Below are 114,501 nucleotides of genomic sequence, written 5' to 3' on the forward strand. Positions count from 1 at the left end.
ACTAGCCTCCGGCTTGATCAGGGAGAGAAGTACGGACCATTGAACCCGAGCGCAGGCAGCTGCAGGCGATCAGGTGGTCGCTTCACTGGGCTGCAGCAAATTTTCTCTCACTCTCTGCCCTTGGCAGAGTCTATTTTCTCCCCAGTGATGTCATATGCTGGACAGGGCTACCACGAGACCCTGAGCTATTGACTTCTTCTAGACGCGTGCATCTTTTTCTTTTCTCTCCCCCGTGCTCCAAGAGGCGGACAGGCACGCTAATCATCCCTGTGTGTTGGCTCCTTGGTTCAGAGACAAGCCACCAATCAGCCCTCAACCTTTCGTTCTGGCTAGCCGCGGTCTCGACCAGCCACAACATCTCAGTCTCGTTGAGTCCATCCCTGCGCGCCAGGCCAGCCAGCCCAGCTATGCGGAGGATGGGGGATGGCTGCTTTGTCCCAGGCATCCGGCTTCGTGGGGCTCTCCGGACCTCTTCATGCGGTGGCCAGACCTCTGTTATGCTTTTCCCCAGACTCCGTGCGGGAATCTCCGCCCGATCTGAATGGCGGATCCTTGAAAACATGTACCGCTCTCGATCGAGCATGTTTCTCCGCGCGATATTCACGCAGATTACAACAAATGCCAACTAATACGATGACGGGGCACAGGCCGTCTCCGTGTTCATTCTCACCGAGCTTGATAAAGTTGGGATGTTTTGTGGGGGATACAGGAGATGATGGAGACAAAATGGACAAGAATGAAGGGGGAAAAGAAAAATAACACCGCCTCGGTGGATACCAGCTGGATTTTCGTTGGCCCCCTCTGCGGTCGCAGATGTAGCTCATGGAATGTCTTTGCCATTTGTCCAAACCAGCCTCCAAGGTTGAGGTCATTGCTGAATCGGAGATATCAGAGATGCACAGAGATGGGGCAAGCACATCCCCCCCCCGGTCTACTGACTTTATGCCTTAGGCAATGAAGTGCCCTCTTCTACTCTACCAAGTCATCATCATGCGCCTTGCTCGAATCCAGTTCAAAATAGGGGTGCTGGCCCTCTACTAGGAACTGCACGAGCACCATCGTGTACACGAGAAGTTGAGCACGGAATGGTGCTCAGAGAGGTCTCAGCACTTGGTTCATTCGGCGCACTACCAGGCTTATCCTTGTCCGCAATAAATCATTCATGGGCATGTTCACAACCTGCCTTGCTTGAAGTACCCCAGCCGTCCGCTTTTGGCGCCTACATATACAATTTCGGCCACGTTGAAATTCCCTGACGAATACTCCCGTGCAACCCCTTTTCCCATCCCAAACCTCACACCGAGATCTGTCCACCCTACAACCAAGCCTAACTGTGCGTCGGCATTGAGACATCTGCCTTTTTCGAGATGGCGTCCGCGCTGGACCACATCGTGGTGACCGTCTTCTGCTGCGTGTAAAAGTTGATGCCGGGACGCCCGTAAAAGGTGTTGGCACCACCACCCGCGATGCTCTTCTTGTTTCCAGTGAACGAGAACATGGGCAAGGGCACGGGAATGGGGACATTGATGCCGACCTGGCCGGCCTCGATGTTTCTGCGGAACGACTCGGCGGTAGCGCCGGAGCGGGTAAAGATGGCGGTGCCGTTGCCGTACTCGTTGGCGTTGATCAGGTCGATAGCCTCGTCGAGCGTGTCGACGTTCAGGCAGACCAGGACGGGACCGAAGATCTCCTCCGTGTAGCACTTCATATCCGTTGTCACGTTGGTGATGATGGTCGGGCCGACCCAGTTGCCATTGGCATACTGCGCACCAGGGGGCTTCGCGCCGCGCCCATCGAGCAGGATCGTCGCGCCCTCGGCCTCCGCGCTGGCGATGAGCGACTCGATGCGCTCCTTGCTCTGCGGGGAGATGACCGGGCCCAGGTCCGCGCCGGGCTCGAAGCCGCCGTTGATGGTGAGCTGCTTGGCGCTCTCGGCCACTTCGTTGAGCCACTCCTTTGTCTCGCCGACCATGACGAGCGTGCTGAGTGCCATACACCGCTGTCCTGCGGCACCGAACGCGGCGCCTACTACGGAGTTGATGAAGTGGTTCTTGTTGGCATCAGGCAGCACCGCGGCATGGTTCTTGGCGCCCAGGTTAGCCTGTACGCGCTTGCCGTTGGCCGAGCCGCGCGTGAAGATGTACTCGCCGGCCTTGTTGCCGCCAACGAAGCTGACGGCCTTGATCTCGGGGGCATCGAGGATAAAGTCGACGGTGCGGTGGGCGCCGTGGACCACGTTGACGACGCCCTCGGGGAAGCCGGCCTTCTTGACGAGCTCCATGAGAATCATGGCTGCGCCCGGGTCTCGCTCTGAGGGCTTGATGATCAAGGTGTTGCCAGTCACTGTGGCAATGGGGATGGACCACAGCGGAATCATGGCGGGGAAGTTGAACGGGCAGATGGCTGCGACGACACCCAGGGGCTCCTTGTAGGAGCGCGTCTCCATGTCCTTGGCCACCTCGAGTACCTCTCCCTTGAGCAGCTCGGGGGCGCCGCAGGCAGCCTCGGCAACCTGGAGGCCGCGCAGGACGTCGCCCTTGGCGTCGGGGAAGGTCTTGCCTTGCTCGAGGGTGATGCTGGCGGCGAGGCGGTCCCAATTCTCGCGAACGAGGTTGACAAACTTGAACATGATCTGCTGGCGGGCAAGCACGCTCATGTTGCGCCAGGCGGGGAAGGCCTTCTGGGCGCTGGCGACGACGGCCTCGAGTTCGGCATCGGTCATCTGGGGCACGCGGGTGACGAGGTTGTTGGTGGCTGGGTCGTGCAGCTCAATCCACTTGTCGGCCTTGCTGCCGACAAACTCATTGTCGATAAAGTAAGGCGTGTCCTCGGGCTTGGAGATCTTCTCGTGTGTTTGAGGGAAGCTCGTCGCCGTCGAGGACAGGGCCGAGTAAGCCCGCAGCTGTCGAGCGGAGGCGGTAGCTGTGGTGGCAGACAGCTTGGAGGACGGGGCAGTAACTCTGGCGGCTACGCGAGGCCCAGACAGAGCAACTGCCCGGCCAACGCTGGCCGTGATGGCTCTGGAGCGGACGACACGCTGCATTGTGTGTGTGTGTGTGCTGATGTGTCAAGGATCTTTGCCGCAGGAAGAGTAGATAGATGGACGGAGGATGGCGGGGGTTCAACGAAGCACTTTGGTGCTGGTCCAAGTATGTGCCTCCCTATTCGCCACGATGCGGCAAGTAACAATGGCAGGATTCCCCAGTGGTAGCAAACACGCAAGGTAAGCAATAGAACAAGAGGAGGTTTGGAAAGGGGAAGCAGTGGCAAGTTGATGCCGTGGTCGAGGGGTGGGGAGAAGGTCGTGGTGCCGTGTGCGCCTGCCCCGACATCGCTGCTGGCACCTCCCAAAAACCCGGGGCAACCCCTTCTAAGCCGGCCCGGTGCTGCGCGGTGTGGGGAATGCCTCTGCACTACACCGGCGCCCTTTGCTTGCCGGCGGTGATTTTTCCTCAGCGCTGCTATCGGGCCCCTCTCCCCAAGACAGCGTGGCGCTTCCAGCCGAGCCAGGGCCCGGTTGCCCGGGTGCGGTTTTCCACGCCGTCGGGCGCCCTCCCACCAGCCCTGCAGAGCCGGGGCCTATCTTCGGCTCTGCGTCCGACTCGCGACCCGGACGACAAGCTGCTTGTCACGTATCTTGAAGTTGTCCTGGGCAATCAATCAATCCATCAATCAATTCAGGCAATCCGCATGCCTGTTTCTACCTGCCCTTTGCTGAATGCCAGCCGAGGCTATGTAGGTACAGACAGACACCACCATCTCGTAATGCCCAGAGGCAGTGCCGGTCCTGCCCTTCCATAGCCGCCGGGGGCCGGAGCGGCACTGACAGCCCCTGGAGCCCTAGAGCTGCACGTGGGGCGGGGGCTCCCCCGCCGTCTCCTTCCAGCACCGCCAATCAGACTGGACTGCTCCTCCAGTCGGCAGGACTCTCCAAATCAGGTCAGTTGACATGATACGGCATGCAACGAGCTCGGCCCTTCCTGGAGTGGCGTTTGATAGTGGCGCCAGCCATTGATACAGTGGCTTCCATACCAATCTTTCTTCCATCCGACGTCGACGACACTTGTGGTGAGGACAACAATGACCATTCCATTTGGTGATGCAGAATGCATTCTAGCCACATCATAGGTAAGCGTCTATTATTGCAACTATAGGCCGGTCCACATGACCAGCCGGGCGCCGTCTATCGAGCACCGCGCGTCAACGACTTGATCGTCTCGCCTACTGCTCCTCGAAGCTGTACTTGAGCCAACCCCCGAGGGCCCGCAGACTCTCCCAGCGAACGTTCTCGTCAGAGTCCTGCATCAATTCCATGATGCGTGCCTTGATCCCCAGCTTCTCAAGCTGCACCCTCTTCTCGGGCACTTCCTTGACAAGACAGCCAATGTCGTTGCATGCAATCGCCAGCACCGCCTTGTCATTGTCCCAGGGCTTCTTCATAATCTCGGCCAGCTTGCGCGGTATCTGGCCCTGCTCGTACTCCAGGATCTTGCGCGCATTTTCCGCCCAGAAAGTTTGGTGCTTGTGAGGCGGTGACCACCGCAGGTGGCCAGACTGAACTTCGGCGGCGTACTCGTCAAAGGTCGTCTTGGTCTTGCGGTACTCCTCCAGCGTCTCCTTGAGATGCTCCAAATCCTCCAGAAGATCCACGTCGGTCAGGTGGCGACCGCTCACATTCTGCAGAACCGCAGGGAGCCTCGCCAGCACGGCAGTTGGCAGCAACGTGGAGGGGTTGGCGTCAAGCAGGTTCTTAAAGGTCGCTAGGATCAGACGGGTGGTCTTCTCCTTTGGCGACAGCTTCAGAAGCTGTGTGTACAACAGAATGATGTCGTACTCGCTACAAGTTCCGCTATTAGCAAGCATCAAAGTGCCGTGCAGAAGTGAAATACTTACTCGTCCATCTCATCGCCAATATCTTCAGCCTCGAAGCTCAGTTGCCACAAGATGAGCAGAACATGGTAGAGCAGCTGGAGACCGACACCACCGCCAATGCCCTCAAAGCCATTGGCTCTGCTCGATGTGTTTCCACTCCACAAGCTGGCGGAAGAGTCGTTGCTGACACCGGCTGCTTTTCGCAGAATGTCGATGAGGGGGGCAACCGTCTCGCTACGTTGCTTCCAGAACAGCTGCTTCATCTTCTTGGAGTACAGCATGGATGAGTACTCCATGACAGCTATATCCTGCAGGCTGGCATCGCTGGTATCCTTGACTAGGTTGCAGAGATAGCTGATGATGGTAGGGAAGGACTCTTCAGTGACCTTGGACTGGTCTCTTGATCGCGCCATGAGAAGGGATAGTACTGATGAGGTCAGAAGAGGGACGCGGTCTTCCGAGTTATCGGAATGCCCAAGCAGTGGCAAGAAGTGTTTGTAGGGATCCGGGTTCTTGAAGAGTGCGCTTGCGAGACTGGGGACAACTACGAGCACAAGATGAGGATGTCAGTAAGACTGTCTTGATGGCGATCGCGAATGCGCAAGCGCATGCAGAATGGAGATGTGTAAAAGTGATCGCAGCACGGAAAGACACCATGCCACGGGAGAAAATCCGGTGCATGTTGTTGAATAGGGAGTGATACGGAAAGAGCCATCTCCGACAGCGAGGCAGTCGCAGGAAGCTTCGTAGCCACCGGAACAGAACGCTGGGAGCTTGGGAGAGCCGTCCCACGCGCAACTACGATATGGATCGGTGTGGGACTCACCCTGCAGCAAGTCGCTGAGAAGCACAAGTATATATTTGATGACATCGGAACGCTTGCTGGCCGTTTCAATCACGCTGGGTGTGCCCTGCTCGCCCACGAAGAGGCGCCGGTATCCGTCCAGGTCGCCTTCCACGATCTGCTTTCGCTGCTCCGTCCGGACCTTGTCGACCGCACGGATCTTAGCCAGCTGGTCCTCTGTGATTGTGCCTGCACGAGCGGCGCCATCCCAGGGGATTGGTCGCTGGCGGATGTTGCTCTGCAACTGAGCGAGGTACGGCGGAGGGTCGAGAGACATGGTCGGCTCAGGAGCAGCGCGAAGGCTGACGGCCAGGCGGACGTGGGGATTGGACGTGCAGGCGTGCCGTTAAGCAGTCGGAAACCTGGAGGCGCTGAGTGTACGGCGGCGCGGCGGTTGCGGTCGTGGCGGCAGAGATGGCGGCAGGTGTTGGCTGGAGGTGGTCGCTGGTGCACTGGACTGGTTCCCAGGCTGCGACGTAGGTTGGGGGGCTCGTTGCTGAAGCTTGGATAGCGTACGTCGTTGCTGCCGGTGGAACATGGCGGAGCTCCACTCCTAGACAAGCTCAACTCGACTCAGCCAACCCGACCTCCATGCTCCACTGGCTCGGTGGGGCTCCTACTCAAAGAGCTCGAACCAATCACCCGCCTTGGGGCGCCGGCGGACGGCATCTCGAGTTCCAGCGCTCGAGATGCCAAAGCCACAAAGATTTGTACGTTTCCTGGCTCTGCTTCTGGAAGCGTAGGTTGGAAGAATGACGTCAACATCCAAGGAGTCCCAAGACAAGCCGAGAGCCAGCTTTGCGACGGGCTCTCACACGTGCAGCCTGGTCGTCAGAGGTGGCGAGTGCCCAGGCGCACGGTGGAAGAGATCATCGCTAGGGAATTACCTACATCACTCACTGACATCTCGTGTGCGTTTGCGATGAACCGGAAGACTGCCAGCGGCCACCTCAATTGGCCTTGGCGTGGCTTCTCGAGCTGCAGCCTTTGCGTCCTGCGATTTCAAGGCGACGGGCTCGCGAAGGTTTTCGGTGTATCTCAGATGCTCCCCGGGCCGATGCCAGAGTCACGCACGGCCGGCACAGTAACCAGCGAGCAGGAGACACCGTCTAGAGACCTACATACTTGTGATCCTGGGATGCCGCGCTATTCGCATTTTCTCGACATGCATATCGGATCGACAAAGCAAATTCCGCGAATCGCGGACATGGCAATGTCACTGCGGGGGACAACGAGATCTCGATGGATCGTACGACTATCTATTGGGATTTGTGCGCGGCATTTGTGCGCCGCGGTGGGTGGCCATCCTTATGCGTCAATGATGACGTGAGTCTTGCAGATTAGTGGTGCACGCTGCGAGACGCGGGTAGCCGACTGGTGGGCCAAAGACCATGCTCCACGCATCGCATTCTGGGCGCCACCACACGGGAAACGGATGGTGGCGGACGAATTGACAGTGCAGCAAGCGACTTTGCCATCTGAGCGCAGACGGCCAGCGAGCATGGAGAAACTCTTAAGACGAGGACGCCATCTGCAGCGGTCTAGACCAGCACCAGGCCCGACGTGCGAGGGCCTCTGCCTCGCCGCTGATTGGCGGCGGAAAGTCTTGGGGCGGGTTCCGAGGTCGACATTTGGCAACCATGATGAGAGGATGACCGGGCATTGATGCAACCCAGCTGCGGGTTTCACTGGCTGCCGCGGGGGAGATGCCCCGGTGCTCTCGCGGGATGGTGAACGGCTCTTGTCTGTCTACGTATTAATTCTCGGCCTCCCCCCCCAGGACGGGGCGCACGGTGGGTGCGGCCGACTGTGGATGTTGCCATCAAGCAGCGCTGGCTCGCGAGCTGTAAATACACCCGCCCTAGCCAGTCCTTTGCTGTGCTTCCAAAATACCCGTGGCTGTGCACAAAACCTGGTGACTTATTAGAGTCCCTCTCAAAGGTCTAGTCACTGTTTCCTGGCCGTCACACCGAATCCACGTGCCATCAGCTCAGCAGCCAATTATCCGACAAATACCGCGGAGAATGTCCAGCAAGAAGGCACTCGGTGATGCTGGCTTGGACCAGTCATGCAACAAGCCAACCACAACACAACGCCATGCCGGGTCGCATCGGCCTCCGGATAAGCCATGGAGCAACGACAGATACAGCTTGCCAACCGCAGACGAAGACTCGAAATGCCACCCGTGCGAGAGTCCCGGCACAAGCATATCCAGCCTCTGGTAAGGGCTCCCACGACGGATTAACCGACTGCTCACACCTTGGACTTCGCACACTGACGTGATCATGTATGGCAGGTCTCGCAGAAATTCCGACGCCTCGACAGCAAAGAGCAGCCTCAGCTCGACAGGGCCCTCAGACTCGACTGGTGAAAACCACCGAGCCACGCAGACGACGTTGGGCAGCAAGCAGATGTTGTCCGCGATGGCGGAGAACGAGGCCCTGCGGGCGTCTATCGTCCAGCTGGAGCAAGAAAAGACCAGGTTACGAGGGATACTAGCGGAGCACCAGCTCCAACGGCAACGGAGTCCTCAGCGATGCCTATGCGCATCAGGCGAAGGACGGACGACCTGAGACTGTGTTTAGGAATTGATGAGGAAACAGGTACGCGAACACGAGACTGGATACCCCCCAAAAGAAGCAACCACACACACACTTGCACCGATAGCCTGTGAGCCAAGTTCTTCGAGGCAAACGGAACAGAAGCAACAAAAATAATCGGCGAAATAGGGGGAGGGCATCGGCGCATAAATAGTGAACAAATACACACATGGTATACGCAAGCCAAAGGCCAGCGATGTGTCTATGTTGACATGTAGTGGTAATATGTGCCTTCAGCGGCCGTACTCTTTGGCAAAAGAGCGCTCGACAGATGGATCAGATGACCAGAGCCTGCGACTGTTTCGTGGTTCCCGAGTCTGTGATCCGTCTTCTGGTCATTAATTATGGGCTCGGGCACCTTTGCACCATTTGTGGATGAGCGAGGCCGACGCCGTCCAGGGCCGCCCGTCCGGAGGAGCGGCTCCTCGGGCGGGCCCTTGCGGTACCGAGACAATCGATTGTCGCCCGCCGCAACGGCGCTATGCCCCATCAGGCCAAGTAAACAGGTTTCCGGACTGGAGCGTTGGACTTGGAAAGTCGTTCCTGGCAAAACTCTACAGCCAAAGTGCTTGCATGCGCATGCACCCTCCTCTCCGTCCGTCTTGCCGCCTGCCTTGGGGAAATCCGCACGCACGCCAGCCAGCATCAAGCAACCTCGGGTGACTTTTAGTCTTTCGTGGCACTACATAATACTACCCGCGCCACCAGCAGCACGGCTCTCTGCCCCATCAACCCTCGCCTTACTCGGAGCGTCTTTGTACCATCACAGCCTCGCGGCCGGAGACAACAGGACAGTCCCTCCCTCCCACTCCTGAATCGCTGAAGCAGACCACCCAGGTGGCTGATGAACTGTGCAGAATTGACCAGCAGAGAACAGACACCACCGTCGCACAAGATTGAGACGCAGGCCATCTGAGCTTGTTGGTTGCGGGGAAGCAAGACATAGGTGGGTAAGAACAATGCCCATTCATTCTTCTGCGCAGTGGGTGGGTGGGTGGCCCGGACTGGACGACTAGACCAGGGAGTGGTGGTGGTGGTGGTGTCATCATTGAGGCCAGCCGGCTGTGGTGTGCACGAACTTGGGCCTGCCAGTCCTGTCCTGCAGGGCTGCGTGCAGCTCGAGCTGAGCTGGCAACCGGGCAAGGGGTCCAGCCTGGTACACCCCGACCCCGCCCTTTTCCGCCCTGGTCGTGGGTCACTCTGCTGGCTGCCAGCACCAGCCTCCAGCTCCAGGGCTGCTCAATCTGCTAGTGCAGAAATCAGAGGAGGTTGGGTATTCGCAACCCACCCGCGCCGGCCCTCGACCTGCAGCACTTCCTGCACTCGACACTGGCTCACCTCGCCGCGCATTCTCCCTCTCCCTTTCTTCTCTCTTCCTCTGCACTCCCTAGTCTTCTGTGTCACCCTCACCCGCCTTCAGTTCACCTCTCCCGTCGTAGCGTCGTCTGGCCGTCTCTTGTCAAGCCCGGGCGTCGCAGCTTCGCACCCCAGCTACAGAATTGTGGACAAAGGCCTCACTAACACCGCAACTCCTTCGTTGCACGGCGCCAGGCCTGCAACATTGCAAAACACCGCATTCCTTGGCTTTTGAGTTTGCGCTCCCAGTCTAGCCATATTAGCACCAGCCCGCATTCCAGCCGTCCGTCGCCAGAATGCGGTCCTTTGGTGGCATTGCGCCGCTCGCCGCGCTCTTCTTGTCCCCCGTCATCGCGCACCCATATCCTCGCGACAACTGGGGCGCCGTCACCACCACCTGGACGGTGACTTACACCAGCACCATCAGCTCATACTATGCTCCAGCCTACACCGCTCCTGCAGGCGAGAACTGCGTCCCACCTGCCGGCTCCGGCCAGATCGCTTGTGGGCCCATCTGCTGCGCGACCTGGCAATGGTGTTCGGACCCTATCAAGGGCCAGTGTCTCGCCAATGTCGGCCAGAACTCGTGGACAGAAGTCGTGACCACTGGTGTCATCACCACTACCCAGTTCTCGGCACCATACAGGCCAACGAGTGGCAGCTCCATGCCGACGGCCAGCTTGGGTAGCGCGACAACGGTGCCAACTGACAGCCCGCAACAGACCGTCCCTGCCGATACGTCGACCACGAGTGGCGAGCTCAGCAGTGGTGCCATTGCTGGTATCGTCGTCGGCACCATCGCTGGTGTCGCCCTGCTGATTCTGTGCTGCTTCTGCTGCATTGTTAGGGGCCTCTGGGGCGTCGTCGCGGGTATCCTTGGCCTCGGCAAGAAGAAGGATAAGAAGGAAAGAGTCGAAATCATCGAGGAGCGCTACTCTCGGCACGGCAGTCAGCACGGTGGCCGCCCGGTGCACAAGTCCTGGTTCGGTTTCGGCGGAGGTGGTGGCCGTCCTTCGGACGTGGCCTCGAGGAAGGAGAAGAAATCGGGCGGTGGCTTGGGATGGCTGGCTGCCGGTGCCGGTGCTGCTGCGCTCCTCCTCGGCTTGAGGAAGCGTGACGACAAGCGCCGCGGCAGCAGTCACAAGTCCCGAAGCGACTGGAGCAGTTCGTACTACACTGACTCTTATACGGGAACCAGCCCTAGTGAGTCTAATTTTGCCCAGAAATTAGAATCCCTGGGGCACTTTTACTGACCAATATTCTCACTCTAGGTAGCCAGAGCTCCGACCGAAGAACGAGAAACACAAATCGCTCGAGACGTTCAGGACACTCGAGAGCCACGAGGCAGTCGCGCCACTCGAGGCGGTCCTCGCGCATCTAAGACGGTTCCGGGTACTCCAGACATTAGATGACGATGGCTGGAAAGACCTCGGGCGAATAGATGCCTAGCCGTGTTCACGAAGCAATGTCAGATAATGTGCTCGTCGATCTCATACACCTGATGCGAGGCAACGTTTGTTCACAATTTTGGCCCCCTTGTTTATATTTTATTCTCGGATCATCATGTCAATACTGCAACCCTTGTATCTATCCCCTCCCCATGGCGTTTCTGCGGTTGGACACTCTTATGTGAAAAGTGGATGGACGACTTGTTTTATGAGATTTTGCCAAGATTGAGCCGATTTCCCCGATAGACTTTGTATGAGGAGGAGGATGCGCCGATGATGACGATTGAGCGGCGGTTTCACGATTTCTTACACCTTAATGAGAAACATGATTAGATCATACACCCATCAACTACCAAGCTTAAGAGAGGGGATTGTGGTGCGTTATAAAATTGTCAGCTGAGGCCCTTTGCGAGTGTGCACTGAGCTGAGCCGTGTGTATGAAAATGTAAGACTTTTGGACATTGTGCCCGAACTTTGAGTCGCGCCCGCACTCGAGCATCAATCTCGTCACTGCATATATAGGCGCATCGCTCCATTGCACGAGCACACACTGAGCAGCAGCTTGCTACCCCCCGTCTTGGGCTCGCATGCGGCGCTGCCGTGTACCACGTATCAAGAGGCAGCGTACTCTGCAACATGCGTAACAGAATGGCACCCATGTCCTCGTGCATGGTCGAGTTCTCGAATTGCTGGTTTCGTGGTGGCGCCCCAGGGTTTAACCTAGAAAAACAAAATGAGTGGGAGCGCTGAGCGGACAGCTGTGATGTTTGTGTTGTTATGAATAGAGAAAAATGCCGGCCCCCCGCGACTCGGTGGCTTGTGAGGAAAGGTGGTTCACGGCGTTGTGCTGAGTTACGTTTTCTCTAATTAGTGGTGGCGGTGGTCGGTCTGAGCTTTGGCTACTGCCCACGTCCTGCTTATTTGCAGAACCGGAGCCACAAGAATGTACAAAGGTCGCTAGTTTGGAACGAGCATCTATTAAAGCTGTACCGGAGTCGGCAAAGACAGCAGCAGCAGATAGACCAACATCAGATGAGACCCAAATAGTTCGTACGAGCACGAGACCCATGGCAAGACCGCAGTTTCATGAAGCTTGGTTGTTGTTGTTTTTTGTTTTGAGTTCCGTCATTTTTTCGTGACTTTTGGTATTTTTTGGTTTCATATTCTTCGTAGCTACCGATTTTTAATTTTTGTAATTCGGCTACGTCAAAGATGCAGATTGAACCCCGGCGACTCCTCTGAATGATTGAGACCCAGAAACGCAAAAAGAAACCACATTTCCCCACCCTCTAAGACTCATCGACGATGTTGCCCTTCTCCGAGACGTACATGCCGTCCAAGAACTGTGAGAAATGTCAGTATGATTCGAGTGTGTGTCACAGGGGGAGCCTGCAGGCGGTGATGCCCTGTCCCGCCAGCTGATTATGCCCGCAAGGCAGAGGAAAGACGCAGCTGACGGGGTAGTATCGGCCTGCCCAAGGACAAAAGAACTGTCTTGTCGTACCTTACGGATATCCTTGTTCCGGACTCTGCAGATCTGTTGGATGTCGGCGGCGCTCTGGGAAACGTTCTCGAGAGAGTTGCCGGACAGGATGAGCTCATCCTTCTGGGCCTTGGAGACCTCGACGTCGACGCCCTCGTGCATGGTGACCCTCCGGACGAGCTTCTCGCCGATGAAGTTGCGAATCTCGACCTCGTACAGACCGGTCTCGTTGCTCTTGTCGATGTTGACGTTGATGGGGAAATGGGCGTACACGTAACGCATCTTGTACTTGAAGCCCTTGGTGACACCGATAATCAGGTTCTCGATCAGGGTGCGGACGGTGCGGAGGCCGGCAACGGTCTTGCGGGCGCCGTGGTGGATGGTGATGGCGATGACATTCTTCTTGGGCTTAGAGAAGCTGACGGCCATGTGGCTAAGGTCCTTGACGAGCTTGCCACGGGGTCCCTCGACGGTGACGGTCCGGGACTTGATGTGGACCTTGACTGTTCGCGAGCGCCATCGTCAGTATATGGCATTTCTTGCAATTCGGGACAGTTGCATGATGCGCCAGCAATGTGGCCTGGTTGCGCTTTGCCCCAACTCTCTGCCTTCAGGTCTCCTGTGCTTGGCGTTTCGTATGATTGAAGACGGCTGCTTGATTCCAACTCCCATGTCGTATGTCGCCCTGTCGTCGTGCTTCTGTTCCTTCTCCCTAGACCAATCCCTCTTCTCAACTCCTTCCACTGTTCCGCAAGCGCTTCCTCAGGTACCGGGCCACATTGAAATTTGCTGGTCGCTGTGCGTTGTGATATGAACGAAAAGCATCGGCTACATACCTCCCTCAGGAATCTCCAGAGTCTCCTCGCTGTGAAGGTAACGCATCTTGACGGCTTAAAGGGAAGACCTGTAGTTGCGGTCGAACAAGACTGAATTAGTCGGACGGTTCCTTCTCTCTCTAATGCAATCGGCCTGCGACTACTGTTTGCGGTGCAGCGTGCTCGGGTGTGGGGGGTCGAGAATCGGTTGACGTCGACGTGGAAAAGAATTCGGGCTGGGCGAGACGACGACGGGTGCTGCGGTGTATCTGTATCTGGAGGCGTCACGACATACCTGGAAGACTGGCGTTGGCTGGGTGTGGTGATTTGCAACTTGCGCACTGCCTCGAAAACTCGCTGCTCACAAGGGGGGCGGGTGAGGTTCTCGAAATTTTGGGCCTGGCAAAAACTCGGTGGCAGAGAATTGTGCGCAAGCGAGTCACAGCACGCACGCTAGGGTTCTGGTGTGTGCTGCCAGGATGGGGCCTTAGTCAGCGATGCACGGGCCACTTCAGTTTTCCCCTCTCCCAAGCTCCGCTTTTCCTGGGCCTCGCTGGTCCAGCAGAGAGAGACCAATGCTGGCGGCGCAGCGCCCGAGGGTCCTCTACTCTCTGACTTCATCTTATGATGCGGCTCCGAGAGGACGATGAATCCCAATTGGACAGCCAGTACTTTCCCTCATGTTGAGGCTGTCGCTCCGGACCGTGAAGCTTCGACCAGCATTACTTATGCACCACCTCTAGGTCATTGACTTCGCTCCCATCCGACACTTTCAAGCTTGACAAGTCACGACGCGTGGTTCAACATGCGCAGTTGTCGACAGGATTGGCGGCCCTCTTCCCTGGGGCACAAGTGACGACGACCAAGTTTGGAGCCTTTCGTGGTCCACGATGGTGTTGCAAAGGGAGCTGATCCCCAGGCTGGGCTTGTCGCGGAGATTTTCTCTCTCAAGGCAATGTCAATTGCGCGTGCCTGACCTGGGCAATAAACTCCCCATCAGGCTTGCCGACATCTTTCGTGGCGGCACGACCGCGATTACTCGTGGTTGTGGTCGTGATTGTCCTCGTAGGGTTCGCACAATTTCATCGGTATGCATGAGATTTGGCCTTTGCTATGGCCAAGAGCGAAGCATCGTCCATTTAAGCGGACATGGATCTCGAGTGTCGAGGCTACAGACCTTTCGAAGCATCTCCTGTAAGCGGCAACTTGACCCAGCCAAATACTGTGCTAAGTCGTGCAGTGAGTGCGGCGTGGTCTATCAAGCATCTACAGATCATGTCAGCTCTTTTGAGTACCCGCAGGGAGACTGCAAGTTGCAGCCCCACCCAGGCAGGCAAAGTCACTCCGTACCTCGGGGGCTCTCAAAAGTGGGTCGTCCGTGCAGGCTGACGTTGTTCAACGACCGGCGCCCAAGCACTCGACTCCGTGCCTGGGGGAGCTTCCTTGCTGCTGCACCACCTGCAGTGGATCATCAGCCCAGAGCTTCAGGGTGCCGCACTTGTTGATGAACCACGACCGGGCGACAATCCCACGACGTCCATTGCCCCCTCCCTCAATACAAAGACAAGACAAGACACCAGCCAGCGACTCTGTAGCAGGAGGGCGACACCGCTGTCATGTCGTACTTCTTCTCCACCCCCGTCGACATCGACGTCGTCCTCGAGGACACGGACGAGCGCGCCATGGTCGACGTCCGCCTCGACAAGAACCGCCGCGAGAAGGCGCCCCTCTACATGGACGGCGAGAGCGTCAAGGGCGCCGTCACCGTCCGCCCAAAGGACGGCAAGCGCCTCGAGCACACCGGCATCAAGGTCCAGTTCATCGGCACAATAGAAATGTTCTTCGACCGCGGCAACCACTACGAGTTCCTCTGCCTCAACCAGGAGCTCGCCGCCCCCGGCGAACTCCAGCACCCCCAGACCTTTGACTTCAACTTCAAAAACGTCGAGAAGCAGTACGAGTCCTACAACGGCATCAACGTCAAGCTGCGCTACTTTGTCCGCGTCACCGTCGCCCGCCGCATGGCCGACGTCGTCCGCGAGAAGGACCTCTGGGTCTACAGCTACCGCATCCCCCCGGAGATGAACAGCAGCATCAAGATGGACGTCGGTATCGAGGACTGCCTGCACATCGAGTTCGAGTACAGCAAGAGCAAGTACCACCTCAAGGATGTCATTGTCGGCCGCATCTACTTCCTCCTCGTGCGGCTCAAGATCAAGCACATGGAGCTCAGCATCATCCGCCGCGAGACCACCGGCGCCGCGCCCAACCAGTATAACGAGAGCGAGACGCTGGTGCGCTTCGAGGTATGTATAACACAACAAAAGGGCTTCCTGGCCTTGCCCCAGCCGCTCTTGTGCAGATGTGGCTAACATGTCTCTTTCAGATAATGGACGGCTCGCCGTCCCGTGGCGAGACTATCCCTATCCGCCTCTTTCTCGGCGGCTTCGACCTAACACCAACCTTCCGTGATGTCAACAAGAAGTTCTCCACGAGATACTACCTCAGTCTGGTCCTGATAGATGAGGATGCCAGAAGGTACTTCAAGCAGTCGGAGATCTTGCTCTACAGGCAAGCGCCGGACGCGGTTAACAACGCCGATCCCGGGGCCATCGCAACTGTTCCCGAGTCGACGAGACCTGCGCATGTGCCAGCGCAGACTTAAAGACACACGAAATGATGACTCGCTGCGCGGCACGCCAGTGCACACTGGCCGAAATCCATATTTTTGTACATAGGCACATGCCATGGGTCAGATGAGCATTCACCGATACGCAGCGAGAGTAGTTGAGACTGTCTCACACCAGGAGGTTCGAGAAATTTTACAGCGGCGGGTTATTGGCGTTCACACATTCTGTTCTAGTCATTCAAATACAACTAGACCGCGGCTTTTTGTGTCGTGCTTGCAAGACATTGGGACTTTGGCCAGGCTGCCGCGATGTGCGTGAGATTTAAACTGACACGATGCTGCCATATAAAGCCGTGCAACAATCTCACCGTCACAAGTAATGAACTGCCACGGGAACAGAACCGACCAGACTTTTTGTTATGGCCATTAACGATCCTCCATAATTTGACCGACGACCTAGTGCGCACCAAACTAGAAGAAACAACTCGCTATTCTCTCTTCTTGACTCTACAGCCCTTTGCATGAAAAGGTCAAGAAGACGGAAAAAAGAAGATTGCTACAAAGAGTGGGTTGGTTGGCTCCGTATATATCTACAAAATCTCCATCTCGTCTCCAGCCTCGAAGCCAAACTGGTTGTTCTGGATCGCCGCGATGCGGTCCAGCTCGTCCTGGTACTCCTTGCGGATATCCGCCAGCGTGACGACCCTTCGCTGGGAGGAGGAGGAGGCGTGCTCGCCTCGCTTCACCTTTTTGTTCGCATTACCACCACCGCCGCCCGTTCCATTCAGGTCTGCCTGCTCGCTGTTTGCGGTGCGGTTCGGCGAGGGCACGCTCGTCGTGATCCACGCCTGCTTCGGTTCGACGCAGCTCAGCACGTTGATGAGCATTAGATATTGCCGCGTGACGGCCGTGTCGAGGACGTCGCCTTCGCCATCCTCGCCGCCACCGCTGTTGCTCGGAAGAGGCACATCGCCCTCGCCGAGCTCGCGCAGCTTGTGGATGCGGTCAAACAGCACGGCCGCGGCGCCACGGTAGTTGTTTGCCTTGATGCGCCAGGCGTACAGGATCTGGTGATAGGGGATGCCCGTGACGACGTCGACGGTGTCGTGGCATTTCGACTCGAGGATCTCGTCCACGTCGCTCTCCAGCCCGGGGAACAAGAGGCGCGCCAGCTCGGAGCTGTGCATGTTGTCGCACATGGTCGTCACCAGCTTGTGCAGGCATCCGTGCTGCAGGCGGCGGTTGCGCATCGTCACGAGCGTTGCATGCGCCGTCTCAAAGTCCGAGAGCTGCGTGGCGCCGCCAAACAGTCGGCTCTGCATGTCCGCGCGGATCGTGTCCGCATCGCGAGTCGAGCCGTTGATGAACTGCAATGCCAGTCTGGCAAATTCAATCACGTATGAGTAGGCCTTTTGCTTTTCAAAGAGCGCAACTATGTGTCCGTAGTATCGTGGCAGGCCCGCGTGCAGCTGATCCCACTCGATGCTGTCGAGGAGACCGCCACTATGCGTTTCCCGGCCCTTCTTTTTCCACGGCGCGCCTGGGTTCACACGTCAGCATGTGCCCCGTGAGGAGATCGGAATGTTTATCACTTACTCAAACAGAATGCCGCTTTCTTGAAGTTATCTGCAGCTGCGGCAAAGTCTCTGGTGGCGAGATACACCCTGCCTTGAACATACGTCGAGAATGGCTCCTGGCTACAGAAAGGGCTCAGGTCTGCAGCCAAGTCTGGCCGGTTCTGGACAAGGAGATTGCACTGCACAAGCTCAGGCACGAGCTCGATGGAGCTGTCGGGCGCACAGATATCGACCGCGATGTCGGTGATCCGAGATGGCGAGGCTTCAATGTCGCTGAAGCCCATCAGGTGGCTAAGATTGAGCTCAAGCGCAGAGGTCGCCACGAGATCATCTGTGCCACGTCGCGACGAAGTGAGAGATTCGCCGCCTGCGGTCACTTTTGCCACGGGCAGATGTAATTCGGTGTTTGCCAGCCACCTGATAAACTCGAGTCTCTTCATAGTCCGCAACAACTCACGGTAAACGTAGCCGATGTCAACTCGGTTGTGTAAGGCGTCTTGAGGCTGGTCGAACTCAAACTCCATATGAACAAGGAGGATAAGTTGACTGAAGCAGACATTCCAGTATAGGTTTGCCAAGTCCAGTGTGGTCTTGAGCGCTATCCGTTGCCCAAAGTCGCTCGCAGAAAACTCGGGTGCTGTGCTCAAGACTTCATTCATCCGATCCAGTAGGTGCTGGTATAACTCGGTAGTCACTTGGTTGAAGTTTTGCCCTAGCGCATCTGTGACCAGAGCACAATCCTCGTCTGAAATCTGCCTCCAAAACCCAGCCTTGTCGGAGAAGAACTGGATTCGTTCGTGGTCCGTCTTCGTCGTCTCCTCGAAGAGCTCAGCGCGGAGCACCGACTGACATACTTGCAGCATGCTATCTGAAAAGCCGTCGACGAAAGAGCGACCAGTATTGACCAGAGTTGTCAGAGCCGATCGATGCGAATCTGGGCGATGACAAATCGACTCCATGTCACTGCACTGCCTGACCGTCGACAAGCGATCGGCACAGACAATCCAGGGCATCTCAGGATGTCCTGGGTGTGTAGACGGTGTTGAGTCGAAGGCCAGTGAGAGCGCTTCGCCTCTGGGTTTATCTAGCTCAATGAGTATCCGATAGAATCGTCGCCATTGTGTCTCGCTCGAAGTTCTAAATTGGTCATGGTCTATATCACCAGTCGGTGATTTCGTCAAGGCTGAAGTTGAAGCAATTGCTGTGCAGATAGACTCGGCGAGGCTCAGGCCTTTGCGATGCCCCGTGGTGTCGCCAGTCTTACCGATCGCACGCTCATAAGCACTCAGCGCCGCTTCGATCGTCGGTGTTGGGAATCGTCCTGGCGCGAACACTTCGCGCAACCACTTCTCAGGCACGCCGGTTGCGTCGCATGGGCCGCATTCTGGAGCAGTCGAGTTCGAGTTCTCCGCAATGACGGTTGCCCAGCCATTCTGCCACAAGTTCCGTAGCTCGCTATGCTCCTGTGGGATGCTCGGCATCATGAATGATAGATATTGCACTCTGTATGCCATGTTGTTCTTCCACAACACCCACATGTCGATGCCCATCTGGTAGCCCCTGGCAGAAGTGCCCTTGACGATAAAGTCCGCTAGTGTCCAGACGTCGTTTCCACGTGGTGGCCTTGGGACGAGCTCGAGCCCTGCGAGGTGGTCCTCAACGCGGATTGTGTCCTTGTCTTCAGCTTGCACTCTCCAAAACTTGAATTCGCCGTGCCCGATGGGCGAATATGTCACAGCCATGCGCCGACCCTCGGAGTCGCCGACGAGGCGCAGAAGATTCGTCTGCGCCGGGTCCAGCTGCCACTTGCCAGTCTCTTGCGGGCTGCGCTCGGCGTTGAGGAGGTCGCACGCACTGGCCACCTGACCGCTATTGAGGTTCCATATTCGTAACCGGTGGTCCAGGCAGACTGTGAAGAGGAAAGAAGCGTCGTCGAAGCCGAAATCTGTCTGTACGGCCGCCGCGGCAGCACTGGCGTCCATGTCGCCTCCACGAGACAATATCGTGCGGAAGCTATGCGCCCATCCTTTCGCGTTGTAGAACGTCTCCTTCCATGGACCGTGTATGCCTTTCCAAAAAGCTTCGTCAGCAAACGTCCATAGCAATCAGACATCTATACTCCTTTGACCTACCACCAGACTTATTCCGATCTAATCGAATCAGTCCTCCATCCGCCAACGTCGTGATGAGCTGATCGTCGTTGACAGCGGTCAGCCGGTACGGCTGCTTGAAGTTGTTGAGAGCATTGGGCACGTGGACTCTACACCACTCGCTCACGGAGCTCTCAGCGACCGACCGCTTCCTGAACGAGTCGGCCTTGAGCACAATGTTGTAGAGTTGGTTGGCCGTGTCGAGGACAAACAGGTGCACGGCATCGTGCTCGGTGGATTCGTGAAAGGCAATGCAGGCTGGCCGTACGGCGTGCTGGAACTCGAAATTGAGTACGAGGTTCGCGGGCTGCGCGCTGTTGGGCTTCACAATGTCTGCCGACCGAATGCTCAGCACCGTATCCTCCTCGACCAAACGCCATAGAAGGCTCCGTGGGTACTTTTTTTGTTGTTGATGCTGCTTGTCGCTGTTGTCGTTGCCAGTGCTGGTTTCGCTGCGCCGGAAGATCGAGGAAGTTGTCGCGCAGGTGCGCGCCCGGCGGAACTCGTCGCCTCCTAGATGGCTTCCGTTGCTCGGATGAGATTGTGGCCTTGTCCGCCGAGCTGCCTTGCCTGGCGCGACGGTAGTCGGGAGCTTGAGGTCGACGACGTAGGCGGCCGACGGGGGCTCGAGGTTGAGCTGCACCTCGATGAAGTCGACCTTTGGCGCCATTGTCGATGTTCCCTCTCACGCGGGCATCAGGGCATCGATTGGGTAAGATCAAGAACTCCGCGATGTGGGTGGTTGTGCTTGAAGTGTTGCTGCTTGTGACTTGTGACGCGGATCCCTTCTGCCAACGAAATCTTTCAGACGCGCACTGCAACAACTTTGGGAAGCTTGAGCTCAGAGCGCCAAAGCCTGAAGGCGAAGGACCCGCTTTGTTGCTTTGAGCCTGGAAGGCAGGGCTGCGGGCCAGGCATTCGGACAGGGGGGCCTCAGGCGTTGGCGGGACGTCCTGTGCGCTAATCCAAGTACCGTACAGACATGAATGGCGGCCCAAGGTACGCTCCGCAAAGGAAAGTAAACAATCAATCTCGACAGCGTGCTGCAGATGGGTGGCAACTCAATACCAGTATCAAGATTTCGGGCTAGTCTTAAGCAACCAATGTAGAACTTTGGTGGCCTCGTCTTCGAGCAACTTTATTATAGTAATGCTAATATGGTACAGCCCACAATCCTGCCATGAACGCCGCAAGCCATGCATATGTCGTTAGAAAATTCGTCGAAATCTCACGCTACTCCTCATTGAATAGACCACTTGCTCGATTCCATTCCAAAAGTCGGCCATCCATCTACTCCTTCTCCATGTCCTTCGGCGCAGGGTCGCCAATACCGTCCTCGTGGATGGCAAAAAGCGTGTCGCTTTCGGGCAAGCAAGGGCTGTCGTAAATCTTGGCAATACGCGTCTCGGCGCGGCCCTTCTTCAGACTGATTCTGGTGGTGCTAGCGTGGGCAATAATATTGCCGCCGATAGGCTTCTTCGGATCTGGATTAAACATCGCGCTGGGTCCGCCGTCCACCTGTGCGACGACCTGGTTCGTGATGACGACGGCGATGCCAAACTCATCTGCGAGCCGCTGAAGCTGTCGCATGAACTTGGCAAGGTGCGTTTGCCGGGACGAGAGCTCTCCACGACCCAAGAAATCGGTGCGGTACAGCGCAGTGGCACTGTCGACGATGAGCAGTGAGAAGCGGGTCTCGCACATCATCGCCGCAGCCTGTTGGAGGAGCTGAAGCTGATGGTCCGAGTTGTAGGCACGCGCATAGGCGACATTGTCGAGAACCTCCTCGCCAGACAAGCCATATCTGTTGGCGACGGCGAGGAGCCGAACCGGTCTGAACGTGCCCTCGGTGTCAATGTACAAACACTTTCCTTCGCCACCGCCCATGTCGAAGGGGAGTTGGCATGTCACGGCTAGCGTGTGGCAGATCTGACTCTTGCCTGTGCGGAACTCGCCAAAGAGCTCAGTGACGGAGCCGGTCTCGACACCGCCCGCAAGCAAAGTGTCGAGGTTCTTCGAGCCGGTGGTGATTGAGATTAGCTCGCTGCGTCGCTGGTGCATCTCAGTGGCTGTTGTGAATCCCATGGGTACCAATTTCGAGGCTGCGAAGGACCGTCAGATTTGTAATCGCGAGATGACCAGTGGAGCACGCCTATCGCTTGACTGACCTTCAGCAAGAATCTTGGTGGCCTTGATCTCGGAGATGCCCTTTACTTGCTCCAGCATTCTTCTTGGCGTGTAGGCGATCGACTCGACTGTTTGGTATCCGCCATCCATCAATAGCTGGATGTCTCGCTTCGTCAAGTTCGAGAGGCCCTAATTGCAGAGTCAGAACACCAACTCGGCCGACGCTGCGGAAGTGTCTGAAATACCTCTAGGGCAGAGACGGGCGTGGGCGCACCGGGCCCGGTCATCGACTCGTCCCCCATCTGGCTTTCATCGTGCTCGTCCGCCATCGTCGCTAGTGTGTCCAGGTGGCTGATGGCCGTAGCTACGTATTGGGGTTGTCAAGAGGTGTGATTTCACGCAGCTGGATAGCGCAGAGAGACAACTCAAGCTCGCTTTTCTCTTTTTTCTTGTCGTAGTGACTTGTTGGTGGCAAGTGTCGATGGTGCCGAAGACGCGTCGCGCGTAGTGGCGGTGCGAGGAGGGGCGCCAACAACAATTACGGACAGCGCGCAGTCACGTGGTCGGTCGACCCACTAACTAGCAGCATCGGCCCACCTATTAAGGCAGCAGCTCGAACTGAACTCCACACGACCAACTGCCTAGGTTCCTTACCTTACTGCGTAAGGTACTTATGTGGACAATACATTTACAACAAAGCTTCACTGTGTGCTTCTGGCTGTTCATAGTACAAGTCAGGATGCAGCCTACATACCACGAAGAATAACCTTCTTTGTCCGAACGTGTAGTACCTTGAGTAGTTTATGATTATGTTTATTGCCTAGCTGCGGAGGCTTGTGGTAGTTGTGACCATTTTCGGCTGCCATGATCTACGAGGCAGCAATCTCGTCAAAGCTCGATGCTTGGATAGAAGAAGAAAAACAGGCTAAGCTAATGTGCAAAAACGCCACGCATATGCTGAAGGCACGTAGCCAAAATAGAAATTACGTCTGCGTTGTATCCGAGTGTTATTATCCTTCCTCGTCAAAACCCGGGTGTAAGCCCATGTCTCCACAATCATACAGGGGAGACGCAGCGTCTGAACAATTAATCTCGAGTCTTCCTCTGCAACCGGGTAGATCCCCGTGGTGCTTGAGCCTCGAGATCCATGTCGCTGTTCGTCCGACTGAAGGTACCAGCGGGCAAGACCTCGAAGCCCGCGTTCACCCTCCTAGATTGTGTGTTGGCATGGACGCTTCCCGATTGTGACGGGCGTCTGCCACGAGCAGATTCGGTAGCATCATTGGACCGGCGCTGCCGCGAAGGAGGGTTCTGCCTGTCGGGGCGTGGACTCGGCTCGTAAGTCGATGCGATAAAAGGGTTGCGCTGCGCCATAGCACTCGGAGCAAAATAGCCTCCATCCTCGAGGAAGTCCATGGTGGGGGAAGCCGATTCGGGGTCCTCGAAGGGACTACGCTTCCGTGACGGGGTGTCAGTGGTTTGTATCCTCGACGGCCTGGTGAACTGTTTTCCGGGGTTCTCGTCCGAGGAGCTGGAGTCCCGGCGATCGTGAGCCGGAGAATACAACGAGCTGATGTGAGGAGTACGTCCAGCTGATGTGGATGGCACGTAGGTGTCCAGCTTCGGCAGCGCTGCACGCCTCCCTTCGAGATCATCAAGCGCTTCCACCTTGCCTTCGGTACCACTCACGCGTCCCGATCCTGATCGTGTCGACTGTCTTGGCTTGTATGTTGCCGGAGCGCCAGTCGAAGGCATTCGCACCTCTGTGGGTGACACTTGTCCAGAAGCAGAGTTGAGGCGAGGGCTACTGCGTACCGACTCAGGGCGGTCCACAGACGACTTGGTCGGCTGTCGGGTAGCCTGGCTTGTGCGTGTCCTTTCCTTGCCTTTGGGCTCTGTGTGAATCGAGTGAGTCTTGCTGGGACCATCAGAGTCGGCAGGCGTGTTAGGCCGCGAGATCCAAATACCGTCGACTTCTACGCCACTTTGAATAGCTCGTACGCCGAATGGAATGTCGAATTTGCGGGGAAGAGGGAGGCCGGTGCTCTGCATCTCCGACTGTCGTGCCCTCTTCTCCTCGTCGAGCACTGTATGCTTGCGCACTAGCCTGTTCTTGAAAAAAAGCTTGACAAGACCAGCCAGAAAGACCAAGAAAATAGCCGAGCCCAAGCACTGGAGTGGTTGTCGTCAGTCGGAGATCTAATGAGCTTCAACTTGCAGACTTACAAAGGTGAGCTGGAGCCAGAGCTGCCAGCTGATGAAGAAGGTGGTATTCGCCATCTCGACTATGATTTGAAGCTCTTATCGCCGAGCAAGTGCCTCCCGCGACAGCTGTGGAAAGTGCTTGGTGGACAGGTCTAGCGGAAAAATGCCGTGTGCGAAGAGGCTATGGTTTTCGTGAAATGCGCCAGATCAGGCACCCAGAACACGGTTCGGGTTAAGAAGCCACAAAGAGCCGCCGGTGACGAGCAGTTGAGCTCAGATATATGAAGAGATTCGGCGTGCTTAGATCGCAAGTGCGAAGGGTACTGCTTGGGTTGCTGATCCCAATACGAGGTATCGGCTGCACCTGATGTTGCACGTGGCTTTCAATACCGGAAGAAAACCACGAGGAAGTTCTGCCAGCCGCACGTGGGAAAGTAGTACTGAGAACGGATGTTGGTGTAACCAAAGCTACAAAGATATTGCTCGGGAGGTTGTCTCGGCTTGAACCAGCTTGTCCTTGCAAGGCGGAAGAAGAGCCGAAAGATGTAGCTAGACGCTTCGGGATGGAGCACCGAGGATGCGTCTGGTGAATTAACAGGCGCCTATCAAGGTCACAATGGACTCAGTGCACCAGTGCACCAGTGCTCTGCTAGGAGATGGAGAAATGTCTTGCGGAATGTGTGTTGCGGGAGGCAAACAATGATGCGTGCCAGCCAGTTGCGAGAGTGTGTTGGCAGCCAGTGTCGTATGGCAAGCAAGACGCAAATGTCCAGAAAACGGCACGCCCAAAAAAGCTAATGGATCGTGATTGTCGACCAGGAGCAAACAAGTGAAGCGAGTGGGAGAGGGCGAGGTGGAGGGAGGCTTTGGACCACGAACCACGCACAGCCGAAGAACGAAAGGACGGGATCAAGGGATCCTTTTTTGATGACGAGGCAGGCTCCAAGAAAGGAACAAGCAGGTTTTCTCCCAGGAGAAACGAATGGGCGAGGAAGAAACAAAACCAAGAACGAGGGTTACGGTGGCAGGCAGACCGAATAAGAAAGAGCATTGGGGCAAACAGAGACCAAAGCCTCGTGCGTGTAAGTGCCTGACTTGGCCAGGCCAGGCCTCTCGCTCCACCGGCCATGGGCAAGACTTGCTCAGACCTGCAACACCACCAAGAGCCCGTCTGCACCTCAGCACCCGCGCAAGACCTGGATCCTCACGACACAGCGACGACATTGCCCGCGGCCTGGATGCCACGCCGCCCATGGATGCGAAGGAGGGCCCTGGTCGCCCACCTGAGAGAGCTGCAGCAAGCACTGCACCGTGGCATGGATCATGGCCGTGGCGGCCTGCCAAGCCGCGAGCAGTGTCGCAAAGAACCCTGCTGCGCACCGACGTCGACGCAGGGCGTGCCCTGCTGGCTGTTTTCACGAGGCTCTTGGCATCGCCAACGTGCAGCGGCTAGGTTGCCGTCGCCTCCTTCAACGGTCCTTCTGCCCCTTCGCCTGAAGCATCCCACCCCCGTCCCTAGCGCCCGCGACCCACCGGCATCCCTGCTGGCCATCCATAGCTCCCGTCATTATCGACGACGTCGTGCCAGCAGGACCATCGCTGGCAAGTTGCAACGCATAGCACGCGGAATATGCACCCAGCATGGCCAGAACCAGCCTCGGACATCAGACTCGGCTCGAATACTCGCCATCAGAACGGCGGCTGCATGATTCCTCTGGGCCGCGAAGATCGCCGCTCCCAGTGCAAGAAACACTCCACCAATCGCTGGCCTCGTAAGTCACAAGTTCGCTTCGCCTGGGCATCCTCCGTGACCGTATCAGGTTGTCGGCGGCGCTTGCTTTTTCAGAGCCCTGCTTTTTCTGGCCCGCACAAGCCTCTCCCACGTTCAGGCGCACGGCAGAGGCACACATTACGAGGAAACCTGTCGCAAAAACCCACGTATGCGAGCAGTCTTGAAGTGCTCGCATGTGCTGTACCGCTCCCACTCCGAAAATTGGTTCATCGCATTGCTGCCACAATCTTCTGCCAAGGCCCACGGCTACGACCCGGAGATTTCACTCGGCCCAGTGCGACCCTTAGGGACTTTGGATTCCGACCTCACGAATGCATCCCGGCCAGCTCTACTTTGTGGCAGGTGTGTCTGGGCCAAAGCCGCCACGATGCCCAGTCGTGAGCCGGGTCGAGAGACTTGGACCCATATATTCCCGGGGAGGCGAACCGTGCACCGGCACTGGACGAGGATCACGCCGGCCAGCCACCCATGTCTCGCCATGCGCAACCATGGGTGCATCGCTTCTGCAAAAAACAGAATGGCGAGGACAAGATCGACCCGAGCCAGGCCCTGCTACCCCGTGCTTGAGCGATACATACTTAGTTAGCCTCGCCCCGTCCTTCCACGTTGCGTGCAGCCGCTGGAGCACCACGGAGCGCCTTTGTGCGCTGGCAGGAGCAGAATACGAAGTTTCCTCGGCTGCCAAGACCTCTACGAGCCGTGGATGAGTTCACCGCAATCGCTCCACCACCAATGGTGGTGCATGGCTGGCTCGCCCCGCTGTTGTGCTCACGAAAATACGCCCTTGTGTTGAGAGCAGTCACTCTGCTCATGATGGCGCCACACTCCTGGCTGAGAATCCATGACTGTTCTCGGTATTCCTGCCGTTCAGCGCCACCAATGCGGGGCGGCACTGAGCACTCTGGGTAGAATATTCTTTTGCCCCTATGAAACACAAATAAGAGCACGGCCTGCGCGCCACGCTAGGCACTATTAGGTGGTCGCCTGGAAACAGCTCTTGTAGGCCAAATGCGATTTCTCCTGCCACCAGCATCAAGACCCGCGGGCCTCAGACATGTTTTGCGAATAGTGCAACAGATTAACCTTATCAGTGTTGCATCTTAAGCCCGTGGCAAGCACGGAGCAGCGGCCACGGAATGATTGGAACTGCTTACATACTACCGACAAAAGTACGCAGCTAGATGGGGGCTGGTCGCAGAGCCGAAAACCCTACCGCCAGGGTCTCTACACCCTGGTCACTTGAAAGCTCAAGAGCAGCCGACATACCGACGACGTCGCGCCTCTAAGCTCGGCTGTCATGATAGGCCACCGAGACGGAGTTTTCCAGTCATTGGTAGGCCAAGGAGTGCAGAGGTAACCAGAACTCTTGAGCGGGTCTTTGGATCGCACCAGGGGTGGTGTCGTCGTTTGACTCATGGTCACAGCGAGCTGCATCTTGTACCGTTGCCCCATATTGCTTGAGGCTATGCTTCGCAAATGACCGTCTCCGCCTTCGCATAGGCATGATGAGAGTCGGCAGTTCCCCCACGCATATACAAGTCATTTGATAATTATGATGCTTTCGGAGATTTGCTGTTCGCGCAAGAACGACCCCTATCGTGGGCGACTGGGACTCCGTTCGGACGAGCCTGAAGTCAACGGAGAGGAACACACAATCTGGCCTGCATCTCTGGGGGCGGGTATCCAGGCTACTGACTGGCGCAGTGCCAGACGTAAAAGTTGATGTAGATTGCAAATTGTGCCTACGGAAGCTCGGTTCCGCCGCGCTTTGGGAGCGGCAGTTCGAGGTTGGCCAACCTGACACAGCCGTTGAGCCTACTCGTCTTGGCCATTGTCTGTTCTCGAAGGGTTTTCCTAATTCTGCCTGGCCAAACACTACTAAATGGGCGCCATGCAACACGCTAGGCTCCGCATCGTCTTTGTTTGTTAGCGTACTTTAGCTCTGTGGCTCTCCCGACGTGCTACCGCCGCCAAGAGGTCCCTCCACTGACTGCGCTTCAGGGACACCGGGCGGCGCTAACCAAACTCACCCGTGAAATGCGCCCATCGAGGGGGGGCCCATAGTCACACCAAGCGACGTCGATCACGCTCGGCCATGTGTGTTTCGTCGATATTGTGCTGAGTGTGGCTTGGCTCGGTTGACTCCTAAACTGGTGATACCTGAAGCAGATGCTCAGGTTCACCATCCATGGCGACATTGCACCGGCGACCGTGGTGATCGGCAGCCAGTCCACAGGCGTGTGCCTCCGACATGTGTGAAGCAATTAGGCTATCTGTGCGATGACTCTTCTGGCTCTCTTGGAGCGGATACCAGCGATTGGGGGTGGCAGTCTCCTGATCATCGCTTACCGTACATTTGGTTTGGGCGCCGGCCAGTCCGTCCGGTCAAAGCGAGTGCTATCAAAACCCACAAGACATCCTGCCTGTCCCTTGAGCGAATATTGATGCATGCGAAGTGCTTCTACGCGCTCATTGCCGCAGATATCTGCGCCGTGTTTCGGCAGACTCAAGCGAGTTTTTTATCATTTGCAACTGCTTCCCTAGGGGGTCCCCGCAAGTGTTTCCACGACACATTTTGGCAAGCAAATCGAACTTTGGACACAAGCCTAGCCTTCCAGCCTCCAAAGAGCCATTGAGCACCGAAACTTGCCCTATGCAGATTTGTGCGGAGTATCCTTTTTGGCGTGGCTGAAGAGCGCCCGGAACGATGCAGACACCCTCGATACGTCTGAGTTGGGTTTTAGGCTTCGGTGTGCTTCCCGGTCATCTACTCACCAGGTGAACGGACCGTTCCGGTCGAGATATTCTAAGCCTGGGCTTGAGTGGTGCGCATCGCTTGCCTGTCTACCTAACGACCCGAAGAAGGATGGCTGAAAGCATGGTCGTTCATTATTGCGTCGTGCTTTGAACACTTCAGGGGGGGTCCAACCCACTTGGAAAACCAGGCTGTTATATTCCTTTCATATCATGGATTCTGTAATCCTCTCCTTTCCCACCATTTACGGCATGGCTCGATATGTGGTGTATAGATTGAGTTTGAATGGTTGTCCCGTGGTGTCGCAAATCTTCGGGATAAGAAGTGGATAAAAAATAAAAAATGAAAAAGAATATTTTGGAATCAGAAGGAATCTGAGCTTTGGCTACAGGACAAGCCTGACCATCACATGACTTGCCAGCAACTATATGTCGGAAACATTGTCACCAGCATCGTGTGGCAAAGTTCTGCACTCAATGCAGATGTTCGCGCGGAAGTGACAGGCAGTGGATGGTGACATGTCCGCGGGACAGCCTGGAGACAGGTTGATGTGAATGTCTAGATTAAAAAAAAAAACCCAAATTGTGACTCGCGCGTACCCGATTCTCCGGATCATGCAGCTCTATGTGCGTATACGCAGCTTGGTTGTCTGCCTGCCAACTATAGATATATACACATCTACCTCCTCCTCTTGCCACCACCGCCCTCCTCGGCAGCCTGCCTCTTCCTCCCCTCCTTGCGCCAGTATTCCTGCTTCTCGCGTTTCTCGCGTGCCTCCTTCTTCTCGTTCTGGTCGGCCATCTTCTTGCGGAACACGGCACGTTTCTCCTCCTTCTTGGCGCGCCTCTTCTCGAGCGCATCCTTGCGAATCGTCGTGAGCTTCTGCAGAAGGTCCCGCGCCTTGCGCTCCTCGCCGCCTAGCACGACCGCCCGCTTCTGCATGTACGTCTTCTTCTTCTGCGGGCGCACCTGCACAATCTGCGACTTGTACGGCAGCTCGGCGGCCAGCGCGCGGGGCACCTTGAGCGGGTTGAAGTGCCGCGTCGCGCGCTCCACGGTGCGGTACTTTGAGTTCTTGTCCTGCGGGGTGGCGATGCCCTGGTCGCGCCGGACCTCGCCGGTCAGGCGCATGGGCTTCCAGCCGCCAAGGAGGTTGGTCACGACGTTGTAGAAGCGGTGCGGCTTGATCGGGTACCAGGCGCGCAGGAAGACGAGGTCGCTCATGAGGATCTTGTCCTCAAACGTGGCGCGGAAGTGGCCCTCGGGCTTGGCCAGGGCGCGCTTGATCTGACCTCTGATGCCGGAGACTGTCTTGATCGAGGCGCCCTCGAACTTGGCAATCTCGAGCGAGGTGTTGAACATGTCCTTTATGAAGGCCGTGTTCTTGAAGATCTTGTACGGCGCACCAGTGAGCTTGAGCTTCTTGACAATCTCGGTGGACTCGTCGACCGAGAGGACTGTGCCTGTAGCAGCCACGCGGAAGCCTGGTATGGCGCCAGAGAAGGAGTTGAAGCAAGTGAAGCCCGTGTTGGGGGCGATCAAGGGCCCGTAGAAAGTGGCGAAGCAGTGCATATGCTCGGGCGTGTACTTGAGCATGCGATTGCGCGTCCGCGAGTCAGAGATTGCGTAGATGGGCAGCGTCTGGAATCGCCTCCAGCCCAACGAGAAGATGAGGGGATCATTGGTCTTGAGAATCTTCTTGTGCCATCTGTGGCGCTTGAGGCGCACCTGGACAAAGCCGAATCTGTCTTCCGTGGGTGAAAGTCCGCCGAGGACGATGGGCATCCGCGCCTGGAAGTTATTGACAAACTCGGCTGGAACACCCTCAATGACCACCTTGGCGTATTTGCCAGCCTTGAAACCCTCGACGGCAATTCTCTGTCGCTCGTCAAGGGCCTCAAACTCGGCATTGTTGATGTCGAGCTGCTTCTGGATCATGGCCTTTTGCGCGTCGTACCAATCGTCCTCGCCAAACTCTCCGTCGTCGCCATTTTCCCTCCGCGCATTAGCCTTGTCGTTGTTGAAGCCCTCACGATCCTCCTCTTCAAAGCGCAGCTTGAGCTCTTCCTTCCTCTTGGCGTTCCTCTTGCGTTCCGCTTCAATATCCTCTGCTGTGTCAGCCTTGACCTCGGCCTCGGGCTTGAATGATTCGCCAGTCTCCAGATCTTCAAAAGCGCCATCGCCTTCGTCGTCGTCATCATCACCGCCGTCGCTGTCCCCAAAGCCGCTCTCATCGTCATCATCATCATCGCTCGCTTTGCCATTGAGGTTGGCTGATGTGAAGCGCTGCCGGAGTTGCTCAATATTGTCCGACAACGACCACTTCGCGGCCAGGTCCTCATAGTCGTACTCCGGAATAGCGCGGTCCTCTGCCAAGGCACCCTCCTTTTCATGAGCGGCCTTCTTGAAGAACTCTTCGTCCTCTGAGGCCTCAATATCCTCCTCTTCCGCCTCAGCCTCAACCTCACCCTTCCACCTACGGAGGACTTCATCGGCCGTGATTGACTCATTGTACATGAGGCGGGCCAAGTCAGCTGTCCGGTACGAAGGCCTGCTACCGTGAAGCTCCTGTGCTCTGGCAGACAAGTTTTCTTTCCACTTCAGAGCTGCGATCTCGTCGTCGTCCATCAAGTCCTCATCATCTGAGTCATCTGAGTCATTATCCTCGTCGCCGGATAACGAGCCAAGATCCGAGTCACTGTCAGCAAACGCCAACTCGTCCTCGCCGTCGTCTTTGTTGTCCTTTTGGAACATCTTGCCAAGTTTCTTCTCGTTGAACTCTGGCACCTCATCATCAGAGTTGAAGGCATCGTCCTCCTCTCCACTGCCGAAGCCCTCATCGTCAAGCGGCTCAGCTTCGGTACCGTCACGATCGGCAAAGCGAGGTGTCCGCTGGTGTTTCCTTCCAGTGTCGTCTTCCTCTGCAACCTTGGAGATCTTCTCGCCACCACGGAACAGCTGCACGCCATCGTCTGTTTGTCCCAGCAGACGTCGTTCGGCCTGGAGACCAATGATCATCTCTTCGCCTTCTCCTCGCTCGACGTCCTCCTCGCCGTCCTTGTTGAACGTGAAGCCCTTCTCTCGGGTAATCCAGATGGCGTCGCCGTCAATCTTCAGACCGCTGCGATCGGACATTGGGGCGTGGAGCTTCTTCTCCTTCTCGTCAAGCCTGCGCCGGTTAGACTTGCCCGTGGCCTTGGCAATGGCAGCCTCCATGGCTGGTGTCGGACAAGGGTCTGGAAGAGCCTCGATACTGGATACGGCAAAGTCTCCCACGCCAGGAATGTGAACGCGCTGGTTCTCGGCCGAAAAGTTTGTGCCGCGCAGATAGCCGGACAGGACGATAGAGCGGTCGCATTTCTCGTCCTCCTCAATCTTTGTCGGATGGGTAATGTCGCGGAAGCTGTCGATGACCGTGTACGGGTGAGAGTTCCTCCAGATCAAGGGGCGCGGATTTTTCATGACGGACAGGAACCGGGACAAGTTGTGGATTTCGCGATCAGGATAACGGCCGTTGATCACACCCGACAGGTAAAAGAGATGGGCACCCTGGTAAAGTTCGCTCCAGAGTCTGTGCTTCAGCCTCTTCTTTGCATCCCTGAGGGCCTGTGGCTTTCTGAAGAGATCAAGGTGTGTAAGGACACCGAAGACGTTGCCCGGCATGCCAGTGGCCGCAAGGATGTTGAGGAACTCCATTGTCTCCATCTCGAACCCGTAGTTGCCGTCGATCATGAGAAGGACAATATCGGCGACCTTGGCAATGTCGACCATGGCCTCGAGCTCGTTCGGGCACTCGAGGAACGTCAAGCGCTGCTTCTTGGAGGTGACCACGGTGATGGGCCCCTGCGGTTCGGAAAGCGTTTCTTTGGCATAGCGACGGACTAGCGACTTCAGCAGTGTAGTCTTGCCAACACCAGGGGGACCAACAATGGTGACGAGCCTCGGCGGCGGTTCATCGGGAAGGCGGTCGACGAGAGGGACGTGCAGACGTTTTTCCTTGATCTGGTAGACGAAGAAGGAGGGTCAGTACGGAGTTGTCGGCACGAAGGGATCTTCTGGCAAGGAAATCTTACATCACCAGATCTTGCAGCAGCCCTTTGAAGCTTGCCAGGGTTTGAAAAAGCAAACGCCTTTGGGTTTTTCTCTGTGTGGCCAGAGTTAGTCAACAGTCGTCGTAGAGTCGCAAACGTGTCTTGGCTGCAGGCGAGCGTACCTCCAGAGTGTTTGGACTTTTCCTTCTTCTCCTTGCCCTTACGGTGCGGCTTGTGCTGCTGGTCCGACATGGTTGCGTCGGTGCAATGTCCTCGAGCAGAGCAACACTGTCACAAGCGATGTTGGAGACGCTGGGCGTGAGACGGCCTTGCGTCGTGCATCCTGGTGGTCGCGACAAGAAGGACGGGCCAAAAAAAAGTTCAGGGCCAGGGACTTATCGATAGCCTTCGGGTGATCGATATCCACAGCGGGCCTATGTGGAGCCCTAGCTGAATGTCCCGCCTGCACACCCCTGACTGGCTGAGCTATGCAGAGGGGTCTTTCTCTGTTGCTCAACCACTATCGTACAGGACAAGGGACACTGTAGAGGTTGAAGTGATGAGTTCTAATGAGTGAGATCTTTTGAACTCCGTGTCACAGGTTTCGACCTGCGGACCTCACCATGTAGCCGAGTCAGAATTTGTTGTAGGTAAAGGCGCGTCGTGAGTCCAGGGCTTGTCCTGGTAGCTCTGTCCAACCACCGAGGCACTGTGGCTTTCCGCGTGCATCTCAGCGGGGTTCAGGAAACGGGTTGCGTACTGGCAAGTAATCGAGTGGCACGATCGGAATAGCTTGGGCATGTCCTCCGCGCAGTTTCTCCACCCTCTTGGTTTTGGACTCCGAGAGCGCGGACGCGCTAATAGGACGGCCAGAGAACTCGCCCGTGAGACATGTGCAGCCAGCATGACATGACGTATGCGGGCGGCTTGTCACTGCTGCCTCCCCTCCTCCCCATTCCGAGTCAGCGGCCTCCGGCAGCCCAATCAATGGTCCTGCATGAGGGCGGCCACCACTGCACCACAACCTGCTTGTGACTTGTCGCGTCTCAGTCTTTGGTATCCGATGATACTTAAATCCACATGAGGCCCTTGTCGACCTGGACTCGACGTCTCTGTTCCTCACATCCACTCAAACACACTTTCAGGCCCAGACCTTCACTGCCCTTCACCACAGCATCAGCACTCAAAATGCCTACCTACATCGTGAGTTCGAGCCCCTCAAAGCCACCAGACAGCTGCTGTCCGACACACCCTGGCCTTTGGTTTCTGACAGGCATCGTCCGTTACCACCACAGATTACTTGCAAGGAGGACGCGAGTCCGGAGCAGGTCGAGGCCACCAAGCAAGCGGCCAAGGACCAAGGTGGGCAGATCGGCCACGAGTACAAGCTGATCAAGGGCTTCTCGTATGTATTTCCGCCGTCCTGGCACCCCACGAATCCACCGATCTTGGTTGCTAACATGAGGACCTCCGAAACCTGTAGTGTTTCCTTCCCCGAAGGCACCGTCCACGCGATGGATTCACACGAGCATGTTAAACACGTCGAGGCCGACCAGGAGGTTCGCACGCAGTAGTGTAACACAACGTCGGCCCGTGACAGGACCTCCTGCGTTCCAGAGCATCACGGCATTTCTAGACGGCACCTCTGCATACTTGAAAGACAGCCATAATACAATTTGAGCGGAGAGCGTGCTCTCATATTATCCAAAACAAATACTGCAAGTGTTTCTGTTGTCAGGACAAGACCGTGATCACAGTGATGCCTGGCGCTTGAATACCCCGCTGGTGCGAGAGGCGTGTCTGCGCGCCCAGTGCGGGGCATGACGTGCCGTCAGTCAGTGGCACGCACTTGGCTCCAGGCGCTCTTTGGAGCACATGCACACGCACACTTGAGCATGCATCAACACCAGCCCACGAGATTGTGCAAGGTCTATCAGACTTCTTTTATGCAAACAAACCTGGGAGGGCAAGTGCCACACAGTCCACGGCAGCAGCTCAAATTTATGGTGATGCCTCACGAGTCTTCACCGACGAGCTGTCGCTGCACGATGCCGTCATGAGCTGCGTGACTGGCAGGGTATACTCTGAAGCCATCGTCTGTTGTCAGCCAGGTTCGGCAACAACCCCAATGAATAAAGCTTGTACTTAGTGCAGAACATAGGTGTTGCTTGGGCACTACGCGCTGAGTACGCCCACACAAAGCTCCCGAGGTAAATTGACGGCATTCTATCTAGTATGGTCCTCATCCTCACCGGCACTTATCGCTAGAGTGCGGTTCACATCTCCGCAGGCCGCCGTCCAGGGCTAGGTAGGCCCGGATCGCTTCCGCCGCCGGGGAAGTATACAAGCACATCTGCGGGCGGAGGGGCGCGTGACTGGCATGTGCTGCAACCTGGTGCAACGGCAGTGGTATGCCAGGCCCCTGGCCTGCATGTCTCTGCCGCCGTGGCCGACCATTGCTGAGTAAAAATCCGTCACCGACAGTTGGATCGTCTGCTTTGCTTCTTCATTGTGCGATATGGACGAGCGAACGTTCTGAGGATCGTCATCCTCTTGCATCCTCCCAGCCCGGCCCAGGTACTTGAAGCTTCCACCCTCTGACTCGATTCCGCCAGGGTCGACCCACCAGAGACCGCTCCCTGACCCTCCGGCCATCGGTCTGACACTGACATCCTCCAAAACCCCAGGCTCGCTCACATGCCAACTACGGATCATCCGTCTTGATATTCTTTTCCACAACTCCCGCAGTCCCCTTCGCCAGCGCCCACTCGTGTCTGCTAAATCACAACATGCCGTCATGAGGGGCCCAAGTTCCCCATTGAGGTGCCTGGCCCTGCCCAGGGGCCTTTTCCATCCGCATGGCTCCAGCTTCTTCCGCCAGTGGCCTCGCCGCTTCATGGCCACCTCCCACGCCACCGGCACGTCGCCCTCTGCCCACGAGTGGTCACATCCTCCCACCACCGCAGCCGTCACGGACGAGGAGATTGCCAACCTCACCAGCAAGCGTCAGCACGCTCTCAGCCTGGCAGACTTAGTCAAGTACATCTCGTCCTGCCCCCTGCGGTGTGGCCCACGCTCGTCGTGTCTTCCAGAGCTCAAGCTAACATCGGCGATTTGCACGACAGGCACGGTCGTCCACCCCTCTCGTCCGAGGCTCTCTTCTCCTCTGCCAACTTTACTCTTTCCCTTCTCCCGATCCGCCTCGCCCACCGCATACAGGCCCTGCGCAACTTGCCCTTCATCGTCGTCTCCAACCCAAATATCAGCCGCATCTACAACAACTACCTTCACTCCCTCTCCACGCTGCTCCCCTGGCAGCACCACACAATCTCGAACCTCGACGACGAGATTCGTTTCACCTCGGTCCTCGCGGACCTTGTCGCCACCCACCAGGACACCATCCCCATCCTCGCAAAAGGCTTTCTCGAGTGCCGCCGCTACATCTCCCCCACAGAAGTCACCCGCTTCCTCGACACCCACCTCCGCACCCGGATCGGCACCCGGCTCATCGCGGAGCAGCACATTGCCCTGCACTACAGCAGCGTGCCGCACTTTGACCCCTCTGCCAGCCCGACCCCGTGCCCAGAGCACCCGAGCTATGTCGGTGTCATCGACACGGCGCTCTGCCCCGCGCAGGTCGTCGAGTCGTGCGCCCAGTTCGTCGCCGAGATCTGCGAGCTCAAGTACGGCGTGCGGCCCAAGTGGATCATCGACGGCGAGCCAAACACCACTTTCGCCTTTGTGCCCATGCACCTCGAGTACATTGTCACCGAGCTGCTCAAGAACGCCTTCCGCGCCACGGTCGAGAGCAGGCACAGCAAGGAGCCCATAGTCATCACCATCGCCCCGGAGCCCGCCGACACCGAAGACGGCAACGGCGACGGCAGCGACGCCTCCGGCTCCGCCACGGGGAAAGTGACCCTCCCGCCTTCCGAGACGGACAGGGGCGCCTTCCGGTCAGAAGACATCTCCCCGCTCGATGACAACGCGCCGGGCGTGACGATCCGCATCCGCGACCGGGGCGGCGGCGTGAGCCCCGAGGTCCTGCCCAACATCTGGAGCTACAGCTTCACCACTTTCAGCGAGGAGGACGAGATCCCCGGCATCAGCTACGGCACCCAGGACGCCCTGTCGGTGATATCCGCAGCGAGCGGCGGCGGCAGCTCCATCGCCGGGCTGGGCTACGGATTGCCCCTGAGCAGAGCCTACGCAGAGTACTTTGGCGGCGGCATCGGCATGCAAAGCCTGTATGGCTGGGGCGCCGACGTATATCTCCGGCTCAAGGGTGTCGGGAGTATAAGATGAAGCTGTCTTGGTTCACATCCTGCTCTTTATTTTCAATGAAAGAAAGAAGAAAGAAAACGGGAATGGCGCGAGAGTTTATGCCGGAGTTTGGGTCATGATTGTATGTTGCACTGTGTCTTTCCATCAGGTAGGTACGCGGTTTTCGAATGTTAAAAATGAGTCAATGGGGCTTGCTTGCATCAGGTCGACTGCAGTTACAGCCATACGTGTCGAATCTGCAGATGCCAAGAGCAGGCGTCGTTAACACTAAGGTTGCTATTGGCTTTGCTGTCCTACCAAGCAGCACACTGTGTAATGCGCACAGCCCGAGAATGAGCTCGGATTGCGTCTAGCATGACGATTCGGGCACGGCTTGCAGGGTCATGGGAGCACGACCAAATCACTCAAGGTTACGGGAGCTGCGAAGAATGCAATTTCGTCAAGTTCATTCCTGAAGTGTCAATTTTTCGAAAGAACGTGTCTGCCAAAATCTCAGTAGCGCCATATTACGCATCTCGTGACATGAGCATTCTCGGTGCGAGATTGCATGTAGGTCAAGAGCACACTGATACTGCTACCATCTTCCGGCCTTGCCTTGCTTCTTTTCGCCAAAATTGATTTCTGGTCTTATCTTCGGTGCTGTCCTGACCTCGGCCATCTGCGTGAAATTGTCCCCAAAACTTCTGCCAAAATCAACACACCTCGGGGGAGATGCTGCAGGCTCGTCAAAAGGTATGTAGATCTCGAAATCGGTCGGGCCTCGGTCAAACTGCATTTTGCGCTTAGGCAGTAGCAGTAGTGGCAGCAGGAGCGGCGGTCTCCTTCTCCTCCTCGCCAGCAGCGGCGTCAGCAGGGATGTTGGCCTCCTCATCGGTCTTGTCGGGGCTATCGATAGCGACCTTGACAGCGATCTCCCGGCCTTCAATCTCCTTGCCGTTCATCTCGGCCACAGCCTTCTGCTGGAGCTCCTCAGAAGCAAGAGTGACGAAGCCAAAGCCACGTCCCTTGCGAGCCTCACCACGGGCCTGCAGCTTCTTGATCATGAAGCGGGGGATGGGGCGGAGAGCAATCTTGGCCGAGGAGGGCTCGAAGTCCTTGAAGAGCTCCTTGAGCTGGATTCCGGAAATCATGGTCAGTATCGCGTAACAGAAACGGCGTCACAGGAACGAGCACTCAGATGGGTTCAGTGTAACATACCTTCTCCTCGGTAAGGTCGTAAGGAAGGTTGGCGACCATGACCTTGTTCTTGGAGGGAATGCCATCAGCGGGCGGTCCACGCTCACGCTTGGCAGGACGGGCGTCCTTCTTGGCCTTTGTAGATTCAGCTTGGTCAGTCGTGTTCTCGTTGGTAATGTCCTTCAAAGGCTGTTGAACCTCAGCATCTGCGGCAGGGGTCTCCTCCGCAGCAGTAGCCTCCTCAGTAGCAGGGGCGTCCTCCTTTCCATCCTAGAGTACCGCCTGTCAGTATTCGTTCGGCAAGTTCCGAGGATAGGATTGGGTCACAACATACAGCTCGGGTGCGGCCTCCGCGAGCGGCACGGCCACGAGCACCACGGCCCCGGCCACGGCCGGCGCCACGAGCACGATCACCATTGGCATCGTCGGTCTGAGTACCCTCCGGCTTCTCGCCAGCGGGCTGAGGTGTGCGCGCAAGCTGGACAGAGACCTTGCGCTCAAGGATCTCCTTGCCTGACAGCTCGGCGATGGCACGCTCAGCTTCGGAGGGGGTCGAGAGGTCGACAAAGGCGTAGCCTACAGGGCGGTCGGTACGGGGGTTCTTGGGAATAGAAACCGACTCACTGGTCAGAGATGAAGGTTAGCATGATACAGTAGCGACGGGATCCTGACTGGTGACATGTGAGTGCAGCGGCGGACGTCCTCGCAGCCCGGTGGCGAGAATAACACTGCGAGACGCCGGCGCGAATAGAGTGCATGGTGCGGGACCCATGATCGAGGAAAACCTCTGACGCGACCAGCGGCAGCCCGTGAACACCTGCAAAGACAGTCCACACAAAGGGTCGGCAAAACTCACACAAGGTAGCTCTTGAAGAACTCTTTCAGCTCCCCCTCGGTTGTCGCGTATGCGAGGTTGCCGATGTACAGGCGGCGACCCTCGGCGGCACTGGCGTGGACGGCATCTTTGTTCTCGTCCTTGCCGGTGAGAGAGGTATTGCTCAGGGCGGTGGTGACATTGTCGACGACGGTCTCAGCGGCTTCCTTGACTGCGGCGGCCATTTTGAATTGTCTGGTGGTTGAAGGCGTGGCGGGAGATTAGTGGAGACCTCGATGATGTACTAAGGGGAGAGGGGCGTGGAGAGGTGCACCAAGTATTGATGACTAGTATGCAGGTAGGAGAGAGTGGGCGAGGGGTGGAAGAGTAGACAAACATACAGATGATTGACGTTGAGGAGGACGGTCGGTTTGGAGGATCACAGAGGTTGAACACCTGAACAAATCGGGGGAGGGAACAGGGTGGCTACGTGCCCTAGAGACGATGGAGGAACTTGAAGGTGGAGGACGTTGTCTTTGACACAAGCAGCTTGAGTCGGTGTGGGTTTCTGAGAGGTGTGGGAGGAGAAAGGGAGCAAGAAGGCCGTCGACGCTGCGGCGGGCCAGAATTTTTAATAAGGGTGCTGCTTCCAGGCGGTCGACAGTGCAGGGTGTGCTCCTGGCATTTCTGGCGCTCTGCACCCACGGCGGGGCGTTTGGGAAGGAGGGCGCCTGCCACTTTGAGCCAATAGGCAGGCGTGGAAGGTGCGAGGCCCCCTGACGTGAACGGCCAGTGGCCCCCCAATCCAGGCACCATTGACACCGCTGTAGTCAATGCCGTGGGCCAGCTTCGTACATCTCCAGTGTCGAAATCTCCGCAGGTATGGGCAGACACAATTAGGGGTAGCCTCTTGGTCCGGCAGCATGTGCTGGCCAAGCTGGTTCCATTTATTTGTCGTGTACTACGTCTTGGCAGGTCCGTGGCTAGCAGCATGGCGAAGTACCTAAAGTACGTAAAAGTACCTACAATGGACGAATGTAACCAAATGTTCAAAGGACAGAAAGGCACAATAGTCAGCCTCTGTACCCAGCCGACCGAATCTGTTGTCCAAGATGACCTCGGGCCAGATTCGAGATGCACCCCAGACATCAGAATACACGCTCATGCTTCACTTGATGCGCAGCGAGCGGTTCCGAAAGTCTACCAGAGTTTCATGGAACTGAGAGTGCTTGCTGCAGAAACACAAGCATCGGGTCTGAGACCATCTCAATGTCCACTTTTGATGGTCACCAACACAGCTACGGGCGAGCACCATTCTCGCGGCCGGCCCTCCGTTCCTACACGGTAGCAACACGGATGAACCGTTCTAGAAATGATTGTTTGAGTTGGCATGCAATGGCAAGCAACAGCGTGCTATACTGGACTGAAATGCAGCCAACAGTATCCGCTAAACGAAGTGGCTGGGAGGGCGACTTTTGATCCTCGTGAAGCAGTCTGCATACCCGAAGGTACGGAGCCCACTCCAGAGGACGACTGCTATTTGAAGGATGGTCTCTGTATGTTTCCCTGCAAAGCACGGGAATGACTTTCACTCCTTGTGACTGCCGTCTTTATCACACTAGGCGAAGTGCCGTTCAAAATGGCCCATTATTGCCCAGCCAGAGTGTGGCTCGTGATCACTTGAAGATATAGCCCTCCTTGCAGCAGTGGTTTGCGGAGCAAAACTCACCGCCAGCTGCACCTTGGACGAGAGCCCGGAGAGAGGGCAGCGTGAGCATCGAGGCCCATCACCGCTATAGACACTCCCCCCTGTCCACTAGTCACGCACCTGCCCAGTTCCGTCTGTTCTAGAAGTAGAGCACCAGGCCAGCGTGTTATGAGTACGAAACCCCTTCATCAGCCCCTTTTCAGTCGTTACGAACAACAACGTCACGGACCAGCATCGAGTAATCATGCTCCTGGTGACTGGACGACAGTTCTTTTGGAGTCACTGAATGTGCACGCACGCAAAAACCGCCGTAAACGACAGAGGAGGCCCAGCTTGGTGTGCTAACAGAGCATGCTAGATGGATGGTGTTGACATGACTCGTCTCTGGGGAAAGCACGCGACATGTCTAATAGGTGAGCTGGTATGCGCCAACAACCAGACTTATGGCAGCAGACATGGGACGAGGAGTTAGGATGCAAGAAGCTCCATGCACAGCACTCAAGATGGCAATGACGAGGTGGATCCAAGACTCCTTGCCCGGGCTGTCTAGGTGAGCAGACGACAATGTCTGCATCTCCTAGTCCGCCACGTTTTGCACAGAGGCGCAAGAGGCTTAAGTGGTGACGTGACGCAGCCGCCGCTGGGGAGACCTCAGCCGCCCCAGGAATTCGGAAGCGTTGCCAAGCGCCGGGCGCCGCAACCGCAACCAAAGCCTGGTGCAGGCGGCATAGCACGGTAGCCCTGGCACCTGCCAGCCTGGACCCCGCTGACCGGCTTCGGAGCGGGTACGGCGCGGGCGAGCCGCCGGCCGTCTTTCTTTTTTTGTCTCCTTCAGTCCCGGAGCCGAACCATCAAACCACCTCCATCAAACACGGTTGTAAACTGTCAAGGGCGGCAAACTCGCACATACCTGCACCGTGAAAACTAGAGCCAGACGAGCATATAGGAGCCGTGTTGGCTGGATCCAGGGACCACCAAGCCAATGTGGAATTTCGCGAACATACGTCACCGAGGCAAGACGACCACGCTGTTCACACCACTTTCGAGGCTGCCGAGCTCAAACACCCCGCCGCTGGCGTCCGGCATTCCAGAGTCCTGGCGATGGAGGTCCATTCTTCAGGCGCCTTGCCCGGCATAACCGACGACTCGAGGCTTGCTGGGCGACGTCTTCTCATTGCCTACGGCTCCGAAACAGGAAACAGCCAGGATGCCGCCGAGACACTGGAGAGGCTGGCGGAGCGGCTGCGCTTCCAGACTTTTCTTTGCGAGATGAATGATGTTACCCTAGTAAGCATGCAAGATTTCCTTCTCTGGACATCCTGAATGTGCGCGGGCATCTGGGTTGGGCACGTCTGCCGCTTACACGGCCTCCATGTCGTGCCGAACAATAACATGTGCGAATCTAACAATGTCGATCACACTGGGAACAAGACTCACTTGCCGCAGGCTGGCCCTGATATTCCTTTCGACTTCTTTTGACCTTACCCGTGCAATACGAGACATTCAGTCCACAGCTGACATATCCTGCATCATCCAGAAAGGCCTGCATGACTTTGGGCTGGTCATCTTTGTCGTGTCGACGACAGGCCAGGGCGAGATCCCAAAGAACGCGAGGAAGTTCTGGCGAGGGCTACTCCGGAAGCAGCTGCCGCCTGGCTGCCTTGCGTCGGTGCGGTTCACCTCGTTTGGGCTGGGCGATAGCTCGTACTCCAAATTCAACTGGGCTGCTCGCAAGCTGCACAAGCGGCTTGAGCAGCTAGGTGGATGCGAGTTCTACCCACGCGGCGAGGCAGACGAGCGTCACGACGATGGGTAAGTCATGTTGCTTTCACGGGCATCATATGGGCATTGTCACTGCTGCTGGTCGTGCAAACCATCCCACTGCCGCCTGTGCCTGTCCGTTTGCACAACACGTGCTCTGCACATCCTGAGAGCGCGAAACGCACGCACACGCGCACGCACGCTTCCTAGACGCGCACCCCAGGCACTCCCCTAATGACACCATCTCATTTTGCGACATACCAAAAGTCCAAGACTGATATCTCGACAGTATCGACGGCGCTTTCATCCCGTGGTACACCAGTTTACGCACCCATCTGCTGTCAACCAATCCACTTCCTGACGACCTGCCACCGGTACCATTGGACGTCCGCCTACCACCAAAATATACCATAGAGATGGCGCCCACCATGCAGGAACACGATCAATCAGACGAGCTGGCCATCACAGCCAAAGCACTTGCACCAGATCACAAGAACACACCTGACGACACAGCGGCTCGCTTCAGCCACGTCGATGTTGTCGACCCAAAGAAGATGGAGTATGATCTTCGCTTTGCCAGACTTCGACCTGAGAACAATGTCGCCCTGGCCAGACAATCTGGACACACAGCTACGAGAGTAGTCGGCGGCATTGATACGTTGGATCGGCCCAACATCCTCAAGGACGACCCTGCCAAGTATGCGTTGACTGCGATGACCGACGCCCAGGAAGCGCCACCACCCGCAGATCTGCTTCCTATTCCAGACTCGTACGAAGCCTGTGTCGTAGCAAATGAAAGAGTCACGCCCGGAGAGCACTGGCAGGATGTTCGTTCCATCGCCTTGGACTTGGAACTGCCCAAGTCTGCAACAGCCCGAATGCGAAACTGTCACATTGCGCCCGGGTCTGTGGTGACGCTCTTTCCTAAGAACTTCCCCGCGGATGTTCAGCTACTCATTGACCTCATGGGCTGGGGTGACATTGCTGATGAGCCTTTCGAGCACCACTCGAGGCTGAACCTGGGTTTCACCAAGGCCCCAGAACCAAAGGGATGTTATCCTCTGCCAAGGTCGACGCTGCGACAGCTTCTCATCAATAACTACGACATCACAGCGATACCGAAGCGCATATTCTTCGAGCTCATCGCGTGGCACACAGACGACGAGACACACAGGGAGCGCCTGCGCGAGTTCGCGGACCCCAAATACACCGACGAGTTCTACGACTACACGTCCCGGCCCCGGCGCTCAATCCTGGAGATCCTGAACGACTTCCCGTCCGTCAAGATCCCGTACCAGGAGGTCCCCACCATCTTCCCCGTCATCCGCGGACGCGAGTACAGCATAGCGAGCGGCGGCGAGAAGTGCAGCCCGCGGCCGGGGATATTGCGGCTCGACATACTCGTCGCACTGGTCAAGTACAAGACGGTCCTCCGCAAGGTCCGGCAGGGCTTGTGCTCGCGCTACCTCGCCGCCGTGGAGCTCAACACCCCGATCGTGGTGCAGTTTGCGCCGGCACACAAGGGCCCGCCCAGCGGACCCGAACATGCCCAGCGACCACTCCTCGCCATCGCGCCGGGCACCGGCGTCGCCCCGATGCGCTCGCTGATCTGGGACCGGCACGCCGACGGTGTCCGGAATCCCGGGGCAGCCGGCCAAAACGTGCTCTTCTTTGGCGGGCGCAACCGGAAAGCCGACTTCTTCTACGAGGCCGAGTGGCGGGAGCTGGGCGTCGAGGTGCACGCAACGTTCTCCCGCGACCAGCGCGAAAAAGTTTACGTGCAGGATCTGCTCCGCCAGCAAGCGCCGCTGGTGTGCGATCTCATCTCGCGCAACGCGATCGTATGCCTCTGCGGCAGCTCGGGCCGGATGCCCGAGGCAGTACGGCAGGCGCTCTGCGACGTGCTGGTTGAGGGCAGAGTCGCGCCGGACCACGAGACAGCCAAGAAGCTGTTTAATAATCCGAGTCGGTATTGGGAGGAAGTCTGGTGAGCTGGAGGGAATACATCTCACGAGCGAAGACGGGATGGTTACAAGGTCGTCGCACGATGTAGAGGACGTCGAGAACTGCACACGCCGGGTCATATGCTCACTATTCGCACCGCAGCAGAGTGTTTGTCAATGCATAGCGTAGACTAGCAAGATCAGTGACTCGTCTCATATATCCTGCCCCCGAGGTAGATCAGGCACAATCGAGACATGACCAAGATATCACACCAACCATCAAGTTTCAGCCCTTTCTGGCATGCAGCCGAGGTCTGTTTGCACTACCAAACCACACGAGCAAGTGAAAAGTATCCGAAGGCATTGAGCAATGGACACAGCCAGTGGTGGCGTACGTATGCGTGGGTCACGGATAAGCAAATACAAAGCAGCACATTGTAACCTCATGCGGGTGCCTTGGGAGGTTTCAGAATGGAAAGACATATCTTGCGTCCCTACCTGGCCTATTATGCCACCTTGAGGTCCAGCACTTGGGCACCGTGAGCTCAGTGTTTGAGAAGACAGCTGTGGTATGCACGACGGTGAGCAGTCGAGAACATTCAAATGCGCTTACTGCGTATGCCATGCTTGTGCGTGTAGTCAAGGTCTTCAGGCGCGGCGGAGATGCGATGGGACTTGGGCGGTGGTACTTTGACGGCCATTCTCGAGCTGACGTGGGTGGTGGGTTGGTAAGCTGACTTCCGCCCGACACAGGCATCTGTGTCAGACTGCTTCGCCTGGCTTGGACGGGCTGCGCAGTCACAGAAAAGTGTTACTGGACAGGCCGGTAGTAATTGCATGTGAGTATTGACAACGCTGCAGGCTCGAACTCCAAGAGGAGCGCCGGGGACGCCCGACTCGGCCGAGTCATCCGGAGTGGCTGCGGTCTTCCTCCTTGATGCCACGGGGACTGAGTGATTGGGGTGGAATGAGCTGGTCGATAGGATGTTCACAGTGCTTGAACGCGCTTGTGTTTCATGAGTGCTGGATCGTGACGAATGTCCCTCGTTGTCTCAGGGATCCAGGTATGCCATCTGCGTTGTGGAAGGGACGGGTAAAAAGCGAACTGTGGTTGACTTTGGGCGAAGGTTCAGATGAGGGCCGCCATGTTTCAGCTAGCGGGAGCCGGACAAGCGGCGCTGGGTCCGTCCGCCAGTCTCGGTCACCGCGCGAGTGTCCCAGGTTTTGGTTCTATTGTCGTTCGTTGCCGACGGCGGCAATCGCGCGCAAAAAGGTGATGCTTCGACCAGCAGAGCGACCAGCCTGACGGAGCCTGGCGGCTGTGCTGCATGGTGCACGCGGCAGGGCCATTTCAGCTGGGACAGAGCTGCAGCTGAGATTGGTCCGTCGCACCTGGCGGCCTGCACGAAAAACATGGCAAGGCCGCACTCGACGTGGTACTGTACCTACTTAACCTCGGGCGGCGCGGCAGACCTCCAGCTCCGAATCCTGCGCCTTGTTTCTCGTGCAGCCGAAGGATTCGCTGCGGCCCCACCATGAATGAACGGGCGTGGGTGTGTGTCTGTTGGCTGTTCCAGGCTGCCTCTTAACTTCCTTCCTGCTCGTCCTCGAGGCGCAACACGATGTCACGCATGCTCAGCACGGCTGCTTGGCTGTGCGATTCCTGTTGGGGCAGGTGAGCGACACGGAACCTGTCCTGTGCGCCATGGTCCCCTCCCCCGTGCTCCAACTGCTGCGGCAAATCGTCAGCGCAACGTAGTGCCAATTCTGCCCGTGTGGCCTAGGACGACCACTGGCTGGTGTACCCAGGAGCTGGTCTCACGCAAGGCTCCCCGAGCAGCTCAACGCGCGGCATCGTCACCAAGAGCGGCATCTGTGACGCCATCCATGGCAGCTTGGGCCGTGTCCAAGAGGCAGAGCAAACATGACTGCCTCGATGTGGACCCTGGCGTTTTGGAATCGAGGAGAATGAGCCATCACTTTGCCAATATGCTGCAGAGACCACAAGCCTTTGGTGCCGTCGGAAGCGGGCTATCGAATCCATAGACTCTCTCAGGGAGACCGAGAATGGGGCGTTGATCTCTTGCCAGCAGCGAGGATACCTCCCAGTGTACACATAGTTGTATGATGAATATTGGAGACGGATGGAGCAGAACATGGGCAGAGCAGGCTGGGCCTGGTGCCCGCCGAGCCGGCTACTTGTTGTGCCCACTCTCTGGCAGGGCCCCTGTCGTGGACCGTCTTGTTAAACGCGGCACTCATGTCCGCGCGCTGCCAGGCACCTGGTAATCTCTAATAGCCGGATTGGATATGGTCAGATCTCACTGGTGGTCGATCAAGAAGAAGCGCGGCCAAGGCATGAATGACTCTGATGGACCTGCCGAACTGTCGACACGAGTGTCGCCTGGCTGCTGCTGTCTGCCCCGTGTCTGAGTATTGGCCATTTTGTCCCGGCCAGCAGGCACCGGGGCGGACCACCTGCCACAGGCGGAATCCATGATGATGCATCGAGATACGCGCGCCTGGGGCTGCCTACAGGTACCTGGGTTGCACACGAGGACAGGTGGTGCTGCATGGAGCCACGATGCCAAGCCGCGCCTTGCAAGTCCTGCGCCCCAGCGTGCCTCGCCCGGCCGGGGCCCGCCTGCTACAGGGGCCCTCCTGCCTCTGGGGGCAATCTGCACCACCTCTTGGCCCATCCATGCCCTCCCAGCCTGCGCAATGCGCCAGGCATCCCCTGCTTGCCCTCCAGGCCTTCCGCCCCCAACGCAGGGCTCTTCTCCCGCCGCATGTCTAGTCGCCTCCTCTGCCGCAATTCTCGACTCTTCTCCTCCTCTCCCCAGTCCTGCTTACCAAATTCGCACATCTTGCCTTGCTCGCTCGCTCGTTTTCTTCTTCGGCCACGGCGTTCCAGCTCTTGCCTTAACAAGACAGCTGGCCGAATAGGCGACCGACTGCCAACTCCAGCGTACCAAGAGCTTGTCGACAATACCAGTTGCAGTGTCATTTTCCGTGCTTCGTAGTGTAGTTCACACAAGGCGGAGCACGCGTCTTCAAGGCCCAATGACGGAGTCCTGCCATTCACCACGGCAAAGCTAGCGAGCCCTCAGCCAGTTTCTGCATGCGAGCATGAGTCGGTCTGCGTCGCCAGGAACTGCACAAGGACCATGTCAATACTCCGACTTGTAGCTCTATCCCTAACATTCGTACTCACTGGCACCCTCGTCGTAGCAGAACCAGCAGCATTGCCGCTTGCAGCATCTCCGGACTGGTACGGGGTCGATGGCGACTGGTCTTCGCTCCGCCTATACGTCGGCGAGCCTCCACAGCAGGTCGACGTCGCCGTGAGCACGACCCTTTCAGAGATCTGGCTGGTTCATGACCCCAGCTGCTCGCAAGATGACGTCTGCGTCCGACAGAGAGGAGGGTCCTTCGATGTCAGTGCGTCAAAGACATGGTCTTCACTTGGACCCTGGCAGCTTGGTCTCGGTGAACTTGGAATCAGTGGAAATGGCGATTATGCCATCGAGAATGTTGCGGCTGCTGGTGGAGCCGGTCAAGGGAAACAGGCCCTCAACGCACAACTCGTAGCCACTGTCAATGGCACAAGCCCTTACACAGGTTATCTAGGGCTGGGAATCGTGCCGCAAGCCTTCAGCGGCGTCGTGCAAAAGCCTGCAATCTCGCAGCTGGTGGAAAGAGATGGCCTCTCAGCGAGCCACAGCTACGGGTTCACGGCCGGTGCACGGCATATCGGCGACAAAGGCACCCCAATGTCGCTGACGCTGGGTGGTTTTGATCAGAGTCGCTTCGAACCGCACCAGGTTGTCTTCGGCTTGAATCGCACATCTCCCGAGCCTCAAGTGCGACTACGATCTATCACGACCTCAGTTGCCGACAAGAAACAAGCGCCTACCGTCTGGTCGGGCACAACACAGACGCTTCTCTTCTTTAATGAATCCGCTACTGCTACTATTGATTCGTCGACGCCATATCTGTGGCTTCCACGCAACACTGCGGACCGCTTTGCAGCCGCGTACGGCTTGGTCTGGAGTGAGAGTTTCAAGCTATACACATTCAAGGACAGCAACAGCGCGCTTCGGTTCAGAGACACTCAGAATCTGTCGCTTACCTTCACGGTATCTGGTTTCGACGACCCAGGGGACAGCAGTAGCTCCCTGACCGGACCAGGTGTGCTCAATTTGACGATCAGTGGGCGGGCTTTCTACCAAAATCTACGCTACCCCTTCACAAACATGCAGAAAGGTGCCGCCGCCGTACCTTACTTCCCATTGCGGAGAGCTGCGCAAGAAGACCAGATAACCATTGGCAGAGTGTTCCTGCAAGAGACCTACCTCCTCACCAACTACGAAACACAGAGCCTTTGTCTGTATCCGGCTCGGTTTCCTGGCGATCCAGTGGCGGAAACGAGCCTTACGACCATCCCTTTCTTGAGGACCAGCATGTATCCAGGTCCGCCTGACATTCATTCAGGTCTTAGCAGCATTCAGATCGTCGGCATCGTTGTTGGAGTATGCCTGTTCTGCATCATAGTGGTAGCATTGACCGTATGGCTCCGAAAACGAGCACAGAATCGCTCTTCATCTCAGCCAAGATACGACGACAAGACAGAGTCTGGCTATCATTCACAACGCAAGCCAAGCTTCAATTTCATGTCACTTCTGTCCTTCAAGCACAATTCGCAGACAGCAGGGCGGCCTCATGCGAACTTCAACCGTGCGCTATCGGGTTCGACCCTGCATTCTTCACAACAATTGTCCTCGAAGACATACGACCGCTACGAGACCCCAACGCCCACAATCCCGATAGAACTAACGCGATGGGGTGCGAAGCTATCGGACAATGCCACCGGCTATAGCACGAGGCAATATGAGGATTGGACAATGTATCATCCGGATTTCGAAGCCCAGCCTGTAGGCCAGGTGCCAGGCCAGTGGAACTTGCAGCAATCAGCTTTCGAGCCCGCCAAGAATGCTCGAGACATTACCCAGACTACCACTTATCGTGCACCAGATATCGCGCCACCACCGCTCGCGGCGCCTTCGACTTTACCCCCATACGGCAGTCTGCACGCACAAGGATTAGCACCTTTGAATGCGACAGCTTATGGATCAGCCAATCATTATGCCAACATCCCGTCCCCAGTGCCGCTGCTTCAAGCCGAGGACAGATCAGACGCAGAATCCATGTCTACGGATGAAGGGTATGACTCTGAACTCGATCGGCAAGCAGCTCGAGCTCGTAGCGTTGACGTCTCACAAGCTGCATGCTCCCTTGGAGCAGCTACCATTCCTGAGCGGTCCCAGACGGTGAATACAGTCGCTTCTGCAAACAGCAATGGGAGTTTTGAGTTCACTCTACCCATCATGCCATCTGCGAGGGCTGATGCGCGCCACTCGGTATCCAGCTCACTTGGCAGTGATTTCACCGTCGAGGAAGAAGAGCGCGAGGAGGCCTGGAGAGCGGCAGGCAGACTGGACCGGTTGGACGGACCTGACCTGGTACACATTCCTCAGCCAGCAGCAAGGCGGTATAGCTGGGAAGGCGAGCAGTAAATCCATTCCCTCGCACGGCACCTCAACAACGCGGCGTGTGACATGATATTGTCACCACCAAATGGGCGGCTGTCAGAGACCGCAACCATCATATTACATCTCCTAACGATATCTCTGCGTTTCACCAACAATCATTTTTTGCTTCACATGTCTGGGTTTTTAGCGACGGAGTTGATGAAACGGTCCAGGCGGTATCGTAAGGGAACGAATGCGCCTTTGTGCTTTTTCCTACATGACGAAAAAAGGGGGCGCTTATTCGTGGATATATAGATAATGCCTTATGTTCCGGGCCCGATTTAAATCACGTGTAAACACCTGCAAATACGGACAAATATATCTAATATATATAAACATACGATCCGGAGACGTCTGGCCTCTCTGGAGGCAAGAACGAGAAGTCCCATGAGCAACATCGACACCTTTGTCTGAAGGATAAGATGGCAGATCTTGCCACTGCGCGCCAGTCGTACGAGGAGGATGGCTTGGATTGAATGGCATGTTGATTGAATGCAAAGCAGCTTCTAGTAGTGATCTAAGGCTCTAGCTTTCAGGGATATAAAAAGGGCCGCTTTGTGAAGCAGAATGAAGAGAAAAATGTCAAGAGAGACAGAACAAATAAAGCGACTATCGGAATCAAAAACTGAAATGACAAACACGCGCACAGAAAAGGAAGTTTTCCAGTGTCCGCAAGAATCTCGACTCGAGTCGTGCGGCCCAAAACGGCGTTGAGATCACCACTGCGCACGGCCTTTACCCTTCCACGGTGCGGCGCCCTCGAGCGCAGGGAAGGCGTCCTGGTCGGCGACCGCCGCCGCGGCAATGCTTGCCTGCCGACTCTCCTCCTCTGCGAGGCTCAGTTTGAGCGCGAGCTGGAGGTCCTCGTCCTCTTGGTCGAGGGCGCTGGTGGTGCGCGAAGGTGGCGTCGGGGCGCGGCCGCGCGGCAGGCTCGCCGTGGTCGCCCAGTTCGCGGAGCCGAGAACCGGCGTGTGGCTTTCGGGCGGTGTCACGCCAGACCACGCGGGACTTTTGCCTTTCTTGTCCTTGTAAACAATGGAATCCTCGAACCCGTCAGGACTCTGGGTGGGGGCCGACTGGCCAGAATCACTCATGGACGACTCGAGCAGTGACAACCGCAGCGCGGTCTGGATTTGCAGCTCATAGTCGTCCTCGCCGGCATTCTGAGCCGGAACGTCTCTGCTTGACCCCGCAACAGGAGCATTGCGACCTGTGATACTCGGCTCTGGGGTCACCGTGTCAAGACTGCCTGTGGTCGATGTCGTGTCAAAATCGGCTGTCGATCCTGTGTCACTTGCACTTGTCCGGCGCTGCTCCTCTAGTTGTAAAGACTCTTGCGAGATCATCTCGGCATACTGCAGCGCTTCTTCCTCAGTCAAGTCTGCCAGGCCCACACCGAAGCGAGCTTTCAAGCGCGCAGTCTCCCGCGCGTTGTGCTCTTGCTCGTCGCGCATTTCTTCGGCTTCCGCGGCGATATAGCCCTTGACACCCCCGCCGTGGCGGCGTCCAGTGACACGTCCATGGATATCCGAATGCCTCACACGGCGCTTGCGGCGGCTGGTCTGGCTTGAAGAGCTATAGGACCAATAGCGGACGAAACTGCCAAATGAGACTATTCCCTGCAGGCTGGTCGAGTCTGGGTCGAGGAAAATGGCACCGACTGAGTAGTACAGGGATTGACGCAGCGCAGGTACGTGAGCCATGGTCTGGCGCGGGAGGCGGGCAATTGAGCGCGAATTGAGCGTCCGCACAGGCTCCAGGGTCGAGGCGAGGGGGTCCCAAGCTTGGACAAGCCCGTCGTTACCACCATGAACCACGTACAGCGAGGTCAACGCTAAGGCAGAGATCTCTGGCGACTCCGTCTGAATCACTCGAAGCGGCGCGACTCCGGCGCTTGCATGGCCCTGGCGCATGTTCCACATGAGTACTCTTCCTGTGCTTGTCCCTATCGCGACGAGGCGCGCCCTTCGACCAGGAACATCGGACGATGCTTGACCAGTAGGTGTACTAGGCATGTTGGATGGAGTCGATGTCCCGAGAGAGGAATCCTCGTGCGTCAGGGACAGAGCGACGCAGGAGTTGTCCAAGGCAGTGGTCGTAATGGTTTCATTCTCGATGTTCTCCATGATGAGAGTGGTGGTCTGCCACTCGTCCAGAATGAGATCTAGTCTGGTGACGCTTGCCGTTCTTGATGCTTGATACTCCAGCTTCGCAGCTGCCACGGCATCCACAACCGGAGCCTCGAATGGGCCTCCGAAGAGCGACTGTTGAGGCTCAGCTTGTGCAGCCGCGCTAACCTCCTCGACCAAAGTCGGTTCCGCACGAGACGGCGTTTGACTGGTTGCGGACCGGCAGAAGCGAGTGATGGCCACTGTCTGGTTGTCCTCATGTCCACAGCATACAACTAAGATGCTCTCGCCAGTACCTGTGCTGTTGTCGCTGGCAAAGTCTACTTCCAACCGACGTCGCATGTCCCAACCGGAACAGACCTTTCGGAAGTGCGCGGGCTTGTATCGCAGGAATCGCTCAATTTCGCGGGCCTCTGCAGCCATCTGGTCCTTGGTCAACCCCAAATCGTTCGAAGGTGATCTCGGAGAATAGGTGCCGCGCACCGCATTCTTCCCCATCTCGTCCGGTCGGGCCTCGCGCCGGGTGCTCTCGATCAAGTGCCAATATGTTGTACGGCCTGCCAACCAGGCAAGCTTGGTACTATCGTCCGTCTTAGTTTTGTTGGCCGGCGGAAAGGGCGGGTGTGTCAAGTAGTAGACCTCGCCAAGAGCGTTCAAAGCGACAGCCCAAACTCGACGACTGCTTTTGCGCTTAGCAGTATAGTCATCGTCCACCTTGATGCTAATGATTGGAACTCCAGGGCTGAGCACCCAGCGGGTGCTGATCTCTCCATTGCCGTACCTGGGACCTGAGGAATCTTGGCCAAGGGCATAGGCAGTCACGACTCCAAGTGTAGATCCTGCCATCATGCCGATCATCGAGCTCGTCACCAGTGGTACTGCGGCAGACTTGGCGATCCAGACCGAGGAGATGCCCTCCGACAGCTCCGGGATTTTCGGTATGTCGCTATGCGCATTGCTGATTTCTGGATCATGGTCGAGATATTTGCCGCGGAACTCGTTGCTGGGCCGGAAGTGAACGCGCCCACCCGGGAATCCCTCACCACCAACGATTCCATACGGCTGGCTGACGTCCATGACATTGGGGACAGCGGCAGGGCCCTCACCGACACCGTACGGCAAAAGATGAGGCACAACCTCGTTGAACTGAGCAAATCCAAAGGGATCATCAAGGCCCCACTTCTCGAGCTTGCCGTTCGTGGGATCACTCGCACTACCGACGCAGAAATCGGAAGTGCCATGGATGACACGAGGCGACTTCTTGCCGTTGGAGGTGAACGAGCCATGGATGTGTGTTACCATAGATGGCAGCCTGGTGTTGTAGGTAAGCACGGCGCTGCCCTTTTTGGTGGTCTGGCTGGAGCGTGAAGAAATGCCGATCCCAGCACCTGGTTTGCCGCGGGCAAGACTGCGAAGAAGTCTTGTTCGCAAGAGATATTCGCTGCGCCACGAAGCCTGCGGCGTCAGGCGCGTGAAGTAGCGGATCTCGGAACGCACCAGGTCATCCTCGTCCTCGTCCCACGTCCTGACGGCCGTCGGCAGCTCGGGTCCCACAGCGTCTTGGCCAGGGAAGAAGCGCTGAAAAGCCATGCGCCAGGCATGAGGTGACGTTACCAGCGAGTAAAACCGCTTCGATACGAGCGCCACCGAGGCATGTGAGTCGGGATGCAGGTGCGAGAGTATGTGAGTAAGGATTTCTGTTAGGTCGAAAATTAGTCATTGCTCCTCTTTGGGGGCGTGTGCAGCACAAGTCAACACACCATTTGGAAAGTCGGAGAGTAGCATGCCAGTCGATGGGCTGTCGGACCGCTTCGTAACCTTGAAGCCCAGGGCCTGCGTTGGGCCCGAAGCTGTCAGGGCGTTCTCATACTCAGAAATCCTCTGCCCAGGAAGTTTAGGTCGGTCGTGCTCGTCAAGGCCGCTCAATCGTCGGAGGCGGTCTCCCAGGACACCGGCATCGACGCCGTTGTCGAGCAGAACGACACCGCAGTGACCTTGGACGTGTTTCGGCGGCAAATGATCGGGCTGGGCTGGCTGATTCTGCTGCTGGTGGACTGGCAAGTCGCAGCCAGGCTCGCCTGCATCGCTGAGAAGAAAGCCATGTTGGAGGACGGTAGTCTGAGTCGAGGAGTTGGTTGGCTTTTGCGTATCGTCGGAGACCTCGGGAAGCCCGTTTTGCATAAAGGAAGATTGTAGAGTCGAGTAGAGGCAGGAAGGGCGACTGTGCAGTGTCTCGCAGCACAGTCAGATGGGAAAGATGGGATAATCGCGAGTGGTGACGTCGGACAGCGTGTATGCTTGCCGAGAAGGTCGATGTGGGATTATGAGTGACCTAAGGGGCGTGTGTGCGTGTCTATGTCGTGTCGTGTTCTGTGGCTATGCTCGTTTGTGCTTGCTGTGCTTGTCGCATCCACGGAGGAAGACGGGGAAGGTTGTTCACGATCCGAGAGGGAGGAGAGTGGTGCGAAGGAGGAGGCAACAGAGCATCAGAGAAAACCGGGGCCGAGAACGACAGCGCGCGAATCTGCACGCAGGCATCGTCACTAGCCGCATTAGCCCAGAGATTGGCCTGTATGTACCCCTACTGGACCGTACTTTGCCCCTCACAACCCCCAATGCTGGCTGCCCTGTCACAACCCGAATGCTGTGCTCGACTCGGCAGATTCTCTCAAAGGCCATAGACTGTATCTCATAGAAGGCAGCAAGAGACGCCGTGGTCCATTCGGCTGCGACAAAAGCCATAAGCACATTTAAACGGCAGAAGCAGGCATTCAACAAGAAAGAAAGCACTGGACCAAATCTGCATGATTCAATAGCGAGCTTTGGTAGCTTGGCCATCTTTTCTCGGGTAGCCTGACTACGTCGTCGAGAATGCCGAATCCATGTCCATGACCCAGTAAGCTACAGCATATACCTGAAGACTTCTCGACTGCGATCACGTTGGAGGTTTGCTTCGCGATCCAGGGACGCTACCAGGCCGTCCGCTTCAGACTCAAAGGTCTCGAGAGCTACATATTCAGTTGCCTCATCTTGATCCGCGGCGAGCTTCCTATTCTGCCACGCAAGGACAATTCTCAAGGCCAGCGCCAAAACCGCCACACCAAGCATAGCCGCGGCGCACGCTCTCATGCCGGGCTCAAAGAATGGACCGTCCTTCTTCGGGTACAGACGCGTGCCCACGATGGGACCGCACTGCCCGATGACTTGCAGAAGAGCGAAGCCACCTCCGCGCCGGCTTTCTGATTGCTGGTTGTTCACGGTCCAGGCTATTGTCAGGACTACCACATTGAAGAACCCCATTGCAGCGGGGTAGACTGCCAGATATCGTGCTGTGTGACCAAGGCTAAGCGGCTGGGCCAGGGCTAGCACAGCATAACCAGCTGCTGAGCACAAGGCATGGAATATGACGTAGCCTGCTCTGCTCTGTGATCGGTCAGATAGCCAGGCTGTCACGTAGACTGATATAAAGGAGACGAGATAAGGCGGTGCCGAGAATGCCTGTGCCTCAAGCGCAGTGAAGCCCATCTCCCTGATGATGGTTGGCAGAAAGACGGGCAACGACGCGTAGGCCATGTTTGTGAGGAAGAACATAAATGCCATGATCCAGGCCGTGTAGTCGACGAATACTGCAAACAACTCTCTAGCTTTGAACCCAGATTGCGGCGAGGCACCATGCGACTTTGTCTCCGAGGACTTTGCATGTCGGAGGCGGAGTCGGGCCACTTTTCTCTCACGTGGGGTGAGGTACGAAGCAGAGCCAGGCGTGTCAGGTATGATGCTCCATGCGAGCGTGGCAACAATTACGGAGGGGAACCCTTCAGCAAGGAAAAGTAGGCGCCATGGTGCAATGGGCCCTGCTTCGCCAACCTTGAGGATAAGCCATGCTAGGGAGGACGCAAAAGTGGTGGCCAAAGGAGCGGCTACATGTCAAGAGGCCATGTTAGCTTCCGCCGCTTGGGAGCTGTACAGGGTTGCGATGAGGCTCACCAGAAATGAACATGGCTGTTCGGTAGGCGAGTTCATGTCTCCTGAGATGCAAAAACAATCGTCAGCTTGCACAAAGTGGGCATGGGAACTCGTCCCGATAACCTACTTATAGAAGAAAGACAGGTAGAAAGGAACGCCAGTGAAGGCCGCCTCGCCAATTCCGAGTAGCGTCCTCAAAAATATAAGGATCGGATAGGACGTAGCAATAGCTTGTAGCGAAGCTATAATACCCCTATTTGACTTCGTCAGTGAACTTGTCCATGGCTAGTCTGAGCCGATCAGGGCCATGGCCGTCAGCTTACCATGACAGGATGACCGCAGAGACATAGATATGTGCCGGAATGAGCCGCCATAACAAAGCCATCCATTCGAAGGCGATGTAGGAGATATAGAAGCTGGAGAGTGACCATTCGTACCACTCATCCCGTGGTGGTGAGGTCTGCAGGTCCTCCTCCATGCCTGCGATGCGTGCATTGCCGATGTCTGATGATATGCAGGTGCGAGCAACGCGCATGTGTCAGTGATGGATCCATGATTGATCAGAGTCAGTTTGTTCGCCTTTGCAATTCCTTCCCGCAATATGGAAGACGGTAATGCGTAAACGATCATGAGCTCCCAGCATATAAGTCGTGGTGGCACACCGGGCGCTGGACAGTAAGCAAGGCAACCTGACCACCAATGGCACAACATCCAGAACTGATGCCGACAGGGGTTCGGAGCGCGAGGTGATTTTGATTCAAAGCAGCGTGTCAAACAGAATTCACGTAGGTTTAATTACTTACTTGACCGGTCCAAGAAGGAAAGCATATAGCACAAGCTCAAGAACAACACGAGCCGGCGGTCAAACTTGCGGACTACCGCATTCTCCTCGTCTGGCGTGTAGAGCTGGAAGCTGGCCACGCTGCTGGCGCGACTGTTGTGCCCGCTACTAGCCGTGTCGTCGCCGCTGGAGTGGTGTCCCGTCCTCATTCTTGAATGGCGGGGTAAGGACTTCCGACTGGCGCGCAGATCGTCGATATCGTCGGCGTGGTGATGACGAGCTACGTCGGCATCGTCGCTGTCAAGGCTGCCATCTGCGCTGTTGCTGTAGTCGCTGCCAGCGGATGCACCCCTCCCCAAGCCTGTTTGTGGGTGTAATGCTGACGAGCCAGATGAAAGCAATGATGGCGACGCCGAGCTGGCAACTCGATTCTGCAGCTCAAACCACGCGTCCCCTGAGCCCTCCAGACCCATGTTGGCATTCGTCTTACACGCGGCGCGGTCTGGTCGCGGAGCTCGCACAAACGACAGCCCAATTGGAAATGCCCTGGTCTTGGCGAAAGGGATGCTTTGTGTAAGACCTTGTACGCGATTGCTGATCGTTTCCGCCGGCTCAATTGGACATCTTTGCGCAATCCCTCGCGGCCAAATGGTGGTGGTGGTAGTGGTAATAGATGGTGGTGTGGCAGTTTAACGTGACCTACTGGGCGGAGACAGCGGGGATGGGGAGGTAGCTCGGCTCAGGAGGACCTCTCAGATTGAAGCTTCCGCGCATTACAGGACGCCCCCGTCACTGGCAACAGCGTGACGTTAAACCATCGCATCGCACTACTATGGTCTTATGGCATTGGCCATTCTGCTTGGTCAGGACATGCATCTTTCCAGCAAGGTTCACAAGCTTTGTTCCAACCGCAGACCAGTTGCGTCTGCAAGCGGTGTGTCGATATTGTCTCTTCACAAATGTCGCGTCGTCACAGATCATCAAAGCACGGTACAGGAAGAGTGCTTGTTTTCATAATGTACGTACGAGATTATGTAGAGAAGCACCGCGCGCGGTGCCGGTGCCACAGTGGCGCAGGCCCTACGCAGGCAGTACTTCTGATTTCTACTGAGGTTACTCATCACTCAGCGAGCAATGAGATCTAGTTATGTACACAACGAGGACAAGGCCCGGCATGGAAAGGGAGGGACCCCCCGTGTTATATCAAGCCTGGCAGCCACCCTCCTTGCCGGTGAGCATCACCTCCAGCAGGTCTCTTTGCTCAGCGCCATCCTCGTTGGCCGGCTGACACACTCCACGCCAATCTTCTACCTTGACCCTCGTCCCCTCTACCAGATTGTACAGCCAGATACAGATAGATAAAAGCATTAGATCATAATCTCCCCGGACATTAGGTCCCGGCCAGCAAAAGGTGGGCCGTGACCAGGCGCAATGCCGAGGGCCTGTCAAAAGGAAAATGTGCGGTGGTAGCTAAGTGATAGCAGAGCGTGGCCGACCGAGCAAGAAGGTAAATGACGAGGTACGCCCGAGCGACACTCAATGTCATGAATCCAGTCGGACAGTCGCTCGCAATGTTTGTCTATGTTGGAGAAAGCGAGCAAGAGCTTTCCAATGGGTATCGATGCAAAACAGAACGCTCGGACGTGCATGTCAGGCCTTGCTGGAAGGATTGCCCACAATACACCTGGTCTTGATGTACGGGGTCTGCATGATGTGCAGCAAGTTTTCAGTTCCATCCCAAGGAGTTCTCGGCAGCGACAGGAGCAGAGATGATCGCGGTGCGGGCAGAGTTGTGTCCACTATTCTGGCTGTGGCGGGTGTTGCCCTGGACGCCACCATATCCAGTGAAGTCCCTGCTGAGGAGAGCACCTCCCATGAGCGCAGGGCTGCCTGTCTGCCTCATCTCAGAGTTGGAGGAGATCGAGCTGTTGCGCTTGTGGCCCTGCCTCTTGCGCTTGTAGCGGCGAGCAATGATGAACATGGCAGCACCATACGCAGAGGCGACAGCGGCGGCACCAACAGCGATACCAGCAGTCTGCGCCTTCTGAGTGCCGCTTGTGTTTTCACCAGAGTTTCCAGCGCTGAAGGGCTCGTTGTTGGACGGGCCTGTGTCGGTGGGGAAAGGCCCAGTGCCACCAGTTCCAGTGCCGCCGTTGAGAAGCGAGCCGAGGATGATGTCAATGGCCGGGTTGATCTCCGCAGTCAAGTTGTAGACGATCGGGGAAGGGTTGTTGTACAGCAGCGAAGCCGGGGTCCTGACGTCCACCTGCAACTGAGGGATCTGGTCCGTCGGGAAGTAGACGAGAGCTTGAGAGGTGATGTAGCCGAGGGTGCTGATGGTGTCGTACGGAACAATGCTGTGCATGACCGATTTGGACTTGTCAAAGCCACCGGCAAAAGCGAGTGCTTCCGGCAAGTGCTGGAACAGCTGCGCAGCAGCCATGGGCTGCCCAACCAGGAACTGGTAGTTGACACCATACAGGAACGAGATCTGAATTAGAGACGTTCCGTCGGGCTGCTGAGGAGCCTCGTCCCAAGGCGAGAGGGCCTGGGGCAAGTTGCTAGGAATGCCAGTAGCAGTTGTAGGCAGACCACCGGTGCTCATATCCGTGGTCGAAGGCTGAACGAGAATGGTCGTAGGGAGCCAGGATTCCGAGTCGGTGATTGTGGCGGTGGGAGTCACACTGGTGCCAGTGAACGTGGTGCTGGGAACCAAGGTGGATGTCGGAGTGGTCTGGATCTGGACCGGTTCGCTCGAGGTCGACGCCGAGATCGAGGCCGAGGACGAGGCGCTCGCCGTGGAGTTTCCGATAGGTGGCGGGATGACGATGCTTGAAGTCGGGACAGGGGGCAAAGAAGTCTCAGAGGCGGTCGTCGAGTTGCCAGGCACGCTGGTAGGTGGCGGGAGGACGATTGAAGAGGAGCCTGTGGGAGGAAGAGTGATAGATGCAGAGTCACTTGCGGAGGCGGTCTGCGAAGGAATGCTGAACGTGGACGACTCGGTAACGTTGGAGATCGGAGGCGTCGTGGTCGGGTCCGGGACCAGAGTCACAGTAGGGAAAAGCGAGGTCACATCAATTCCGCTGCTGCTCGAGACAGATCCGCTCGTGGACTCAGATGCGGATGATTCGGTGGTGGTCGGGAAGAGGGTCGGCAGGAGGGTCGGCAGGGTAATACCCAAGCCCTCAGAAGAGCTGCTGGTAGCGTTGGCACCGCCGACAGTGGTCGACTCACTGGTGCTCGACTCCTCTGTCGTCGTGGGGAACAGAGTGGGTAGAAGCGTAGGCAGTGTGATGCCGAGACCGCCACTGGTAGTCGATGTGGTAGTGGCATTGACCGAATCCGCATCAGAGCTCGAGGCAGTGGCGCTGGCCGTCTCGCTAGTCTCCGTGGTGGTCGGGATCAGAGTTGGCAAGGTGATGCCGAGGTCCAAGCCGCCGGTCGAGCTTGAAGTCGCTGTCGCAGTCTCGGTACCCGTCGTCGAACCGGTGCCCGTCGTGGTAGCGGGATCGTCGCCATTGAGAATGCTAGAGATGATGTCGCCAAGGCTGGGCTTCTCTGTGGTTGTCTCCCCGGTGGTCTCGGTTGAGTCTGACGAACTAGACACTACAGTTGGGGCGATTGTGATGCCACTAGACGTGCGAGTAGTGTTGCTGATGCCAGGACCAGGAGCGGACGGCCCATCGCTGGGGTCGAGGATTCCAGGAAGATCGAGGGTGGGAATGTTGATCAATGGATTGCTGGGCGCTTCCTCATTCGCGGTGGTCGAGACGCCGTCGGACGGGGTCGAACCGGTCTCGTTGGTGAACCTGCGAATGACGTGGCGGGGGTAGTAGATCTTTGGTCTGTTTTCAGCGACGACGACCGAGCCAGCCGTCAAGACGGCGGCAACCATTAGCGAAGCGGAACGCATATTTGATGTCTGCCGCTTTGTCAGTAAATCTGTGCCGAGTAGGTGCCATCCGCGAGAGTCTTGCGTACAGTAGTATGTTTTCTTGTTTATAAACGAGCGTGTTTGGTGATTGTGAGCGGGTGCCGCTTCCTGTAAGCACACCACTCTCGTCAGCGTTTTGTGTTTAGATATGGCGGGCAACCCAAAGACCCGACCCAAATGTTGACCACATGCCGCCTCGGGCTTGTCCGACTATCAAAGTGGAAGGCGACGTCGGTGTTGTGATACAAGGTTGGTCGTGGTGGGCAGGTGTTCCGTTCAGGAAACCAAGATAATGAACACCTACTCCGAGAAGCGTGGGTTTCCCCCGAAAGCAACCGCGTGTTTGTTGGATAAAGAGTGGCAGGACGAGTAAAGTCGTCCTAGAGGTGTTGGTATTATGGCTGACCTGGAGGCGAGCAGCTCAGCAATGCATTGGCGAGGGCTGGGTCGTGCAACGGTCCTCTGCGTTCGACGAGATCGTTGCTGTTGCCGCCCGAAATGTCGATGGGCTATGGGCGATCAGGTTGAAAGCAGGCGTCGGCAAAGGGAAAGCAAGCGCCTGAAGGAGGGAGGCGGAGGAGGAAAGGGAAGAAAAGAGGGACGAAACAACCACAAGGCTGCGAAGAACGAGAGTGGTGGTGGGTGTGAGCGAGAGAGCGTGGGAGTGCACACGAAGGGGGGTGGGTTCCGCTATGGGTGTATGCAGCGACTGCACAGCACTGCACAGCACAGGGCAAAGGGGGCAAAGACGCGAGACAATCGAAGAGCAAAGACAGGGTCGGGGGTGCGTGGAGAGCAAGGAACGTGGGTGGGTGGGCAGAGGCCAGGTACGTCCGTCGAGCACCCGTGCCGTGGCGTATGCACGAGGATGGAGATTGGGGGGGGAAACAACGGGAGAAACGCGTCGACAGGGAGCAGAAGTAGTGAGCAAGCGCACAGGTACACGCTATGCAGAGCCAACAAGGGGCAGGCCCGACCCCTGGCTGGCCAGATGGGACCTTGCTCGCTCCCAGGGATCCCACTGGTGGAGAGGGCGGCTGGCGGGCGCAACACACGAGAAATTACCTGCGGTAGCGCTGCAGTGCTCATTTCGCAGGAGCGCGGGCCCAGCCCAGGTTGGGCAGCCCGGCCAGGGCTGGCGGTCTTGGAACCGTTTTGCACCGTATCGTCCGCTTGGGGGACCTTGAGATGATGGATTCCAAAACGGATTGCCCCAAGTATCCGCCCTGGGCCGACTGTCGCTCGCGTCATGCTTGCTTGCTCGCTTAGTTGCTTGCCTGCCACGCACGCTCTATGCAACGTGACGTGCAACGGCGTGCCACCACAATCTGCTTCAGAACAACCCTCTGTGCAAGGACGTGACGTTCCTCGACTTCTCTGAAGCTTCTGGATATTAAGTGCTGGAGATCTGAAGCCTGCCATGTGGCACGTATGTCTTGAGTCCCGCCACAGTGGGGGACGCGAACGCCCCCAATGCCCTAGGGTCAGCCACATCGCCATCTGTACAATACATTGTAGCCATCGCCAATGAGAACGTGCCTGCTTGATCGATGGACTAGATCTGGCCGAAGCGATTTCCGACCCTGTGCAATCGTCGTAGTCCTGGGTCGCATAAATTTACAATCTCGTTCCGTTTTGTTCATGAAAGCCGTTGACCCATACAGCACCCTGGTGGGCAACCAAGGCTGGGGGGTTCAGGGCAGCACGTAACGTTGGCCCCTGCGCTGACCTCGGCCAGAGCCGACTTTGAATCGGCTGGCTCGACTCATCAAGCGGTGCTAGCAGGCACGTAATCGGCTCCCCCCTGGCAGCAACGGCTCCCATGTCGGGGGCCAACCTTGCCTAAGCAGGTGTCGTATTCAGACTATCGTTCTGGAGGCGAATGAAAACGAGAGGGCGAGAAGCAAGGCGGTGGGCGTCAGGATTAAGCTTGTGGAGCCATGTTAGCAAAGATAGCTACTCGACGTGACAGCCATCCTCAGCAAGGTTGCCGGAAACCCAGGACCTTGACACGTCCACGGCTTGTGAAGTGGGATTGGTCACGACCGATGAGTTCTCCCAAGCTTGAGTTTGACTGGTTCAATCGGCCGCACTGGCACCGTTAGCATGCGACTCCGTGTGGTCGCAGCTGGGGGATGCCAGGCGCGACTGAAATGCTGCGGCTTCAGGGCAGTCAAGATCCTTGGCACGTTGGTGGACGGGCTGCCACATCTTTGTGGAGGGCACAGACTCTGGCTGCCACCACCAGCACGCATCAGTCGAGACGGACAGCGGCACCTTTGGGGTTCAGGTGGATGAAGGCCTGAGCACGATGCGCAAACACGGGGAGGTGTTTGGACGGCTGCTTCAGGAAGCGGCTAGGTCAGGCGGGACAAACGGTGGGAAGGCACTGACGGAGGCTCCGTCCGGAGCACTGGATGGAGTCGCCAACCGCAAAAGGCCCGCGTGGCGGCCACACCACATCCTCCTGCTCCACGTGAGAGCCTGGCCTTGCTGGGCTTTGCGAGGCGACTCTAATTAGTAAATATGCCGTTCCGTCATGGCCAACTCCTGGGGATATTGCCTCGCGACCCATGCCTCTTGAATCCTCATTCTAATAATCGCGAGATCGCCTTTTAAAGTAGTCAATTCTCCGCCACTGCCACCATCTGCTCTAGTCATATTCTCTTACGTTTAAAGACTCTGCTGGAGCCGTCCGCTCTCCCTATGCTGGCGTGCGCAACAATCCACAACTCTTGCCTCACCCGTGGTGGCACCTTCAAGCAAAGAGTCACTAGACCTACTGGGGAAGTCACCCCTCGGAACCTGGTGTCCAGGATGTCTTTATCGTCGTCCACTGTCCCTACATCACGCGCTCTCTCCAGGCATTGAAGGCCTAACCACACCGACAAGAACAGTAGACGATCGACGCAACCGACTGGAGTGACCTGAAGTCGTCATTTAAACTCGAGCGCCTGGGGAATAGCTAGCCCCCCCCCCTTCCCACCTCACCCCATGGCGAGAACCACATCTGCCGGCCCCAAGCGTTCCTTGTCCTGACACCTGCCTTCACGGGCGATTCTGCCCTGCATCCACTGCATCCACTGCATGGTATATCCTGGTGAGCGCCCTGGTCTGGTGGGCACGCGTAGCGAATGAGCTGCCGCCAGCTGCGCCCGGCGTGTCTCGGAGCCCTGCTAGCCATCACGAAAAGGGCCACGCCCAGCTCGCTGCCTCGATCCTCCGCTGCTCGAACAAGGTTCGTGATTGCAACCACACTCGCATGGCCAGCCGGCTCTTGGCAGGCAGCGCGAATCGGTGGTGGTGATCAAGCTCAGTCTGGAGTCCGGCGGCCTTGTCGTCGTAGCGGCTTCGCAGAGGCGCCACCTACTGCTCATTGCCGAGCCCCCTCTCCCCCTCCCCACAGGCTCAGGTGTGCTGTCGCAGCGGAACCTCGCGGTGCGAAGGCCAAAAAGCTGCAGCTATCATGCTGAGCGAAGTGACCCCGGCGGATACAATTCGATCGCCCTCCCCTGGACGGGAACCCAGCCAGCGTGCACCTAAACTGGGCCCATGACTTCACGACGACTCATTCTGGCGAGTCTAGAACCAGAAGTTGGCAGACTTGATTCTGGCAGTGAGAGAGACTGACGAATGCTGCTGGGTCCTGGTGGAGTGCTTCTGAGTCGTCCGACAGCGCACCGGCTCCCCGGCTGATGAAGATCATGCAGAAGGAAAAGCTCTTGTGGACCACTCTGGTGGATCCCGCTTTAACACCAAAAAAGCCTCCTGCTGGTTGATTCACACCTCCGTCACACTGCCGAGAGAAACAGACCCTTTCTGAGCAAATGAAAAAAGTAATTACGCACTTTCCTATATCAAGGACGATCGACCGCTAGCGACCTTGCGCTGACTTGGCAAGCGGGCAGAGCTGCTCTTGAACCGCAGCTCTCTGCACCCGTTTTACCCGTTTTACCCGTTTTACTAGTCTGGACAGTTGGGTTCTACCTTTCAGCACAGCTCCGTTTTCCACACAATAAGCAGCATGCTAATGTGATTTTGACGGGCGTCAGAAAGTGCCCAGCAAGCCAGAAGGCATGCAACCATCGCGTCGTTCGGGATGTCTGTCTCGGGCTCAAGTAGGTGGACCTCACCGAAAACCTAGAGCCGGAGATCCGGACGAGAAACTGGGGCAAATCGTGTCACAAGATTAGTGTTTGAGCCCACTTTGTGTGCGCCCGCCCGGCCGGGCTAGCTTTAGCCCATTGTCTTTATCTTCGCGGTTCCTGGCTAGGCCTATCTGAGCATTCGCCTTTCTCAGGGCGTTCTTCAAAGTTACCAGGCCGTCATCAGGTGACTGAACGGTTTACCACCTGTCGACTCGAACTCCCAAGTCCAATCATGCTCTGGCAGTGCAGCGCAGTGGGCATGTTTGGTGCAAGGACATGAGTTGCTGGGCTCGTCATTGAGACATGACAAGAGCCTCAAGTCCGGCCCCCCACGTCGTTTCCCGTCGTTGCTTGAGGCGGCAAATTATCAGCACGATCATTGTCATGCTAGTAACGTGTGACAGGCAAGCCCTCTCTCATCGTGGCCCAGCCTTACCCATGCCATGCCCAGGTGGTTTATCATGGCCACGGATAAGGGGGGCGGTCTTCGGCTGCCGTCGGAGGCGATGGCACTAACTTCTCGTGTATGCAGCTGTAGGTGATTACCCAGGAAAACCGCAGAGGCTCCAGCTCTGCGCCGGAACTCGTCATCATGGCAATACTGCAGCATCTTGGTTCAACTTATTGGCAGATTGCAATCGATCCATGTTAGGTTCTCCTGCACGACACTTGTAGGCCATTATTGGTACAGCGAGAGTGTATGGGTTCCTTTTCACCCGGCCGAGGGACCCCCAGCCAGAAAGCAGTGAGGGCAGCATGACGACGGCCGGGTTCATGCATGTCCCGGACGCCTGTGTCGGCGTGGAAGGAAGCAAGCAATCAACCAACCAACGGGACTGCCCAGCTCGCCCAGCATGACAGATGGGCGTCCGAAAAGCAAAAAGACCTGGGACAAGTCTCCCAGCCAACCGCCTTTTCCATGATGGAAAACTCATCACAAGTCGCCCATATTACGGGTGTCTCTCGGGCGTGTCTGAAGTCATGTCTTGGAACAGCTCGTATGCCCGGATGTCAAGTCTCGCCTTGTCATTCATTCCCAGCCACGCGCAGGCGGCAACGGTGTGAATTGGCGGGGCTTCTTGGGTGGCGCGTACGGTAATACTATGTGGCCTCGAAGCAAGGGATCCTGCGAGGAGCCAGCCAGGTCCGTCCGTCTGTTCATTCTGGGCACGCAGCGCTTATCCGGGCTCCATGTCACCAGAATGGGATGGGGGGCCCTTGGCTGACAGCAGCGATGGACGGGGATGCCCCCAGGGGTGTGTGGCTCAGCCTCTTCGTACTCGACCATCCTCTGACCACGAGGGCGCGTAATATGGGCTTTGGCATGTTGATGTTGGTCGTCGTCACGTTGGACAATTGTTCTGGGCTGGCTGGGGACAGGGGCTTTGCTGGGTTGGCTGACGTGCAGCATCGCAGCTTACATACTGCGTACGGAGTAGTAGGGGGCCATGGTTGGGAAAAGGCTACACTCATCTGTCCAGCCATCGGCGCATGCATCCTCCAGGATTGGCGATGCAAGGGTGGTAAGAGGCATGTTGACACTTAGGGCCAACTAAATACAGACGCCTCCGCTGACCAGCACGCCAACGCACAACGGCCTCCACTGGTGGATGAGCTGCACAGCAAGGGATCTCGCCTTCACGTAATCAACGACAAGTAATCGTCAATTGACGTGCTTGGTGTCATGGTAAGGCCGAAGGAGGCTTGTACAAGCCACGCTGACACGTAGCACATTCCAGCCAGCGCAGGCATCAAGAGCGTTGTCACTCCTAGCCACGATGCTTATTCGTCGACTGAGCATGTGCTTTCGCATGTTTAATGTGCCGGTAACCTGTGTAGTTCAGGCTGAGAGGCTGTGCTGGGTCATGTTCAGCGCCACGGCAGGTATGATGTGAAGCACGTAGCTTCTTTAACCCCCTGATAGCCAACAAGACCTCTCTCTGTAAGAGCCCGAGTTTGCACAGACGGGGATTGTATGGTGAAGATGTCAAATTAAGGGTCCTTCATAACTCCCCCGCGATATCCCTTGCCTCATCCATCACGTCACTCTCCACGCTCTGGAATGTGCGGTTCAAATCTCCGTCATATAGGTGTCTGTTGCGAGAGACACTGTCGCACGAATAGTTTGCATGGCACGCCCTCCTCGTTTGAAGTTGAGGCCCTGCGCATACCAGACTCGCGTATAGTCGCAGTCCGTGTCGCGATGAGGTTGTGCATTACCCAAGACGGTAAAGAACTCCGCGTTGACTATTTTGATGTTGATTCGGCTTCCCTTGCGAGAATCTACTCACAGGACTGGGTTGCGAATGTCAGTGAGATGTACAGCATACGTAGGCTGTCCATGTCGCCAAGCCCCAGTTGTTCATCCCGCGCAGATCTTGGCGAAGAATGAGGCCAGTGTCGACAGAGGGAATATTGTGCTTCCCTGCCCTCGGGATGAGATGGGCCCATACGTGTCTGCGTTCCCAGTCGTACGTACCACGTAACACAAGGAAAACGTGTCATCGACGCGGAAGATGTGCGATGCGGTGTAACGGAATCGATGGTGGTCCACTCAGCCGAAGGGCAGTCGGAGTGTTCCATGGCCATCCCGGCGAGAGTTCTTCTGCGCCCCTGCTGAGTTTCAAAAGAGGGCTGTGGTGTGCTCAGGAACACACCCCTGCAAGTGCGACGAGCCATGGGTTTTCAAGGCGCCAGCTTCGAGAGTTGAGGGCTTCGAGTTCCACGACAGTGGCGCGTGTCAGGTTGAGACAGGGACATTCTTCGGCGCGGGCGTGGCATTGTTTGAAGTGGTAGGGCTGTGCCGGAACTCGTACATTCCTGCGGCTCCTCATATCCGTGCCGGCATGACAGTATCAAGTGGAATCTTGTAGCTGTGCTACAGTCTGAAGTAGTCTGAGGCTGAAGAGGCACTGAATACCAGAGGATAGACAATGGACGAGATTGCAACTTGCATGCTTAGTGTGCTACAGGCCCTCGGTGAGACATTCAGGAATTGTCACGACTGGTTTTCAGTGTTGGCAATTTCCTGCCCGTTACTTTCTCTAGAAGTCCCAACAAAAATTACACAAAACAATAATCCAAGTATATTGAAAAGCTGGCGGAACGCATACTTGTCATAACGTAGAATAGATCACTGCATTTGCTTGCGTGAAGAGTACTCTGGTTCGGAAATTCAAAGACAGCGCCAGCTAAACCACGACGAAATACAGCCGTTTCATAACAGTTATTTGATAAAGTTGGAATTCCAGCATCTCAGTCTTACAAAATGTCTGACGAGTCGCATCAGTACCCACCCGAGCAAGGAAAGAGGAGCAACGATTTTGCGTCTGGTCTTAGGTCGATTCCAAAAGTTGCGAAGGAACGAATCTCCTTCTCATGATATGAAATTATGTTCTCAGCGGTACTAGAGAAAGATGTGATATGTGTTGGTTTTCTTTCTTTCTTGGTTGCATTCAGTCCGGCGTGTATTGATCAAATACTGGTTTTCGGAAGCTTTGATAAACATAACTGATGGCCACTAAGTACTGCGAGGAGAAGTCATGGATCTGCGGCAACCGAGCTCGGTGATTTTCACCATCATTACCCATTTCCACTTGTTCAGCGTCAGTTTCGATGTTCTATCCTTGTCTTGAAGGGTTGTTGTTCTACAACAACGGCTAATGATGCCGGACAACACGGAAGATCAACTACTGTTACCACAGGGTGTTATCTATTTTAGAGCTTTGGAGTCATTATTGATCTCTTCCGAACTCGGAGGATAGAAAACATACATGACCTTCCCGACGTCACTATGGAGCGAACATCGTCACACCGATGATCACAGAATGGGAAGGCAGATGACGGCTACATGTGATCAGATACTGATTAAAAAGTCAAAAGACATTTGTCAACAAATTCATCTCAACATTGATCTAGTGGCTGTGACAATTCGGAACCTCAATTCAAACTAACAGCACAGGGAAGTCAGTTGCGCACTTCAGGTATACTAGAAAGCCGAGACATGCCAGATCAGAAATATCAGAACGTCTTCTAGCCCAAAAGCCACTCATCAAGGAGCTAGTAGAGCGAACCAACGCAAATGAAGAATGGACCTGACCTGGCTTGTCCGTCCGGGTGCGGTGCGACCTCCAAGTTGCCGAACAGAAGTGGAAGCGGCTGAAGGCTGTTTACCCTTCCAACATTTGGCAGTCAAAAGCCTGCGTGCTGGACAACGACGCGTACTTTTCGATAACAACGATCCTGCCGCCCAAAATTTCAGAAACAACTTGCGGCCCTGCCCGCAGCTCGAGGTTTGATTGACAGCGAACTTTAGCACCGACTGTCCCCCAAAAGACCGTAATGTCCCCGTGCCTCGCAAGCCATCCATCTCTCAAGAACAATGGTGTATCAGAGTAACCTGCCTCTGCGACAGCATAGCAAGCATAGCACTTGATATATTCCTTTCACAAGCAAATTTTAATCTTTGTACTTTGAGGCAAAGTGGAGGTTCGTTTGTCGTTGTCTCTGCTGTGACAAGCCAATACAATAATGCAAATAGTCGCACTCTTTAGCCACCACTCTATCATGATACCCGCCCGAAGGAGGCAAAGGGAACAGAGTGGAAGAGATATATGGTTAAATTTACTTAGATAGAGATTCGTTCGATATTTCGAATCTCCCATGTTCAGACCGAGTTGGATTGACGTGATGCTTGATATGCCTCATGGCTACATCGAGCCGTCCATGACGTGCAATATGCTGAAGCATTTACAGCAATAATTCTGTCAGTGTATCCCATGTGTCGAAGCTATCACTGCGCTCGAAGCTGTAGACCACAAGAACCATGGATGCCATTGAACGAAGCGACTGAGAGTTAATCTCACGCTCTAGTCTTGAAACCTGAGTACACACGGGCACGATTGTCGAAGCAGACGAAATGTATTTGTGCCTAGCTTGACCAGCTGATCAACTGGGCCTTATTCTCTCCTGCCGAGGGACAACTGAAGACAATATCACTATTCCATCTGGCACTGAGGATCGTTGTGACGTCTGCTTGGCGAGCATGGACCAGTTTAGCTGCGAGGGACCCATGAGATCATAAGGCGGTAAGAAGCCCACTTCGATAAAATTTGGCCCGATTAACAGGGAAAGTGCTCAGAAATTAGTCCATCGACGTCTCAACAAGCAACTCTTAGCAATCCGTAAGAGCAGTGCGGCCAGGGCCAACAACTTTGACACCGAGCAGACAACAGTCGACTGGCTGCTTGCCCTCAAACTCGCCCACTCAGCTCAGCCCTGATGGCCGCCATACCCGCAGAGCCCGCCTCATCCGCTATGCGTAGCGAACATGGTGCCATCAGCCCCTCTGCCCAGGTACTACCCAATGATCGTCGGCAGGGGCTGAAGTGGTCGCGTAAAAGCGTTGCGCCCTGCCCAGGTGGCATGAATGGTGGAGGGAAGAGGGGAGCCAATGACCCCACCAGCTCTCCACCTGGCTCTTCATGCGCCACGCCGATTCGATCGTGGTCCAAGGTTCTCTTGTCGGTCGCAATACCCGACTGGCAGTACAAGATACGTGCTTGACACGATGTACCTTGGAGACAGCCCTGGAGCTTCCCAGTCGGAGAAGTGGGTGAGCGCCCAGGCACCCAGGTGCCCGGGCGTTGCCTCTGCTGCCCCCAACTTGCAAACCCCTCCAAGCGACGTAAATACCCCGCCCTGGAAGCTCCCCTAGAACTCGGAGCTCCCTCGAACCAACCATTACCATCATACAAACCTTTACAACCAAATAAGCCACTTGCCATCAATCACAATGGGTGTTCAGAAGACTGTTCTCCAGGAGGGCTCCGGTGACCAGCCCAAACAACGCCAGATCGTTACCATTGAGTATACTGGCTGGCTCAAGGACCCCTCTGCTCCGAACCAGAAGGGCAAGCAGTACGTTCCCACCCACCCACACGCCACTAATTCCAAAGACCAATTAATGGACAAAGGCACTGACATGCAGAACAGATTCGACTCGTCAGTCAACCGTGGCGATTTCAAGACCGAAATTGGTGTTGGCAAGGTCATCCGCGGTATGTAATATTACTCGTCATCTTTGATTCAAGCTCGAGAATGAATTGGACTGACGATCGACACAGGCTGGGACGAGGGTGTCCTCACCATGAAGGTTGGCGAGAAGGCCACTCTTGACATTTCCAGGTACGTCTCACGGCAGATCTTGAGCTTGCGTCTATTTCGTCTCACCCCACCACGAACACACCACTAACTTGACCTGCCATCAATAGTGACTACGGTTACGGTGCCACGTGAGTCGATCCAATAACCATGTTCCCACACAACTCAACCCGATTCGAAACACTCAATCGTGCATCTCCCACCTTCCGCAAGGCTGCGGCAGTGAAAGATAGTCTTCGCCTTGGAATCCCACTATATCTTCATCCACAGGACACTGACAGAAAAATGAACAGCGGCTTCACTGGTCACATCCCCCCCAACGCCGATCTCATCTTGTAAGCTTCCCTTACTGGCGATCGTTTCATTCAACTCGTTGCAGTTTACTGATGATGGCTGTCATATAGCGACGTCTACCTCAAGGGCGTCAACTAATTAGCCTGCCTGACTTCTTGATCGGATAATTATCGAGTCGAAAATGGTTCCGACCGAAGAGGCACGCAAGCACTGCGCCAAGGATACAGTAAAAGGAGGAACGGCAGATGAGCTAGAACTGCGAGAAGCAATGAATGCCTATGCGTTGCCTTGAAAACGCCACATTGAAGTGATCTCGGGACAATGTCGACATCTCTCCGTGGTTCCGACCCATGACCTAGCCCAACAAGAATCCACTCTCGCGGGCTTTCGCCTGGGCATCACAACGCCTTCAGTACCATGAAGTTAGACGTGTGATGCAGACTCCAGGTGCATTGCAGTGACTGCAAGGGCTTGTTCTTCTACACGTGACGGTAAATGCTGCAAGGCAGGAGACTCTGTCAGAGACAGCCGCCAGTGAGCCGATCCGGACCAGCGCTGCCGTGGCGCCTGCCGTGGGGCAAGCAGCGCGGAAAGGGTCCATGCAGCAAATCCGGGATCCTGTCGGGATGATCCAGAAGACATCCCTTGGCTCGAACTCCACGACCCGGTGGTTCAGCCTCTGGTACCAAGAGCACGGGCGAGTAAAGCCTCGAGCTTGTGGTGTCCTGGTAACTCGTCTCGAGTGCCGGATTGGTAACGGTTGGAGACGTCGCTGACCAGAGCCCGGTTGACACATGCCAGGCACTGGCATATGACCTTAACGAAGGCTGGTGCGCTCGGAAGTGCAGCCTAAAGGATTGGAGATCACGTCATCTGGCCAAACGGCTTGTTCGATGAGTGTCTAGAAGTCCAACGAGACCATTCACTTTTGACGATTTTCGAGAGAAGCGCTCAGCAAATAAGGACACCCACATCCACAGAAGGTTCCTCGGAGCCTAGTCTTGAATTGAGTTGGCATGTGCTCAAGCTTTATGCAAATGTGAATGGCTCACATGACTCTCGTCGGGCGCCCTTGGCACAGCCAAGTGAGCCGCCGTTTCGATGGTTTCGATGTCCTGCGATGGCATGCAGAGTTGGGAGACTGAGTAATGGCCTGGTGCTACCCTGAGACGGCTCAGACGAATGGCATGTGAAGGCCCGGGACATGACATTAAACAGCAAGAGCGACACCCAAAGCGGCCTGGCTGGCCGAAGCAGCGAATCGGGCAGAGGCAGGTGGGGGCGGACTGTGGCCGGGGGAAAGAGCGCCCTCCACCGCGCTCGGCCCAGCCGTTGCCAGTGCAGCAGTGTGCCTCGGCTCTTTTGGAGCAGCGCGGCCACCCGCCCATCACCAGCAGCAACAGCCAAGGGCGGGACTCTGTCACGGGAGCTCTCCTCAGCCCAGGCACTCGCGCTCCCCTTCTCCCAGGCCATTCCTACATGCTGCATTTCCCCACACAGCACCGTCCAGACAGCACCCGACTGCGCCATAGTGTTCCCCCCCAGACAGCCCTGGACCAGCTTCCCCACGCGCCGAGCACTCTGAGCAGCTCGGTCGGCACGTCGCTGCAACTTCTGGCCGCCGCTTCCTCGGATCTCTCCTCTCTGACCGTGGCCCATCCCCGTTCCCCGTTCCTGTCCCCGGACGCCCCGTGCCTCGTCGCCAGCTATTAATTCTTTCCCACCATCCCCTTCTCCTCACCATCGTCCGTGGTCCCTCCTGCTCTCTTCCCCTTCTCCTCATCATCCTCTCCCCCAGTCTCACACATTGCCACACATCACCATGGCAGACTTACTACGCTACGACGACCAGGTTGTCGTCGTCACTGGTGCCGGCGGCGGCCTCGGCAAGGCTTATGCCCTTTTCTTCGCCTCCAGGGGAGCCAAGATTGTCGTCAACGACCTCGGCGGCTCTTTCAAGGGCGAGGGTGGCGGCTCAAAGGTATGTGCTCGATCCTTCGCTATGGTCTGCTCTGTCGCTATCGTGTGAACTCAGCCCTAACCTGACGGCCTTCTGTTACTGCACAGGCTGCCGATGTGGTTGTCCAAGAGATCAAGGCCGCTGGCGGCGAGGCTGTTGCCAACTACGACAGTGTCGAAAACGGCGACAAGATTATCGAGACCGCCATCAAGGCCTTTGGCCGTATTGACATCCTCATCAACAACGCCGGCATCCTCCGTGACATCAGCTTCAAGAACATGACCGACAAGGACTGGGACCTCATCATGGCCGTCCACGTCACCGGCGCCTACAGGACCACGCGTGCCGCCTGGCCTCACTTCCGCAAGCAAAAGTTTGGTCGTGTCATCAACACTGCCTCTGCTGCTGGTCTCTTCGGCAGCTTCGGCCAGGCCAACTACTCTGCCGCCAAGCTCGCCCTGGTCGGTTTCACCGAAGTTCTTGCCAAGGAGGGCGCCAAGTACAACATCGTTTGCAACGTCATTGCTCCTCTCGCTGCTAGCCGCATGACTGAGACGGTCATGCCTCCCGAGGTTCTCGAGCAGCTCAAGCCGCAGTGGGTTGTGCCCCTTGTCGCTGTCCTTACCCACAAGAGCAACAACCACGAGAATGGCAGCATTTTCGAGGTTGGTGGCGGTCACGTCGCCAAGATCCGGTGGGAGCGTTCCGAGGGGCTGCTGCTCAAGGCCGATGAGTCCTACACTCCCGGCGCTGTTCTGAAGCAGTGGAACAAGGTCACCGACTTCAGCAACCCCAGCTACCCTGATGGCCCCAATGACTTTCTCGGCCTTCTTGAGAAGTCGATGAAGCTCGGTCCCAGCGAGCAGGGTGAGAACCCCGATTTCACGGGCAAGGTTGTGCTCATCACTGGCGCTGGTGCTGGTATTGGCCGTGCCTACGCCCACGCCTTTGCTAAGGCTGGTGCCTCCATCGCGGTCAACGACCTGGTCAACCCTGACGATGTTGTCAACGAGATCAAGAAGGCCGGCGGCAAGGCCGTCGGTATCAAGGCCTCCTCTGAGGAGGGCGAGAAGGTCGTCCAGGCCGTCATTGATGCCTTCGGTCGCATTGATATTGTCATCAACAACGCTGGCATCCTTCGTGATAAGGCCTTCACCAACATGACCGACGAGCTGTGGTTCCCTGTCATGAACGTTCACCTTCGCAGCACATACAAGATCACCAAGGCCGCGTGGCCTCACCTTGTCAAGCAGAAGTACGGCCGCATCATCAACACCACATCCACCAGTGGTGTCTATGGCAACTATGGCCAGGCCAACTATGCCGCCGCGGTAAGTCTAGTGTTGTACCAATGAATCCCCTACAATTCTCCAAAAGACTGACTGGTGTTGCCACGTCTAGAAATGCGGTATCCTCGGTATTTCCCGGACACTTGCCCTCGAGGGTGCCAAGAACAACATCTACGTCAACACCATCGCTCCCAACGCTGGTACCCAGATGACCGCGACCATCATGCCCCCGGAGATGGTTCAAGCTTTCAAGCCGGAGTACATTGCTCCTCTGGTCCTCGCGTTGGCCAGCGACAAGCTCCCCAACCCTACCGGTGGTCTTTACGAGGTTGGCAGCGGCTGGATTGGTCAGACCAGATGGCAGCGGACGGGCGGTGCTGGCTTCCCCATTGATGTGGAGCTTACACCTGAGGCCGTCGTCAAGGCTTGGCCCAAGATTGTCACCTTCGACGAGCGCGCTGACAACCCGTCCAAGGCGCAAGACGCCATGGCCAAGGTCTTTGCCAACATCCAGGCTCAGACCGAGGCCAAGGCTGGCAAGAAGGCCGTCAAGGCTAAGGTATGAGCATTCCATTGCCCCTAGGTCGTCGAGCCAATCGTGTACATATATATGCTAGCATAGCAATGAGAAAATGACTGACCGTTTGGTGATTCCGACTTGTGTAGCAGCCAAAGCCTGTAGAGAATGCGCAACAGTACCTCGACGCGATCGCGAAAGCGAAGACCGCCAAGCCAAAGCCGACTCAGTTCGACTACACCGATCGTGACAGCATGCTGTACAACCTGGGCATCGGTGCTAAGCGTGATGAGGTTCAGTACATCTTTGAGGGTGCCGAGAATTTCCAAGTCTTGCCCACATTCGGTGTCATCCCCCAGTTTGGTGCTGAGATGCCCTTCTCGTTCTCTGATGTTGTGCCAAACTTCAACCCCATGATGCTGCTGCACGGTGAGCAGTACTTGGAGATCAAGAAGTTCCCTATCCCCACTTCGGCCAAGACGAGCAACCACGGCAAGCTCATCGAGGTTGTCGACAAGGGCAACGCTGCCATTCTCAAGAGCGGTGTCACCACTGTCAACTCCGAGACTGGCGAGGAGCTCTTCTACAACGAGAGCACTGTCTTCCTGCGCGGATCTGGTGGCTTCGGCGGCCCTGCCAAGCCTCAGGACCGGGGGGCTGCCACGGCCCCTAACACTCCCCCCAAGCGTGCTCCCGATGTTGTTGTTGAGAGCAAAACAACCGAGGAGCAGGCTGCTATCTACCGCCTAAGCGGTGACTACAAGTAAGCCATTTCTGCAGACTTTTGAGTTTGTGCAAGCTCGCTAACGCGCATTCTGCTCCCAGTCCCCTCCACGTCGACTTCAACTTTGCCAAGATGGGTGGTTTCAAGGTGCCCATCCTGCACGGCCTGTGCTTCATGGGCATTGCTTCCAAGGCCGTGTACGAGCGGTTCGGCGCCTTCAAGAACGTCAAGGTCCGCTTTGCAGGCTCTGTATTCCCGGGCCAGACCCTGGTCACCGAGATGTGGAAGGAGGGCAACAAGATCATCTTCCAGGCCAAGGTCAAGGAGACTGGCAAGCTTGCCATTTCTGGTGCTGCGGCCGAGCTCGTTGATGGCAAGACCAAGTTGTAGATGTTGGAGCTGTGAATCCTTCTCGCGCACGAAAAGCGGACGGACACTTGAGTTCGGTTGAATCGATACCCATGCGGAGGGGAATGGTTATTTTTCATTCTTTTGCTTGTACTATGTAGATGACACCTGCTAGCCTTGGATTAATTTCAGTGATCTTTGATTTTTCAAGTTCCACCTTGGTATGTGTGATGCCTTTGTATGGAAGAAAGCGCTCGTCAAAGATTGATGGAAGCTCATGCAACCTGTACATTGCGAGGCAGTGTCCGCAAGTACGGGCGTGAAAGGCGTGCAATCGTCTGCTGCCACGCCGCTTTGACGGGACATCGCTAGCTGAGGAAGTGGTGGTGTGCCAGGTGGTGTTGAAGCACCTGACGCGTGACGCTAAGCCGGAGATTACTGGGGCGGCGTGCCACCACCACGACGCAGACCCTGATCCATGCATCATTTCCCTTGGCACTTGTGATGCTGTTGCGACTGCCTGGACTTTCTCGACTTCCGTCACTTGACCTGCATGCGTGGTCGAGCCTGCGCGATCCTCGACATGCTCCCCGACCTCGCCGAGTGCCTCTTCAACGTCTTTCCGCGAGCAGGCCGAGTGATGTGTTCTCGAAGCATTAACTGGGACTGAGCCGGCTCGCACTCCTGGGCGAAGTCACGACAACACGGACCGTCCCGTAAGCCGCCAACCCATCCAACAACCATGTTCAGCTTTCTCGGCTCCGGCATTGGACGCAAGAGCTCTTCAAGATCGCTCAAGCAGACCGGTCCGACGACACAAGACGGCAGCGGCTCGCCATTGCCGTCCCCGCCGCTCGCCTCCGCCGGCACCCTCCCGCCCAACTACATCTCGGACGAGTCGCAGCTTCAGCCGCCGGGACCTCTACCCACACACCTCGCCGATCTCAACCACAGCCTCGAGGTTCTCGCCACGATATTCCCAGATGTGCAAGTCGAGGTATTTCGCGAGATGCTCGCAAGCTTCTCCGAGGAGTCTCGGCTCGCGCTCGTGACAGATCTGCTTCTCAAAAGCCCGAATCAGTACATCAGGGGAAGGCGAATAGCTCCCAGACCGAGCGGGTCCCGCAGCACAGCGATGAACACCGCAACAACAGCAGAAGAGCCAGCCCGGGATTCGACATGGGCAAAGGCAGTGCCGCGGAAAGAGGCGTTTCGTGATGACGCTTACAAGGAGGCGGTCCGCGCACTGGCAGCACAGGAGTTCAAAGGGCTCTCGCGGTCGTCGGTCCAGGCGGTCTTGTCTGAATACAACTACTCATATCTGGACGCCCGGCCGACGCTGGTGGTCCTCTCGTCAAAGTCGTGGAAGTGCACGATCTCGTCACTGTTCTACATGCGGAAGCCCACGACCCCGAAAGATGCCACGCAGCACCCCTTGGTCATCTGGAGGTCAACGGGCATGGGGTCGATTTTCCCAATGATAAAGAGCACGGGTAATCCTGAGCTTGACCGCGAGCTGTTCAACGAGCTCATTGCACCACTCCAACAGCAGGAGCGCGGCAAGCGAGAGGCATCTGACCATGCGATGGCGGTCACATTGCATACGGAGGAAGCCACAGCATGCGACGCGCTCTACGAGTGCGCCTGCTGCTTCACAGAGTCAACTTTCGAGGAGTTTACAACTTGCAATACTGATGAAGGCCACATGGTCTGCTTTCAGTGCGTGCAGCACTCCATCAACGAAGCGCTCTTTGGCCAAGGCTGGCAGCGCAGCATCAACAAGGAGACCGGCACTCTTCACTGCCCAGCCGTCTCGTCAGCGGAGTGCCAGGGCCACATCGTCTCAGACGACATCTTCCGTGCCGTGAGTCAACAGAAGAACGGCGCTGAAATCATGCACAAGCTCGACCAGCGGTTGGCAGACCACGGACTGGTAGCCAGCGGTATCAAGCTGGTTCACTGCCCATTCTGCAGCTACGCCGAAGCAGACGACATCTACGTGCCTGCAGGCGTGGACAAGCTCAAATTAAAGGCGAGCAATTTCCCAAACGTGGTCTTCATGATACTGCTACCGTTCTGCATCTTGCCGCTGTTCTATGTCCTCGCAGTGGTGTTCTTGGTCGTTGCGTTTCCTTATTTGAGCCGGAGAGCGCGGCACTACCTCAACCGTCAGCTTCGAGGCGCCGTCCGCCGTTTCCAGCGTCGCCGCCGTGGCCTCAAGTTCAAGTGCCAGAACCCGACGTGCGCGCGCGAGTCGTGCCTATCCTGTTCCAAGGCTTGGGTCGACATCCATGTCTGCCACGAGTCGTCTCTCGTGGCGCTACGCGTGCAGGTCGAGCAGGCCATGGCCATGGCGGTCAAGCGTGTTTGTCCACGATGCAACACGTCGTTTGTCAAGAACGGCGGGTGCAACAAGCTCACCTGCCCCTGTGGCTACAAGATGTGCTATGTGTGCCGCAAGGACATTGGGAAATCTACCGAGGGCTATCAACACTTCTGCCAACACTTCCGGGCCCAGGGCGACGGGCGTCAGTGCGTCGAGTGCAACAAATGCAACCTCTGGGAGCAGGAAGACACTGCTGCGATATTGCGGCAGGCGAAAGACGAGGCCGAGCGCAAGTGGCTGCAGACGGAGAAGCGCGAGCTCTCTGATGCAGAGAAGGCGTACCTTCGCGATGTGGTCCGTGGAGACGACAGTTCCGCATCGTCGCCATGGTCAGCGTTTTCGCCCAGGGCCGTGAAGGAGCACCTGTTCCCTGGCCTGAGGCGTGTTCATAGCGTGGCAGACTTGTTTGACCTTGTTTTCGAGGCCGTGTTTGCGTGAATGGCAATGGCGCCAGCTTGGACAGTGACAGTATGACAAAGAGACGGGACTTTCGAAACACGAGAGATGACCAGATTGCGAGATTGGGTCAGTATGATGCGATATGATATCCGCCAGGGCGGTGTGCCGAAAGCAGTTGAGCATTTGGATATGGAGTTGCGGAATATGCCGGCCGATGCCTCCATTGGAATTTTGGGTTTCTGGAATAGAAAGACCGCGTTATGTATTTTCTGGCGATTCCTTGGCGTCAATATACCCTCCTCATTATTTGCTTTCACCTCATGGATGCTCCTGTCTTGGTTCTGTTGTCGCATATGTGCAACTCAGTGATATCAACTGTTGAAAAACAAACACCAAGGGACCATACTGGAGCATAAAACGACTTGTATAGTTGGTTGGAGGGAAATTAGAGGAGGGATGAACTAACACCAAAATAAAAGCGAAAGAGGCGTAGAGAAAATATAAAGGTAAAAAAAGGACAGAATGACAGAGCATTGGTCGATGAAAGACAATGAATGCCCAGCCCGTCCGCCACAGAGCGGACAAGAAAACCAAAAGAAATGGGCTCAGCCGGGATTTGAACCCGGGACCTGCTACAACTTCTTCTTTGAGGAAGAACTGGATGTTATAACCACCCGAAGCAGCAATCATACGACTAGACCACTGAGCCAATTTGTTGAAAGTGCAGGGACTTGTCATGATATATATTCCCAATGCAACATTTGGTGTCGGAGGGCGAGCCGATTCCATGGGTGGGCGTCCCTTCGGCTTTCCCCGCATTATGATCGAGGGTGTTGTCGGGTGTATGCGGGGAATAGAGGTAGCTCGAATGCAAGCATAACCGACGCGACGCCGATGCCGGGCCCTGGGGCGATGGTATTTGTTCGTCACTTCTTTTACGGAACAGAGACAATTAACTAGTCACGATTCTAGTCGTATCAGAAGCAGAAATTGCCACAACTGGCCGATTGGACGAACAAAGAGATCGTGTGTTATTCTCTCTTTAGGGCACCAATTGAGGCTGCAAGCTACCGTGTCATGCATTCAGCACATTCCGAACCCATCTCTCCGTGAGCACCAGGGGAATAATATACGCCAAAAAGGACAAGCATAACCTCAATCTTGCGGATACACCATGGCGTCTTCTTCTGCTCCTTCCTCGGCAGCGACGACGAAAATAATCGATGACAAATCTCCGATATGCATACCCTTCATCCTCGAACGGTTCAAGCTCCACCAACAGCGGCAACAGCAATCCCTGGCGGCCAATACGGCGCCAACGCCTAATCCTCCTCCTGTGAAGCCCTTCATCGTCGGCCTCAACGGAGTGCAGGGCGTGGGCAAGACGACGCTGGTCAGCGCTCTGAGCACGGCTCTGCAGGAGCGCGGCATCGAGACGCTCGTGTGCAGCATTGACGACTTTTACTTGCGCCGCGAGGACCAGCAGGCGCTTGCGGACGAGGATCCCGGGAACAAGCTGCTGCAGGTGCGCGGAGAGCCTGGTATGTCATAAAATTTACCCCAGTCCTCTGTCCTTCCGAGAGAGAAGAAGAAGAAGCATTGGGATCGGGGCATTATTGCACCACACACTTGTCCCCAAGGAAGGGAAAGCCATCATGTTTTCGGCAGAGCAGCTATTAATCTATTCGTGACTGGCCCCAGGCACGCACGACATGCAGCTCGCAGCATCCTTTTTCACGGCCTTGTGCAAGGGCGAGCCCGCCAAGGTGCCCGAGTACGACAAGTCTGCATACTCTGGCAAGGGCGACCGCGTGCCCGAGTCCCAGTGGTCGACGACAGTCAATGACCCTGCGTCGTCGCCGTCCAGGGGCCCAGTCCAGGTCGTCATATTCGAGGGCTGGTGCGTCGGGTTCCGCTCCCTCGACCCGACCGAGGTGAAGCGCAAGTACGACACGCCTGGGACGCGGACGCTCAAGGACCACTCCCTGGAGCACTTGCTGCGTGTCAACGAGTCGCTCAGGGCATATGATGCTGCAATCACGGATCTGTTTGACGCCTTCATACATGTCGATGCCGAAGACACGCAATGGGTCTACGACTGGCGCCTCGAGCAGGAGGTCAAGCTCCGGCAGGACAAGGGGACGGGCATGACCGACGATGAGGTGGTAAGGTTTGTGGATGCGTACTATCCGGCGTATGAGCTCTTTTGTGATGCCTTGCGGTCAGGACTTTTCCCCGGCAATCCGGGAGCGCAGCTGCGGATGATCGTGGGGAAAGATAGGAAGGTCAAGGAGGTGCTTGTGTTGTAGAATCGGATGAAGCCTATCATTTCGACCACTGCGGATGCACCAAATGGGTTTTCAACAAAGACGAGATGCGCACTTTGTCGTGACGAGCCCCATCTTGACGGCTCCGGCAAAGTTACTGTGATATTACACCTGACTTCACTCCCAGACTTTGACTCAGTCGAAGTCGTGCTTCATGAGGCCTTTGCCCTCCTCCTTCATACCTTCCAGAGTATTGTCAATGCGTTCAATCCTGCCTCGCACCAAATCTGCCCTATCCGCAACCTCGGCCTCGAACTTGTCGGCAAGCGCTCGCCTTTCCTTTCTAGCCTGCTTGAAGTTCTTGACAATGTCACTGAAGCGCTCGAGGAACCAATCCCCGGACTCTTCCCACTCGCTCACTGGCATCTTTTGGAACAACTCGCTCTGGGCCTCCTTGTCCCTGTTGGCGAAATGGCTCAGTTTCTCCTCCAGCGTGCCCTGCGGAATCTCAGCCGACAATGCTTCGGCCTTGGCAGGATCGAAATCAAAATCCTGATTTTGCAACTTGTCAAATGCCATCGATGCCAATGCTTGATCGTCATAGTCGGGCCCAAGAGGCCGCTTCCTCGCCGCCGCCATGAATGGCGCAAGCCCTATCGATGTATGGCCCACGTTGATCTGGGGGCCCTGCATGTCTTTCCCTGCCGAGGAGCCAGCGCTGAAGAGTTGCCTGTTGACCTGTGGCTTTGACACAGCTGCCTTGGTGGATACTCTGGCTGCCTTTGGCGTAGTTTCTTGCTCGACATGATCTGACTCTGTTTCTGCCGAATCTGGCAGGTATGAATCTGCATCTTCAGAGCCGTTCTCGGCTGCCGACCCCAAGTCGTTTTGTGGTTGCGCAACAGCCAACGGAGGAAGACTGCGGCTGGCTGGCTGCTTGTCACGCCCAGTCTTTGGAGCTTGGGTCCTGTGTGAGCCCCCTGCTGCTATGGGCCGGTTGCTCTTGACGTCCTGCCGAGGGCTCGCATGGACAGTCACCTGCCTGGGACGGTGCGATCTTCTGCTGGAAGGGCTCTGTGGTTCTGGTGACGACGGCAGACTCTGGCTGTCCTCGGAGAATCGCTCAAAGTCCGCCGCGACTCTACTGAAGTGGCTCCGGCGGTCTCGCGGGCCTGGCGTCGACGTTGGGCGGAACGTGGCGCTGCCAGCTCCGCCGATGGTGTTGTCGTCGCCAATCATGAGATCCTTGTCATCGGTCGTGTTCTCCCGCTTGAAGCGGATGCCTTGCGAAGTGTAGGAGTCGCGTTGCTTGTGTGTCCGCGGCACCTGTGTTTGCTGTGTTGACGGGCGAGACACTCGTTGCGAGGGACGGTCACTGAACTCGAAGTTGCTAGCCGAGTCGCTGAAGGCCTCGCCGTCGATAGTCGAGCCGTCCCAGAATGGACCCGTATCACGCCCTCTCAGCTGCTGTATAGGATTGGCTGATGCCGGCCTGCCGGGATTCGGAATGATGTAGCCATCGCCAGACAGTGGTATTCGCGCTGCGGCGGCGGATGCCGAGCGAGTAGTGTTTATGCCCAGTGGCAGTGGTGACAGTGGTGCTTTCTCTGTGGCTGGCGGCGCTGTATGTTGAGCTTGAAACTGCTTGGTAAACTGCCCCTGGGTCACCGTCTTGTCCTCTTCGAATGTGGCTGCCCCCGGCTGGGATCCCTCTGGCGGGCTATTGACGGGTGACTTTTGCATCACCCATTGTTGCATGCTATTCATGGTTGCTTGCTGTGATGGAGCAGGAGCAGCCGTGCACGACTGAGCACTGTGCTAGCCGCGCAGTGGGAGGCGGTCAGATGAGGGAGAGCTGGGAGAATGCAGCCCCTGGAATGACAGATGAACGATATAGGATCGAGTGACTCAAAAGGCTGCTCCGTGATGGATGAGCTTCCTCTCGCCTTGAATGTTTGAAGGGTTTTCGGCGCGGGTTGGTTTGCCGCCAGAGTGACCAGACGCGACATCGAGCGTGCTTGCGTGCCTGGCGGAATTGGTGACGATGCAGATCTGGGGGACCGTGTCGGTACAGTGTTTACACGGCCCTCACAGCTTCTATGATTGATTGTGGGAAAGATGAATACCCCCAAGCTGCTCAAATTTCTTTTCTACGAATAGCTGTATTCTGTGTGAAGGTTTTCTATGCGCCCAGATGACCTATAGGCTTACTCATGAATACGATATCAATATCAACATATACTCCAGGTCGTGCCTCCCACTGAGGCACCAGCAGCTCCTTTCCGAACGTCTTGTATCCCAGGCGAGTATACCACTGCTCATTCGTAATCTACAGAGTCATTAGCTTGTCTTCAAAGGGCGCAGTGCTATGCAGTCGACAAACCTTGGGTAAAGGATTGCCCTTTGAGGTAAACATGGCATGCAGAAAGTCGGGATTCGATTGTGTTCGGCTTGCCATAGTGTCGAGCACCATGATCTTGCCCTTCATCGGCCCCTGAGCTGCAATCTCCTCGCCTTTGGCCACGGCTGCAGAGCCATAGCCACCGGCGTGTAGGGCGTAGGAGATGTACAGTTGGTGCATCCACTGTCATCGAAGCAACGGTTAGTTCTACCTGAAGACGGACGCACTCCCTTCACAGTGACACTCTGATGTTCGCTCGGGTCTGGTGACTAACCACAACTCCTTCCCCTGGGAGGCCGTGCTTGGCATCTTCCTCTGGAGTATGGATGTCCAGAGCTATATGGCCAACGGGCCAGAATTGAGCCCCGGTCGGATCTCTAGGGACACCTCGTATCAACTGTGCAGAATCTCGAAGAGGAGTAGCTTCCTACGCTCGATATCAGCACGGAGACCTTTCCAAATCAGGCCAAATGATGAGAAAGCTAATGCTTGACTGACTGTTGGGTATCTTTCTGAGTGCCTTTGTAATACTGCGTCACGATCCGGCAAGTTGTCTGACAAGACCTGGAAAGCCAGCAAGACCTATGTCAGTAACCCCGGTGACTTCAGGACCACTCAAGAGCCGGTCCAGCTTACCACCCAGTAGAAGATCTTGCCGCCTTGTTTCGCAGACTCGACGTACTGTGGCACCTCCTCTTCACGCCATCCACAGGCGACCCGTTGCACGTAGAGCCTTTCCACGTGATCGGGATCGAGATGGTCCCACGGCAAGAGCTGATCACATCATCGTTTGGTTAGTGGCTGTAAGCAGACGTGCTCTGAAAAGACAGAGTATAGCCATCCCAAGCTTCTCCCCGCAGACGAGCAAGTTGTGCTTACCTCGACTTTCCACGCGTGTTTGGAAGCCATTGTTGCTACTACTCGGGGTACTTTTAGTTAATTGTTGACACCTGTTCGCCCTGAAACCATGCGAAAGGTACTGCTTGGTATCGCAATACTGGCAAACTGACGGCAGATGGGCAGATAGTGTGGTTCAGAAGCGGATGGTGTGGGTATTTCACACTACACTGTCCACCTAGGTGAACCAGGTGAGCAGTATGATTCATATCAAATCATCTCCTCACACCTTCCACATTGAGTGAGCAACCCATGCTTGCCTTTCACGATTTGAAGTAGGGGAAGAGGATGATGATAGAAGGAGGCCGATATCGCAGTCTTGAGAACAAGATAGCCTTTCAACGGAGAACTGCCCCAGTCAGGGCCACTCCCGGACGGTTCTCTCCATTGCCGTCGGAGAAGGTAAGCTGACAGACGCCGGCTAGTCGCGGGGTTTAGCGGAACCTGTACCCGCCCGCCGGCTCGCTGCTAACTAATACTTCTCAGCGCTCTGCAACGATAAGCTGCCTCGCACGAACAACTGCGGCCCCTCAAGAGTGTCGCTTTTCTCATTTGGGTATTGCTGCTCGACGCGGTATGAGCTCTGGAGGATGCACACCTGGCCCAGACTCCCAGGGGCCTGGTAACTTTTCCTACACTGTGCTGCCGCATCCTGGGCTGAACAAGCGTAGGACCTTGCACGATTCGTACGCAAACATCATGAGGCTCGAGACGACCTTGAAACACCTCAGCGTCAGATCGCCCAATTTGCAATTGATGAAGACCAGATCCGCTCGATGCTCGACCTATATACAAAGAACCCCTGGAAACAAGAATAGCATCACGTCCTTCAGGCCCGCGGACTCCTCAGGAAACCCACGACACCGCTGCAGTATCCGACCAGACCGTCGAGCCTCTCGCTTTCCTGGGCCTGCTGCTCCTTCCACTCCTTCAATGCAGCCATAAGGACCTCACTCTCGAGAATGAGATCAAAGTGCAGCCGCAAGAAGACTGTCATCCACGCCTGCGTCAGCTCGTAGTCTCGCCGAGCACGCAGCCGATTGGTCAGAGCGCGGATGAAATGCAGCAACTCATTGGACTCGTCGTCACGCGTCGAGCCAATACCCAAAGAGCGCAACTCCAGGTCCGCTGTAGAAGGAGATAGGGACTTCAGATGCTCAATGAATGGGTCGTCTAAGGACATGGAAAAGTTAGCCGCCAGGTCTGATAGTGTTATAATGTTGAAAGTTGGTTAAGCAGTCGACTTACACTTTCCACTGACAGCCCCTGCCCGCAGCTTGTTGCTAAAGGCCTGCTCCATGCGGTTGCGGTCGTACTTAGTAATTCTTGACTCGTTTTGAGCATCGGCGCTAGGCGTCGCGGCGGCAAGCTCATCGGCAGACTGTCCCGGCTTGCCAGCTAGGCCGAGAAAGAACGGTGCCTTCTCGGGTGCCTTTGGCGCCTCGGTCGGCTTGTTTCTCTGCTTGATCAGGTCAAGATGCAGCAATGTCTGCCAGCGGCTCCTCGGCACAAGACTGAGTGTCATCATATCTGAGCTGAGCTGCTCCAACGTTGGCGCTGCCAGGGTATCGTCTGCGTCGTCCGAGACCTCGTCCTCAAAGGCAGCCTCGAGCAGACCTTCACCACCTTCTCCAGAAGCTGTAGGGCCTGCAACTTGCTCGGCGGTAGATTCCGAGATTTGTCTCGTCGGTACGTGAGTGAAGAGTGTCCTATTTGTCCAGATGTTGACGCCAAGCTGGCCTTCCGTGGCGGCGGCCAAATACTCGCCTGTCTCCGAGAAGGCCAGTGCCGTACAGGGCCTCTCGAGGCGGATGGCGTCAATGAAGTGGCTTGTCGGCAGATCCCACACGCGAATGACGCCGTCTTGCGACGCAGCGACGATCCACCGCCCGTCATTGGAGAAAGTGAAGTCGTTGACCTCGCCCTGGCTGCCGTGGAACTCACGGATTGTCTGTTTCGTCTCAATGTCAACAACACGTACGGAGTTGTCGTCGCATGAAAAGGCTATCAGGTCATTGGCGGCGTGGTAGCGGCAGCCTGTGATCGACACCATGGGCGCCCAACTAATTTCCTCCACCAGCTTGCCCGTCAGGAATTCCCAGAACTTGATCTTGCCATCAAGCGAGCATGTAATGACATGCTTGTTCATTGAGTCGACGACAATGCCTGTGACCGCTTTGGTATGCTTGCCAGTTCCAATCATGTGCGAGCTTCCAGATCGGGCTTCCAATTGCACAACAGTGTCCGCCTGTTTCAGCTGCTGCATCCGGACTTGCCTCGCTTGCGCTGGGGTGAGTTTTGATGGGAACTGCTGTCGATGAAGGCCAGATTGCAGATTGTACATATCGACGGCACCCTCCGCGGAGCCCACAACCGCAAAAGTACCGCAGGAGCTCATCGTGACGGTTGACACATTGGCTCGGTCGCCCGTGGGGAACGCCCACCGGCCAGCACGCTTCCGTCCCCAGAACCATGTCCGCGCGAAAGCGTCGCCCTTGTGGGCAGTCACTACGCTCTCCCAGCCAGTCATGCCACTGATCTCGGCGTCGAGCTGCTTCTTCTGGTCGCGGCTCTTTTGCCACATGGCCTGCTTGCCAGGCATGGCGCCCATGCCGCCATCGCGGTTCAGCGAGCACGCAATGCATGTGATTTCCGGAGCCTTCAGGTCGTCGAGAGTGGTTGTCGGTCCATGCTTGAGTGCATTGTTTGACAAGATACCATATTTCTTGGCCTTCTTGAGTATGCTGCCTTGGCTAAGCTCTGTGCTCTGGCCGTCGCGGCGCAAACTCCAACCCCAGAGGCTGCGGTCCTTGCCGCCGCTAAGAAGCCACTTATTGCCAGCCTCGGCTCCCTCAAAATCTGACGGCAAAAACTGCAGACACGATACTGGCGCGGCATGGCCACTCCTCGTGTGCAAGATCCGGGGGATGGGTGAGAAGGGTGTCTCGTCAAAGATCCAAGTTTTGAGTGAGTTGTCTCTACCACTCGTGACGATGACTGGCTGTCCAGCCAAGAACTCGATCTTACTGACACCACCACGGATAGAACGACCGTCTAGGGCTGGGGGGTTGTGTGCGCTGCGCAGAATGCCCATGACCCGGCCACCTTTGTTCAAGTCCCAGAATGTAATGTCGCCGCTTGTATTCGTGGCGGTCGCCATAACACCATCCTTCCGACCATCCTGGCCCGCGCCAACGCCGTCGTCCCGGAACGAGATGCTAGTTACCGGTGCTTCGGGTCCGCCGGTGTTGACCCGGAGGAGCACCTTGTCGGTCAGAATGTTGTGCAGCACGAGCGTGCCATTGGTATAAGCTATTGCCATTACAGACAAGGCAGGCGAGGGCTCGAGGCAGGTCACGGGACCGCAGCTGGGGGAGGGGGGCAGAATTGTGTAGATGAGCTTGCCACTCGAGACGTTCCAGATCTCTACCCAGCCGTCGCGGCGCCCGACGAACACCTTGTTCACGTACGTGGGCATGGTACAGAGTCCGCCACTGATCTCGTTGTCTCCACTGGCCGAGGCCATGGTGAAGAGCGTGGTATAGTGCTCTAGTGTCGTGGTCTTCCATACTTCGATGCGTGTCCGTCCGCAAGCAAGGATCCAGGAGCCGAAAACGATAATGTGGGAGAGAGGTTGGTTCAAGTCCGCTGGCAGCTCGAGCTCAGCAACCTGCTTGCCTCGCTGGAACACCCAGAGACCCTGAGCTTCACCGCGCGAGGCATCACCCCAGGCAGCTAGCACGTTCTGTTTCCAGGCGCACGTTGCGGTGATATCGTGTGGTGCCTGTGGCCGCGTAATGAAGACGAGGTTGAGACCACGCTTAAGATCGTAGGTCTGCAGGGATCGGCCGATCGAGGTGGTGACCTGGAAGGTAGTCTTGCCGAGAGGAACTGTCGTGAAGGGAACATCGGTTGGTGACACGAGGCCGACAGTCTACGGAGCAGGGAGCTAGCAGTCAGTATCTCGGTCGTGCCGGCTTCACGCAGGTCCACACAATTCCTTTGGCTTACACGATACGGCGCAAAGATGCGTGAATGTCCGGGCGCTGCGGGCTTCGCCTGAGAAGCAGCCTGGACCTTCTGCCGCTTCACAAGCGGTCCATCCTGTTGGGCGTGAGGCATCGCGAACTGTTTGGCTTGCCCGGCCACTGTGGTCGCTTGAGATGTCTTGTCCTGGGCCCCTGGTGTGTCCTTCTGCCTCTGACACCGTGGTCGGATGCCTTGCGCGACGAATAGAAGACCCTCCTCGCTGACTGGTCTGGGTGTTTGTGGTATGCGCAGTATCACGGGTTCCAAAGTTTTGAGCTGATAAGTGCTCTATCACAGGCGTCCAGGGAAAAAAGTCTGGCGCTGGGAGACTTGGCCAATCAATGGGGCAGGATAAGCCCCACCACGGTGCAAGCTCCATACGCGGCGCAAACCAGGCCAGGATCTGGAAAACAGGAACAGCCTCGCCCAGCTGTCTCCACAGGTGTTGTCCTCTGCGGATGGAAACACTCAGGTCGTGATTTTAGATATAAATGACCCGATGATGCTGTCCTCGTAAGACTGACATCGCCAGAGCGTCGCGGCTCTGCTGAAGAGCCCGTCTTTGGATGGGTCTGAGGATCTCACGTTCTTCGACAGACATGATGAGGCTCACATGTGTGTGCAGGCCGTTGTATGAGGAACAAAATGTAAAGCCATGGTTATTGCAGCCACGGGTCTTAGATGCCTTTGCATCTCAGGTCGGCAAGAATCAACGGGGCGTGGGGGTGGTGAACTTGTCAGCTTGTCGGCAATCGAGACAAACTAATGAAAGCAACTTCAAGCCGGCATTCTGAAACATCATAGCACGTTTATGTCACGGTGCCACTAGACCAAACGAGATTTAGAGTTGTTCCAAAGAGCATGCTCGAGGAACTTGAAACTCTCCTAGCCACACGCAGCCACTATTCTCTCTGAGCACCATGCTTAGGTTGAGGTGTTGCCACAGAGTCATCAGCGTCTCAAGGCAGCCTTGTATGGATTGCGACCTTACCAATGAACGGGTATAAGCCAAGTGTGAGGCAACGCACCCTGTAGGCAAACTTAAATACTCTCGTCTGTTAGCTCGCCATGTGTCGGACTTGAATTGCTTGCTGCTCTTCAGCCGACGGAGTGTTGCCAGTCCAATGGGTGACCAGTGACTCGAAATCAAGTGAAGTAAACGAGCAAATCCGGCAATACGATTGCTGCCCGTCGGTTCGAATAGAGCGAACCAGGAAGGTGATCACGCGACCGCTCACCGGCATTTCCTTGGTGGGAACGGTGAAAGGATGTCACTGGGCGCGCGCAGGGATGTTGTCGAATAGGACTGCACTGCAGGCACCATGCATCACATTAGCTCGGCTCGATGCGGCCGAGCTTGTCTCTGACGTGTATCTCGTACAATCATGATACCTAGGTACGCCTGGAGCCTCTGTGGCCTGCACTGTTCAAGAGTTATTCGTTCACCCGTGGTGGCGCAGGCAGACGACCTCGGGAACCAGGCCAAAGGAGCTGTTGCTCCGCACAACCAAAGGATCAACAGCCAAGAAGTGCAAGAAGTGCTCAAGTGGAAGAGGGCGAACAGCGCCTGGACCCATGTGCCTGGGATTGGGCTGGAGCGGCTCTAGAACTCTGCAGGCCTGCAGCCGCAGGTGCAGGGGCGGCCCCTCCACCGGCCCCGCGCTGCACCGAGAAATCTCGAGCCCCTCCAGGCCTCCGATGGGCGGTGGACGGACGTCATGGCCTGTCCATGGACTTGCACATGTAACCCCAACCACAGCCGAGCAGCACGGCTGGTGGTCCATTAACCCGCCAGCAACCCACCAACGATAGTGGTTTGGACAGCAGGGCCTCGATAGTGCAAGCCCGTGCGGGGAGTGTCTTTCTCTCTCGAGAAAGCATGTAGTTCGTTGTTCGGCACTCTCGACATACCCAGGCTCAAAACAGAAACAGAAACAGAAACAGGATCGTTTCCCGCCATCGCCTGGGCCCTCTCGTCAAGACTCGAGTTCTCCTCCCCGGTACACCCCGGTCCGTGCAATCCTGGTTAGGCCGATGACCATTCGCTTCTGTTGCCGTCTTTTCCATTCAGACTGGCAGCCAAGAGCCAGTGTCTCGAGTGCCGCACAGCTGGGCTCGCCCCGCCGTCCTGCCCACCCACTGTCAGCGACCGCCCTGGCGGGTGCCGGCACCGCTTGGCCCTAAGGTCCTGGACATCTTGTCTAACGCAGACCGACTGAGAGCGGGTCACAGCTCGCAAGCTCTCAAGGTTTTCCGTCGAGCCTCCCCAGGGAGGGCGAGGGCGACTAGGCGGGCTGTTCCTGAAGTGGATCCGAGCCGGCTGGCCCGACAAGAGTCATGGACACTCCCGACCCCCGGATCCCTGAGCGGCCCTCCGCAAAGAGGTTCTCGGCGTCCCGCGCGGCCTCTCACTCGTTCTCTTTTGCTTCCTCCTCCAGTGCCGTGAACCCGGGCATCCTCTCGTCCCTCACCGCTGGCAAGAGTCGTCACGCCGAACCCATTGGCACCACCGACGTCTCGGTCGAGCCTGCCAGCCTGTCCATGCCGCCGCCTGCCTCCCGGAACAGCATTGGACGTCCTTCGCTTCCCGGCAGCAGCCGCCGCCCTTCCTCCTTCTCAGACTATCGCGCCATTGACCTGCCTGACGTCGCAGTCGACGACCACGCTATTGACGACACCCCTCGACTGCTCACCGGCCACTACTATCCAGACGGCAGCTTCTACTACCAGCTTCCAGAACCGACGCCTACAGACGAGGGCCGCAAAAGAGTCTCGATATCTTCGTTCCTCTCCGTAAATTCTGTGCGCGGCCAGCTCAGCTCATCTGGCTCAGCCACCGGATCCGACAGTAGCCAGCCGATCCCTCGATCCGTCGCAGGCATCATGACGTCGGCAAAAGGTGTCGGCCTGCCTCCATCGCAGTCCGAGGCCGGCCTGTCGAATGTGACCATCACCACATCGTCCAACCCGAACGGGCACTCGCCTCAACCCGGCGCCGGTCTGCAGCTTACACCAAAGGATGCCCAAAGCAATGTTAGTCCTGCCGACCTCGTCAAGCGCAACCCAGCCCCCGTCAACACGAGCACGGTATCGCGACCACAGCCTACAAGGTCTAGGAGCCGGGCCAAGCGACGATTCAGCGGCAGCACAGCAAACAGTAGCCACAGCCCCAGCAGCGACAGAGGTCCGCAGAACAGAGAAAGGGAAGAAGTCAAGCCCGCTCCATGGGGTATCATTGGTGTTTGTGCGCTCGACTCGAAGGCGCGGAGCAAGCCAAGCAGAAATATTCTCAACAGAATCATAGCGAATCGGGAGTTTGATGTCGTTGTCTTCGGCGACAAGACTATTCTCGATGAAGGTTAGTCACATCCCGTATTGCTGTTTTCCCCCCTTTTAGTTCCACAAGCTGACATTGCCCGCAGAGGTCGAAAACTGGCCCATCTGTGACTACCTGATCTCGTTCTTTTCCGACGGCTTCCCCTTGGACAAGGCGATCAAGTATGTCAAAGCTCGCAAGCCATTTTGTGTCAATGACTTGCCTATGCAGAAAGTGCTCTGGGATCGACGACTTTGCCTGCGGATACTCGACCAGATTGGCGTGCCTACCCCCAAGAGAATCGAGATCAGTCGTGATGGGGGACCGGAGTTGTTGACGTCCGATGTGGCAAAATACGCAAAGGATGTCTCTGGCATCACACTCGAGCCTGCTGACTCTGCTCACTACCAGTCACCACAAAAGGTCGAACTGTTGGAAGACGGTGACGTACTAAGCGTCGATGGCCAGCTTTTGAGGAAGCCGTTCGTAGAGAAGCCAACTAGCGGAGAGGACCACAACATCATTATCTACTTTCCCAAGTCGGCTGGCGGAGGCGCCCGAAAACTCTTTCGAAAGATTGGCAACAAAAGCTCCGAATACGTCGAGGATTTGATGGTCCCCCGTGCCATTACTGAAGGAGAGAGCAGTTTTGTCTACGAAAAGTTTATGCAAGTTGACAATGCGGAGGATGTCAAAGCATATACTGTCGGACCTCAGTTCTGCCACGCCGAAACTCGCAAATCCCCCGTTGTCGATGGCGTCGTGAGGCGCAACACACATGGCAAAGAAATTCGATATGTGACAGAGCTCAATGCAGACGAAAAGGAAATGGCCAGCAAAATCGCCACGACCTTCGGACAACGCGTTTGTGGCTTTGATCTACTCCGAGTAGGCGGCAAGAGCTACGTAATCGATGTGAACGGCTGGAGCTTCGTCAAGGACAATGATACTTACTACGACCACTGCGCCAACATCCTCAAGGAGACTTTCAAGAAGGAGCGTCTCCGCCGTGGTGGCGTGACTCCGTCAATGCCCTCGCCAAGTCTTTCCGATAACAGCGATCCTATGGCGAGAGCCATGGCGAGCAGTCGCGACAGAGACCAGGCGAGTGGCACGCTGGCTCGAGACTCAACTCGAGCAGCCAGTACTGCTTCTGTTACGCCGGCCGACGGCCGCCAAGGGCCGAAGCCGGAAAACGCAGGTGCCGTTCTGCCTCAACAGGCCAAAGCAGAAAACCTAGGCACTGGCGTGCCAGCCAGCCATCAGAGTGGTCGAAACAGCCCGTCACAGACACCTGTTGGAGTTGCGCAAGCAGGTACCTTGCCTATGGATAAGCCTTCAGCAGTACCTGTCACACCCTCAGAGCTGTTTGAGAACCTTGAAAGCCTGGAACGGGAACAGTCGACGCCGCCTCCACCGCCTCCCAAACATTCGTGGAAGATGAAGGGCATGGTGTCCGTGATCCGTCACGCCGACCGTACCCCAAAGCAGAAATACAAATTCACTTTCCACACACAACCATTCATCGATCTCCTTAGGGGTCATCAAGAGGAAGTTCTTCTTATCGGCGAGGCTGCCCTGGCTAGTGTGCTGGAAGCCGTGGACACCGCCTTGAAGCAGGGAGAAGAGGATCGAACGAAGCTTAAGACGCTCCGAAATGTCCTGGCCAAGAAAGGCTTCTGGCCCGGAACGAAAGTGCAGATCAAGCCCATGTTTCGTAAGAAGAAGAACGCAGAGCCTTCGCCAACAGCCGAGATCAGCAAGTCCTTACCAACAGCCCTCGTCATGACCGCACCTGGCTCTGAGAATGATAAGGCGCCCAAGCCGACCGCTGTGGATCAAACTGTCGATACTTTGGATGATATTGCGAACCAAGCAGTTCAATCTGCAGATGAGGCTGATCATCTTGTTCGAGGTGCACCCCGTCGGCAAGACTCCATGTCAGGCGTTACCATGTCCAAGTTCACCGCAGCAGAGAACAGCCTTGTGCTCGACAAACTTCAGTTGATTGTGAAATGGGGAGGAGAACCTACGCACTCCGCTCGATATCAAGCCCAAGAGCTTGGCCAGAACATGAGGACCGACTACCTTCTCATGAATCGTGCTATCCTGGACGAGGTTCATGTCTTCAGCAGCTCTGAGAGGCGTGTAACGACGAGCGCCCAGATCTGGGCTGCATCGTTCCTCGACAAGAAAGAAATACCAGAGGATTTCATCACGATTCGCAAAGACCTGCTTGACGACTCGAATGCGGCCAAGGACGAGATGGACAAGGTTAAAAAGAAGTTGAAGGGTTTGCTGCGTAAGGGCAACGAGCGACCCCCACAATTTGCTTGGCCCGAGGGAATGCCAGAGCCTGCCGAAGTCCAGACCCGAGTCGTTCAGCTGATGAAGTTCCACCGCCGTGTGATGCAATACAACTACGGAAGGCTTTACAGTGGCAGCGCGGTGCCGTCTTTGTCTGCTATCAATAACCCGGGACACGAAAAGACTCCTGGTGACACATCCAATACTTCAATCGCCTCCTCGCTGTCGCAGGTCAACTCTGTCAACTCTGTCCAATCTCGTTGGTGCTGCGGCGAAGACGCTGAACTGTTCCGCGAACGTTGGGAGAAGCTCTTTGCCGAGTTTTGCGACCACGAAAAGGTGGATCCTAGCAAGATATCCGAATTGTACGACACGATGAAGTTTGATGCTCTGCACAATCGGCAATTCCTGGAATGGGTCTTCTCACCCCCTTCCAACATGCTCGAAGAAGAATTCGGTATTGTATTCGGAAAGGACGGAAAGTCTATGTCGATGACCTCGGAAGATTTTGCTGCCAGACCAGTGCCGGACGACAAATCTGAAAAGGGTGCCAACCTGACTTCTCCACCTTCGGAAAGAGCAGACAGGTCAGAGCGGCCTGAGCGCACTGAAAGAGCCGAGTCTGAGGCTCAGAAGACCGTTCGCCGGCTGTTCAGGAAACGATCGTGGATGAAACATTCTAATGAGACCGCTCAGGCTGAACAGTACTTTCACCTGCACAAGGGTGGCAGTCCTACCAAAGCCAAGACCGAGGCTCGATTTGAGCCACTCAGAGAGATGTATCAACTCGCAAAAGTACTCTTCGACTTCATTTGTCCGCAGGAGTACGGCATCTCCAACAGCGAAAAGGTAAGTACTCTGGTGAAGATGTTCCCAATATAAATTGAAGCTGACTTCAATCACGATGTAGCTCGAGATTGGCCTCCTTACTTCTCTACCGCTCCTCAAAGAAATCGTGCAGGACCTGGAGGAGATGCAGGCATCCGACGATGCCAAGTCCTTCTTCTACTTTACGAAGGAGTCCCACATCTACACCCTACTAAACTGCATTTTCGAAGGTGGCATAGAGACAAAGATCAATCGCCGGACTATACCCGAGTTGGATTATCTCTCCCAGATCTGCTTTGAGCTCTACGAATCAGAAATTACGGTCGCTCCAGGCGCTCCTCCACCGGAACAGCCGACATTCAACTACAGTATCCGCATCACTGTCAGCCCTGGCTGCCATATATACGATCCGCTTGACATCCAGCTGGATAGCAAGCACTGCATCGGGTGTGCACCAAGGAGGAGCCTGACGCCGCACAGCGACTGGAAACAAGTCATCGAAACGCTTCGCGCCAAATTTCATCAGTGAGTTTTTATCCCAATCGGGACGCGTTTTTGTTGGATTGCAATGGCTCATCAGACATCTTTGAATTATTTAGAGTCAAGCTGCCAAAGAGCTTTGTAGCAGTCAACCTGTCCGACGCCTTCACCTTCCAGGAGAAGGAGCAGCATCATTCCGACACCGAGGCCGCGCACAAAGGACAGGAAGATGCTGAGGCAAATGACGACGGGCTCGAATTCAAAGCCGTTGAGCATACCAAGCAGACTACTGCTACTGCTACTCCAACTGCTGATGCTCAATGAGCGTGCATTGTTCACACCAACGATACGCCGCTCGTGTTGAGCAGATTGGCCATTCCGTGGCAGCGGCCCTCTGGTCCTGACCACTGGATCGTCGTTAGCGTTCTTCGAAAAACCAATGATTCCGATCATATCTTTATTTGCAAGTAGATATTACCATCCAGCGCAAGCACATCGATTGTAGTAGAAGTATAGGATCATACGCACAACACGGGATTATACAATAGAAAACTGGGCGGCACAGCGCTGCGCGACGCCAGAAGGAGGCAGCATAGTTTTACACTGTAGCGATAAATCTACCATTTCTGACCCCAGACCGATTTGTACCGGGCTGTCGTTGGGCAGGACTAGCCTGATGTAACTTGGGCTGGCATTTGCGTGCAGTGACAGCAAGTGCAAGTCTTGAACAAACCTTTACGGGTGTTCAAGCAAACCCATGCACGTTCTGTCACAGAATACGAACAGCTCCGATGATACAGCTTCACATGCACCAGGAGGAACCACCGACCCCCGGATCTCGCTACTGTTGCACACAAAGAATTCGGTCATCTCGGGGGACAAACGTCTTCAACCCCTTTTCATGACAACATAGAGAAGGGATATAATTAAGGTTCGGGTTTCCTCCCCCTTGGACCCCTGGACCTTTGCCTGATCTGCTTGTGGACGAAGGGCACCTAACTCTCCTGAAAACTCACCCCCCTCTTTTTGTTTTCGCGAAAGTCAAGAGAGGATGGGCTCGAGGGGAGGGAACAGACTGAAGGATGTGGAAGGCAATCAAGGACGCGGCCCCCCAAGAACGGCGCAGACTGGTTGGCGGTCGGCAATTTTGTCTGGACCGCAAGCCTCTCCGTGTGTGGAGAGGTTACATGGAAGGACGGAATATGTTATGCCGACGGAAAGTTTGAATTGCGTGACAGGCATGGGATGGGGCCGGCATGTACTGGCTCTGGGGACCGGTCAGTTCCCCCCCTTCTCGCCTGCCTGCCAGCCACATGGCTCAGGGAGGGAGTCGGGTGCGAGAGGACAGGTTTCGTCCTTGCTAAAGGCGCTCTTCAAACGGCTCATTCGAACGGGGGAGCAGCACAGCCTTGATCGAAGAAGGTTCGGATTCTAGGATACCTAGGTGGCGTCCCCGATGTGTTAATTTGCAAGGGTCAGGCCGGTATCAGTCATTATCACGTGGGAGGGCAAGGGGGAGGATCCTTTGCTCCGCTGAGGATTTCGAGCGCGGCAAGTGAGGTGCCGTCCAAGGCTTGACACAATGTTTCAAGCCTGTGTAATGGGCGGAACGGAGGATCCTGATAAGGATCGTATGGTCTCGTTCCAGGGCGCGAACGCCGTTTTGTGAGGCGCCCCAGCGAGAAATATATTGCTTTCGTTCTACAGCACGTAATGTCCCAGCTCTGTGTAAGCCACACGCAAGCTTAGCACATGTGGGAGCACGGGTGCAAGTTTGATTACGTGGCCGAAAACCTCGACAGCTTCTCGCCAAAGAAGGTGCCGACCGAGACCACACCAAACAGAGCTCGCCAAGAACGGCTGACGTGGGGATCAATCTATAAGCATGTGTTCTTGGTTGTGGATAGATGTATTCTTGTGGTATTTTGGCTCACTGGCTCACTGGCTCACTGGGCCAGGGTATCCCCGTTTCCCGATCACGAAATAGACAGAGGCGCCTGCCAATCTGGATTTCGTGGCGAGCAGGCATGCACAGACACATTCCTCGAGCTGTTCCAGCGGCCACTCACCTCCCGAGGTTGCAAAGCGATCGATCGCGGAACGTCGTCGCAGGTCGGATTACATTGGGCGTCTTTTCCCACGAATGGTGGCAAGGCGCAATGGGTTCTCCTGGATACTGCGCTGTGCCACACATTTGACCGCTTGATGAGCCCAGCCTTTGGTCGACTCGGTCTTGCAGCGGGCCATGACTTTGCTTGAACGAGGCATCCCTTGACGTGGGTGCAGACTCCCCATGGCAGTCCCAATTGACTTCGCGCTTGCCTGCCAGGAGGTCTATGGAGGACCGTAAATGGTGTGGGACTCTGTCAACCGCACGTTCGACTTCCCGGGATGCCTTCGGAAGTCGCCGCCGAACTACAAGCTCTTGAAACGCAGCCCAAACACGCACGAGAGCTCTCTTTATTGCAATTACGTGGCGACCACCGCCGCCTGACGCCGTCGGGGCTCTAGGTTCTTTGAGATCCTTGGCAACCGTATGGAGGGGCCCATGCCTCCCACGAGCGTCGACGAGGAATCCTGTCGGGCAACGGGAAACAGGCGGCTATACCATGTGGGGGTTGCAAGGACAGCCGTGGGTGGTGCCAGCTGGGGGTTCTGGGGTTGCCAGGGCGTGAGATGTGCCGTCGAGGTGGCCTGAGGTTGTCCATCTTGCCCGCAAGTGCGGCCACAAAGACTGCGCGAAAGCCAACGCCAGGCGCGTGGAGGAATCAGCTTCCCATGACTCTTATGGCATCAGGTCTACCGACGCTGGCAGTGACCTGTTGCCATCCTCTAACTACACAAGACGTACAGCCATCTTCTGATGTGCCTTTTTGGGGCGACTTGCGTGATGCGCCCAAGGCAGGCCCCACTTGCCGATGCAAGGGGTCTACGGCCTCCGCCGGCCCGGTGCTTAACGGTGTCTCCACCGCACAGAGGTGCGTGCTGCAGGTACTGGAGGAGCACCGACTGGCCGGGACAGTGTTTGTCGCCTCGCCGTCCACGTCCAGCCAGCCGTTTAGCAAGACTTGGTCTCAGGCTACAGAATGCAGTATCCGGATCCCTGGTCGGTGGGCCCTGCCCGGCATGGTCGGTCTCAAATCGTTCCCTGACAGCAGGTCTCGTTCGTGTGTGGTGGCAGGGACGCCAGTCGCAAGCAGGGTCCCGGCACAGTTGGGGACAGGGAGGTCGAGATTGGGCAGCAACAACGGCGTGGGAACGCGCCGTCTCTTGCGGCCAGCGAGTTGCGACCTTCGCCCAGGGTTGCTGCTTTTCGCTAGACCTGGGACGGACGCGCCGCCGTCTTGTTGCTGGGAAGAAGGGTTGGCTGTGGGCAAGTTTGCCAGCATCCGCACCAGGAATGGGCCGCTGTGGTACGTGCCGTGTTCGAGCAAGCGAGGGTGCGCGGGTGGCCGAGCTGGACGGCAGGAAATTGGGTTCCTGAGCACTCCGTAAATGGCCTCAGGCGCGGGCGGTCCTGGAGAGCCCGTCCGTCAGAATGGTCGTCGCGGTGATAGGTATAGACAAGTACGTAGGCAGGCGGGCAGGAGACGAGGATGTGTGACGTCGCCTGCACCCCTGGCAGGGGGTAGCAGAGCAGCAGCCCTGGAGGTGTGTGGCTGACTGACTGACTGACTGGCACGTCGTCGATGGAAGGTTCCCCCACCCATGCAGCAACCAGCAGGTGCGACCGCTAGACCGGCTTGGGCAGCTGCTGACGCCGCCAGTGGCCAAACCCCGGTCCTCCTTAATTGCCCGCGACTGGCGTCGCACCCGACTAGGAAAGCTCGCACGATCCGCCCTACCACATGCCCTCAGTCGTCTCGATGGAGTGCCATTTCCCGACAGTCACTCCGCTACGATGTCCTTGCGCGCGTGCAGCCACAGCACGTCCTCTCCTTTGCGCCACCACTGCACGGGATGTAGTGGCAGCCGTGTGATGGCCGACCGCGTGCGATCGCAGGTCTCCCGGCAGCCCAAACCAGCGCAAGCACAGAGGAGAGCCTTGGCCGAGCATGGCTAAGCGCGGCCGCCATTAGAGTTTGCTTAACGGCGGGCTCGACGGGACTTTTACTCTAGCGCCTGGCCGAGAACCACTACATACGATGGAACAAACGCCCAGGTCCCGTGCTAGGCGGCGCCTGCGTTGGTGCCTCGCTGGGCTACAGCCATTCTCCCAGTTAGGCAACGACGCCAGGCTTCACGTTTTGGCTGGCGAGCGCGTACGACGACGACGACGACGACATCTACGGAGTACAGCCGTGGCTCGTGAGCTTGGACAATACACGCGCCAGAGCACCCCCTGCAGGCACCGCTGGTTCTGGCCCTGTGAGACCGCCAGAACCCATGTGGCGTTGTGACACAGAAAAGCCAAGATTCCGCAAGGTCCACGCAGGTTTATTAGACGAGGAACGGCGCGGAATTACTGCGTAGAGGCGGACAACCCCGGCCTCACCAAAACTCTGGAACAGTCCCACTTTTGGATCCCGCTCGCGAACCTTGAACGTGCTGACAACCCAGTCCTTACCTCCGGTGGGCAGAAGGCCATGTTTCGTGTCAGCCGGTCCAGCAGCCCACTCCCACTGGCGATCAGAAGAGACGTCCCTAGGACTTCTAGACTACCTCCTTGTTCGTCACCCAGCGAGCCAGAAATAGGCCTCCTGCTTGGGCCACTCTGGGTTCCTCCACGTTCACCCTCGAACCTATGGAGTATGCACCCTGCAACTGAGACATCAACTTTGACTCTGGTCATGGGGGTCACAGGCTTGTCGTGATGGCAGAGCCCGAGAGTCGTGACGGTATTAAGGGGTCCCAACTTAGACTTTCTGCAAGCATAAGAAGCTAGCGTCACATGTTGCCATTCCCCCCTTTGTTCTTGCTAAACAACTGCTTGGGACAAACACTGCACCTGCCCTGTCCTGCTCGAACCGACGACTCTTCACGGTGAATCATTCCACATCTCCGCAGCGCCCTCCCGCCTCTATCATCGCATCCAGAAGCCTTGCGGAGCAAACAGAGCCTTACCGGTCCATGTTGTACACGATAAGCTTGCTTACGGGCCGCAAGATCGTGGGCAGCTTCAAATTCTGATTCCGCACCAGAGCCGCGAGATAAAAACCTGCCCTCTTCCTCGGCTACAGTAGCGGCCGGTACACCAACGAGACAGACGACCAAGAGTGTCACAGTGATCATCGCGGCCCTCCCCGTCTTTGAAACTCGTTCTCCACAGTCACCACGTATCAGTCCAGGTCAGGAGAGACGTCGACTTGTGTTCGACGTCCTAAATCATCATCTCCTTACGCTAGAGCATCAGCACTCGATCCCTCGTCGACCGGCTGTTCCAAAGTACGCACGATCCACAGTCATCATGGCTGTGGCTGGCACCTGCGCGCACTCTTTTCGAATCATCAAGTCAGACAGCACACTCGTCCAATGGGTCTGCTACATGTGCCACTCTGGACCACATTGGTGGATTTTCGAGTGCCGCTATTGCAGGATACACACTTGCAGAGCATGTGTCCAGGTCGTCTGAACACCAGCTCAGCTCGCCAGCTCAGCCCAGCCTACCCACGCCACGTGGGAGCCTGAAGAGCTGGTGTCCACAAGTGCGGCTTGTTCACAGGCGGCGGGTTTCGAGCGATCTGGCGACCTGGAACAAAGCATGTTGCCACAATGGCCAAGTCTGTTGGGGCAGGAGCAGCCGAAGCCAGCGTCGCCCTTTCAGCATTGTTGAGGTCTCCAGGCGAATCTCAAGCCCCCAAGACTCCCTCTCCATGTACATACTATCTCTGGATTAAACACCATTACCAGCCGATCACAGAAACCGATTACGCCGAGCAGACTTCGCCACATGCGACAACGCTTGACGCAGCTAATGGCTGGGGCTGGAACCCATCGATCAGGATTGATACTACACACAATGGCATTATCTTGTCTGGAGCTCGAGAACGCAGCAATATTGTCCAATCACCGCGATTAATGGGGCCGGCCTGATCACCGAGTGGCTTACACATCCATACGACACGGCAAGAACATCCGGTGCCAATCACGGAAAGTCCTGTCGCATTGAATGCCATAGCATTGGCCATTGAACAGTGCGACCAGCACCAGTCCACCACAGTATCTTTGTTCCAGCTAGCTTGGTCCCTGGCGCTGAGATGGCGAGCACCCCGGCAGATTAAACACTCGCTTGCCATGATGCGCTGCGCAGAGGCTATGCTAGCGGTGAGATCGGAACCAACGCCGTGTAGATATATGCTAGTGCTGATCTTAAATCTCGGATCGACTCGGAAGAGTCTGACACATCGCGACCAACATAATTTGTGGTCAAGGATGGACGAGCGCCCAGATTTCGCCACTGCCCATTCACGCTCCCAGGGGGCTGTCAAAGCGTTGCATCAGACAAGCCAGGGGTGGCTCTGAGCAAGGATTCATCGAGTGCCACGGCCTGTCTCAGCTTCTGCTACTTCTGCTGAACGTCCTCGTTCGAAGCAGGACTGTTGTCGCTGAATTCGTGAGGCACAGGCACTTGTTGTGACCGAGCTAGCCCGGATCAGACAGTTAGCAACTTCATAAAACAGGAGTGCTTCTTAATGCGGTAGGCATGACGTAAAGGCGGAGGATGGAGATGTGGTCCCCTGCGGCAGTTGCCGAAGCAGCGTTGCTACCCTTGCTTGTGTGAAGGAGATCTCCAGGGACAGCGAGGAAAACGGGACGAAACACGGTCATCAATCTATGTGCGGATTTCGGGCATTCCCATGCCACATCTTTAGCTCAAGCAAGATTCCGGTCATTTCAAGCAACAAATGCATCTCTAAGCTCGCCACCTGACGTCTTTTTGGAAGGCGCCGGTGCTTTGCGATTAGACATTAGCACCCTGGGCCTTGATGACGAAATGCAGCAGAATGCCTCGGTCTGCCGTGGGTTCGGGAGAAGAATCCCCGGCCGTTCCTGACAGGTGTCTTACAAAGCCAGATCTCCAGATGACGCAAGTTGGAGAACAAACGGAGAAATCGTGCCATCAAGTCTTGGCTCTGAAAATACTGGTGTGGACTCCCCCCCCCTCCCCGTCTCCAGCCGCAACGGGTCTCCCTCTTTGATTCGACCCCAAAGGATTCCTCAGACCTGCGCCCCGATTGCTGGCCGCCCGATTGAGCTCTCTGGGTCCGATGCTTGCATGGACGACATGCCGGGCCTTTGCTGTAGACATGTGCGATCCTCGCCCGTCCAGTCGATGGCCGCCGCAGCGCCGTGCCGGCCTGGGAGCGCACGCTGCCAGTCAGTCGGTGGTGCAAGAGCTCTCGCCACGCCGACATGACGCCATCCGGCAGAGAGTCGGGAACCAGGCCGAAGGGATTGAGTCCGTCAGCAGGTAGGGCAGGGCAGGCTCGACTACACACGGAGCCGCAACTGCAGCTTGGGGCAAGGCTTCTCCGCTGGAGTTGTCTGTGTGGGCAGGACGTCGCCATGGGAGGGGCTTCCGTCTGTAGCGACCTGGTGAGTGGAGAACGGGGCCATGATCGCGATTGTTGTGTTCTGTGTTGAGGAGAGCCAACTAGGGCTATGGATAGTCGGCACTGATGTGGCGATGGACAGCATGGCTGAGAACACTTCCATGACGGCGCTGTTCCGTTCTCCTTTGGGAACTGGTTTCCGGTTTGGGTCATTTGCTTGGGGTTTGTAGAGATGCACTTTTCCAAAGGACAGTGGATTGGAAGTGCGAAGCCGCGGATCAGATGTGATGTCTTCTCAAGCAAGATGCAAAGTCTTTGGGGCTCGGCTCTTTTGCCATGGCGATGTTATCAAGTGCCATTGGCTCTGTACATGTGAAGTCTGTGTGGAGCGCATTAGTCCTTGTACTTGGGCCACGCCCACACGCCGTGCTCCGTGTTGCGCCTCGTCACGACGACCTCGTCACCAACATGAACTTCAACGCCCTCGCTTTCTATAGCACCGGTCCTCCTGTTATTGTCCTCCACAGCACCTCCAAGACCACCACCCTGCTGTCCGGCCACGGCCGCGCCGACAAGGTAGCCGTAGCGCCCAAAGATGGGCGTGTACTTCTCCCCGACGTCGACGCGGCGGTCGCGCATCAGTTTCTTCAGCGCGGTGCCTTGCTCGCCCTTGGCTGTGCGTCCCGTGGCGTAGTCCACGTTGATGGAGTTGCAGCGGCCGCAGTTTGCCGTGAGTTCGAGCGTGCACTGTGGCCGGCGTGCGGCTGTACTCGTCGTGATCGCCGTGCTCTTTGCTGGTGGTGATGATGATGTTGCGGCGTCTGTAGGTGCCGGCGAGATGACAAGCTCGGCCCAATAATCCTCCTCCCATGGCTGGAGCTGGTCTGCCTTTGCTACTGTGTCCATCCTGACTTGTCCGTCTTCCGGTCCGGCGGCGCTGGGGCTCTTCACATCGTTCGCCCTGTCGTCGTCGTGCTCCTCATCTACGACAATGTTGGGCCGGAACTTGGTCATGTCCATACCTGCGCTGCCCTCATCTTCAAAGCGTCGGCTAAAGTCCCGTAGCGAGGCGCGGTTGGTGACAAGGAACGGCGCGCTCTCGTTGTACACGAGCGTTGGCTCGCGTGCTGATGGTGACGCTGATGCCGAGCTGCCAAAGACAGACTGAAGCAGGCCGGCTGGAAAATATGACGACATTGTCGACGATAACCCTGACGGCAACAAGCCCCCTCCCATTCCGCCATTAACATCACCACTACCGCCACCACCGGGAAGGTGCGCCAGGATCTTCCTCTGGAAATCGCCCACGTACACCAGATGCGCCTCGTAACCGAGACATGCAGAGAACCACGCGTCGTAAGGGTCGCCCATGCGGTAGCCGGCGCCTCGGCTGCCCATGAGGCTGACATCCACGATGGCGCATCCCCGGAGGAAGTCGGCGGTGGGCTGCAGCGGGACGAGCAGTGGTTGGGACTGGGAAGGGTGAGACGGAGCGACGGGGGTTTCTGGGATGTTGTAGGTCACTTCGATGGTATCCGGCTCCGCGTCGGGGTCTTGCTGCTGCTGTTCGTCCTGGTCAAGGGGCCGGTGATGATCCGACCCGTTGACGACGAGGCGCTGTGAGAAGAGCGCCGCCTCGGGCATCTTGACTACCTGGACGGGTTTGTAGCTCGTCGTCGCTGCCGCCGCCGCCGACGACGACGACTTGCTGGCTTCAGATGCGCCATCGGCGCCGGCGTCCTTGGGAGCAACGACCTTGAGCAGCATAAAGCGCCGGTCATGCTCGACGCCCTCGACCCTCAGGCGGGCGCGCTGGACGGCGCATGGCCGGAGGGACTTGATTGGGTAGATGTAGAGCTGTCACGAAGAGGTTAGACATAGTTCGCCCCCCCGGGGTGGACATGCGTGTGTACGTAGGGATGTATGCATGCCCGGGGCATTACGCACTTCTGATATCTTCATCTTGGTCTGGCCTTTTGCGGGTGGCTGTCGTGGGATAGGAAGTGAGATGAAGTGGGATAGTGGGATGCAACCGTGGCAGGTGGCTGCAGTCAAGGCTCTGCTGTCCGGAGGTGAGACGTGCCTAGTCGAAACGGGTCGGTTTGGGGATATTTGCCCAAACAGGCAGGGCCAACCAGGCCACGCTCCTGGTTTCCTCAACAGAACAAAGGACGCGGGACGAGGCGGGGCGACGAGAATGGAAGGTCTCAAGTAGCTCGGCTCCGGCAGAGGATGATGACTCGAGCTGCTTCTTCAGGTGCGAGATCCACCAACCCGACTGTAAAGCACTCGCAAGCCGAACCAGTGGTGAGTTCGGCATTTCCTCCGCCCGTCGGCACCGAATCGCGGCCGTTCCGTGGCCGACCGACCCCGCCATGTCCGATGCCCGCGGGCACTCGGCACCCCGGGCTCACCGGCAGGCAGCTCCTTCGCGGCCGGAGCAGAGCATCTCGGGTCACACAGATACAACTCCACATCACACATGCTCTTGCTTGCTGCATCGTAGAATGGCACCGACATGCATGCTTGTTACGTCTGCGGAAAAGAAGGAGCCCACCACAAGTGTATGTTGTGCACAAATGAAGAATATCCCTTTGACCACTATTCAATCTCCAGCCGTAATGCATCATACTGCACATAGACCGACCGCGCCAGCACCGCGCTCTCATAGTCCGTGGCGTTGTACGGCAGGCTCAGCACAATCTCGTTTTCCACACCTGCACGCAGCAGTCCGGCATCAAAGGTGAACTTGTGCGCGAGATTGTAGCAAATCACCGCCGACCGCACTGCGCAGGAGCTGCTCTGGTAGTACCTAGGTATGTAGGTTTTAGTATGCGCGGCCTCGTCATGACCACTGCAGGCAGATACTTACGGGATGACCCACGGCTCCAGGTCCTGCCCGTTCACGCTGATCGTGTACCTCAAATTGGCGTGCGGCTCCGTCGCATTATACACGTCCGTGTTGCCCGCAGCCGTCTTTGCACCGGCTAGCTGCACCGTAAATGTGGCTTTCCGAGACTGCGGTCCTCCCGGCCCCGGCCCCGGCGGTTTTGGTGGTCCCAGAGCATGCTTGTCGACATCAAACTGGATAGTCCAGTTGTTCACGTCGCCGTTGCCGATGTACGGCTCTGTGCGGATCGAGTTGCCGTACCCGCCAAACACGCTCCAGTGGACGTAGTTGAGATCTCTTCCAACATCGCTCTTGCCGACCTTGTATTTGATGCCATCAGGGAAGTCATTTACAAAGTCATGAACGGGCCTGTAAGACGTGAGTCAGTGATTCAACTGCGCGAAAGCAGTGTTCGCAGTTCCTTTCAAGCACGGCGGCTAGGCAAGGAGACTCACCAATATATGCGGTATTCCTCCAGGTGAGCCGGGTGGCTTGCATCACGCTGGTATCCATGACGATACTCACCGCTACTCTTGTCTGGAGATCCGATGCGGAAGATCTCCCTGCCCGCACTCTCCTCCTTCCACGTCGCAGCGAAGTTCTTGGTCTTGCTGGCAGCCACAACGACATTGTCCTGCACGTACTGCCCAAAGACGCCATCTGCATAGACGGTGACGCGGTATGTCCCGGCCTTGACACGAGGAATCGTGGCTCTCCCCTGCTTGTCTACCTCCGCCCAATACTGATACACTTTCGAGTCGTAGACGTTGTCCTGGAAATCCACTCCATTCTCAGATAGCACTACAATGGCATTCTTGGCGTTCCTGGGGAGGTCGATCTTGGTCTTGAACACGCCACGCGCCTTGCTGGTGACGTAGTTTGGGATGTGCTTTGCGATCGAATCATAAAACGCCGTGTTCCACTCGGGGTTGGCATACTGAGCTGCATCAGCGCGTAGTTTTAGGATGTCCGTGCCGGCTGGGAAGTGGTTGAAGTGGTAGTATTGCTATCACAAGCCCATCTGACATTAGCATTTCAGCTTGCATGACGATCTTGACGCTGGCTGAAGTTACGTACTGGTCCAAAAGTACGATCGAAACCATGGGTAATGTTGGGCTGTCCCAACCTTCCGTCAGTCTACACTCAGCACGCAGGAGAAGTATTTGAAGACTCACGGTCTGATCACCATGGTGATTAGACACTATGTATGAAAGTTAGTGCCAGATTCGACGACCTGACCAGACACCGGAAGAGTGCTCACCCATGTAGTCGTACACAATACCATCCACAACCAGGTCAGAGTGCAGCGGGCCACCGTAATAGGTCTCGAGCGTGTTCATCACCAGCCACGACCCAAAAACGGATCCATCAGCAATCTGAGATCCGTCGGCGTACCTGCATTTGGGTTTACGTCAGTGCTTTGTCCATGTTCGGTTTTGAGTCCTGAACAACACTCACATGCCGTGAACTGGGTGGTCGCGCCAAGTGTCTTGGAAAGTATATTTCGTAAAATAGTCTGCGACTTGCTGCACGTACGGGTCTTCGGGGGTGTTGCCAAGATACCATGTCGCGTCCTGAACTACGACCTGTTTAGCCTTGGCGGCAGCTCCAGGCAGCGGTCCGTAGGTCTGCTCGTTGGTCAAGAGGTGCGTCCACATGTTTGAATTTGGTCTGAAGAGCGTGCGGAACTCTTGTAAATTTCTGAGGAAGGGGACGGAAGAGTTGTAATACGCAATGCGTGAGAACGAGTGCAGGCCGGTCTCGCCATCGCGCAAGAACCAGTACTGCTCCAAAATCTGGCCCGTGGGGATGTAAGTATCGGTCATTCTGATTCCGGCATAGCTTGTGCCGGTCGAGTCGACCCCCGAGTAGAGCTCATACTCCGGGTTCGAGCTCCCAGGCGTCCAGAACCCCTGGGGAGTGCTGATAGAAGTGTTACTTCAGTCTGGCTGCAAGTGACCTCCTTGTCAGACGGGACATACCAGTAGCAGTCGAGATACAGAAGTCCCGTCGAGCCCGAGGGTACCCCTAGAAGATCCTGGCCATCTAGGACCAAGGCATTGATAGCTCCCTTCGCCTTACCCACGCTGGCGAATAGGTGGTCGTTCTGGATGGTGATGCGCGCGGGATCCTCGGTGGCATTGATCTTGGCAAGTGTGCCACACGCAAGCAACGAGACGAGAGTCCCTGCCGTGATGGCAGAGAACCTGGATATCACCATTACCAAAGCTTGCAACCCCAGAACCTTTTTTGGTCTTTACAGATGGATGCTAACGAGTGACGAGGAGCCATGCTGTCGGTGTTTGTGGGTCGAGTGCATGGTTATATACTGACTAGCCGGGTGAATAGGACCCCTGGCAGGCTGATGTGGTGATGTAGTCGTGTGCTGCCAAGACTGGACTATTATTGACTGTAAATCCGGGGAGTCTTGTCCAGATTGGTCCCGATCTCAGAGCTCTCCACACACTTGCCGCTGTGGCAGGAACCCCGGTGCGGAGAGATGTGCTGGGAAGACTGTATTGTGTCTCCCTCGATGGCCAATTTCCGCGTCGCTAGTCGAGGCATGGGCGACACGGAGAAACCCTTGAGAAGTCAATGGGGCTCGGGGTATCACGAACCGAGCTGCCTGTGCAGGGCCTAGTGCGTGCCTGAGGAGAAGTTCCATGACTGAGTTTCTTCAGGGAGAGCACTGAGATTAGCGTCAAGGATAAAAGCAGATCAGCCAGCTTCGGGAGACAGTCGTGAAATGGCTGGGCGCCCTTTGTTCCCTGGTTTATGCATTTATTCGCTGCTCGTGGCTCATCGGCTGTGTCGTTCTCTCAGTCTTCATGTAAGAACCTTTAGGAAAGCGACACGGCAGGGCTTAAGCATGGCTTTGTCGTTGGATTGGGGCCAAGGGGCACTAATATCGAGCTTCTGGAGGGTCGAGAGAGCCCAACGTTTTCATCTTCATTCGGCCAGTTCAACATTGCATTGGCAGTAGGCATGATCGGCAAGGTAAGCGTAATTGGGAGGACCCTGAGAGTCGCAGTGGGGCAGTCACGCACCTCAACCAGGCACCCCACCGTGCAAGGGTGTCGTTCTCCTAGCGGGTACACACTGGGCTATCACGACGGGTCTGGCTCATAGAAGCAGCTCGCACGCAGAGATGCTCATGACTGGCTGACTGACTCACTGCCCATTCTTTGGCAAGGGCACAACATCACCTCTTGAGGTTCCACGGCAGAGATGGATATTTCCGAACTAGACCAGGATGTGATTGTACAGCAGAGCTCGGCAGGCCTCATTGCAGACTTTGACCGCTCCCTCGGCCCATTCCTCCGCAAGCCGAATGGTCACCTGCGAACCCGGGTCAGAGTGCGTGAGGTGGCCCGTTTGACATCACAGGTCAGTCCCATGCCTCTTGTGTGGTTGAAGCTTTGCGAGGGCTGACTTGTGTGCTGAAAGCATAGATCCTTGAACCATTTCAAGAGTTACCACAGCTGCTCGACTCTCATCTGCCGCGATGGCTGCCTGCTCTCTCAGAGGCATACCTCGCATGCCTGTCCACCCGCCAGAGGTCTCGCTCGCTGTCTGCACGATCCCAGTGGCTGACCCCCCTCCCGGATGCAATCTGCAAAGTCCTCTACACCTTTTGCAAGATCCGAGGGGACAAGGTCATCGTCAGGTTTCTCAATGTCGAAACTAGGTATCTCGAACTTCTGCTGCATTCTCTTGAGCAGGCCGAGCGACAAACCGCCGTCCCTGCTCAAGATGGAGAGTCACAACCTCCGAATGGGGCACAATGGTCATGGCACGAGAGATACATCGTCTTGCTGTGGCTATCGCAGCTGTTCTTCGCCCCTTTTGATCTCTCGACCATCTCTACTGGGGATGCCGATGATGTGGAGCAGCCTACCATTTCAGGCTTCGCGTGGCCCGACAGTGTTCCAGGCATCACTTTAAGGGTCATCCCTCTCGCAATTCAATTCTTGTCCTGCCCCGGCAAGGAGAGAGATGGTGCAAAGGCACTTCTCGTGCGCCTAGCCATGCGAAGAGACATGCAGGAAGCGAGAATACTCAATGCTCTCATCCACTGGAGTCTCCACACACTCAAGACCGCAAGCGATCCGACTTCAAGGTCACCGTATTACTACATTGGGAGTCTCAGCTTCATTGCTGGCGTTCTCAGATCGTCGATGGATACGTCCATCATGGACTCCCACCTCTCCGAGATCTTTTATGCCATAGAGGCCATCGCATCGAGCGATGACGAAATTTCGACTTTCATCAAAGGCTCTGCGTTGGCACGGAAGATGATGATCAAGGTGATTCGTTCAACGGCTACGCTGGTACTACGAAAGCAAGATCAGTCCATGAGCGAATCTGAGTTGATCGAGACGTCGATAGGATTTCTGCTGGAACGACTGGCGGATAATGACACACCTGTCAGGCTGGCTGCTTCCAAAGCCCTTAGTGTCATCACTCTGAAGTTGGAAGCCGACATGGCGTCGCAAGTGGTCTCAGCTGTATTGGAGAGCCTCAATCGCAACGTACTCTGGCTACCCAGCAAGATCAACTCAGCGACTGCTCCGCCCAATCGGGATCTCACGGCTGTTGACCCCCTCGAATGGCATGGGCTAATGCTCACGCTAGCGCATCTGTTGTATAGACGATCTCCACCGACCGAGGATCTGTCTGACATTGTACATGCCCTGTTAATGGGTTTGACGTTTGAGAAAAGAAGTCCATCGGGCAGCCTGATCGGCAGCAACGTCAGAGATGCCGCTTGCTTCGGGATATGGGCTTTGGCTCGCCGTTACTCTACCGCGGAACTTCTGCAAGTGCCCAAGCACTCTGTCCAGATTGCAAGGGGCCACGATGCCTCAGTTTCCATCCTTCAGGTTATAGCAACCGAGCTCGTGGTCACGGCATCCCTTGATCCAGCGGGCAACATCCGGCGCGGTTCCTCGGCAGCTTTGCAGGAGTTGATCGGCCGCCATCCCGACACAGTCGACCACGGAATAGCTGTCGTTCAGACAGTCGACTATCATGCTGTTGCACTACGGTCTCGAGCCATCAATGCAGTTGCATTACAAGCCACTCAGCTATCCCTCCACTATGGTCGGGCTCTGCTTAATGCCACTCTGGGCTGGCGGGGCATAGGCGATCTTGATGCTGACGCGCGGCGAGTGGCTGCTCAATCGTTTGGGAACTTGACGGCCGAGCTTGCGCGAGCTGATCCAACGGCGACCGTGCTGACCTTTCAAAGTTCAATTGAACTGCTCATCAGCCATCTGAAGTCGTTGCAGACCCGGCAGGTCGAAGAACGGCATGGCTTGCTTTTGAGCTTGGCAGCAGTCATAGATGCCCTGCTGGTCATTCTGAAGCAAGAGGCACAGAACAGTACCAATGGCATCATAAGCTTGCCCTTCGTTGATCTCCCCGAAGCTCTGATATCGATCTGGTCGAATTCTGCCACCGTCAAATATCGCAAGCCAGAGCTCATAGCGGAAGCTGCAAGTCAGCTGTTCGTATCGGCAGCTCCATTACTGGTTCTGCTGGGCAAATCGCCGGATCAACTCAACTCATACTTGAAATCTGACCGTTTAAAAGCATCAGAAGTGGCCAGAGAGGCTACTGCGTCCACACTGCATGATATGACACTGAAGCTGGAATTTGCGGTCGATACATGGTTGGAGAAAGATGGAGACGACGTGACGATACCAGCATCAACCGCAGCACTTTGGTTGCTCGCTGTATCCTCATCGGAGCGCCGTCCTCACATTACCTCAACCTGGTGTGATGTTATAAGCCGTCCCCTGAGTGGGCAGAACTTCTACCATAACGGCCACTTCCGCGCACTAGTACGCGCGTATGAGATTCAATCTGTAGGCATCGACGTTTGCCAAGTGTTAACCAACCGTTGGAAGATCGAGCCATCTGTTGAACTCAGAGTAGCCATCCTGCAGAGCTTGCTTGAAAGGCAGATCCTCCAAGAAAACCCTGATGCTTTCTTGACGTTGATTGCAGAAGGACTGGATGACTACCACACCAACGCTCGAGGTGACGTCGGATCTCATGTGAGACTGGAAGCAATCAAGGCTACCAAGACCGTGTGGGCTACCAGGCAGGTCAGCCAAGAGTTTATGTCGGCCATCTTCCCGCGCATTCTGAAACTCGCCGCGGAGAAGCTTGATCGGGTACGCCTAGAGGCGCAAGCGGCACTGGCCATGGTATTGCCAGAAAGGTAAGTGTTGTATCCTCCAGCCGCTGTTTTTCCACCTGGAGATCAGGCAAGATCTTTGCCGCCACGTACTGACTTGATTGCACACACAAGTTCTGCAAGCGCGATCCGACACATGTCTTTCGCGTCCAAAGAGTACTTCACGCTACTTTTCAGCCTCTGTGACACCACGCAGCTCGATCAACAGATATGCGGCGAGTGGCACGCCGAGCCCGCCGACATGATCGCCAGCCTTCTTGCAGGCCTCGTGACGTCTGCCGACACAGGTAACGAGGACCTCGTGGTGGTAAGTCGCGCTGCCCTTGCTTTCTTCTGCGAGGAAAGCCCTTCCGGGAGTAAGTCAAACGGCAGCAATCCAGCTGGAGGCCACAACGATGACGACGTCTCGCGGCTTCGTAGCAATCTAACCCTTGTGGCCGATGCTCTCATCAACAACCTCAGGCGGTACATTCTCGAGAACCAGGATCGTGTCGTGCTCCCCACGCTCGAAGTCATAGCTTACCTGTTTCACATTGGGATTTTCCCGGGTTTTGACCAACACCAACCGCAGAAGAGCCAACAACAATTAGGCGGACCGGGACAAGCCGCAGCAGTTGCTACAGAAGATCCAATCAACCTCAAGAGACTTTGTCTGCTCGTGCAGAAAGCCGGCTACAAGACCGGCAGCGTGCGCAAGCTCGAAGCCTGCATCAGAGTCTACGGCGAGATTGCCCGACTCGGTGCTAGCAATGGGGGGAAGGACGACGCCGCCTCGCCCGTCATGGCTGTACAGCTGCAAAAGAGGTGCGAGGGCATCGCCGAGGCAAAGAAGCGCCTGGCGGCGTTGCTGGTGCACCCGTGGCCGAGGGTGCGCAGCGCAGTGGTGGACGAGCTCTGGGTCATGTTTCTATGCGAGGGACCGCAGCAGCAAGAGCAAGGCCAGAAGCAGCAGTATTTGGCAGGGATTGACTGGAGCAAGGCCGACAGGGCCAAGATCCGTAACCTAGTGGAAAACCTGGGGCTTGAGCAGCCTATGCAGCAGCAGCCGCAGACGCTCCCAGTTTGAGCTGGCGTACTGGCCGGCTAGGTCCATGTAGGATGGGGGATAAAGCTCCATGATATCAACCAGTATGCTCCTAAAAAAAGAGCGGCAATTGAAGAATCATAAATTCACATATAAATACGAATGAACGGTGGCGTGACCAGTGTCCCGGTCTATGATCCTTCAGTGGAGTTGCCTGATCGCAGTCAGCAACGAGGAAGAAATCTCGAAGCCGTGGAGCCTTATCTTTCCTAACATTGCAAGCAGGAAGCGCATTGATCAACCAACTCTGCCAACTTGCCTACCTGGGGCCCCCGTCTGGTAACCAACACAGAAAAGTGTCGCCTTGCGGGAAAAGACTTTTGAGGCGGCGGTGGCTGCCTGTGCCACACATGTGCCTAGCACAGAGATAAGCGCGGTACCGTAACGGCGGCGTGCAGGGTTGACGGTGATTGCCATCCATGTATCATACATATGTTAAAATTGTGGGTGCACCCCCCTCGATACACAGGGTAATAGCTCAGTGCAACAGTGAGACAGGACGGAGTACCAGGGGCTGTCTGCGGCAGGCGCACTTCAGCCGGAGACGGCAGGCAGGAGGAAAGGCGAACACCCCGTTGGAGAATGGCAGGTACAATGATAGGGCAAGACCCCTGTGTCGCACTCTAGGGCTCGCTCCTCCCACTCGCCCGGTCATCAACGCGTGGGGGACAGCCCAGCCAGCCGAAAATGCATGTCTCGTTATCGCAGCTTACTCCTGGGGGCTGCATCCCATCCCAACCATCACCGCAGCCCAGCTTGCACAGCCAGCCATGCGTGCCATCGGGCACAGGCAGCTGTCCGCTGGGCACTTTATAGCAAAGACCAGGAGTGTGCTCTCCTGGGAAGGGCGCGACGAGTACTCTGTACGCAGCCAAGAGATGACACTGCTATGAGATCTTGGGAGGGTGGACCAGGTCAACACCGTACCAAGGAGGCGGAATCACGTCCGCCTGCAGATCGCGCGGAGCATCCCGACCCGAGCCATTCGTCAACGCGGTCAGAGCCTGTGGAACAGCCGTCCACTGTCTGAAGCACAGTGTTGAGGGGAGTGCTCCATCACGGCACAGTACTGTACTCGCTGCGTGCTGGTGCCAATCAGGTTTTTGCAGGTGATGGTTGTGGTTATTGCTATTTGGAATGCACAGCGGCATCTTTACGGAGCGCGATTCGCCCGCTGATGGTGGATTCGGCCTGTTATTTGAAACCCCTCTTCCAGCAGCACCTGATCTTCCTGTTTGTTACTAGGCCTGCTGACCTTGGCGTGCTACGTGCCGACTCGCCCAGCTGAACAGACGAGCCCGCCGAG

General features: G+C 56.4%; 35 protein-coding genes and 1 non-coding gene across 36 annotated transcripts; 17 read left to right on the top strand and 19 right to left on the bottom strand.

Moving 5' to 3' along the window:
* Nucleotides 1–1,099: 1,099 nt before the first annotated feature.
* Nucleotides 1,100–3,362, bottom strand: B0I36DRAFT_323357 (Aldehyde/histidinol dehydrogenase). The gene has a single exon (XM_046153962.1). The coding sequence runs from the start codon at nucleotides 3,041–3,043 to the stop codon at nucleotides 1,328–1,330; it is 1,716 nt and encodes a 571-aa protein (XP_046012864.1). The 5' UTR covers nucleotides 3,044–3,362; the 3' UTR covers nucleotides 1,100–1,327.
* An 859-nt stretch (nucleotides 3,363–4,221) lies between these two features.
* Nucleotides 4,222–5,993, bottom strand: B0I36DRAFT_374193 (armadillo-type protein; the record flags this gene model as incomplete). The annotated part of the gene is made up of 3 exons (XM_046160254.1): nucleotides 4,222–4,837; nucleotides 4,894–5,416; nucleotides 5,699–5,993. The coding sequence occupies 3 exons, from the start codon at nucleotides 5,991–5,993 to the stop codon at nucleotides 4,222–4,224; spliced, it is 1,434 nt and encodes a 477-aa protein (XP_046012865.1).
* A 1,568-nt stretch (nucleotides 5,994–7,561) lies between these two features.
* B0I36DRAFT_119534 (uncharacterized protein) lies at nucleotides 7,562–8,438 on the top strand. The gene is made up of 2 exons (XM_046148013.1): nucleotides 7,562–7,937; nucleotides 8,013–8,438. The coding sequence occupies exons 1-2, from the start codon at nucleotides 7,741–7,743 to the stop codon at nucleotides 8,287–8,289; spliced, it is 474 nt and encodes a 157-aa protein (XP_046012866.1). The 5' UTR covers nucleotides 7,562–7,740; the 3' UTR covers nucleotides 8,290–8,438.
* Nucleotides 8,439–9,513: 1,075 nt separating this feature from the next.
* B0I36DRAFT_119547 (uncharacterized protein) lies at nucleotides 9,514–11,019 on the top strand. Its single transcript, XM_046148014.1, has one exon. The coding sequence runs from the start codon at nucleotides 9,969–9,971 to the stop codon at nucleotides 10,923–10,925; it is 957 nt and encodes a 318-aa protein (XP_046012867.1). The 5' UTR covers nucleotides 9,514–9,968; the 3' UTR covers nucleotides 10,926–11,019.
* Nucleotides 11,020–12,409: 1,390 nt separating this feature from the next.
* Nucleotides 12,410–13,485, bottom strand: B0I36DRAFT_243562 (ribosomal protein L6, alpha-beta domain-containing protein; the record flags this gene model as incomplete). The annotated part of the gene is made up of 3 exons (XM_046149993.1): nucleotides 12,410–12,463; nucleotides 12,625–13,106; nucleotides 13,440–13,485. The coding sequence occupies 3 exons, from the start codon at nucleotides 13,483–13,485 to the stop codon at nucleotides 12,410–12,412; spliced, it is 582 nt and encodes a 193-aa protein (XP_046012868.1).
* A 1,549-nt stretch (nucleotides 13,486–15,034) lies between these two features.
* B0I36DRAFT_243798 (vacuolar protein sorting 26) lies at nucleotides 15,035–16,083 on the top strand (the record flags this gene model as incomplete). The annotated part of the gene is made up of 2 exons (XM_046150005.1): nucleotides 15,035–15,724; nucleotides 15,805–16,083. The coding sequence occupies 2 exons, from the start codon at nucleotides 15,035–15,037 to the stop codon at nucleotides 16,081–16,083; spliced, it is 969 nt and encodes a 322-aa protein (XP_046012869.1).
* A 554-nt stretch (nucleotides 16,084–16,637) lies between these two features.
* Nucleotides 16,638–20,444, bottom strand: B0I36DRAFT_362920 (nucleoporin Nup120/160-domain-containing protein; the record flags this gene model as incomplete). The annotated part of the gene is made up of 3 exons (XM_046158729.1): nucleotides 16,638–17,587; nucleotides 17,644–19,692; nucleotides 19,757–20,444. 3 exons carry the CDS (start codon nucleotides 20,442–20,444, stop codon nucleotides 16,638–16,640), a joined length of 3,687 nt encoding a protein of 1,228 aa, XP_046012870.1.
* A 382-nt stretch (nucleotides 20,445–20,826) lies between these two features.
* On the bottom strand, nucleotides 20,827–22,391 carry B0I36DRAFT_323378 (Rad51-domain-containing protein). Its single transcript, XM_046153963.1, has 3 exons — nucleotides 22,147–22,391; nucleotides 21,943–22,090; nucleotides 20,827–21,876 (listed from the first exon to the last, which is right to left on the bottom strand). The coding sequence occupies exons 1-3, from the start codon at nucleotides 22,228–22,230 to the stop codon at nucleotides 21,065–21,067; spliced, it is 1,044 nt and encodes a 347-aa protein (XP_046012871.1). The 5' UTR covers nucleotides 22,231–22,391; the 3' UTR covers nucleotides 20,827–21,064.
* Nucleotides 22,392–22,987: 596 nt separating this feature from the next.
* Nucleotides 22,988–24,181, bottom strand: B0I36DRAFT_362922 (uncharacterized protein; the record flags this gene model as incomplete). Its single annotated transcript, XM_046158730.1, has 2 exons — nucleotides 22,988–24,073; nucleotides 24,128–24,181. The coding sequence occupies 2 exons, from the start codon at nucleotides 24,179–24,181 to the stop codon at nucleotides 22,988–22,990; spliced, it is 1,140 nt and encodes a 379-aa protein (XP_046012872.1).
* Nucleotides 24,182–25,884: 1,703 nt separating this feature from the next.
* B0I36DRAFT_323383 (uncharacterized protein) lies at nucleotides 25,885–26,416 on the bottom strand. The gene has a single exon (XM_046153964.1). The coding sequence runs from the start codon at nucleotides 26,394–26,396 to the stop codon at nucleotides 26,145–26,147; it is 252 nt and encodes an 83-aa protein (XP_046012873.1). The 5' UTR covers nucleotides 26,397–26,416; the 3' UTR covers nucleotides 25,885–26,144.
* Nucleotides 26,417–29,074: 2,658 nt separating this feature from the next.
* Nucleotides 29,075–33,018, bottom strand: B0I36DRAFT_384025 (uncharacterized protein). The gene is made up of 3 exons (XM_046160981.1): nucleotides 32,867–33,018; nucleotides 32,727–32,797; nucleotides 29,075–32,655 (listed from the first exon to the last, which is right to left on the bottom strand). Exons 1-3 carry the CDS (start codon nucleotides 32,934–32,936, stop codon nucleotides 29,332–29,334), a joined length of 3,465 nt encoding a protein of 1,154 aa, XP_046012874.1. The 5' UTR covers nucleotides 32,937–33,018; the 3' UTR covers nucleotides 29,075–29,331.
* A 669-nt stretch (nucleotides 33,019–33,687) lies between these two features.
* On the top strand, nucleotides 33,688–34,398 carry B0I36DRAFT_323389 (uncharacterized protein). The gene is made up of 3 exons (XM_046153965.1): nucleotides 33,688–33,887; nucleotides 33,980–34,089; nucleotides 34,168–34,398. The coding sequence occupies exons 1-3, from the start codon at nucleotides 33,765–33,767 to the stop codon at nucleotides 34,256–34,258; spliced, it is 324 nt and encodes a 107-aa protein (XP_046012875.1). The 5' UTR covers nucleotides 33,688–33,764; the 3' UTR covers nucleotides 34,259–34,398.
* A 769-nt stretch (nucleotides 34,399–35,167) lies between these two features.
* B0I36DRAFT_323392 (branched-chain alpha-ketoacid dehydrogenase) lies at nucleotides 35,168–37,401 on the top strand. The gene is made up of 2 exons (XM_046153966.1): nucleotides 35,168–35,723; nucleotides 35,810–37,401. Exons 1-2 carry the CDS (start codon nucleotides 35,482–35,484, stop codon nucleotides 36,987–36,989), a joined length of 1,422 nt encoding a protein of 473 aa, XP_046012876.1. The 5' UTR covers nucleotides 35,168–35,481; the 3' UTR covers nucleotides 36,990–37,401.
* On the bottom strand, nucleotides 37,402–39,540 carry B0I36DRAFT_323398 (uncharacterized protein). The gene is made up of 5 exons (XM_046153967.1): nucleotides 39,360–39,540; nucleotides 39,001–39,213; nucleotides 38,479–38,767; nucleotides 38,166–38,414; nucleotides 37,402–38,080 (listed from the first exon to the last, which is right to left on the bottom strand). Exons 2-5 carry the CDS (start codon nucleotides 39,201–39,203, stop codon nucleotides 37,751–37,753), a joined length of 1,071 nt encoding a protein of 356 aa, XP_046012877.1. The 5' UTR covers nucleotides 39,204–39,213; nucleotides 39,360–39,540; the 3' UTR covers nucleotides 37,402–37,750.
* Nucleotides 39,541–41,515: 1,975 nt separating this feature from the next.
* B0I36DRAFT_119824 (uncharacterized protein) lies at nucleotides 41,516–44,522 on the top strand. Its single transcript, XM_046148015.1, has 3 exons — nucleotides 41,516–41,953; nucleotides 42,204–42,478; nucleotides 42,717–44,522. The coding sequence occupies exons 1-3, from the start codon at nucleotides 41,768–41,770 to the stop codon at nucleotides 44,416–44,418; spliced, it is 2,163 nt and encodes a 720-aa protein (XP_046012878.1). The 5' UTR covers nucleotides 41,516–41,767; the 3' UTR covers nucleotides 44,419–44,522.
* A 1,238-nt stretch (nucleotides 44,523–45,760) lies between these two features.
* Nucleotides 45,761–46,443, top strand: B0I36DRAFT_323400 (uncharacterized protein). The gene has a single exon (XM_046153968.1). It carries the CDS (start codon nucleotides 45,910–45,912, stop codon nucleotides 46,414–46,416), a length of 507 nt encoding a protein of 168 aa, XP_046012879.1. The 5' UTR covers nucleotides 45,761–45,909; the 3' UTR covers nucleotides 46,417–46,443.
* Nucleotides 46,444–47,858: 1,415 nt separating this feature from the next.
* B0I36DRAFT_323401 (uncharacterized protein) lies at nucleotides 47,859–50,300 on the top strand. Its single transcript, XM_046153969.1, has one exon. The coding sequence runs from the start codon at nucleotides 48,144–48,146 to the stop codon at nucleotides 49,944–49,946; it is 1,803 nt and encodes a 600-aa protein (XP_046012880.1). The 5' UTR covers nucleotides 47,859–48,143; the 3' UTR covers nucleotides 49,947–50,300.
* B0I36DRAFT_289121 (uncharacterized protein) lies at nucleotides 50,301–54,549 on the bottom strand. The gene is made up of 2 exons (XM_046151668.1): nucleotides 53,851–54,549; nucleotides 50,301–53,787 (listed from the first exon to the last, which is right to left on the bottom strand). Exons 1-2 carry the CDS (start codon nucleotides 54,269–54,271, stop codon nucleotides 50,678–50,680), a joined length of 3,531 nt encoding a protein of 1,176 aa, XP_046012881.1. The 5' UTR covers nucleotides 54,272–54,549; the 3' UTR covers nucleotides 50,301–50,677.
* Nucleotides 54,550–54,724: 175 nt separating this feature from the next.
* B0I36DRAFT_323404 (major facilitator superfamily domain-containing protein) lies at nucleotides 54,725–57,504 on the bottom strand. The gene is made up of 5 exons (XM_046153970.1): nucleotides 56,860–57,504; nucleotides 56,380–56,560; nucleotides 56,184–56,309; nucleotides 56,078–56,118; nucleotides 54,725–56,010 (listed from the first exon to the last, which is right to left on the bottom strand). Exons 1-5 carry the CDS (start codon nucleotides 57,308–57,310, stop codon nucleotides 54,992–54,994), a joined length of 1,818 nt encoding a protein of 605 aa, XP_046012882.1. The 5' UTR covers nucleotides 57,311–57,504; the 3' UTR covers nucleotides 54,725–54,991.
* A 969-nt stretch (nucleotides 57,505–58,473) lies between these two features.
* Nucleotides 58,474–61,068, bottom strand: B0I36DRAFT_119868 (uncharacterized protein). Its single transcript, XM_046148016.1, has 2 exons — nucleotides 60,819–61,068; nucleotides 58,474–60,759 (listed from the first exon to the last, which is right to left on the bottom strand). The coding sequence occupies exon 2, from the start codon at nucleotides 60,748–60,750 to the stop codon at nucleotides 58,564–58,566; it is 2,187 nt and encodes a 728-aa protein (XP_046012883.1). The 5' UTR covers nucleotides 60,751–60,759; nucleotides 60,819–61,068; the 3' UTR covers nucleotides 58,474–58,563.
* An 8,804-nt stretch (nucleotides 61,069–69,872) lies between these two features.
* On the top strand, nucleotides 69,873–70,655 carry B0I36DRAFT_323410 (uncharacterized protein). Its single transcript, XM_046153971.1, has one exon. The coding sequence runs from the start codon at nucleotides 70,348–70,350 to the stop codon at nucleotides 70,633–70,635; it is 288 nt and encodes a 95-aa protein (XP_046012884.1). The 5' UTR covers nucleotides 69,873–70,347; the 3' UTR covers nucleotides 70,636–70,655.
* A 58-nt stretch (nucleotides 70,656–70,713) lies between these two features.
* Nucleotides 70,714–71,513, top strand: B0I36DRAFT_362931 (peptidyl-prolyl cis-trans isomerase fkr-3; the record flags this gene model as incomplete). The annotated part of the gene is made up of 6 exons (XM_046158731.1): nucleotides 70,714–70,838; nucleotides 70,914–70,978; nucleotides 71,045–71,105; nucleotides 71,192–71,212; nucleotides 71,375–71,416; nucleotides 71,486–71,513. 6 exons carry the CDS (start codon nucleotides 70,714–70,716, stop codon nucleotides 71,511–71,513), a joined length of 342 nt encoding a protein of 113 aa, XP_046012885.1.
* Nucleotides 71,514–72,784: 1,271 nt separating this feature from the next.
* Nucleotides 72,785–76,423, top strand: B0I36DRAFT_323416 (uncharacterized protein). The gene is made up of 5 exons (XM_046153972.1): nucleotides 72,785–73,356; nucleotides 73,443–74,666; nucleotides 74,737–75,183; nucleotides 75,291–75,904; nucleotides 75,967–76,423. Exons 1-5 carry the CDS (start codon nucleotides 73,198–73,200, stop codon nucleotides 76,253–76,255), a joined length of 2,733 nt encoding a protein of 910 aa, XP_046012886.1. The 5' UTR covers nucleotides 72,785–73,197; the 3' UTR covers nucleotides 76,256–76,423.
* A 288-nt stretch (nucleotides 76,424–76,711) lies between these two features.
* B0I36DRAFT_323418 (uncharacterized protein) lies at nucleotides 76,712–79,468 on the top strand. Its single transcript, XM_046153973.1, has one exon. It carries the CDS (start codon nucleotides 76,956–76,958, stop codon nucleotides 79,035–79,037), a length of 2,082 nt encoding a protein of 693 aa, XP_046012887.1. The 5' UTR covers nucleotides 76,712–76,955; the 3' UTR covers nucleotides 79,038–79,468.
* Nucleotides 79,469–79,599: 131 nt separating this feature from the next.
* On the bottom strand, nucleotides 79,600–79,707 carry B0I36DRAFT_t87. Its single transcript has one exon. It is a non-coding gene; the product is annotated as a tRNA-Pro (tRNA).
* A 465-nt stretch (nucleotides 79,708–80,172) lies between these two features.
* Nucleotides 80,173–81,307, top strand: B0I36DRAFT_243364 (D-glycerate 3-kinase; the record flags this gene model as incomplete). The annotated part of the gene is made up of 2 exons (XM_046149978.1): nucleotides 80,173–80,539; nucleotides 80,700–81,307. 2 exons carry the CDS (start codon nucleotides 80,173–80,175, stop codon nucleotides 81,305–81,307), a joined length of 975 nt encoding a protein of 324 aa, XP_046012888.1.
* B0I36DRAFT_120006 (extracellular mutant protein 11-domain-containing protein) lies at nucleotides 81,261–83,239 on the bottom strand. The gene has a single exon (XM_046148017.1). The coding sequence runs from the start codon at nucleotides 83,030–83,032 to the stop codon at nucleotides 81,461–81,463; it is 1,572 nt and encodes a 523-aa protein (XP_046012889.1). The 5' UTR covers nucleotides 83,033–83,239; the 3' UTR covers nucleotides 81,261–81,460.
* Nucleotides 83,240–83,347: 108 nt separating this feature from the next.
* B0I36DRAFT_323423 (uncharacterized protein) lies at nucleotides 83,348–84,971 on the bottom strand. Its single transcript, XM_046153974.1, has 7 exons — nucleotides 84,677–84,971; nucleotides 84,546–84,583; nucleotides 84,303–84,440; nucleotides 84,165–84,230; nucleotides 83,941–84,093; nucleotides 83,649–83,849; nucleotides 83,348–83,594 (listed from the first exon to the last, which is right to left on the bottom strand). The coding sequence occupies exons 2-7, from the start codon at nucleotides 84,573–84,575 to the stop codon at nucleotides 83,448–83,450; spliced, it is 735 nt and encodes a 244-aa protein (XP_046012890.1). The 5' UTR covers nucleotides 84,576–84,583; nucleotides 84,677–84,971; the 3' UTR covers nucleotides 83,348–83,447.
* A 75-nt stretch (nucleotides 84,972–85,046) lies between these two features.
* Nucleotides 85,047–88,867, bottom strand: B0I36DRAFT_323425 (WD domain-containing protein). The gene is made up of 3 exons (XM_046153975.1): nucleotides 88,575–88,867; nucleotides 85,812–88,497; nucleotides 85,047–85,736 (listed from the first exon to the last, which is right to left on the bottom strand). Exons 1-3 carry the CDS (start codon nucleotides 88,683–88,685, stop codon nucleotides 85,393–85,395), a joined length of 3,141 nt encoding a protein of 1,046 aa, XP_046012891.1. The 5' UTR covers nucleotides 88,686–88,867; the 3' UTR covers nucleotides 85,047–85,392.
* Nucleotides 88,868–90,462: 1,595 nt separating this feature from the next.
* On the top strand, nucleotides 90,463–96,263 carry B0I36DRAFT_323428 (histidine phosphatase superfamily-domain-containing protein). The gene is made up of 4 exons (XM_046153976.1): nucleotides 90,463–91,950; nucleotides 92,015–95,064; nucleotides 95,126–95,568; nucleotides 95,643–96,263. The coding sequence occupies exons 1-4, from the start codon at nucleotides 90,930–90,932 to the stop codon at nucleotides 95,845–95,847; spliced, it is 4,719 nt and encodes a 1,572-aa protein (XP_046012892.1). The 5' UTR covers nucleotides 90,463–90,929; the 3' UTR covers nucleotides 95,848–96,263.
* Nucleotides 96,264–97,991: 1,728 nt separating this feature from the next.
* B0I36DRAFT_120061 (uncharacterized protein) lies at nucleotides 97,992–99,073 on the top strand. The gene has a single exon (XM_046148018.1). The coding sequence runs from the start codon at nucleotides 98,200–98,202 to the stop codon at nucleotides 99,016–99,018; it is 819 nt and encodes a 272-aa protein (XP_046012893.1). The 5' UTR covers nucleotides 97,992–98,199; the 3' UTR covers nucleotides 99,019–99,073.
* A 2,162-nt stretch (nucleotides 99,074–101,235) lies between these two features.
* Nucleotides 101,236–101,556, top strand: B0I36DRAFT_349321 (uncharacterized protein; the record flags this gene model as incomplete). Its single annotated transcript, XM_046156782.1, has 1 exon — nucleotides 101,236–101,556. The coding sequence occupies one exon, from the start codon at nucleotides 101,236–101,238 to the stop codon at nucleotides 101,554–101,556; it is 321 nt and encodes a 106-aa protein (XP_046012894.1).
* Nucleotides 101,557–102,095: 539 nt separating this feature from the next.
* Nucleotides 102,096–103,319, bottom strand: B0I36DRAFT_120064 (uncharacterized protein). Its single transcript, XM_046148019.1, has one exon. It carries the CDS (start codon nucleotides 103,227–103,229, stop codon nucleotides 102,432–102,434), a length of 798 nt encoding a protein of 265 aa, XP_046012895.1. The 5' UTR covers nucleotides 103,230–103,319; the 3' UTR covers nucleotides 102,096–102,431.
* On the bottom strand, nucleotides 103,308–105,234 carry B0I36DRAFT_323432 (uncharacterized protein). Its single transcript, XM_046153977.1, has 2 exons — nucleotides 104,964–105,234; nucleotides 103,308–104,873 (listed from the first exon to the last, which is right to left on the bottom strand). The coding sequence occupies exons 1-2, from the start codon at nucleotides 104,976–104,978 to the stop codon at nucleotides 103,410–103,412; spliced, it is 1,479 nt and encodes a 492-aa protein (XP_046012896.1). The 5' UTR covers nucleotides 104,979–105,234; the 3' UTR covers nucleotides 103,308–103,409.
* Nucleotides 105,235–105,305: 71 nt separating this feature from the next.
* Nucleotides 105,306–107,829, bottom strand: B0I36DRAFT_323438 (rhamnogalacturonate lyase; the record flags this gene model as incomplete). The annotated part of the gene is made up of 7 exons (XM_046153978.1): nucleotides 107,365–107,829; nucleotides 107,168–107,301; nucleotides 107,082–107,107; nucleotides 106,984–107,022; nucleotides 106,362–106,912; nucleotides 105,889–106,275; nucleotides 105,306–105,828 (listed from the first exon to the last, which is right to left on the bottom strand). Coding segments are annotated over exons 1-7 (1,712 nt in total), but the record flags the coding sequence as incomplete, so codon positions are not given.
* Nucleotides 107,830–109,027: 1,198 nt separating this feature from the next.
* Nucleotides 109,028–113,274, top strand: B0I36DRAFT_120100 (tubulin folding cofactor D C terminal-domain-containing protein). Its single transcript, XM_046148020.1, has 3 exons — nucleotides 109,028–109,293; nucleotides 109,359–112,135; nucleotides 112,226–113,274. The coding sequence occupies exons 1-3, from the start codon at nucleotides 109,135–109,137 to the stop codon at nucleotides 113,175–113,177; spliced, it is 3,888 nt and encodes a 1,295-aa protein (XP_046012898.1). The 5' UTR covers nucleotides 109,028–109,134; the 3' UTR covers nucleotides 113,178–113,274.
* Nucleotides 113,275–114,501: the final 1,227 nt, after the last annotated feature.

The sequence above is a fragment of the Microdochium trichocladiopsis genome (assembly GCF_020744255.1).
Source record: "Microdochium trichocladiopsis strain MPI-CAGE-CH-0230 chromosome Unknown B0I36scaffold_5, whole genome shotgun sequence".
NCBI lineage: Eukaryota > Fungi > Ascomycota > Sordariomycetes > Xylariales > Microdochiaceae > Microdochium > Microdochium trichocladiopsis.

Excerpts from the sequence above, each read along its gene's own strand:
- B0I36DRAFT_323378 (XM_046153963.1), bottom strand. The coding sequence starts at position 22,230 with ATGGCGGACGAGCACGATGAAAGCCAGATGGGGGACGAGTCGATGACC. Across the intron at positions 22,091-22,146 it reads CGCCCGTCTCTGCCCTAGAG|GGCCTCTCGAACTTGACGAA; the intron begins GTATTTCAGACA and ends CTCTGCAATTAG. Across the intron at positions 21,877-21,942 it reads CACCAAGATTCTTGCTGAAG|CCTCGAAATTGGTACCCATG; the intron begins GTCAGTCAAGCG and ends GGTCCTTCGCAG.
- B0I36DRAFT_119868 (XM_046148016.1), bottom strand. The coding sequence starts at position 60,750 with ATGCGTTCCGCTTCGCTAATGGTTGCCGCCGTCTTGACGGCTGGCTCG.
- B0I36DRAFT_323423 (XM_046153974.1), bottom strand. The coding sequence starts at position 84,575 with ATGGCTTCCAAACACGCGTGGAAAGTCGAG. Across the intron at positions 84,441-84,545 it reads AACACGCGTGGAAAGTCGAG|CTCTTGCCGTGGGACCATCT; the intron begins GTAAGCACAACT and ends TGATGTGATCAG. Across the intron at positions 84,231-84,302 it reads GCAAGATCTTCTACTGGGTG|GTCTTGTCAGACAACTTGCC; the intron begins GTAAGCTGGACC and ends CTGGCTTTCCAG.
- B0I36DRAFT_323410 (XM_046153971.1), top strand. The coding sequence starts at position 70,348 with ATGGTGGAGGGAAGAGGGGAGCCAATGACCCCACCAGCTCTCCACCTG.
- B0I36DRAFT_323401 (XM_046153969.1), top strand. The coding sequence starts at position 48,144 with ATGTCGCTGACGCTGGGTGGTTTTGATCAGAGTCGCTTCGAACCGCAC.
- B0I36DRAFT_323418 (XM_046153973.1), top strand. The coding sequence starts at position 76,956 with ATGTTCAGCTTTCTCGGCTCCGGCATTGGACGCAAGAGCTCTTCAAGA.
- B0I36DRAFT_119824 (XM_046148015.1), top strand. The coding sequence starts at position 41,768 with ATGGAGGTCCATTCTTCAGGCGCCTTGCCCGGCATAACCGACGACTCG. Across the intron at positions 41,954-42,203 it reads AGATGAATGATGTTACCCTA|AAAGGCCTGCATGACTTTGG; the intron begins GTAAGCATGCAA and ends TGCATCATCCAG. Across the intron at positions 42,479-42,716 it reads GACGAGCGTCACGACGATGG|TATCGACGGCGCTTTCATCC; the intron begins GTAAGTCATGTT and ends ATATCTCGACAG.
- B0I36DRAFT_323428 (XM_046153976.1), top strand. The coding sequence starts at position 90,930 with ATGGACACTCCCGACCCCCGGATCCCTGAGCGGCCCTCCGCAAAGAGG. Across the intron at positions 91,951-92,014 it reads CAAGACTATTCTCGATGAAG|AGGTCGAAAACTGGCCCATC; the intron begins GTTAGTCACATC and ends CATTGCCCGCAG. Across the intron at positions 95,569-95,642 it reads CTTCGCGCCAAATTTCATCA|AGTCAAGCTGCCAAAGAGCT; the intron begins GTGAGTTTTTAT and ends TGAATTATTTAG.
- B0I36DRAFT_323398 (XM_046153967.1), bottom strand. The coding sequence starts at position 39,203 with ATGGCCGCCGCAGTCAAGGAAGCCGCTGAGACCGTCGTCGACAATGTC. Across the intron at positions 38,768-39,000 it reads TTCTTCAAGAGCTACCTTGT|TGAGTCGGTTTCTATTCCCA; the intron begins GTGAGTTTTGCC and ends ATCTCTGACCAG. Across the intron at positions 38,415-38,478 it reads GCGGAGGCCGCACCCGAGCT|GATGGAAAGGAGGACGCCCC; the intron begins GTATGTTGTGAC and ends GCGGTACTCTAG.
- B0I36DRAFT_119547 (XM_046148014.1), top strand. The coding sequence starts at position 9,969 with ATGCGGTCCTTTGGTGGCATTGCGCCGCTCGCCGCGCTCTTCTTGTCC.
- B0I36DRAFT_120061 (XM_046148018.1), top strand. The coding sequence starts at position 98,200 with ATGTGCCGTCGAGGTGGCCTGAGGTTGTCCATCTTGCCCGCAAGTGCG.
- B0I36DRAFT_323389 (XM_046153965.1), top strand. The coding sequence starts at position 33,765 with ATGAGGCCCTTGTCGACCTGGACTCGACGTCTCTGTTCCTCACATCCA. Across the intron at positions 33,888-33,979 it reads TCAAAATGCCTACCTACATC|ATTACTTGCAAGGAGGACGC; the intron begins GTGAGTTCGAGC and ends TTACCACCACAG. Across the intron at positions 34,090-34,167 it reads AAGCTGATCAAGGGCTTCTC|TGTTTCCTTCCCCGAAGGCA; the intron begins GTATGTATTTCC and ends CGAAACCTGTAG.
- B0I36DRAFT_120006 (XM_046148017.1), bottom strand. The coding sequence starts at position 83,032 with ATGAATAGCATGCAACAATGGGTGATGCAAAAGTCACCCGTCAATAGC.
- B0I36DRAFT_323404 (XM_046153970.1), bottom strand. The coding sequence starts at position 57,310 with ATGGGTCTGGAGGGCTCAGGGGACGCGTGGTTTGAGCTGCAGAATCGA. Across the intron at positions 56,561-56,859 it reads TTCCTTCTTGGACCGGTCAA|ACATCGGCAATGCACGCATC; the intron begins GTAAGTAATTAA and ends GCATATCATCAG. Across the intron at positions 56,119-56,183 it reads TACCTGTCTTTCTTCTATAA|GAGACATGAACTCGCCTACC; the intron begins GTAGGTTATCGG and ends TTTGCATCTCAG.
- B0I36DRAFT_323357 (XM_046153962.1), bottom strand. The coding sequence starts at position 3,043 with ATGCAGCGTGTCGTCCGCTCCAGAGCCATCACGGCCAGCGTTGGCCGG.
- B0I36DRAFT_119534 (XM_046148013.1), top strand. The coding sequence starts at position 7,741 with ATGTCCAGCAAGAAGGCACTCGGTGATGCTGGCTTGGACCAGTCATGC. Across the intron at positions 7,938-8,012 it reads ACAAGCATATCCAGCCTCTG|GTCTCGCAGAAATTCCGACG; the intron begins GTAAGGGCTCCC and ends CATGTATGGCAG.
- B0I36DRAFT_323383 (XM_046153964.1), bottom strand. The coding sequence starts at position 26,396 with ATGCACCCATGGTTGCGCATGGCGAGACATGGGTGGCTGGCCGGCGTG.
- B0I36DRAFT_120100 (XM_046148020.1), top strand. The coding sequence starts at position 109,135 with ATGGATATTTCCGAACTAGACCAGGATGTGATTGTACAGCAGAGCTCG. Across the intron at positions 109,294-109,358 it reads TGGCCCGTTTGACATCACAG|ATCCTTGAACCATTTCAAGA; the intron begins GTCAGTCCCATG and ends CTGAAAGCATAG. Across the intron at positions 112,136-112,225 it reads GCCATGGTATTGCCAGAAAG|TTCTGCAAGCGCGATCCGAC; the intron begins GTAAGTGTTGTA and ends TGCACACACAAG.
- B0I36DRAFT_323392 (XM_046153966.1), top strand. The coding sequence starts at position 35,482 with ATGAGGGGCCCAAGTTCCCCATTGAGGTGCCTGGCCCTGCCCAGGGGC. Across the intron at positions 35,724-35,809 it reads AGCCTGGCAGACTTAGTCAA|GCACGGTCGTCCACCCCTCT; the intron begins GTACATCTCGTC and ends TTTGCACGACAG.
- B0I36DRAFT_289121 (XM_046151668.1), bottom strand. The coding sequence starts at position 54,271 with ATGCAAAACGGGCTTCCCGAGGTCTCCGACGATACGCAAAAGCCAACC. Across the intron at positions 53,788-53,850 it reads ACTCTCCGACTTTCCAAATG|AAATCCTTACTCACATACTC; the intron begins GTGTGTTGACTT and ends TCGACCTAACAG.
- B0I36DRAFT_323425 (XM_046153975.1), bottom strand. The coding sequence starts at position 88,685 with ATGCCTCACGCCCAACAGGATGGACCGCTTGTGAAGCGGCAGAAGGTC. Across the intron at positions 88,498-88,574 it reads GCATCTTTGCGCCGTATCGT|ACTGTCGGCCTCGTGTCACC; the intron begins GTAAGCCAAAGG and ends CCTGCTCCGTAG. Across the intron at positions 85,737-85,811 it reads AGGGGCTGTCAGTGGAAAGT|ACGACCCATTCATTGAGCAT; the intron begins GTAAGTCGACTG and ends CCATGTCCTTAG.
- B0I36DRAFT_323416 (XM_046153972.1), top strand. The coding sequence starts at position 73,198 with ATGGCAGACTTACTACGCTACGACGACCAGGTTGTCGTCGTCACTGGT. Across the intron at positions 75,184-75,290 it reads AGAAGGCCGTCAAGGCTAAG|CAGCCAAAGCCTGTAGAGAA; the intron begins GTATGAGCATTC and ends CGACTTGTGTAG. Across the intron at positions 75,905-75,966 it reads CGCCTAAGCGGTGACTACAA|TCCCCTCCACGTCGACTTCA; the intron begins GTAAGCCATTTC and ends TTCTGCTCCCAG.
- B0I36DRAFT_323400 (XM_046153968.1), top strand. The coding sequence starts at position 45,910 with ATGAACGGGCGTGGGTGTGTGTCTGTTGGCTGTTCCAGGCTGCCTCTT.
- B0I36DRAFT_384025 (XM_046160981.1), bottom strand. The coding sequence starts at position 32,936 with ATGTCGGACCAGCAGCACAAGCCGCACCGTAAGGGCAAGGAGAAGAAG. Across the intron at positions 32,798-32,866 it reads AAAGTCCAAACACTCTGGAG|AGAAAAACCCAAAGGCGTTT; the intron begins GTACGCTCGCCT and ends CTGGCCACACAG. Across the intron at positions 32,656-32,726 it reads CTGCTGCAAGATCTGGTGAT|ATCAAGGAAAAACGTCTGCA; the intron begins GTAAGATTTCCT and ends TTCGTCTACCAG.
- B0I36DRAFT_120064 (XM_046148019.1), bottom strand. The coding sequence starts at position 103,229 with ATGACCCAAACCGGAAACCAGTTCCCAAAGGAGAACGGAACAGCGCCG.